This window comes from Lactuca saligna, chromosome 7 (genome assembly GCF_052625555.1).
Source record: "Lactuca saligna cultivar CGN05327 chromosome 7, ASM5262555v1, whole genome shotgun sequence".
Lineage (NCBI taxonomy): Eukaryota > Viridiplantae > Streptophyta > Magnoliopsida > Asterales > Asteraceae > Lactuca > Lactuca saligna.
The window spans coordinates 145,437,177-145,581,355 of NC_136423.1; the positions used below are offsets into that span (position 1 = coordinate 145,437,177).

At 36.6% G+C, this 144,179-nt stretch overlaps 5 protein-coding genes, 1 long non-coding RNA gene and 2 other non-coding genes across 10 annotated transcripts; 5 read left to right on the top strand and 3 right to left on the bottom strand.

Moving 5' to 3' along the window:
• Positions 1–2,006: 2,006 nt before the first annotated feature.
• On the bottom strand, positions 2,007–13,462 carry LOC145007318 (protein FAR-RED IMPAIRED RESPONSE 1-like). The gene is made up of 9 exons (XM_078966276.1): positions 13,181–13,462; positions 5,770–5,856; positions 5,630–5,683; positions 5,128–5,230; positions 3,879–4,656; positions 3,481–3,739; positions 3,265–3,364; positions 2,948–3,096; positions 2,007–2,627 (listed from the first exon to the last, which is right to left on the bottom strand). The coding sequence occupies exons 1-9, from the start codon at positions 13,460–13,462 to the stop codon at positions 2,007–2,009; spliced, it is 2,433 nt and encodes an 810-aa protein (XP_078822402.1).
• Positions 13,463–14,686: 1,224 nt separating this feature from the next.
• On the top strand, positions 14,687–15,859 carry LOC145005549 (cold-regulated 413 plasma membrane protein 2-like). The gene is made up of 4 exons (XM_078964632.1): positions 14,687–14,974; positions 15,091–15,198; positions 15,286–15,356; positions 15,473–15,859. Exons 1-4 carry the CDS (start codon positions 14,781–14,783, stop codon positions 15,724–15,726), a joined length of 627 nt encoding a protein of 208 aa, XP_078820758.1. The 5' UTR covers positions 14,687–14,780; the 3' UTR covers positions 15,727–15,859.
• Positions 15,860–18,770: 2,911 nt separating this feature from the next.
• On the top strand, positions 18,771–20,028 carry LOC145005363 (cold-regulated 413 plasma membrane protein 1-like). The gene is made up of 4 exons (XM_078964443.1): positions 18,771–19,088; positions 19,185–19,292; positions 19,369–19,439; positions 19,623–20,028. The coding sequence occupies exons 1-4, from the start codon at positions 18,892–18,894 to the stop codon at positions 19,871–19,873; spliced, it is 627 nt and encodes a 208-aa protein (XP_078820569.1). The 5' UTR covers positions 18,771–18,891; the 3' UTR covers positions 19,874–20,028.
• A 3,285-nt stretch (positions 20,029–23,313) lies between these two features.
• LOC145004095 (cold-regulated 413 plasma membrane protein 2-like) lies at positions 23,314–24,137 on the bottom strand. Its single transcript, XM_078962996.1, has 3 exons — positions 23,915–24,137; positions 23,709–23,816; positions 23,314–23,624 (listed from the first exon to the last, which is right to left on the bottom strand). The coding sequence occupies exons 1-3, from the start codon at positions 24,109–24,111 to the stop codon at positions 23,426–23,428; spliced, it is 504 nt and encodes a 167-aa protein (XP_078819122.1). The 5' UTR covers positions 24,112–24,137; the 3' UTR covers positions 23,314–23,425.
• Positions 24,138–39,329: 15,192 nt separating this feature from the next.
• On the top strand, positions 39,330–40,344 carry LOC145006396 (uncharacterized). The gene is made up of 2 exons (XR_013662885.1): positions 39,330–39,947; positions 40,018–40,344. It is a non-coding gene; the product is annotated as an uncharacterized LOC145006396 (long non-coding RNA).
• A 21,078-nt stretch (positions 40,345–61,422) lies between these two features.
• Positions 61,423–61,496, top strand: TRNAI-AAU (transfer RNA isoleucine (anticodon AAU)). Its single transcript has one exon. It is a non-coding gene; the product is annotated as a tRNA-Ile (tRNA).
• A 13,545-nt stretch (positions 61,497–75,041) lies between these two features.
• Positions 75,042–75,112, top strand: TRNAG-GCC (transfer RNA glycine (anticodon GCC)). The gene has a single exon. It is a non-coding gene; the product is annotated as a tRNA-Gly (tRNA).
• A 36,410-nt stretch (positions 75,113–111,522) lies between these two features.
• On the bottom strand, positions 111,523–118,761 carry LOC145003874 (RING/U-box superfamily protein). 3 transcript variants are annotated; one of them, XR_013662186.1, is made up of 3 exons: positions 117,182–118,761; positions 112,099–112,191; positions 111,523–111,984 (listed from the first exon to the last, which is right to left on the bottom strand). XR_013662186.1 is itself a non-coding variant. In XM_078962780.1 (1 exon), the coding sequence occupies exon 1, from the start codon at positions 118,664–118,666 to the stop codon at positions 117,452–117,454; it is 1,215 nt and encodes a 404-aa protein (XP_078818906.1). In that variant the 5' UTR covers positions 118,667–118,761; the 3' UTR covers positions 117,170–117,451. The 3 variants fall into 3 exon arrangements, 1 of the variants encoding a protein (XP_078818906.1); XR_013662187.1 differs by lacking the exon at positions 112,099–112,191 and having other exon boundaries at positions 111,526–111,984; XM_078962780.1 differs by lacking the exons at positions 111,523–111,984; positions 112,099–112,191 and having other exon boundaries at positions 117,170–118,761.
• Positions 118,762–144,179: the final 25,418 nt, after the last annotated feature.

Genomic DNA, 144,179 nt, shown 5'->3' on the forward strand with positions numbered 1-144,179 from the left:
TATGTATGTTATATTAACATAGAACATAACTTACTGCCATACATACATTATTCATATGTGAATACAACAAGAATTACTTACATATGTTCTATTCACATATGAATATAACAAAACATATTCATATGTGAATAAAGAAAATATGAATACATATGTTTTATTCAAATATTCATTCGTGAATATGTATGTTATATTCACATATGAATAGAACATAGCTTGCTGCCATACATACATTATTCAAATGCGAATACAACAAGAATCACTTACATATGTTCTATTCACATATGAATATAACAAAACATATTCATACGTGAATAAAAAAATATGAATACGTATGTTTTATTCAAATATTCATTCGTGATTATGTATGTTATATTCACATATGAATAGAACATAGCTTGCTGCCATACATACATTATTCAAATGCGAATACAACAAGAATCACTTACATATGTTCTATTCACATATGAATATAACAAAACATATTCATACGTGAATAAAAAAATATGAATACATATGTTTTATTCAAATATTCATTCATGAATATGTATGTTATATTCACATATGAATAAAACATAGCTTGCTGCCATACATACATTATTCAAATGTGAATACAACAAGAATCACTTACATATGTTCTATTCACATATGAATATAACAAAACATATTCATATGTGAATAAAAAAATATGAATACATATGTTTTATTCAAAATATTCATTCGTAAATATCAAACTCATTTATCTTATACTTACTATTGAATGAAGGTAAGAACACTAACATTTCCGATAAAGATTCACCAACAATGAGAGAAACAAGATCAATGCAGAAGAGGAAAAATGCGAAAGGTACAAAATTCCTATCATATCTAATATATTCATATAATAAAATTGTATATATTAGTTATATTTTTGAAATAAATAAATATTATTAAATCAACGAGCATATATCATCATATATCAGTAACTTATTCAAATATTATATGTTTTCATTTCCCAGATAAAAAAGAAACAAAAGTACCAAAGAAAATGAAGCATCAAAGCAGGAAAAGTCCATCAAAAAGGAAAACTCCTGAAAAACAACAACTACAAGATTCAGACTCTGATTTTGAAAGTAGTCATCCATCGAAGAAGGCAAAAAAAGGAGTCACCAATCAAAAAAGACAAAAAAACCAATGGTAAAAGAATTTTACTCAATGAAAAACAGATGTTCACCAGAGGCATTACTATCTATAATCCTTGGGATGAGCAAAGAACAAAAAGAATTTGTAAGGTCTATGGGTTTTGGAGCTTTGTTAAAAATGAAAATCACGGATATACCACTGAAGCTGCGAAACAAGTTTTAAATGGTTTGTTAAATATTGTTGAACATCGTTTTAATATTTTGTGAAAGTCTTATGAACAACTTTTATTATCTTGTGTTGAATGATTATGTAATAGAAATAACTTCGCTTATTTCTGTCAGTTTTTTATATTTAAATATTTTCAAATTTTATTTATGTTTATTCGTAAATGAATACGAATATGATATCTTCATTTATGATTAAATTAGGAGTAATATGTCAGTATAACAAAGTTCATATATGAATATAACAAATTTCATATATGAATATAACTAACTTATTAGTAGAAACAAGTTTGCTTATTTATGTTATTTTTTTATATTCAAATATTTTCAAATTTTATTTTTATTTATTCATAAATGAATACGAATATGATATATTAATTATGAATAAGTTCAAAGTAATATGTTAGTATAACAAAGTTCAGATATTAACATAAAAAAGTTCATATATGAATATTACTTATTTATTAGTATAACAAATTTCACATATTTATATTCATTTATAAATAAATCACAATATCAATATAACTTATTTTATAGTAATTTAAAAAACAAATATCAACATATCAATTTACCATATCAATATAAATGTGTATTATTTATACATGAATATTATTGTTTATTGTTTTTATCTGCATATATTCATAAATGAATAAAAAAAAATCCCTAACTGTCTTTTGCTGATTTAGCAGCTCCATCTCTTTCTGGACAAGTACGTAAATTGTGTGGAACTCGCTTTCCACATCCTGAACACATTCTATGTTCTTTATGAGAATTTTCATATGCTACTTCACCTGCACTTGGAATTCTTTTCTTGATTCCAGAACCTTTATTGCTTTGAACTTCAGGAACATGAATATTAATCTCTTCTGGAATAGGAATAGTAACACCCAAAAGCTTGCATACGACTTCACCATCTGTCTTGCTTTTCAATCCACGAGAAATATAATCACTCTCAAATTCCTTCAATAACATTTGTTGTTTCTTAGCAAACAAAGCCAATCTCTTTTTGTCATCTCTTACAATATCCAAACATGATTCAAAACTATAATATGAATCATTGACTAGCTTTACATTTTCACAATCACCTGAATCGGATTGAACAGAACTAAAATGATAATTTATTGATATCACATCCTTTCTCCCTCTCTTCAAAATGTACCTTTCAGGAATTTCTTTAACACCACATCTCATCATTATTGTATAAGCATGTCTGCATAAAACACCCATACACTTAAAATGTTCACAACTGCAATTTATTTCTTTCTCTTCAACTTTTATTTCAACCTGATACAAAAACAAAATTTACACATTTACATTCATATAAGACTACTCATATCAACACTCATATATATTCATATATTCATATATGAATATTGATATTCATATATGAATATTATCATATTCATATATGAATATTATTACATTTTTCATAAAAACACAAGTAAAATTACCTTAAATTCATTTTTAAAATCACTTTTACTGTTGTTGTGCTGCACAATGTAAACTTCCCAACCATCTTCAATACCAACATATGAGTACGTACAGAAAAAACATGCTTTATATATTTCTTTTTGCACCTCAAAAAATAATGTACTTGTATAAACCTTTGATGCTTGCAGTTCTATTTCTCGAGGTGTTTGCATTTTATATGATGCTTTCTTTGATGCCCTATCAAGCTCTCGTTGAGTATTCCTTTGCTTTTGAATGGCAGTGTCGTAATTCATCATGAAATTCAAAAGTAAGTTCCCACTTTCTGAATATGTATTAAAGAATGAATTCATACTCTCTGACCTCGATGTAGTCTTCGTCAAACCACACATTGGAATATCACTAAAATATTCAGGTGTCCATGAATCACGTATTGTAAACATGTCTTTAACCCATCTTGTGTCTTCAAGATTGAATTACTTCATAAGCAAACCCCACTTCACCTCAAAAACATCAGGTTTCATATTAATGTCCCAAACAAGCTTCGAAAACCTTTTTCTAAAGTTTGTGTTTGTAAATAAATCATCTGATATCTGTATTAAAACAAAAATATTCATAAATGAATAAATAATAATAAGTAAAATAACAATCAATATTCATAAATGAATATACTAATAAGTAATATATTTCAAATATATTAAAATAATACCTTTTTTTTCAACTTTTTCATTATATACCACATACATAATCGGTGCTTTGAATTACGAAACACATTCTCAACAGCTTGTTTTATTGCAGCATCTTGATCAGTTAAAACAAATGTTGGTTCTTTCCCATGAGTTTTAAGAAATGCTTTAAGCAACCAAGAGTAAGACTCAATGCTTTCATTGCTTAGCAACCCAGATCCAACATTAACCGATTTTTTATGATGGTCAGTAGCAGTAAACTGAACAAAAACCATTCGATCCCTAACACACAAAAAACATGTTCATTAGAGTCAATTTTTGATGTATTAATAAGTGAATATAAAAATATTTATATATGAATAAGCTATAAACAAAAGTAGATAAAATAACTTACTTGTTTGTTCAGAAAGTCGCATCAAACGAGATAACATCACCAAATTCAGCATAATATGCCTTCTCCATTTCATCAGCCCAAAACATACAGTCCAAAACATCATCTTGACAATTAAACTCAAATGAGTAATTTGGATAGTGAGCTCGATGGTCATTCATTGTGTTTACTATCATTTGGGCATCTTTATAACCAATAACCCTGTTGATATCTCTCCTTAAATTTTTATAGTCAACTACTTTGGGCTTTACAAACTCATACCCACCTCTCAGACTTGCCCTCAACTTATGAGCCATAGTTGGACCTAATTTTGATGTGGAAGCACGCACAATAAACTCTTTTTCTGAATATGACATTTGTCTCGCCTTTTTTAAATCGCTTCTCTTCTCAAGTGGATGGTTGTGAAGTTCATCAAACTGAAAAACTTTATAATCTAGAGTTCCATATACAGATTCAAATATAATCTTTGCTTGACAACCAATAGCTCTTGAATTTGAATTTCGTTTCCTCATAACACCACCTGTACCTAATGTGTCACAAGATTTCTTTTTCTGTTTACCACTACGATTACATATAACATGTTTCTTCTTTATAATCTTGTTATCAAACCTTGACTGTGTGCTCAGTCTAACATCAAAACCACCAATTTCAGCATACTCAGAATACATTTTGATAGCCAACTTTAATGATTTGAAAATTAAACCCTTAAAAGGAATAAGTTGAACAGGAACATCTGGCTTATAGACATGTTCTCCAATTATATCATCAAAATATTGTGCATCATGTACTGAACTTGAAGATTCACCACCTAAAATAATAATGCATGAATAAAACAATAATATATATATATATATATATATATATATATATATATATATATATATATATGAATACATAAAACTCATATAAATAAAACAAAAAACATTCATATATGAATACATAAAATTCATGAGGATTCAAAATATATATAATAAAACATAACTTATTCATATATGAATAAAACGAAAAAAAATAATAAATTCGAAATTACAATTAATACACATTTATTCATAATATGAATAAGACAACAATTTATTCATTTTAACATATTCATACGTAAATAAAACATAACTAATTCATATATGAATAAAAAGAAAAAAATAATAAATTCGAAATTACAATTATGACACGTTTATTCATATATGAATAAGACAACAATTTATTCATATTAACATATTCATATGTAAATAAATGATAATCAATAAAATTAAAAACAACAAAATAATTCAATAACTGATACCTTCAAAAAATAAGTTCTCAACATCTTTTTCTTCACTCTCACTCATAGAAGAATACAAATCACCATCAATAACACTAGAATTCGACATAATACACCAAATGATCTATATACATAAACAAAAACAATCTTAATATCGAATATATCTCAAAAAAAAAATCGTAAATATGAAAACCTGGTTAATTTCGAATATATCTCACCTCAACGTACAAAATATCCGAAAGAAACTTAAATCATATATGATCATATGATGTAATTAAGCAATCTCTCTCAGTATAGAACGTAAAAACTACAACGATATAACTGATGAAATAAATATCTCAAACTACTTAACAAAAATCAGGTGAAATAACTCCAATACATATTCGAAACTTGATAATCTTGATAATGAACTCCGATGAAACAACTCCAAAAGGAATATAATAAGCGTAATTCAAAATAAATTATAAAAAGCAATAATATTGATAATGAACTCCGATCTATCCGATTCAAACGATATACATACCTGATCAAATCGGAAACTCAAAACGAAGTAGAAAACTGAAACACAGATGCGAAACTTCACGATTAATTGAATGAAAACGTATAATTGCTAACGAGTTATATAAATAACTCCGATCTATCCGATTCAAACGATATACATACCTGATCAAATCGGAAGCTGATAAAGAAGTAGAAAACTGAAACACAGATGCAAAACTTCACGATTAATGGAATGAAAACGTATAATTGCTAACGAGTTATATAAAGAAAATAATCTTGATAATGAATTCCTCATATTCGATTCAAACGATATAAAGATATCATCAAATTGGAACCTGATAACACGAACATGTAAGTTCTATGTAAAAAAGTTGCTAATTTACAAAGATACCCTTAATGAAAATGGACACGCGTATTTTTTTTAATTTGAACATGTTAGATAAATGATTGGTTGAAAATGATTCCTTCATTCTCAACATTTTTTATTTTCTCAATTGAACCCACCTCTATATATATATATATATATATATATATATATATATATATATATATATATATATATATATATATATTAAATGACTAATAATAATAATAATAATAATAATAATAATAATAATAATAATAATAATAATAATAAACTATCATATCCAATGCTGATCGATGTTAGTTGGTCAAACAAATAGTAAAAAAAAACTAAAAATAATAATAATAATAATAAAATAAAATGTATTGGAGATACTCTACCAACATATAACAATATTCTATAAAATAAGATTTTGAAAAGGCTATCTAATTGTAGGAAATCAATAATGTTGTTTTTCTTTAGATATTTTTCATAAAAATCCTCTTCAAAGACTGTTATTATTATGGACGTTCTCTAACATAAGTTAACTATTAAAGATATTCTTAATCTTGTCATCTTAAAAAATATATTTCAGTTGTCTAGCTTTACAAATGCAACTATAAACTTTATATAAAGTAATAGTTTAATCTTTATTTTTTTTATCTGAAATTAAAGTAGTAATGATATTTGCTTTATTTAATTATTTTACATATCTAAACTCATAGTAATTAACAATTACCAATACCATGAATATGAATAATGACAAATCGTCATTGAAAATAATAACATACAAAATGAATATGAGTAAAATAACTAAAAATGAAGTCAACTTATCTTTTGGTTTCCAGCAGAAGCCCCAAGCGAAAAGTAGATATTTGTTGATGTCTATTCTTCAAAAGCCCTATGGCACCGGCTTATACAACATCAAAAATTAAAATTGTTTAAAATAGAGATCTTTTTCTTTATCTTCTTCCTCACATCAGTCAAAGCAAAAACCGCTAATGAATTCTTGGTGTTTTAATATTTTCAAAGATTATATTTGCATTATATTTATACTTATAAACTAAAGACAAATCTTCATAAACAGGTATTATAATTTCCTAAAACATCAAGTTTAATCCTTAGTTTCATTTGGCTCAATGATGGTTGGGGTGATTTTAAAACTTTTTATAGAAAATCCTTATTATTAACATATAACATGTGCATGTGAGGACAAAATCATATTTTACAAACTATAAGAACCATTCATAAAGTTTTGTCTTAACATGACAAGGGCTCACCACCCCACTTCCACCGGCCCCCGTGACGCCTTTACCCACCACCTACATTTTCCGACAAGAATGACTTCGTCTTTTCCGGTTGAAATGCCGCCAATTCTTGCCAAAATCTTGTGATGGGTCAATCACTTGCCCTTCTTCGAAATTTGAACCTTGGTTCATCGGAGACGGTGGTCTTCGAAATTTCACGTATGTATGAGTTAGTGTACCTACCTTCGAGTGTGAGGTGAGCCTTCTCATTATATTATGTAGGTTGGTAGACTTTCTTTGTGACTTTAGCATGAAAGACCATGGGCGGACCATGACACTTGTATGGAATAACATGGGAGGATCATGACACTTATATGAAAGACCATGAAAAGACCATGGAACCCATACAGAACACTGTGAGAGTGTCATAGCAAAGAAAGTCAGTACCAAAGTCAAGAATCACATAAATGAAAGTATAACATGAAAGAAAGAGTATGGAAGTGTAAGATACAAGACGACACTCCATCTCTTTCTTCTACTAGCCATTTCGGCTTTAGTAACAAGATGTGTTCTTCCCTTAACCATGTAACAAGTAGTTAGATCTCAACTAAAGACTTACTTTAAGTATCCAATATGTTGTACATAACATACATATTTACATCATATATATATAACTGCTTTCATATTCTCCTTTATTATTATTTTCTTGAAACAATAATTCTCAATATGTTGGTAAAATACTATTTTCGTAAAATAATATTTTTTTCAATTAAATACAAGTGTTGATATTTATTAATACTCAACATTACTCTAATAAATAATCAATTAGTAGTAACTTGCTATAAGGTGTCACCCTATATGATCATAACGATGGGTACTATGCAAAACATATAAATTCTACGTGTGCATGTAACCCTAATACTTGATATATGTTTTTTCTAATTGAACATACAACTTTGAACAACAAAATAGAAACCCTAGAACACTAGCATATTTTCGAAAAATACAAAAATAGGGTTAGGAGAATCATACATTGATTGTTATTTTGTAATAATAATGAAAATCATTGTGTTGTTAAAGCCTTGAGAGCAAACGTCACAATTGTCACGCCTCTAGTGGTTCACACCCAATACTAGCAAAGGAAGATGATTGAGAGAGACGAGAGACGCTAGGAATTTTGGCTATCTCTTCAAAAGAGTGAGTGTCTGAAATTCTTAGGGTTATGGTTGTATTTATAGTGCAGTCAAGAAACCCTAAATAAGCCCAAATCCGAAATTATCTTAAACCGGGTAATTATCCACCTTCCTGTTTATCCACCAGGAATTATTCTAGAATCCCTTTGGCATTAAGAAAATGTCCAAGATGTATGGATGGGTCTAGATTGCCTCTTACTCAACTATTAAACAATTGCATGTTAGTCCCTGCACTTTTAATGAATTCTTTTAATGCTAAAATTAATTCTAATTAATTTCTGATTAAATGTTAATTAAATATTACTATTTCTAGTTAATATATTATTCTCATAATATATTAACAAATTATTTATTTCGATTTATTAATCAAATAATAAATCAACCTCTCTCTCCAAAAATCATCATGTCTAGTTGCTAGTCTTGAGGGCAACCTAAAAGGAATGTGTTACTATTAATTTAAGTATATACTAATTATAGTTATGGGCTTAGACACTTAATCCAACACGTATGTCATTAGTAATATCATTCTATAATGATTCTCGGACATAAATATCTTTCAATCTCTCACTTACACAAGACTCTTCATAGATTGATATTGATAGTGGTGGACATCTAATAACATTTCACTTTCCTTAATAACACTATAACGTCCAAAAAATTGTGAAGTAAAATTTCATATTTAATTCAACCAAAACATTAATTATTTTTAAGTCAAACATTTATTATCCTTTTTTATAAATATTCAAATGTACTTATAAGAGAACAGTTATCAAAATACAATTCCAAAATCATCATAATGCAGAACACGGGTGGATGCGCTGCCATCAATCCGGACCCTCCCTTTTCGAACCGGAAGTACCTGAAACTATAACCATAAAATCGTAAGCACAAAACTTAGTGAGTTCCCAAAAATACCACATACTATACATACCATTGGGCTTAACCTTTATATTGGGCCTAACCCTATATATTGTGCCCAACCCACCATAATGGGCCTAGCCCTGCCAGATCAATGGCCCCAACCTAATCATACAAAGGCAAAAGTCACTAAGATAGTTAACACCTACCTAACATATAATAGGCCTAGCTCAACATACAGATGTGCCTAGCCCGTCACACAATAGGCCTAGCCCAACATACAAATGGGCTTAGCCCAACATACCATGCAAGGGTCACAAAGATATCTAACATATAAGAACCTAGTGTGTCGGCATATGTGCTTTCGACCCATGAGAATAGTGAGGAGACTCACCTCTAAATCTAAACAATAACTGATGAGCTCCCGACTCTGAATCTCAGCTCTAACCGACGCCTAACTATCCACAATACCCAAAATACCCCATGGGTCAAACTAGGTCAAATGGACAAAAAGTCAAAAAGACCCTACTTAGCTGACCACCACGTCGTGGTAGCCCTTTACCGCGCCATGGTGTTGAAAACGACAAAATAGTCGCAACCAGTCCTGCTAGCACGCTGTGGTGGCCTTACTACGCCGTGGTAACTGGATTTTTAGTAGCTTAACACACTCATCCATTTTCTTCGATCCTAAAGGGTCTCCAACTCAGATATGGTCCATAATAGGGTCTAAATGGATAAATTTTCCAACTTTATCCAATAGAACCCTCCAAAGTGTATATATCTCAACTTTAAGGTCCAAAACACTACATGGATTAAGCAATAATCACTCAATCCATAAGGTTACTTGTCCAAAAGCTGCATAAGAGTCTCTAACACCAAACACATCATAAAAATTTGTGATTTTCAGACATACATGTCCAATGCATGTCATGCACTCTTATTAGGTCAAATTAGCGCAAAAGGGCTAAGATTCCATGCATGGCCTCAAAACTCAAATCTAAATCAGATCCAAAGCGCCAAATGCTCCAAACCTCCTGTAGATTCGTAAAGTTGCAAGCTTTATGAGATTCAACCTTCCAAAACAACAAGGCATGGAGAAAAGTAGGTTAAATCCATAGATCTATCAACTAACTCATCAAGATGAAGAGTTTATACCTTCTTGAGATGCTTGAGGAAGATAAACTCTTAGACCTACATTGCTTTGGATTCCTGATAAGATCTTCCACCACATTCTTCCTTCACAAGCACCAAACACACACACTTGGAGGCCAAAAACTCATACAAGGCATCTAGGGTTTGCAAGGGATGATTTGGAGAAATGGAGGCTGATGGGAAGGAGACTATGAGGGGTTAAGGGGTTTAAATAGGATTAAAGCCTTAAACTTTAGGGTTTTTCTCCAACAACCACCACCACGCCATGGCAAAAATCACCACACCGTGGTGGGTCATTAAACTCCCACGCTCAAAAGCTTATCACTACGCCGTGGTGAGGCTTAACCATGTCATGGCCGAAGAAAAAACTAGTATACATTACCCACAACCAAAGGGGTCTACCTCTCTCTTTCCCAAAGGCTCTAAACCTTGTGATAGCCAATCTTCAGGTCCCAGTCCCGTATTAGGAAAGGATCTCGAATAGAGTGTTACAACTCTACCCTAATTAAATTAGATTTCGTCCTCGAAATGACTCCTTACCACCCTCATGGGAACCAATGTTCCGAACAAAACCTCTAGTGCTGAACAAAACAATGCTCCTATAGCCGCCGAACCAACACGCCATTGCTAACATTCCGGAATCCTATACTTTCCTGACCCCCACACAGGTGGAACCAATCTAAAACACAATCACAAGAGCCTTTTTCTACCATCAAAACTAAAAGAATCCTTTTTTACCCTAAACCTTTCAAATGATGCCCTTGGCATACAAATTCCTTATTACATAACTTGTTGAAGTAAAGATATTGCATATATGGACTAATGAATCCCAACACAAGTCTCGACCAAAAGCCAACTTGGTACATAACTCATACCCTGAAACCAAGGACTTGTACTTGCATTTCCCCTAAAACCCTCTGATCCTCAGCGACCTTTCGATGTACTGGGATATTAAATCCCCAATCCACTATTGAGACTGCCAGTCTCTCTCCTAGTCCAGCTACCAGGCTACCACATAGTCTTACAACACTTCAATTTAGCCATGGTCACCAACCATGGTCTTACCACACCTCTACCATACCGACCAAATTCGATGTGAGTTGAACCTACATCTAACTATATCCCAATCGGGTATTCGGGTCATGCTACGAAACCCAAGCCTTAATCAAACAAGAATAGGCAGAGAGGCCCTAACACTACCCTCAACCTGGATCCATCCACATACTCGTTAAGCGTTACTACGGATATGTAACGAAACCAGAACATCCTCCTTGTGCAATCCCTTAGATCAACGATTCTCCCCTACTTGGGTTCGACTGCGACCTTCCAATCCATAAAATTTGATGGATTACCAATACATCTCGTATCCTTGCAATTCAAATTGTCGACATCCTGAGCTTACAAATTCCAGCGTTCCATTACTAGCCAATCTCGATGACCGCACAACTCTTAAAATCTACATAAATACTCCCCTAAACCTCATCAAGCCCGATAATCCCAATCAATTTCCATGATACAACATTGAATCCTTAAGCCCTTTATGCTAATGACAAATACTATAACCCTTAACCAGAACTGGTGAATCTTCACTCCAACTTCTAATCCTTAGAAGGATCTTTGCATTCTAACCATCCACAACCCTTGCAATTAAGAAATTTCCCCTTGGCACTTCTAATGACCAAACAACCGCATGCGACTGCCACCACCATCTTCGTGCTACCACTCTTTCCCTAGAAGCGTACCATATTGAGAAAAGATTAAGTTAAAGTTCTATAGATGCACATCTTAAAAATAGAATCAATGATCTCCCATTCAGTGTCATCATCATTAGTGGGTTTGGACGTTCCGTTCAAGTATCCAACAACACCACCGGTACAGCTGAAATAATTCCTTTTATGAATCATAATTGAGTTGGTTCAAATCAAGAATAATAGGAACATATGTGTTGATATTAGTGATGAATATGGCTTCATTTTGGTAGCGAGAGGGTTGTTGTTGTCAGAGGAGCTTGACATGGTGACACAACAATTTGAGAACTAGAAAAGAAAGAGAGAGAGAGAGAGAGAGAGAGAGAGAGAGAGAGAGAGAGAGAGAGAAAGAGAGAAAAAGAGATGAACGGCCGACAGAAGTAAGCAACGAATAAGGGTGGTCGTAAGTGTGCAACCGAAGATTATGCTTTTAAGAGGAGCTCTTTAGGGCTCGGATGCCATAAAGACGTGTGTAATATTTTCCTTAGTCTACTTTGCATTGATATGAGAATATAAATAAACAATATAATACATTTGGGCTATTGTTCTAACTAAGCAAACTGAAATAAACTATATAATACTACACAATATAACATACAATATAAACATATACGCTAATACTCATATAACTAAACTATTTAATTTGGTTGTCAACCAATATTTTAAAAAATCGTTCGAACCGACCGACCGAAAACTGAAGACGATAACAGTTCAACAATGATCGTTTTATACTAATTTCTAGACCGACCAAACCGAACGGTTTCTTCAAAAATAGGATTGAAGCGATGTAATATTTATGGTAAAAATCTGTTTGAACCAATTTATTAGACTTAAATATTTGGATTTTACTTAGGGGTTGTTTGTTTACTTCTTAATTAAAAAATTAAGAGGTAACCTCTTAAAAATTCAGATATGCTATGTTTGGTAGCCTATTATAAAACATCTCTTAATTTTATAAATGCCTCTTAAAAATTAGACATACAACCGCATTTGAAAAAGAATAAAAGATTTATGTGCCCTGATAAAACATGCCTCCCCCTTTTCTTCAATACGCACACCTCGTTTCTTCTTGAAGCGATCTTCTTCTCCCCGGCAAACATCATCGGTGCTGCTTCTTCCTCCTCTCCAACCGTCGGTTCGTCGCCTCCTTCTTCCCCTCGCACTCCAACCGCTATCGTCTGCTCCTTCCTCATCGTCGTCGTCGGTCAAGGCAACTAAGGTACATCGAACCCCAACTTCGGCCACCCCAATGCCTTCCTCTGCCACTCCAGTGCTTTCCTCCGCCATCACTGTCACTCCAACGCTATCCTCCATCTACGCTATCGATAAGCTTTTCTTCTCCGAATTGGAAATCAATTTCCACGGAGTTTAAAATTGAATTCCAAATAACCCTTATAATGTTTTAATGTTGAAATCGTTATCATCTTTATGGTTTTGTTAATTTGATATTTGTATGAAATCGGTTTCCATGTTTATTTTACTTGCATATGAACAATTCAATGAAATGCCTCAATGAAATTGTTTCAATTTCTAATTTATTTAAATTTGTTTGTCTTTAATCTTTTTGTAGAAAAGAAACATTAGATGATAAAAACTGTTCTTATCATTTGTTTGGTTGATATAGGCTATTGATAATGACCAAGGATTCCATATGGATGCTATCAAGAAGGGTGATAATGAATGAGTTTTTACTATGATAAAAATTGTTTGTATCATTTGTTTGTTTGAAATCCCAATGTTTTTTTTATTGATTTCTTTATTATAGCATCATACAGATCTGATCACACCATTGTATTTTGTAAAAAACTATTTAGTTATAGCAATATCATTCAAAAACAATGCAATTTTGATTGATATAGTTGGGTAGATTTATCAAATATTTATGTTTGATTTGTTTAATTTTTGAGTTATGTTTAATTTTGGATTTTGTATGGTGTTTTTATAATTCTACAATAAATAATAAAGAAGGGTAAAATGATCATTTTTATAATTCAGCACAACAATTCAGAGGTTCCAACCAAACAACATGTTAAAAATTTAGATAATAAAAGTTCAGACCCTCTTAAAAATTCAAACCTCTTAAAAATTCAGAACTTAAAAATTCAGATCCTGCAAAACAGTCCCTTAGTCTGTTAAAAAACAACTCATTTCCAAAACAAATTGAATAGACACTGCCACATATAGACCGACGGGCACACCAATTGAACCGACAATCGAATCGGTTGAATCGGTAATCAATCATCCTACTGGTTCAACTAAAAGATCGGTTTTTAAAACATTGTTGTCAACTTAACTTAGTGAGTAAAAAATCCCAATAAACATATTAATTTTGGATTGGATTCGAATTGAATTGAGTGGTTGGACCGTTTCTTCATGAGCACTAGATTTGAAGCACTATTGTGGTAATAAAACTAATTGGTGGGTTGATATCATAAACCAATAAACAAAAGGGCAATTTTTGTAAATTATTTATGAAAAATTGAAAATATCATGTCGACGGCTTTATTACAGCATTAATTATGATGTCAAGAAGTATCACCGTGTGTACTCTTGACCTCAGTTCCTACTTATATAGCTCGGCTCTTCCTCTTCCACAAATCTCATTCATCACGTTTAATTCATAGAGATCACGATGAAGGGAGCTAAGAATTACTTGAGGATGTCGACTGATCCAACTCTATCAGAAGCAGCTTCCAAATTAATCAACTCCGATTTGAAAGATATCGGAGAAGCTACGAGGAAATTGGCTGATCATGTCATCAAGCTCGGAGTCAGCGGTGGTTTCATCACTACCTGCCTTCAATGGTTCGCTTGCTTCGCCGCCATGTAAGTACAACACTAGCTTCGCATGATCGCATCATCTTCTTCAGTTCGTCGTGTTAAACTATTTGATTTTAATTGGATCTAAATTGACAAATTTTGCTTGATGTGTTGTGTTACAGTTATTTGCTGATACTCGATCGAACAAACTGGAGGACGAAGATCCTCACTTCACTTTTGGTCCCCTACATCTTCTTGACTCTTCCTGACTGGCTCTTCGGAATTTTGCAGTAAAGTATCGATCCGATAACCGAAATTTGTCTCTCGATTCATCATTCTTCGTGTTTTAATCATAAATTTGTTTCGTAATTTTTCAGCGGAGACATCGGGAAATGGATCACTTTAGTCGGAGTCGTATTGCGCCTCTTCTTCCGTGAACATTACCCAGGTCTAGTTACCTAAACCATAATACAATCCGTAATTTAGGTTTTCAATTGAAATCGATTGCAATGAATTTCATTAATTTGAAACCAAATCTCATTACGATTGTTCTGAAAAATACAGAATACCTAGAGTTGCCGGGATCTTTACTCCTTTTGGTTGTGGTAGCTCCAAACTTCGTCGCCGGCTACGTCAGAGTAGGGTGGATCGGAGTGATTGTCTGCTTGGTTATCGGATGCTACTTGCTTCAAGAACACATCAGAGCTTCTGGAGGATTCAAGAACGCTTTCACCAAGAGCAATGGTATTTCCAACACCATCGGTATCGTTCTCTTGTTCGTCTTCCCTGTCTGGGCTATAATCGGGTTAATATTCTGAGATGTTTTGTGATTTCTGTGTATTCGATAACAAGAATCCTTCCATTGATGTGTGCATTGAAGGTCCGTTTGTATTTATGTAATGTGAGCCTTTTTCTTTCTTTGATTCGAATCCGATTAATAAGTTTGATTCATTGTGCATGGGTTGAAGCTCCAAATTTGTTATGGGAAGTGACTTTAGGGTATAATTTTTTGTCAATATGCAGTGCAAATGGAAAGAGAAGAAAAAAACAACTAATTTTGGATTAAACTAAAACTAAAGGTCCCTTCCCTTTTGGGATTGTGGTTGACGAAAGTTTGAACCCCACAAACGCTATTCAACTAAAAAATATCTAAAAACACTGGAATAAATTGTAAATTTGGTCCATGTTATTTACTAACAAATACAAGTTTAGTCCATATTTTCTCATTTAATTCAAAATTTAACCTTCATTGCAGATTTGATCGCTCATTTTAACTTTTGTTTTTTTAGTTCACTTGGTAACATACACCTCATGTGAGACATATTTGTCATTTTAGTATTTAATATCATGTTATTTTTTATTTAAAATTAAAAAACTTCTTGAGGTGGCCGATGAAACCCCTCAAATATTGCAGCATTATGTAAATTATTTTGTCGTGTCACCTCTAAAATCATATGTGATAACCATGATATTTTGTCTTGTGTCTACCACTACTTACTCTCTCTCTCTCTCTCTCTCTCTCTCTCTCTCTCTCTTTATATATATATATATATATATATATATATATATATATATATATATATATATATATATATATAAATAAGGACAAATGTTTAGCATCAAATGATATGAGAGTTTGATTAGGGTTTAGTTTGTTAATTAATTAATAAGAAACTTATAGACTTAAGCGGTTCAAGTGTAAAGATATGGAAGTCAGATATTTAGAAAAATTACGAAAATTATGGATAATTATTTAGTGACCAAGTAATTATCTTACAAGGTTCAAAACTCTCCCTATAAATAAAGTAGCCTTATGAATGAAATGCAAGTGATTTCCAACCCTAAATTCGGGTACCCTCTTCCCAATCTCGAAAATCTCCCAAAGCTCAAAGATGTGGTGCGTTAACGATGAATCAAGAATCAGCTTTGGTGTTCAGTGTGTTCATCTGATCTAGATGTGTCAAGGATGCTGATCTGCATTTTGGATGCGACTACGAAAAAAGGGTTTTGGTTTTGGCTCTTTGCATCCTCTCCATCAAGAACTATGAAGATTTCAAATGACTACAAGGGTATGTATTCATTATTATGTTTTTTTTATTTTAGTTGTATCAGATTTGGTTAAACTTGGATCCTCAATTGGATTATAAGATCATTTTAATATTGCTTATGTTCTGTCTATGTTGCTTCCTTTGTATCCCCGCAACCCAATAATGATTATAGGATAATATTATTTATTGGATAGAGAAAATATATAGTTAAATAGAGAAAATGAAATAAAACTACATTAGAGAAAATGAAATAAAATTACAGTAGAATAACGTAAATATTACAAAAGTAACATTTTTTTTTATGGAAATTTGTTAATTCCAAATATCACATGTGTTTATTCCAATAATAATCTATCTAAAAGAGATTGTTATTTGCATAAAATTCAAACACATGTATAGTAAAAAGTGACAATTTTTCCATGTTAATATTAGATTAGTATAAGTTCTTTTTAAATAATAAATTAAAGGAAAAGCTTTATTCGGACTTTATACTTAAAACAAAATTTTAATAAGTTACTTCAAATAGTTTTCTAGAGCTTTTAGGATTTTAGAGATTTTAACTTTTAATTTTTAGATAAATTTAGTTTTAAAAACTTCCAACTAGTTTAGTGAATACTTAAGGTGTGTTTGAGATTGCTTTTTAACTTAAAAAGTTATTTTTAACAAAAAGAACTTTTTGACTTATAATTTTTTTTTTCAAAAATAGGTTTTAAAATGTGTTTGGATTAGCTTTCAAATGAACAAATACTAAAAAGCCAAAAGTCACCAAAAGTCACAAATTGTGATTTTTAAAACCATAATTTTTTCTTTTTGCCAAAAAGTTATTTTAAAAGGATTTTTATAATTGACAAAAAGCTTTTTAAACTTTTAGTTTTTAAAAAAAAACCAAAAATTTAAAAAATCATTTTAAAAATTATCCAAAATATCCTCTTAAACTTTGTTTGCCGTGTTTACAGCTATCTAATATGTTAGATTTTTTTTTTTGAGTTTTTTTAAATTATTATGTTCGACAAATCAACAAGTAATTTATAAGATTGCTATTTAGATTACATTTTCAAGATTTTTTTTTAATATTTCAAATATATCATTTATTAATTAGAAAAAAACATGTTCTTCTAAAAATCGATTTATATCATTTTACATCTATCAACTAATTTTATTAAATATTATTTTTTTTATTAACTATCAGCTATTTTGTCATGTAACAATTAAATTCTAAGCTATTATATCTAACAGACTAACACATACACAAATAAAAACTACGCATCTACGAATGAAAGTAAGAAGAATTGCTTTCAATTAAAATTCCAACTAAAAACTGTTTATTTATGATGATTAATACATCAAGAAAACCACATATTAAGTTGGATTGAATTCGCACACCTAAGCGAATTTGACCTTATCTCTTAACCATGTTCCTTTTGTTGTATGTCATCTCGACATTGGTTGGAATTCGAAATTGAAAAGACAAATATAGCATTATAATAATATTATTAAATTGAGAAAATTACAAAAATCATACTTGTAATACACATAAAATTATGAATCCCAACTCTTAAAAATTTATTTAACTTTTAGATCATCTAACTTAAGGCTCCATCTGTTAAGTTTATATAAATTATAAACCAATAGTTTTATCTTGAAAGTTGAGGGAGTTAAAGAAAAACTATGTAAAAAAATTTAAGGACTTTTCAGATAATAAAACTATTTAAAGGATGATATTGTAAATTTCAACATACATAAAGGACGATTTGTATAAATTACATTTAACAATTAACATCTCATATTTTCGACTGTTTTATGATTTTATAACTGTGCGTAAATTTGCTCTAAGATCCTACTTATATCTCCGCTCCCCCTCCTCCACAAATCTCATCCTTGAAATCAAGTTTTCTTCCTCCAAATTCATCACAGATCAAAAGAAATTTCAACAGCATGTTCAAGGGAACAAAGAATTACCTCAGGATGACAACTGATCCAACTGCATCTGAAGCAGCATCCAAGTTAATCAACTCAGATTTGAAAGAAATCGGAGATGCTACCATGAAATTAGCCGATCATGTCATGAAGCTCGGAGTCACCGGTGGTTTCATTACTACCAGTCTTCAGTGGTTCGCTTGCTTCGCTGCCATGTAAGTAAAATAAATTTCATCTTCATCATCAGTGTCGAGTTTATTTGATTTTGAACAGATCGTAATTAATTTTTGCTTGATGTGTTGTGTTTACAGTTATTTGCTGATTCTAGATCGAACAAACTGGAGGACGAACATGCTAACTGCACTTTTAGTTCCTTACATCTTCTTGACTCTTCCTAACTGGCTCTTCGGAATTTTGCAGTAACGTATCCGATGATCGAAAATTGTCTCTCTATTCATCTTCTTCCAGTTTTAATCAAATTGTTCGTTTTTTCAGCGGAGATATCGGGAAATGGATCACTTTAGCCGGAGTCGTATTGCGTCTCTTCTTCCGTGAACATTATCCAGGTCTAGTTACATAAATAATTCATAATACAATCCGGTTTCGGTTTCGGTTTCGGTTTCGGTTTCGATTTCGATTTCACTCATCCCCAATTTGATCCGATGTGATCTAAAAAACTCCGTTTCTGTTTTCAATCAATTTCGTTTTCATGAAATCAAAGCTCATCACGATTGTTCTGAAAAATGCAGAATATCTAGAATTACCGGGATCTTTGCTCCTACTGGTTGTGGTAGCTCCAAGCTTCGTCGCCGGCTATGTGAGATCAGGTTGGATCGGAGTGATTGTTTGTTTGGGTATCGGATGCTATTTGCTTCAAGAACACATCAGAGCTTCTGGAGGATTCAGGAATGCATTCACCAAAAGCAACGGAATTTCCAATTCCATTGGTATCGTCCTCTTATTTGTCTTCCCAGTTTGGGCTTTGCTTGGCTTACTGTAATTTAACACCAGTCTTGTTTTCTGTGTATTCGTTAATCATTCATGAATCCTTCGATATTGATTATGTGTGTATTGAAAGTCTCTTTGTGTTAATGTAATTTAAGCCTTTTTTGTTTGATTGATTTGAATCCATACCTACTGGGTTTGATTATGTTCTATATGGTGTTAATGACTTAATGGATCGATTTTGTTCAAAGGGTATATTCTATGGTTTTGGTTGTTTTTGAAGACAATGGCATCTAACCAGATGTCTAAATATAATTAAATAATAGTTTAAACTTTTTAACTTTCAAGATTTGATGTTAAACAACTGTTTCTTTGTTTCTAAGCGCCCATTGAAAAAAAAAAAAAAAAAAAAAAAAGCCAAGATATTTCTTTGTTTCTAGTAGGCACTGCCGCACTAGGCACGTTTGTTTCTAAATATATATATTTAAAAAGGTAACAATTTTCAACATTATTCATATGTAGTAAGATTGGAAAAGAAAATCGTGTAAAATGGTTCCTGTGGTATGCAATTTTTTGGGGTTTTAGTTCAAACTATGATTTTTTTGGATTGGTGGTCCTTTTGAGGTAGTTTGCTTGTGATTTTGATCCTTCAATAAATTGAAAAGACTAAATTGCCCTTATTATATTTATTTTCCACTTTTCTTTTTTTCTATAAATATTTATATATATAAAATAAAAATAGGGGGCCCACTCTCTCTCTCTCTCTCTCTCTCTCTCTCTCTCTTTCTCTCCCCCTTGATCTTGCAGCTATAACAAAAGCAACTTCATCAGGGGATTCAACTTCATAAGTAACTCTCCCTGTTTCTTCATCAACATCAGGAATCGTTGTGTGACAAATCGCAACTAATCTAAAGAACTTTTGAATAACATCAGAACGTGGTTCAAGAAGCCAATAACCATTGAGGAATCCTTTCATCCTCAAAATTATACCCTTTTACAGATAACCCAGAATCATCGTCTTCATCATCATTATCGTCATCAAGAACTCTTCCATTAACAACCGATGGTGATCCTGTCTTTTTCGCCATAGCTCTTTCAACTTCTGTAACACCACGTCCGTATGTTGTTCCTGCTATTGAACACTTGATGAACTCCATTGAATTGCAGGTTAAACTCCCGGTTTTGTCTGAGAAAATCGTGTCGATTTGGCCGAGTTCTTAGGTGATATTTGAAGTTCGCGCGTGTGCGGGTATATCAGCTTCTTCGTAGTACATATGAATGTCGTTGTTGATGAAAATCGTCTGTAGAACTTTCACGATTTCTATTGAAACGTATAGAGAAATCGGGATTAAATATGTGTATAACAATAAAGCTGTGAGAAAATGGAAAATCGCTGCAGCTGGAGCGCATTTCGGGTCGAAAAAGATCTATGAATCGTCGGGTCTCAAATACCATCGTTTCATTCTGTGATTGTGAAGATAAGGGGGATGGAGACTGTTGGTGGCGAATGATGGTGGCTTATGTGTTTATGAATCTTGATTGCGTTTTCTACATGTAGGAATTGAGCATTTTTGATGGGAGAAATTAGGTTTTTTGGAAGGAGAGAATATGGTGAAAGGAGGAAGAAGATGAAGAACAAAGTCGTATGTGTTTTTGGTTGTAATCCAGAGAGAGAGAGAGAGAAAGAGAGAGAGAGAGAGAGAGAGAGAGAGAGAAGTGGGCCCCAAATTAGGTAATTATTTTATTTTTCATTTAAATTAAATAGAAAAAGAATAAAAATATATATCAGAAGGGCATTATAGTCTTTTCAGTTTACTGAGGGACCAAAAATGCAAAGAAAGTAGCTCAAAAGGACCACCAATCCAAAAAAGTCGTGGTTTGCATACCACAGGGACCATTTTTGCAGTTTTGTCTAATTGTTAATACATAATACTTTTATTCATGACAAAATTGCAAAAATGGTCCTTATGGTATGCATTTTTTTGGGGTTTTAGTCCAAACCTCGACTTTTTTGGATTGGTGGTCCTTTTGGGTTGGTTTCTATGCGTTTTTGGTCCCTTACGAAACTGAAAAGACTATTATGCCCTTCTGATATATTTTTTATGCTTTTCTATTTAATTTAAATGAAAAATAAAATAATTACCTAATTTGGGGCCCACATCTCTCTCTCTCTCTCTCTCTCTCTCCGGCACCCACCTTTGACTATTGTTTTTCTCCCCCGATCAAACCTGGAAACCACCATTTTCTGATGAAAATGGAAGCTGTAAACCAAAATAAGAACCTAAATCAACAACCCAAATCTTGAACCCATTTCTCCTTCTTCACATCCAAAGCTTTGATGAGATAAACCAGCTCCAAACACCTTTCTTTTCATTCAATTTTGTTGTTGCCATCAAGAAGAAGAACAAGAGGTAGCTGCGTCTTCTACTTCGCCTGTCTTCTCCTTCGTTTCCTGTTATGAAATGTCAGGGGTGATGGTCAATTCCGACGAGAGTTCGAGGCAACAACCCTTTGTTGCTCCATCGTTTTACCTGTCGATCTTAGTCACTGAACTTCCCCTGAAGACTGTTGCGATCGTTGCTTCCTTTCCCCCCTTTCATCCTCCATTTCTTCTTCATTCCCTGGCCTGAACCCACCACCGAAGTGGGTGTTTCCTCGGAGCAAACATCGGAGGCAGCAACCCCTTTTTGATTCCTTCTGAGACAGAAGAAGCGCAGGAGCTGAAGGCGGTGACAGGCTCGAAGATGGTTAAAGCATCGAAGGTGATGGCAATATGGCTGCTCCGTTGCTCCTCTCGGCTGCTTTCCCCTTTTGTTGACGACTATGGAGGTGGGTAGCACACAAAGTGAACATAGGGTGTTTGGGCTATTTGATCGACGGGAAAGAAAATGAAGGAAGAAGGGAGTTGCAGAGGTGGGGGCAACCACCAGTTCTTCTTCCCTTGCTGGTGGTATCCAAGAACGAGAGAGAGAGAGAGAGAGAGAGAGAGAGAGAGAGAGGAGAGAGAGAGAGACCCATTTTTATATTTAATAATAATAATAATTTTAAAAAGGGAAAGAAAAATGAAAAATAAATTCATTAAGGGTATAATAGTCTTTTTAGTTTGGACAGGGACCAAAATTGCATGTAAACCAGCCCAAAAGGACCATCAATCCAAAAAAGTCGATGTTTGGATTAAAACCCCAAAAAAATGCATACCACAGGGACTATTTTTGCAATTTTGTCAATAAAACCCCAATCCAAAAAAGTCGTGGTTTGGACTAAAACCCCAAAAATTTGCATACCACAGGGACATTTTTGCAGTTTTGTGTAATTGTTAATACATAATACTTTTATTTATTTATTTATTTATTTATTTGACTCAAAAGTCACCTAGAAACAAGGAAATACTTTGTTTAACATTAAATCTTCAAAGTTGAAACTATTAACTAATTATGTTCAGACATTGCCGTTGACTTCAAAAGCAAACAAAACCATAGAATACACAATTTAAAGTTTCAACAATTCAATCCATCAATGGAAGGATTCATCATTCATTAACGATCAACGAATTCACAGTCACAGAAAAGCACAAAACATCTCACACTAGCAAAGACTTGCTATTGAATTACAGTAAGCCGATCAAAACCCAAACTGGGAAGACAAATAACAGGAAGATACCGATGGAATTGGAAATTCCGTTGCTTTTGTTGAATGCATTCCTGAATCCTCCAGAAGCTCTGATGTGTTCTTGAAGCAAATAGCATCCGATACTCAAGCACAATAGTACGCCGATCCACCCTGATCTGACATAGCGGGCTGCGAAGCTTCGAGATACCACAAAACAATCATGATTAAAATCCCAAGAAGGATGAACAGAGAGATAATTTGATCATAGATCGATACTTTACTGTAGATTTTCGAAGAGCCAGTTAGGATACGTCAACAAGATGTAAGGGAGTAAAAGTACACTAGATATGTTCGTCTTCCAGTTTGTTCGATCTAGTAGCAGCAAATAACTGTAACACAACACATCAAGCCAAAATTAATTAAGATCTGTTCAAAATCAAATAAACTCGACGAAGATGATGATGATGATGAAATGAGTTTTACTTACATGACGACGAAGCAAGCGAAACATTGAAGACTGGTGTTAATGAAACCACCGGTGACTGCGAGCTTCATGACATGATCGGCTAGTTTCATGGTGGCGTCTCCGATTTCTTTCAAATCTGAGTTGATCAACTTGAATGCTGCTTCTGAAGCAGTTGGAGCAGTCGTCATCCTGAGGTAATTCTTTGTCCCCTTGAACATGTTGATTGAATTTATTATTGATATGTGATAAAATTTTAAAATAATTTATACATATCGTCATTATGTATGTTGAAATTTACGATATCATACTTTTAAATATATTTATTAGCCCAATAGTCCTTAAACGGTTGTACGTAGTTTTTATATAACTATTTCTTCAACTAGTATAAAGATCAAATTATTGTTTTATATAAACTTAACAGACGGGGAGTATTAAGTTAGATGATCAGATTATTGTTTTATATATACTACAAGTATTATGATTATCTTTGTAATTTTCTCAATTTGATAATATTATCATAATATCAAATCGGTCTTCTGAATTTTGAATTGCATCGTAGAAAGCACTTAGTATCAAATCTTGATCCCGTACCGATATCATATCGGAACTAGTACCGAACCGTATCAAATTTAAACATAAAAGACAATACTCGGTACATTATATTAAGGAATTCGGGATTCAGTAACAGTGAAAGCACCGAAAACCAATATCATTCCCTGTACTATCATGTTAATTTGGTTCGGTACTTGGAATTGACTTTCGATCAAATTTTGTTTTCGAAAATAAGGAACATTACAAGTTTCGACCTACAGTCATCGCTATTGCATCTCATGTTGACATGAAATAGAACCAAAAAGAACATGAGTAAGATATATGGTCAAATTGCTTAGGTGCATATAGAAGTTAATCCAACTTATTTGTAATTTTCGTGGTGTAGTAATCACGATAAATACATGTTTCTTTTTTTTTTTTCCAAAATTTTAAAAACCCTCGAAAATTACTTGAAATAGCTTTTAGATTATGAATTTTGTGTTTTAAATATAAACTTTAAACTCGTATTCCCAAACAAATCCTTTTATATAATTCAAGTTTTTTCTTTTATAACTCTTATTCCAAAGGTAGTTGATCCTAGATTTCCTAAGGATTTCCAACTAATTAGCTTGATTGGTAATCAATACAAAATCATTGCTAAGATTCTTGCTAATAGATTGGCAAATGAGGTTGACTTGGTTGTGGGGATGGATCAGTCAACCTCTATAAAAGGAAGACATATTTTAGATGGACCTCTTATGACAAATTAAGGGGAATGAGGTTTCGAGGTGATTCAGAAAGTACAAGAAAAAGTTTATGATCTTCAAGATTGATTTTGAGAATGCTTTATTAACGCACACAATTATTATTGCGTATGTGTATTAGTTTAGCATATTTACTTTCCTTGTATATCCCTTTATTAGTTGTACTTTGTATCTATATTAGATGTACTCTGCTTATTTACTTTTCCAACTTCATGTACGTGGTTACAAAGTTCTTGGCCACATTGATGGTACAAAACCTCCAGCAACCGACCCTAAGTATGAGGCATGGGTTGAAATCGAGTTCTTGTCTCGAGTTCTTAAGGAGGAATCCACAGCCTTTGAAGCATGGAACTGCATCAAATCCATCTTTCTGAACAATAAAGGTTCACGGGCACCTGCTCTTGAGCATGAATTTACAAATCTAACCCTAAAATCCATGCCTTCCCTTGAAGCTTATTGTCAACGCCACAAAGAACTTTATGTTCAATTGAGTGATGTTGAAAGCCCAGTCAGCCAAAGTCGACTTGTGTTGCAACTAGGACGTAGCCTACCAAGTGAATTTGACACCACCGCATCTTACATTAATCAAACACCTCCCTCTTGGGAGACTCCTTGCAATATGTTAGAACTTGAACTCCATCGTCAAAACGCCCGAAATTATCTCTCGTCTCCGCCAATTGTTGCTGCTATCTCTCATGATTCACCCTCACTGTCTTCTCAAAACCATCGAGACAATAATCCTCGAGGCCCTTCTCGTAACCCTAATCCACGTCGGCCAAATAACCAGGCTCGATACATGCGTGGCCCATCAATGCTCTCTACCACCACACACCTTCTTATGATCACCTTCGGGTGTTTGGTTGTGCTTGCTATCCAAACCAAACTTCAACTCACTCACACAAATTAGCTCAACGTTCCACACTTTGCATTTTTCTTGGCTACTCTGCCAATTACAGATGCTATCGTTGCCTTGACATCTCCACCGGTAAAACCATTTTTCTTGGCTACCCTGCCAACTACAGAGGCTATCGTTGCCTTGACATCTCCACCGGTAAAATCATTTTGTCTTGTCATGTCACCTTCGATGAGACTAAATTTCCATACCGGGACCTCACAACCACCATTCTTCATGACTACTCCTTCCTTGACTCTGATCCTTCCCCACTCATATTTGAAAACCCAACACATTATAAAACCCCATACACACCAAATCCATCATCATCCCCTTCACCTACTACATCCCATCCTCCATCACTTCATTCTTCACCAACCCCATCTCCTCCTCCCTTCCTACCCCTAACGCTTCACCATCTCAACCAAACCCATCACCACCACCAAACCCATTCATCACATGGCTACTCGCTCTCGCCACGGTATTTACAAACCCCAAACTCCCTTCAACCTTCACACTTCATACGGGCCTACCATCTCCCCCTTCATACCTCCCACATTTCCACCCGTAATGATCCAAATTGGCATGCCGCCATGACTGATGAATATAAGGCTCTAATGGCTAACAAAACTTGGGAATTGGTCCTTCGTCCCCCCAGGGCCGGTCCAAACATATATGAGGCCCGGGGCGAAAAGAAAAAAAAATGGCCCCTCAAAGACAAATATAATAAAGATTCAAAAAATATAATTTATTCTTTAATATAGACGTTTTCAATTAGCAATAACAAGCAAACTAAATTGTTTATCTTTTGAGGTAATTTGAGTTTCAACCAACTTTAGGCCCTAAAATTCATTTAGGTAATAACTTTTTTATATATATAAACTAAATAGTCCATAAATTTTGGTCCCCCTGGAGTCGTGGGCCCTGAGCGGTCGCCCGGGTTGCTCACCGTCTGGACCGGCCCTGCGTCCACCAAATGCTCATATTATTCGGTGCATATGGCTATTTCGTCACAAATTCAAAGCGGATGGCACCCTTCAACGATACAAAGCCTGCTAGTTATCAACAGAAAAAGTCAACAAGTGGGTATCGATCGTGACACAACTTTTAGCCCCGTGGTAAAACCAACCACCATATACACAGTCCTCAGTTTAGCCATCTCCCGGGCCTGGCCTATTCATCAATTGGACGTTAAAAATGCATTTCTACATGGTGATCTTCGTGAAACTGTTTATATGTTCCAACCTCCCGGCTTCACCAACACCCAACATCCCGGTCATGTTTGTCGCCTAAGGAAATCTCTATATGGCCTCAAAAAAGCACCCACGGCGTGGTATGAACGCTTTGCCACATACATTTAGTCATGTGGCTTTCGCAGTAGCATATGTGACTCATCTTTATTCATCTTCAAACAGGGTAATAAAGTGGCCTATCTACTTCTGTATGTAGACAATATAATCCTCACAGCCTCTGATGAACATCTCCTTCGCGATATCATAAAATCTCTCTCCAGAGAATTTGCAATGATGGACCTTGGAAACCTTCACCATATTCTTGGCATCTCGGTTCAAAGACAAAATGGTGGTCTATTCCTATCTCAAGAAACATATGCTGCAGAGATCCTCTCCAGAGAAATATAACAAATTGCAAACCTTCCACCACTCCGGTTGATACAACATCTAAACTCAGTGCTACTGCCGGAAAACCATTAACCGATGGCACACTTTACCGAAGCCTTGTCGGTGCCCTTCAATACCTTACTTTTACACAGCCCGATATCTATTATGATGTCCAACAAGTATGCCTCTTCATGCACGCGCCTCGTGATCCTCACTTCCAGTTCCTAGAAAGAATCCTAAGATACATCAAAGGAACTATCTCTCATGGTCTGCATATTAATCCCTCTAAATCTACCAAGCTCACTGCCTACTCTAATGTTGATTGGGGGGGGGGGGGGGGGGGGAATGCCGAAACACACATCGTTCCACCTCCGTTTTTTGTGTCTTTCTTGGTGAAAGTCTGGTTTTCTGGTCATCAAAACGCCAACCAACCATCTCGCGCTCGAGCGCCGAAGCATAATACAAAGGTGTTGCGAATACAGTTGCTAAGACAAGTTGGTTGTGTAATCTTCTACTTGAACTTTTGGTACCTATCACACAAGCCACCATAATTTATTATGACAACATTTCGGCCATTTATATGTCTGAAAATCCAGTTCAACACGAGCGAACAAAACATGTTGAAATCGACATCCACTTTGTTCGAGAAAAAGTTCGAGTTGGGTCTGTCAAAGTTCTACACATTCCTGCTGACTATCAATATGCAGACATATTCACTAAAGGCCTTCCACGGCAACTCTTCACCAAATTCAAGAAGAGTCTAAGCATTCGACCGGCTATAGCTCAGACTGTGGGGGAGTATTAGCGCACACAATTATTACTGCATATGTGTATTAGTTTAGCTTATTTACTTTCCTTATATATCCCTTTATTAGTTGTACTCTGCTGTACTCTGTATCTATATATATTGGAGGATGTAAATATGAAAGGAAGGGATTCAATCACACAATAATTTACATGCTTGACTTCATTTCATGTGATTTTTTATTTGAATTTATGTCCTCCCTTGGTTTTGGTTATGTATGAAAAAAGCTGGATTATGGCGTGGTGAAGTCTTCTAGATTGTCGGTGCTTGTTAATGGTAGTCCCATTGAAGATTTTTTTCCATAAAAATAGGTTTTCGTTAGGGAGATATTTTATATCCTTTTCTTTCTTCACGCTTGTTTATGGAGGCCTTAAATGTTGTAGTTGTAGATGTGGTTCATGCATGTTTGTTCAAACCGGATAAAGTGATTAAATATGAGGTGTTGATCTCTTATTTGTTTTATGCAAACAACTACGAACAAATGGTTCAGTTCTTGGACATTAGAATTGAACTTAATCAGTATTTGGGTATTTTGGTACCGAGTTCGCCGGTTCTACCCATAACAGGTCCCATATAACCAAAACAATAATTTGAAAAGACACTTTTTAATTCGACATTCACATACTCACATTTCGTCGGGAAAGAAACTCAAGTCTCGCTCCTCCTCTCCTTCTCCCTGTAAACCCTAATTGTCCTCCCCTTAGTCATTGAATAAGCGAGATTACAACAAGGTACTAGTTACTCTACTACAATCTAATTGCTCATTTTTTCCAACGCGTTGACTGATTTCATGCTTTCTACTCCTCCCCATTATGATTGATAGAAAAAAAATTGAATCAAGATTTTGATCTCCTCAAGACCTATACTGTTCGACTACTCCCCTCTTGAGTCAATTATTCACCAATCACCAACTACCACTCTAAAATCCTAGATTCAATCAAGCAATCATCAAACAATGGATAATTGTTAATAAACTCAAGACATTCAATTATGCAATCACAATCAATCTTTTCAATCTTTCAGTGTGTTATGTGTAATTTGTAATGTATATATATTTTATAAAGTGTAAACCAACATTAGTTTCAATGTTTGACTCTTTCAATCTTTCAATGTATAAGAATAGTAATGTACTTTCATGTTTTACCATAACAATGTTGCAACACCCGATTTTTTAACACAAAGTACATCAAAAAAAATTCACTTTTAACCTATAAAATAACTTGGTGTGCAATTATGTCAATTAGTTGAACATAGGAATTTATCAAAAAGTATCGTATTCAATAAAATAATAAAATAATATAATGATATGAGTTTGATGTTACCATCTCTTTTCTATAAGCTCTACACCCTTATCGGGTCTAGTTGGTCCTAAAAGGCACAACAACAAACAAAATATAAGCAATAAAATATTAGTGAGTAACCTACTCAATATACACATATATTATTAACAACATTTAGTTACATAAACAACACACAAGTTAAATCTTATTATGCCTTTCAATTAAACTCCAACATTTAGTCACCTAACACAACATCTACTTATATTCAAACAATTTATACTCCATAATTTAGTTATCTACATGTCTTAATTCTTTAAGACATGAGCTTAGTGTCCCACCATTTATCATTTCACCAACTTAAACATCATAGCTCAAAATATAAGTCAAAACTGAATATACTCTACATATAACTAGTGTATATGTCTTAATCTATCAAGACATAAGCTCATTTATACTTATCCCTCTAATCTCCTAAAGTAGGCTTCATCTCCATAATCTTCCTTTTCAAGCAATTCACTATAGTTTTAACATAACAAGCTTGAAAACATGTTTATTACACTTACTAGATTACTATCATCAAGATTTTCCTAACATATGAGCTTGGGTTTCACCGCTATTCTTAAATTTCACCTTGAGAACATCAATTTAAGCTAGTAAGAGGATGAGTTTACTTTTGATCCAAGAGATGATGTCCAATCCTTGATTACTTGTAACTAGCTTCTTCATCATCTTCGTCAAGGGTTTGGCTCACCACAATCGTACTTAGTTATTCCCTAAAAGTGTGTGTGGTAAAATGAAGTAAAAGACATTTGGTCCCATAAACAACACACAAGTTAAATCTAATTGCGCCTTTCAGTTTAACTCAACTATTTCCAACAATATATTGCCACGAAGACTCAATACAATAATTGTTTTTGCCACAAAAGCTCACTACAACGATGATTTTAGCCACAAAGGCTCACCATAAAGATTTTTCCAATATCCCCATTGGCATTACGACACTAAAGGCTACCATTCTTATTTAACAACATCCATCAGTGGTATTAAGGCCATAATATCTACCACTATTGTTTAATAATCTTCACATATGGTATTACGACCCAACATACTATCCCTACTGTTTCATAATATTCTTCCAGTGGTATTATGGCCACATATGACATCATTTCAGCTAACAATGAACAATCAATGGTTTTACGACTACTCAAGCCACCATTTTAGCTAATAATAGTACAATGTCGTATTATGACTATAAAGGATACCACCATGGTTTAATATTCCCTAAACATAGTATTAAGACCACTTACTATACTAGGTTTCATTATCCATGTTTTGTTGATTTTCTCACTACAATTTACTCCTAATCACATAACACGATAGTTAACTACTAACTATGAAGACAGAAAGATATAGTTACTCAAACTACTATCCCCATATATCAACATACATGAAAAACTCTCATTACAAATGCTTTACATATTATTCAACAACATTTAGTTATAACTCTAACTGTATAAGCTAACCACACCATATAACCATAATTTGTTAATATTCTCATATATAAAAGGTTATTAACCAACATGACCATAATAAACTAAAATTTCTCAGCCATACTAACTTACTACACCAAACAACATGATCTACTGAAAATCGCTATTATTTCAGCTCACTAACTCATACAACATTGATAAAAAACAATAACACGTTATATTGTTCATTTAACACAATGATAAACACGTCTAAATATCAAATATCTAAAAGGGATGCATTGTTACTCACCTTGAGATGTTTTATATGTATGATATTTTATCTCTTGAAGTCCTATAGCCTCTTTCATTTTAGGCCTCCAATAATTGTCAATAACACATAATTCCAGAGTGTTACAACTCAAGGTACAATTCACTTATTCACAACTTGATTAAACATCTTCACCAGTTCATACCATCTAATTAAAAACAAACGATTCACACTTTATAATTTATTTATCTAAATGTACTAATTCATTAATACCTATGCTTAATGGCATACTATTTATCATTTCAAAAACTTGAACATCATAGCTCAAAATATAAGTGATCTACACATGACTTAATCGTATGACTTAATTTCTTTAACAAAACAAATTATACTCTACATATAACTTGTCTATATGTCTTAATCTATCACGACATAAGCTCAATTATACTTCTCTCTCAAATGACCCAAATTAGGATTCATCACCATAATCTTTCTTTTTAAGCAATTCACCATAGTTTTTAATATAACAAACATGTATATTACACTCACTAGATTACTATCATCAAGATTTTCCTAACATATGAGCTAGGGTTTTACCACCCTTGTAAAATTTCATCATGGGAACATCACTTGAAGCTAGTAAGAGGAATAATTTACCTTTGATCCAATAGATGATGTTCAATCCTTGATTTCTTGTAACTATCTTCTTCCTTAAGGGTTTTTTCTAACCAAAATTGCACCTAGTGACTCCCTTAAAGTGTGTGTGGTAAAATGAAGTAAAATACAAAATATTGGGCATTTTATCCAATGTTTTTTTTGCTAAACATGTTACCTGCTAGAACTCTCCGCGTTATCACTAATTAGGTTGCATTATTTTACTTTTACGCATCATGTTCATGTACTTTTTTCTCAAATTTAGACAGCCATAACTTCTTCATACACACTCCGTTTAGCCAATTCTTTTGTGTACGCGCTTTAAATTGAAACAACTACAATCCTAGGTTAAAATTTAATAATTTTGTCTCCATTAAATCTCACTTCCATAATCGCAATCATCGACAATCGACTAATAGTTTAGTTAATACAATTTCATTCACTCTTCTTGAAACTATACATCATTTCAATGTGATATTTTACCAACATATCTAAGGGTTATTATCATGTGGCCAACCCTTTTTAAAATAACTTCACCCTAGTTTTATGCTTATACATTCACAAAATAGGGTTTTACAAACTCTTACCTCCTTCAGAGGATTTCTTCCTTGGAATCATTTTAAAAACAAGCAAGGTTACGTTGGTCTAAATTTTTTCTTAGATTCCACTCATGATTACAAACTACATATTTTGTAACATGATACATGAGACACATCCAAATTACTTTCACGTTTACTTAGTAACTCCGTATGATACATTATAATTGCTATATTTTTAAATCTCTAAAAGGGGTCTAGTGAATTGGGGACTTCATGTACTTATCTTTCTAAGTTGGATTATACTCTTTCAACATAAAACCCTTAACATTGTTATATTCCTGACTTTAAATTTTCAACAACCTATGACATCTCTAGATATGTTTTTAATATACTTAAGCTACTCTCCTATGCTTATAAGTTTCTATGTTATTTACTTTATTTTCGGCTTCAAAATTTTAATTTATAAGAGGCTTTTCTCTCGACTTAATTTAACACATAATCTCTTTGTACGGTTTATTGCTTAATTATTTTATATGATACTCACGAGTATCATGGATATCACTTCCCTCCAAATGATTCTCTAAAGTGAGAAGTAATTTGATTATCTCTACTCTAAATAATAATTATCAGTACCACACATCCAATGCTCTAATTTCATCACTTTGACTTAACGCATACAACACCTGCTTTACCTACCAGGACACTACAGATCTCATAATTGAAATATTTTGTCACTTCCATCCACCTATGCACATATATTAATGTCTACAGTTATTTTCAACATGAACATCACAACACATCTTTCACTCGTCTTCTTGTATCAAGATTCCCTCGTGACATTTCATGAATCATCACTATAAAAAGCATATTTATCTCTGCCTTATAGTAGTACCAACTTCAAAGATCCACACAATGCTAACTTAAGGTACTAAAACAATAATTGTTATATTTTCAACTGCTCAAACATTTAGCATTCCTCATCGACTAAATTAATGACATTGCTACATCAAAATTATCCTCAATAATTCATCTAAATACTTGATTGATTTGAGAACCTATGATTCTCAAAATTATTATTCATCTCAGTGTATTTATCCAATCTACAAACAAAAATATTCAGCGTCCAAACGACATTATTAACATTCACAACGCTCATAATAGATACAAAAAAACCTTTGGTATATTGCATTCCATAATTTTGACTGTTAGCACCCATTTAGCTAGATCAGGAACAACATCCTACAAAACAATCAAATAAATCCTCAATTCTTAAGAAAAGTATTGATCCTATGATGATATCTTATAACTTTCATTATTTAATGCATATGCGTATTACTTCATCTTTATTTCTTATGAAAACATGTGTGCATCTCTAAGAGGTGATTGAGTTTAATGAAACTATAACTCACCCACTCTTGCTACGATATGGTTATCTCCTTTATTTACGACTTCAAACATTAATTTAATATTGATCTTTATTTGTTACTCGGGTAATAATTCTAGGAGTTCATCCAAAAGTACATGGAAGTATTCTATTAAATTTGTTGCGTTTTCCACTGCATCACTCTATTGATTCTAGTTGTGCTACATATGCATTATGAAACCTACCTCCTTTACTAGCAATGTATCACATTTTAGCCACGGGAGCTTCACTTGGTAACGTCATTTATCCCTTCACTACTAACCAGATTTTATCTTTCAATTTTATTTTAGCAATCGTTTTTATCACAATTTATTTGGGAATTACTTGCAACAAAACCGTATCTACTTATCACTTTATTCAACTCTTTGGAGGTGATCAACTTCAAATCGATAGGGAAAAAATGTCCCAATAATTTCCAATCAACAAATAATTTTAATTATCAGTTATAACATCATTCTCGTAAATCAACTCTATCATGATAGCTCATTTAATGCGGTTAAAAGAGTGGCAAGTTAAATAGTATTTGAGGCATACACTAAATAAAATTATGTATCCAAATTAACACTCCATGTGTCAGAATTGAGTTCAAGGTAAATATACCTATCACCTCCTCGGCCTTCTCTTTTGCCTCATCACTCCTCAGCTACCATCTTTCGGTTCATCCCTGAACTCATTTAAATTCAGCCTATTAGCTTCACTACTTTCATAACAATTATTAAATGACTTTCAATTAAAAACCATTAATTGGGTTAAAGATTTAATAACCACTCTTGATGCATCAATTAGAAGAAGCTTTTATTTTTTCCAAAGCAGATGAATTAACAACACTTAAATTCCTCTTTTTGGTACATGTATCATCAACCTTCATTGAACTAACATTCTTTTTAATAACTTGGTTTGAACATTTTAGTCTACTCCAAAACCTCCATTTTGAATATCCCAGTATGCTTTGAGCATGGTTATCTCCTCTTCTTTTAGTTCCAACGCGAGCAACCAAAATCTTCACATCTTCTTTGATTACGTAAAATTGTGAAATTCTACTTGGTACAACATTCTTGGACATACCAAAATCTCCCTCAAGTTATCATAAAACCGTTCAACACACAAACCCAAAAGGGATAATTTGACAAAATTTCAATGACAAACAATTATATTGTGTGGTGAATGATGTCATAAAAGAATTTGAGTGATCTCTTTTTTCTCACTTATGTAAAGCGTAATTATAGATTTTAGAGATGCATAAATAATACACAGATACTCCCCTAAACGGGACTAAACATAAACAAATTAAAATGTTAAAATCCGCGATTTCTCGAATGAGTACTATTCTTTTATCAAATTAACCTCCACATCTAATTTTTTTACTCTTCATAACATAGTTTATGGGAAAACAAATTATAAGTATAACAACATTCCCTCACTGTGTCTAATAGTTGGTCAAACTATATCCATAAGTTCTAGTCAACTTATTGGTGGTTGTCGAGACCAACAAAATAGTTACCCTTAATATTGTACAAAATAGCATATAATGGTAAAGAGATCGTATCCATAGAGATTAGTTCAATTTTATAACTCTATGAAAGTATCTTTGTTTAAGAACTTATGAAACAAAAATAAAAGTAAAAATGATGGTTTAAATGTTTTTGGATGTTTTGAGAAAATTAAAATTTTGACAGAATATATAAATTGCAAGAAAACAAGTAAAGAGTTTGATTGAAATCAATGAGAAAAAGATGGATGACATTGGAATTTCATCACTTGAACATTTGGTTAATTAATCATGAGAATACCAAGATGCAATATTTTTGTTTACAATCTAACTTGGCTATAGCAATTTATAAGCATAACTTGCCTCAACTCTTCTTTTATATTAAAATGACTTAAGAAGCTCAAAGTACATTTTCTAAATCAAAGGCACCAAACTAATGAAGCATGTAATTTTGTAAAAATTAATTATTATTAGGATTTATGAGTCATCTAATCCAAAGAGTAATCCATTGTTTTCATTACCAGTATGGAGAAAGTATTTTTTCAGTCTAAATGAAATGAAAACAAACATTTAAACTAATTGTTGCTTGTTAAATTGAAGACCCATTACTTAGCCAAGAATTTAACTGACAAAAATAACATTCACATATCAATATTCATGACTAGAGATATATAAATGTGTAGGAAGTTTTCATAGAAAATATAATCATAGATATTCAACACAAGTTCATGAAGTTCTTCAAAATAACCAAATCATTCAAACAATTACATCCAAGTTAACCCAAGATAGTTTAGCTTAACATGACTAAGCTCATAAGAACAATATGAAAGTTAGAAATACCAAACATAAAGTAAGATGGAAAGTTGAAAATCTTCAATCTTCAAGTTCTTATTAATAGCAAAAGTGTGTTCTTCCAAGAGTTTCCTCCTTATTTTTTCTCCAAAATGCAGAAAATATACCCTAAAAATCAAATCCAAAATAAGGATGAGAATTTGGCCCGAAAATCCGAACCGAACCGAACCAAACCAAATTAGGCTCGAATAAGCAATTCGATTCGGTTTTCGGGCATCTATATGAAGCTTATTTGGTTTTAGGGTTATTTTGTATTGGTTACCCGAATAAGGGCTTATTCGGGCCAAAAAGACCGAACCAAACTTGAAAAGTCAGAATTTTTATTCCCCTTGATTGATGGCTAATTCAGTCGTGGTGTTTTGTCATTACCCAAGACCCAAGTAACCTGGAAAAAAAATGATGAAATCGATTCGACAATAGCGTAATAGCGTTTGTCTCTTAATCGACGAGATACATCTTTGATCGATTGAACAATAGAGTTTTTCTCATCCATAGTTTGAACATATATTGAAATCGGAACATTGATTACGTCTGTTGCCTTGATTGATTCACGATCGTAAGAAACTTTTTTCCTCATCCTCGTTTTCTGGTTTCTATTGTGATCAAACTCCATTCAAGTCATGAAAAATTAGGCTCCGAGTCAAGAAACTCAAGTAAGTATTTGTATCTTAATCTACTACTCAATCTTTCAATGTGTTATTATGTATGTTACTCATTGAAATTTGAATGTGTTAATCTACTACTCAATCTTCCAATGTGTTATTATGTATGTTATCAATTGAAATTTGAATGTGTTATGTTAACAGTTAACATTTTCTCTATAAGTCCAAACAATGGGGACTTTGACCTTGAATGAGAGAATTTAATGGAGAAAGCAACCATATTTGTTCTTTTACTTTCATTCCACATTGATGAATCTATTTAAATGTTATAGAACCTATATTGATATTCTATTATATTAAAATGATTTTGTTATTATGCTTTAGATTGATGATGAAGATGTGTTTGTTGATAACTTGAAGGAACAAGTCACAACAAAGTCGAAGAAAAGGAAATATGTCCAAAGGGCAACTTGTTGGGCCGATTATGATGTAGTTCATATTGACAAAGTTAGACATAACAAACGCAAAAAGTGTAATACTTTGCTCAAAACCAAATTAGAAGGAAACGGTACTTCTAGTATGATTAGACATACAAAAAGATGTAGAATGAACCCAAAAAATTTAGAAAAAAAATTAGAAAACTAAACCACTTTAAATTTCAAAAAAATGAAAATGGGGAGGATAGTATTAGGACTTGGAAGCATGATGAGAAAAGAATAAAAAAAGATTTGTTAAACTTATTTGTAGGTGGAGAATTACCGTTCAAGTTTGTAGAGAATGAATCATTTATTGAGTATACAAATGCATTGAACGGGAAAGTAGTTTTGCCATGTAGAACCACAATTTCAAATAGAGTCACCGATTACTTTCTTGAAGAAAAGGCTAAGTTGTTTAAGTTCTTTACTAATCCCCTAAGTAATGTGCATTTGACCACCGATTGTTGGATGCGCTCATGTCAAAATTCGAGCTATATGGTGGTCACAACCCGTTTTCTTGATGAAGATTGGGTCATGCACAAAAGAATTATCAACTTTAAATTTCTAGATAATCATAAAGGAGAAGACATTGGGCACACATTTTTGACTTTTCTTCAAGAGTGGGATATCAATAACGTAATGGCCATAACCATAAACAATGCTAGTGTGAAGGATAAAACAATCAAAATTTTAATTAAAAACTACTAAACTTGTATGATGGGGGAAACAATTACATGTAAGGTGTATGGCCCACATCCTTAACCTTATTGTTAGGGATGGGTTTGATCAACACCAATCTAGTACCAAGTGCATGTAAAAGGCCATAAATAGATTAGGAATTCTACACAACGGATTCAAAAGTTCAAAGAATGCATGAAAGAACTAAATGTGGAATCCAAGAAGTTTTGTGCAATGATAGCCCAACCCGATGGAACTCCATATATGAGTTATTTAAGATTGCGGTGGAGTTGGAGAAGGTTTTTGTCATGTTTGAAGTCAAAGGTAATTTAATATCCCCCCCCCCCCCCCCCCTTTTTTTTTTTAATTTCAGCATGTTTGTAAAATTTTAACCAACTTTGAAGTATCATAACGTTTTCGTTATTTGTCCGATTAGGCCGATTTTTTTTCATATTGTAGTTCACAATTTAAACTACAATTTAAACTACAATTTACACTATTTAAATGCATTATTTGTTTGTATATTCAGTGAGAAACATACCCCTAAACATGGGGAATTAAAGCTGTGTTTTTTTGTTTCAGCATGTTAGCAAATTTTTAGCCAACTTTAAAGTGTCATAACATCTTTGTTATTTGTTCGATTAGCCAGATTTGTTTTCCAACTTGTATTTCAATTTAAACTATAGTTTACACTATTTAAATGTGTTGTTTGGTTGTATATTGATTAAAATACAAACCTTTAAACATGAGGTATTAAAGCTGAGTTTTTCTATTTCAGCATGTTTGCAAATTTTTATCCAACTTTGAAGTGTCATAACATTTTCGTTATTTGTTCGATTAGCCCGATTTTTTTCCAGCTTGTAGTTCACAGTTTAAACTACAGTTTACGCTATTTAAATGCTTTATTTTGTTGTATATTCAATGAGGTACATGCTCTTAAATAAGGGGTATTAAAGTTGTTTTTTTTTCAAAAAAAATACTAACATTTACTTTATTATAAGAAATCCTACATATGTTCGAGATATTTTGACCACCGTAAAAGAAGATTTCAACATTTATAGAGCTATGGTTGGATTTTTTGAGAAATTCAAGGTGAAAACCGATATAGTATCGACATCAACAAAACCGATGTCACATCGTTTTTTTTTTGGAGAAATATGTGATATGTACAAACACATTAAGGAATTAACAGCTAGTTTCCAATTTTGTTTGATCGGAAAGGACATGATTGAAAAATACGATAAGTATTGGGGAGACCTTGAAAATTTAAATATTTTTTTGTATTTTGCGGTCATATTAGATCCACGGTTCAAGTTTAAGTTACTTCAACAAGCCTTTGAGAAGTTGATTAAGTTGAAGAATACAAAAAAAGATCCCATGCTCAACTCGGAAGTCAGTTTGAAGGCTTAGGCCTTAATACGGGGTCTTCAATAAAGATTTGGGAATTTTTTTATTTCTACAAATCAAAGTTTGATAATACCGGCACTTCTCAAAACCAAACACATGGTCATGAAGATGTAGTTGTGATTGATGACGAGAACGAATTCATGTGTGATTTAATAGTGCAAACTGATTACCCATCAGCATCAAAGGAAACGGAGTTGACATGATACATAAACGAGCAATCAGTTAAATACAATAACGATTTTGATATTCTACTTTGGTGGAAAGAAAATGCATCTCGTTACCCTATTGTATCCCGTATGGCGAAAGGTATAACTTTATTATTTGTATACTTTTCTTTATAATTATATTTTAACATTTTCTATGTTTATGTTGATAGATAATTTGGAGCTGCGAATCTCTATTGTGGTGTCATAGGCGGCGTTTAGTACAAGCGGACGGATATTGGATCCATATCGAACAAATTTGTCTGCAAATATAGTAGAGGCTTTGGTTTACACCCAAGATTGGGTAAGGAAATAAAAAAAGCCAATTGTTGACAACATTGATGAAATTTTGAAAGACGATGAGGTCGTGAAAGGTTTAGAAGAGGCGATAAACAATGGAGGTGGAAAGGAAAAACAACCAATCAATGTTTCCAAATAGTTCATTCGTGTTTGAAAAATGTTATTTTGGATATGATTAAAAACTTAAGATTCATATTTTATTTGGACTGTGGAATGTTTAATGTTTAACTTATATACTTATATATAGATTTTTGGGTGTTTAATTTTTAGTGTTTAGTATGTTACTTCATAACTGTATCTTATCACCAAGCTTCCCAGGACTGCACGTGGGGTAGATTCGATTTGGATAGTAGTGGATCGGTTGACGAAGAGTGCTCATTTCATACCGATCCAGGAGAGCATATCGTCGGAAAAACTACCCGATATCTATGTGCGGGAGATAGTTGCACGTCATGGAGTGCCGGTATCGGTGGTGTCAGATCGAGACGTCCGTTTTACATCCAAATTCTGGAAGCGGTTTCATGACGAGATGGGTACTCGTCTCCATTTCAGCACCGCTTTCCATCCTCAGACGGATGGGCGAGCGAGAGGACGATTCAGACTCTCGAGGACATGCTCCGGGCATGTGTCCTAGACTTCAGTGGCAGTTGGGATACGTATCTTCCGTTAGCAGAATTTTCGTATAACAACAGTTATCATGCGAGCATGGATCGACCTCCCTTTGAGATGCTTTATGGGAGGAAGTGCAGAACCCCGATTTGTTGGGTCGAGGTCGGTCAGCGAGTCATTGGGAGCACGGAGGTGGTGCTCAAGACGACCGAGTTGATTCAGCAGGTTCGTAGTAGACTGCAGACTGCGCAGAGTCGGCAGAAGAGCTACGCCGACAGGAGGCATTCAAACTTGGAGTTCCGGGTAGGGGATATGGTCCTTCTAAAGGTCTCACCTTGGAAGGGTGTCATTAGGTTTCGGAAGAGGGGCAAGCTGGGCCCCAGGTTCATTGATCCTTTCAGGGTTTTGGCCCAGGTGGGTCGGGTTGCATATCGGTTGGATCTTCCAGCAGAGCTTAGCCAGATCCACAACACTTTCCATGTGTCTCAGTTAAGGAAATGTTTGGTGGATGAGTCAGCAGTTGTTCCCTTAGAAGATATTCAGGTTGATAGCAGCTTGAATTATATTGAGAGGCCGGTCGCGATTTTGGACCGGAAGATAAAGACCTTGAGGAACAAGGTAATTCAGTTAGTGAAGGTGTAGTGGGAGCACCGGAAGGGGTCTAAGTGGACGTGGGAGGCTGAAGATGAGATGAAAGAGCACTACCCAGAGTTATTTGCAGATTCAGCCGTAGCAGACTTCGAGGATGAAGTTTGAGTCAAGTGGGGGAGAATTGTAATGACCCGTCTCTGGTATGTTGCTTTATATTATTTATTTTAGAAGTTTGTAGAGGGACTCGACGAGTCTACGGCCCGACTCGTCGAGTAGAGTCGTGGTCTTGGGCAGCGTATAGATCGGCGACTCGGCGAGTCCATATTCGGGACTCGGCGAGTCGGCCTGCCAGGTTGAAACCCTAAATCCTCGGGTTTGCACCCTATTTAAACCATCTTATGAGCCCCCAAACTCGTCTCCTTCACCCTCAAAGCATTATTTGGCAAACCCTAACCATTCCATTGAGTATTTGAGCTTTTCTTGTCTAAATCTTGAAGTTTTGAAGAGAAGAAGGAGGCTAGATCCAAAGGAGAAGAAGAAGATCCAAGTTTTTGCACCTATTTCAGAGTATCTTGAGGTAATAATCGGTTTCTTCCAGTTTTGATGATTGATTCTCCTTTATAAGCATATTTAGCCAATTCTCTAGCTTGTTCTTAGTAGATAAATCATATTGGATGGATTAGCTTTCGGATCTAGCCATGTTTCAGTTCCAAAAACGTAGATCTATCAACTTTATGAAGCCATTTTGCATGATAACCCTAGATCTACTTTTCCAAGTGCCTTTTTAGCCTTTATATCCTTTTGTGTGCATTTGTACAAGTAAAGTTGGGAACTTTATGTGGTAAACCAGCCTTAGGAACTCAGATCTATGTATTGTATGCAATGATTTTGATCGAGAATCGAGTTTTTAGAAATTGCATGCATGTGACTCGACGAGTCGTTCTTCGGACTCGGCGAGTCGAGTCGCGAGTCCCCGATCTTTCCCCTTTGAGTGATTCCGAGTGGAGACCAGTGAGTAGTGGAATGGACTCAGTGAGTCGGAGGTTAGACTCAGTAATGGAAGGACTCGGCGATTTGTTCATACAAATCGGCGAATCTAAGGCAATCTTCATAATTTCAAGAACAACTCGTCGAGTTGTTCATACAACTCGGCGAGTCAGATGCAGATAGTCTGAGTTTTAGAATCGAATGGGAACTTGTCGAGTTCAAGACATACTCGACGAGTAGCAGCAAGCAGGGTTAAGAAATGAAAGTAGGGACTTGGCGAGTTGGCGGCCCAACTCGGCGAGTCAGGTCAACTGTAAGTTGACTTTGACCAGAAGAGTTGACCTTGACCAGGAGAGTTGACTTTAGCCAGGGGTAAAAGAGTCATTTTACCCCAATGCAGTTATTAGTATTTTTAATTGAGTGTATTTTTGGAATTGTAGCCGACGAGATACTGAAGCAGCAGTAGATAGCTTCCAGAGCCATACACTCAGCAGCCAGATCACGAGGTGAGTTTCCTTCCAATAGGAACGGGTCTAAGGCCACAATGTCGGCCCTTATAGCTAGTAGTAGTTTCCGGACTTCGGTCCGATGCAGATTTTATTATGTTTTAAGCCTTCGTGGCTCAGACAGGATTATGTGTTATATGTTCCGGGTTACAGCCCGATGCAGCATGTTATTTATGTGTTCATGCTAGTTGATATGTTTGTGCTATGCTATGATCAGTAGTTCCAGACTTTTGTCCGATGCAATTAGTTCCTGACTTCGGTCCGATGCAGTCAGTTCCGAACTTCGGTCCGATGCAGGAGGCAAGGCCTCAGTAGTTCCGGACTTCAATCCGATGCAGAGGGCAAGGCCTTGGCTAGTTCCGGACTTCGGTCCGATGCAGTTTTCGGACTTCGGTCCGATGCAGTGGGCAAGGCCCAGTATGTGTTTATATGTATTGTATGGTATGTGGTAGTTTGGAGGAGCTCACTAAGCTTCGTGCTTACAGTTTCAGTTTTGGTTTCAGGTACTTCCGCAAGTAAAGGGAAGAGCTCGGGTTGATGGCATCGCATACACCACAGTTTCAGCTGTCCTGGGAGATGTTTTAGTTTTTTCATAAATGTGATTGATACAGTTTTGATACAGTTCTACATAACCATTAGTTACTGTTTTGAAACATTGATGTATGGGTTTTATTTTGTGATATTATTTTAGTACTTTTAGTAATTTTAAACAAAAATTTTTGGGTCGTATTTTGGGATGTTACATCTATGCTTATGTTGATAGATATTTTGGGACTATAAATCTCTACTGTGGTGTCATAGGTGGAGTTTAGTACAAGCGGACGGATATTGGATCCATATCGAACAAATTTGTCTGCAAATATAGCAGAGGTTTTGGTTTGCACCCAAGATTTGGTAAGGAAATCAAAAAAGCCAATTGTGAACAACATTGATGAAATTTTAAAAGACGATGAGGTCGCGAAAGGTTTAGAAGAGGCGATAAACAATGGAGGTGGAAAGGAAAAACAACCAATCAATATTTCCAAATAGTTCATTCATGTTTGAAAAATGTTATTTTGGATATGGTTAAAAACTTAAGATTCATATTTTATTTCGAGTGTGGAATGTTTAATGTTTAACTTATATACTTATATATAGATTTTTGGGTGTTTTGGGTGTTTAATTTTTAGTGTTTAGTATGTTACTTCATAACAGTATCTTAAGATTTTGGTATTTGGATTTTATATTTTATATCTCAAGAATAGTTAATCCATGTTATCTGTGGTTATATTCTTAATACATAAATTCTAACTCTTTTGCACATTTGAAACAATTATATATACTTTGTATTATTGTTAATGAGCAAATTTGTTTTTTTTTTTTAAGATTTGTTATGAAATCATAAGTTACAAAAGTCATACAAAGTACAATATTTATAACCATATTGTAAGTGTTATTCAGATTATTCGGGTTATACAATCATAATACGGTTTATCCTGTTCTTTTCGGTTATAATAGGTCCTTAATCATCTTGTACATGTTATGTGGGTTATTCGGGCCGGAACCGAACAGAACCGAATAATACCCGAACCGAACCGAACCCGTATTGCTTATTTGGTTTGGTTTTCGGTTCATACAATTACCCTTATTCGGTTCTCGGGTTATTCGGGTTCAGGTTGATTCGGTTCGGTTCCGGCCCAAATAACACCCCTAATTACAAACTGTTATTCTATTTAATACAAAGTATTGTTAACGCACTACTACTTGTAGGCATTATATACAGAAACATCCGTTTCAACCTATATCAAGAGATATAAGGACGGGAGGGTTGTAAAGCTAATTGCGACAACTCTTCATACCTTTGGTGGCGACATATGTCGCCCGTTATGCCCTTAAGTATTGTAGTGAAAACAAATATACTATTTAAATCTTAAAAATTAAACCCTACACCCATATAAAATAATATAATGAAATTTATTAAGAAGTCTTGATATGAAAAACATAACAATGTGATCTATCAAGGTAAAAGAAATTATTTATGTAATATTAAGAAAATGCAACAAACTTTCAATTTTGTTATCTCATTAAATTTTTTTTGGACTTGATTTATCCATGAATTATTTGAAATTAATTCTTTACGATCGGTTAAACCCCATCATAAAAATAAAATATAAATAATTTCAAGACAAAACTGCAAAAATGGTCCCTGTGGTATGCAAATTTTTGGGGTTTTAGTCCAAACCACGACTTTTTTGGATTGATGGTCCTTTTGAGCTACTTTCTTTGCGTTTTTGGTCCCTCAGTAAACTGAAAAGACTATTATGCCCTTCTGATATATATTTTTATTCTTTTTCTATTTAATTTAAATGAAAAATAAACTAATTACCTAATTTGGGGCCCACTTCTCTCTCTCTCTCTCTCTCTCTCTCTCTCTCTGGATTACAACCAAAAACACATACGACTTTGTTCTTCATCTTCTTCCTCCTTTCACCATATTCTCTCCTTCCAAAAAACCTAATTTCTCCCATCAAAAATGCTCAATTCCTATATGTAGAAAACGCAATCAAGATTCATAAACACATAAGCCGCCATCATTCGCCACCAACAGTCTCCATCCCCCTTATCTTCACAATCACAGAATGAAACGATGGTATTTGAGACCCGACGATTCATAGATCTTTTTCGACCTGAAACGCGCTCCAGCTGCAGCGATTTTCCATTTTCTCACAGCTTTATTGTTATACACATATTTAATCCCGATTTCTCTATACGTTTCAATAGAAATCGTGAAAGTTCTACAAACGATTTTCATCAACAACGACATTCATATGTACTACGAAGAAGCTGATATACCTGCACACGCGCGAACTTCAAATATCACCGAAGAACTCGGCCAAATCGACACGATTTTCTCAGACAAAACCGGGACTTTAACCTGCAATTCAATGGAGTTCATCAAGTGTTCAATAGCAGGAACAACATACGGACGTGGTGTTACAGAAGTTGAAAGAGCTATGGCGAAAAAGACAGGATCACCATTGGTTGTTAATGGAAGAGTTCTTGATGACGATAATGATGATGAAGACGATGATTCTGGGTTATCTGTAAAAGGGTATAATTTTGAAGATGAAAGGATTCCTCAATGGTTATTGGCTTCTTGAACCACGTTCTGATGTTATTCAGAAGTTCTTTAGATTACTTGCGATTTGTCACACAACGATTCCTGATGTTGATGAAGAAACAGGGACAACGATTCCTGATGTTGATGAAGAAACAGGGAGAGTTACTTATGAAGCTGAATCCCCTGATGAAATTGCTTTTGTTATAGCTGCAAGATCAAGGGGGTGGGGGGGGGAGAGAGAGAGAGAGAGAGAGAGAGAGAGAGAGAGAGAGAGAGAGAGAGAGAGAGAGAGAGAGAGAGAGAAAGAGAGAGAGAGAGAGAGAGAGAGAGTGGGCCCCCTATTTTTATTTTTTATATATAAATATTTATAGAAAAAAAAAAGAAAAGTGGAAAATAAATATAATAAGGGCAATTTAGTCTTTTCAATTTATTGAAGGATCAAAATCACAAGCAAACTACCTCAAAAGGACCACCAATCAAAAACAGTAATGATTTGGATTAAAACCCCAAAAAATTGCATACGACAGTGACCATTTTTGCAATTTTGTCTAACAATTATATCTAAAAAACTAGAGTAAATTATAAAAATGATCCCTAAGCTTTATCAAAATTTGAAAGATTGGTCCCTACTTTTGGTATTTTCCAAATAAAGTCCCTATGTTCGCTTTCTATTTCCAAACCGGTCCCTCCCACACACGCCGTTTCATCCGCTATGTTAGACCCTCGCATGTGCAATGCACGTGAGGGTATTATCATATTTCTCGTTTCTCTTTTATTAATTATCTATAACTAATTTTCAACTTTAATTAGAGAGATTATCTTTAATTATATCCTTTAATTATATCCTTATTTGATTGGCTTTGAATTCAGTAATGAAACATGTTTCTACTTTCTATATTCTCATTTATCGTAAAAAATCATTTGTTTCACTACTTTTTTTTTTCTTTAATATTGGTGGGTATTGGTGGGTGTAATACTCATCACACTGTTTCATTACCACTTCATCACCATATTACTTTTCTATTTACCCAACCGTAGATGTCATACTACATCTTGTCACATTTTAAAAAAAATATTTTTTTAGTAAATTACACGAATGGTCCCTATGGTTTAGGGTAATTTGCGCATTTAGTCCCTAATTTATATTTTTAACTCGGAAGGTCCCTATTGTTTATTTTTGTTACACGCTTGGTCCCTGTCATACATAAAAAGACTATTTTACCCTTGATCTGTTAATCTATTTAAATAAACACACCCCCAATTCCACCCCTTTCACCTTATCTTACATGCTCCATCATTTTTTTCTATTTAAATAATAGACGTTTTGGGTAAGATAGGGACCAAGCGTGTAACAAAAACAAACATTAGGGACCAAGCGCGTAACAAAAACAAACAGTAGGGACCTTCAGAGTTAAAAAAAATAAGTTAGGGACCAAACACGCAAATTACCCCAAACCATAGGGACCATTCGTGTAATTTACTCTATTTTTTTAAGTGAATAAAATATAATTTAATAAATTATAATTATATAAAATTAATAAAAAGAAAATAATTCATTAATTAAAAAATTAGATACTACATTAAAAACATAAATTAAAAAAACATACTCAAAGTATCGAAAAAAATATGATCTAATCATCGTCACTAGCCACGTCGTTATAATCCTCGTCTGAACCTCCTTCAAACATTTCTAACTCGTCATCGGTAGAGTTGAACAACTCATCTTCATCAAAATCGTCCACATAAGTATTCACTCGAGTATTGATGACGTGTTCCACCAAATCCGCATAAAGATTGTGATGTCTGATTCGTTCGTATACCTCCGATATGTTCGCCATGTACGCTTGTATACACATTCCCTCGCCGTTCACTTTGACATCCTCAAATGCTCCTCCTATGAGCCTAGTACCGTGTCGAATGCAAGCTGACGAACTACAATGGTACATTTTTGAATTAAGGAGAAACCTTTCTCACCTCTTCCATTAACTCGCTGCTGAAAATATGGAAATCGGTTTTTGATGTCGTAGACAATGCGTAAAAATAATCAATTCCTTATTTGGAATCGACGTCTGAATTTTACGGCATATATATATATATATATATATATATATATATATATATATATATATATATATATATATATATAAAGAGAGAGAGAGAGAGGGAGAGAGAGATTCAAATGTTTTTAATAACTATTGTGTGTATGAATGGACCAATTACAAATTAAGAAAAATGAAATAATTTATTAAATTAATAAGGATATATTAGTAATATTACATATATTCATTAATTAATATCAAAAATTAAAAATTCATATTCGTTTATTTTGGAAATCGGTTTCTTCATTCTCTTTTAAAACCTACCTCCATCAAACGTAAAGCCATTCATCGACTAGCATCAGACAACACCATGCCAGAATACCGGATCCGCCTTTCCCCTTGACCCAATGTGTAACATCCCCAAAAATACGTTCCTAAAATTTTGTTTTTAATCACTTAAGTAAAGCCATATTTTGTCAAACATCATAATAACAAAACTACAAGTATCAAATGTCATAAATCATGTATCTCAAAATCTCATACTATCTATCAATGTATCAAATCATATGTCAAAATATCAAAGTGAGTCCTCCCATGCTAAAAGTCGTGGTGTGTGTCATGCAGTCATCACAAGGTTATCTCTTTACTAGCGGAAGTACCTGAAACCAAAACTGAAAATTTTAAGCACGAAGCTTAGTGAGTCTCCCCAACTACCACATACTCTACACATATCACATAAACATATCTTGGGCCCCACCCCTGCTACATCGAGTCAAGCTCGACATCGGCTTTCGTGGCATCGGGCCCCGCCCAACATTGAGCCTCGCCCTGCATCGAGCACATCTCGGAATACATGTGAAACAGTCAAATAATACACATAAACCGAAGCATATATCATTAACATTTAGACATTCCTTGGGTCCCGCCCGACATCGTACCGTAGTCCGAAAGCATACTAACATTCCTCGGGACCGCCCGACATCGGACCAAAGTTCGGAAACATACACATAATAACACATGCAAGAACAATAAAGACACCAAGCATACAAGCATTCCTCGGGACCGCTCTGACATCGGATCGAAATCCAGAAAAGCATATATACCTACATCAGGCTAACCCCAACATAGGACCTAAGTCTAGCATCTGCTAACATACATAAACGGGTCAGAATTGGTGCCTTTGACCTGTTCCCTTTGACTCATCCCTACTAGAGGAAAACTCACCTCGTTTGCTAGTTGTGAAATCTCGTGTGAGGAATCTGTGACGGCTGCTCCAACGACTCCCCGGCCAATTTCACAATAACACTTAATCAAAATATAATAACCCTTCTTAGGGTAAAATAACCATTTTACCCCTGGTCAAAATCAAATCCTAGTCAAGTCAAAGTCAAGGTCAACTCCCAGTCGACTCAACTCATTGAGTTACCTCCTAAATCGATGAGTTCCTATACTACTCAGACTCATGATCAACCGAGTCAACTCGTCGAGTCCCTTCAAAGACTCGTCGCGTTCTACTTGACATAGAATCAGGACAACCTAACTCGACTCGTCAAGTCCCCTTGCCTGTTTGGGCTATCTTGATGAATTCAGCCCCTACACTTCAGATCCAAGTTTCATATTTCACAAAAACCCTGTAAATGTCCTTTTGAGGGTAAATTTTCCAACGTTACCCGTTAATACCTCTTCTTAATGGGTTTATCTCAAACCCTAACTCCTTGGGACCTAAAACTTGGTCCTTAAACCATCCATGCACTAAACTAAAGCTTACAATCACATATCTAACCCTTAGCATTACTTGGACACGTAAAGCTCTCACCTTTCTCCTCATGCATGGCCTTTTTGGGCTAAAAAGGCCAAAATGACACTCTAGGGCTTGCATGGGGGTTCTAATGGCATAAAGTTTGCACCTTTACACCTTAGCAAACCTTAATGATCCCAGATCTGAATAGATCCTTGCTTGGGACGTCCAAATCCCAAAGGTCAAGCTCTTTGAGTCAAAATCCTCAAAAAATGGAAGATAAATAGATCTAAAAGATAAATGATCAAGTTATAGACTTGATTACCAGAAAAGGAAGGGAATGAAGCGTTGCTTCTGGATATACAATCTTCTCTGGAAACCCTCAAGCTTCTTCTTTCTCTTCAAGCTTCAAAGCACACAAAAACACTCAAAAATAGCTCACACACTCACACAATGCTCTAGGTTTCGTAGATTAGGGTTTGGGACTTAGACATTGGAAATGAGGCGAAAGGTGGGGATTAAGTTGCTTAAATATGGTGCAAATCCCCCCCCCCCCCCAAAATTAGGGTTTCATCCTGGCAGACCTACTCGTCGAGTAGATGGCTTTAAACCAGTGTCCAAACCCACTTCTACTCAACGAGTTTGGGGCTCCCAGCTCTACTAAATAAACGAAATACAATTTAAATGCATACCAGGAACACGGTGTTACACGATGTCGGTCACTTTCAAACAGTTCTTTCATCTTCATTATATGCAACCTTAATTTCACAACAAGGCTGTTAAATCCACTCAATGTAATCTGAGTGAAAAGCAGGTGAAATCACAAGTCGTTCAATCCAATCGGCACTCAAGTTTCTCCGCATGAATTTTCTCACTAGGTAATTTTTTATTTTTCTTTGCGGATTCATCTTCTTTGAAATACAAATTGATGTGTTTCTAGGAATTTAGATTATCTAGGGTTTTGTTCAACTTTAATTGTTTAGTTAAATTTACAAACTATTGATAATTTTTTTTATAAACTTTGGTTAAATTTGATTAGTTTATTTTTTAAAGCTAAATCATAATGGAGTGTTTGATATGAATGTGAATTTTTTGGTTTTGATTAATTTAGACAAACCTTTTTCCCATGGGTGTTCGTATTTAGGTCAATGAATATTAAAATGAATAACGATTTTTTTTCTATGGGAAGATATTTTTAGAGTATTAGAATTATGGAATTTAATTCATACCATATGCTAATTTCAAAAACAAAGATGCTCTTAGTCACCATGTTAAATTTATGAACTATAAATTTTATCGATAGCCTATAATTTGTGAATTTAAACCATCTTTTCTAGGTCATGCGATAACTTAGAATAGTTCTTACATGATTCAATATTGTTTGATTGAGTTCCTGCAAAGTGGATTTTGCTTGCAAATTGCAATGGATGTTGCATATGTGTGTTGTTTACTATTTTATTGGAATAAGAAAATAATGGTATATTTATGTATTCTGCTAGAATGTGTTATATGTATTCTATCATATTCTATATATTCTTCCAGAATATATTAATTGATAGGAATTACAAGTAACATGCTTTTAACCATTCTTAGTTTTTGTTTTATTTATCATAGGAATTGCTAGAGGAATGAGTTGAATAATTACATTATTACGGTAATACATCATATTTTCGTAAGAATAGTTGGAATCAAGTCGATTATTTGGATCGTTGAAGAAAATCAAGTGCATTTGTTCAATAATTGTATATTTAAGAATGTAATTTTGTAAAAATTTTATTAATTTTTTATGACATTCTGTTAGAAAATGTATAATTATATTAAAATGTATAAAACTTTTATTCTCTAAGAATATGTATTAATTTTTATTTAAGTTCAAATGTCTAAGAATAGATATATGAATGTTGTTATTATTCAACTAAAGGTTTAAAAAAAATGATTTTTTTATAATATTCTAATAGAATATCATTCTAACGGAATCACATAACTTTATTCTAATAACATTCTGATAGAATAAAATTGTTTTATGGTTACAATTTACGTTTGAAATTGAATTAATTTAAAAAAATAGAATTTTTAAATAAAGAGCATTAATTATCGCTTAAATCTTGAATTTTCCTTTTTAAATTTGTCTCAATTGCTAAAATACCCTTATAAAAAATTTAGATGGTATTTTTATGTTATCTTTAATGTAATAATACTTATTCATCACTTACCTAAAATAATTAAAATGATTGGTCCACAATCAACCATACATGGACATAATACTTATTAAAAACACAATAATCTAACCCTATATATATATATATATATATATATATATATATATATATATATATATATATACTTTCCCATATAAAAATTAAAATAAGTGTACCTTCTACATATCTGTAATTAATGTGAAATTGGAATTTGTTGAGAGGTCAAATCATCTCCTAGATAGTCCCAAGACCATACCCAAGAGTTTTCGTTTTTAGCTTTTACTATGACATAAGCAAGAAGATAAGTTCTGTTATTTGAATCAATGCCAACTACACTGAGAATTTGACCAGGAAATGGTCCTTTCAAGTGTAACTTCCCCAATTTTCACGGCCAGAAAAGATCGATTTGTTTATGTTTTATTTGAAAATCAGAGTATACTTTTAAAGAAATATGTTGCGTAATTTCTTCCCAAAAATATGAATAAGGATTTATCAATGCATTTCCGAAGACATGAATGTGATTACATTACAAACCTCAGGATGTCATTGTCAATACATATCAAAAGCATAAACCAAAAACAACATAGGCCTTACAACATTTCTATTTATTTCCATTATCTCTCATCATATCATCACATATATGCTCCTGTGTGACTACCTGTAATACAAGAAACTGAGTGGGTCACGTTGGGGAGCCTGGTGAGCACATAGGGTTTTCAACCCACAATAAATCAGTTTATTATTCTCATCAAATCATTTAATCCGATTACTTATTCTCGTTATCCTCACTTTACGTCCCTAAAGCATCTATTATAAGGGACCTAGCGTAAGCATTTTTTTCGTCAGGGTGGACAACATTACTTAGGGGATTCCTCAGCAATACATGTCAAATAAGGAAACCATAACCGGGTGGGTGGGGTGGACTACATCTGGTGAGCACGTAGTTCAAATAAACACCTACAGGTTGCAAGCATGCCAACGTTCCACTGGACTGCCTAGAATAGTCTGTGGTCATCATCTATACTCCGCTAGATGGCTAGATCATCGTAAACATCGAGGCCTCTCATCATTTTATTTCATCACACATCAACTATTTCATCTACCCATGTTTTACCCAATATATTTGTAGATATAAAAATGCATATACAGTTTAAATAATTAAAAACGTGTATAAAATTATTCATCTAGCATAGATCTCAGGTAAACAGATAATATGTACACACAACATGTAATTTATATAAAAAATACTTCATATCTATGTGTAAGATGAAAGTGACTATGCACTCAGTTGATAAAGTGGTGATTCCAACTTGGAAAACACTTCGCTTCTTAACAATGTGATTTCCTTTGACGAAACCGGGAGGTTTACTAGAAACCAGGCTCTGTAGTGGCAGAACATTTCGAACCGAAAAGTTCTTTGTCTCGGAGCCTTCGAGCACTCCAGGGTTTTCTTATAGTGCTAGGGAAGTTTCCTAGGCTTGGGGTGTTTAGGAGGTTTAGAGAGAGAAAGAATGGGTTAGGGTGAAAAATAAAGGCTATCCTCGCACCTTTATTTATAGGGCCGAAACATCGGTTATGCAGGGCGTACCTGCGGAGGTACGTTGGGCATTCCTCGGTATGCAAGGCGTACCTTCATACGTTGGACATTCGTACAATTACATGTCAATCATCGGATGGAACGACGTGGCCGAACCAAGACCGAGTATACGAGTACGCGGGGCGTTCTTCACTACGCAGGGTGTACACTCGCAACAGCTTCGCACTTTTCATTCCTGACTTCTAAAATTAATTACTTTTGCATACGAGGTCCATTTTCGACGTTATTTATAACCACACGTAGGTGGGAATGTACTCTAAAACCTTTGCTTAGACCCCGTCGGCTAATTTTGACTTTAATCTTAAAGATATATTTTTAAAAGCCCGGGACAGGAAAAGTCCGTTAAATACTCATAACTTTGTCATCCTAAGTCCATTTTCATCTGTCTTCTTATTGTTGTGCTCCTGTTGACGAGATCTTCGGTTCTCATTTAGGTTGTGTCGGCTAAAAATCGCTCGATCTATAATTCGAACTCCAGGTTGCACATTGCTATGTTAAATCTTAGAAAATTCATAACTTCCTCATACGAAGTTAGATTTAGACGTTCTTTTTAACCACGCTTCCGGTTTAACGTATACTATGACTTTCGTTTAGATCATTAAGGCTAAAAAGCATTTTGTTGTAAACTCACTTTTTACGTCACAGCATCATGCCGGTTTTATCGCGAAACTTCGACATGTGAAAACTTGTTTATATAACTCGGATTTCGGTGTTCTTTATATCTCTAGAATCCTTGTCACGACCACTACAACTTTCTTCGTAGATATTGGGTTTATTTATTATTTTATTTTTTGATGCTTATTTCCATTCTTAATTTATTGTATCTTATAAATAAGTATAATGCACATAAAATCACATAATCCACATAGTATTCAAGTAATTCCTCTTTATTACCTCAAAATAAGTTACATTTGTTGACCCTAACTATCACATCATCATTTTAATGCTTAGCCTCCAAACACGGGCGTTACAATTCTCTCCCCCTTAGGATGGTTTCTTCCCGAAATCATGCATTAGCAAACAAATGCGGATAGCGACTTATCATGTCACTCTCCATTTCCCAGGTGAGGTTTAGGCCATTTGTATGTTTCGCTTACACAAGCACAAGGTCAACCATCTTGTGTTGCAACTTCTTTTTCTTATGGTCAACAATCATCTCCAGCTCTTCAATTTACCTCTTATTTTCAACCATCCTTAACTCGGAAAGTGGAATTATGTCGGGAACTTCTCCCGTGAACTTCCTCAAATAACACACATGGGAGATGTTATGAATATCATCTAGTTCTTCTAGCAATTCTAGCTTGTAGGATTGGTTCCCAATCCTCTGATGAACTTTGAATGGTCCAATAAACCTTGGACTAAACTTTCCTCTTTTCCAAAATCTTATAAGCCCCTTCCAAGGTGAGACTTTAAAAAAAACTAAATCTCCAACTTCAGATGTCATCAGTCGTCTCTTCTTGTCAGCATAGCTCTTTTGACGATCCTGAGCTTCTAACATCCTTTCCCTAAATATTTTCAGCTTTTCAGTAGTATGATGGACTATCGCAGGGCCCATAAACTAATTTTCTCCCGCCTCAAGCCAACAAGATGGCGTACAACACTTCTGTCCATACAAAGCTTGGTAAGGTGCCATCTTGATGCTTGAATGGTAACTATTGTTGTAGGAAAACTCTACCAAGGGTAAGTGTTCATCCTGGTTACCTTGGAATTCCAATGTACATGCTCTTAGCATAATTTCCAGTGTTTGAAAACTTCTTTTGCTTTAACCATCAGTCTGTGGATGGTAAGTTGTACTTAAACACACCTTCATACCCAATTCCTCTTGTAGACTCCTCCAAAACCTTGACGTGAAACGACTATCACGATCTGATACTGTCGTTAAAGGAACACCGTGAAGTCTTACTATTTCTTTCACGTAAGCATTTGCAAGCTTATCCATAGACCATCTCTCATTGGCTGCTATAAAGTGTGTACTCTTGGTGAACCGATCCACGACCACCCAAATCATATCGTAACCGTTCTTCATTTTGTGCATTTTATCGTCCTTTGTTATGGGGCATCAAGATTATAATAGTCGTGTATCGGTCCAATAGTTAAGGAAATCAGTATTTTGTGGCTCATCGTGTTCCAGAAATTGATATCATCAGGATGAGCCTTCTCTCGAAGGAATATCTAATCCCTTTTGGTCAAGCAAAAGGTTATCATCAACAACAGATGATCCACGTTGTCGTTTTCTAGTAGGAATGTCAGCTGATCAGGAGTCAAGTAGATAGTTTGATGGATAAGTAAAGTGGAATTAGAAATTGGTTCAGTGTGGGTAATCTTTCGAGGAGTTAGACCACTTCGATATTTCAGATTTCAGGTAAAGTAGGGTTGGTTTTCTGTATGGGATTGTGGATTCATCTTCTTCGAGTTAGAAAAGTTCTGCTTGGACTAGGTTCCATTGCCTTGGGAATGTCATTGTATGCTCAAGGTTTGTGGTTGTGACCCTCAAGCTGTCGGGCATGCCAGGGATGGTAAAGAATGATTTCAAGGAAGAAATCAAATTTAAGTGGGGGAGAGTTGTAACACTCAGTTTTGAATCGCTTCATTATTCAGGGCTGTGGCCCAATAATTAGCTATCATAAAGCTTAGGGCCTGGGGGAAGAAATTATTTTGCCTTTTTTGGATGTGGGTCGTATAGATTAGATGATCCAAGAGTTCGATTGTGTTGCAAAGCCTAAGGGTATCTTCGTGATTTGGGCAGTTTGGGTCTTTATGAATTTTGGGTTGTTGTTCGGGGGGTTTTAAGGCGAAAGTGAGTTAGAAGTGTAGGGCTTCTCGTTACCTTTCCGTGGATATTAAATTCGTCGAAAAAAAACTTAGAACGAAGAAGTTAGGGCCAAGTGAAGTTTTAGGGTTTTGGAGGTTCAGTGAATAAGCGGGGCGTACTCATTGCGAACTTGGGGCGTAATGGGTGAAATGGTCGCGGATGGTCCTTCAGTACATCGGGCGTACTAAGGGGTAGAACGGGCGAACTCCCTTCTGCACAAAAACCAAATTTTGGTATTTTACCCTAATATATGCATCATTTTATCCTTCCTCTTGGCATTTTAAGTAAGTGTTCATCCCCTTTAGTATTCATTGAAACCCTAAAGTGCATTGACTGAGTTATGGAGATTGGAGGAGGGTTTATGGTGGCTTGTGTAATAGAAGAAGAAGGTTGAAGAATCATTTCTTAGAGAGAAGGTTGTAGATCCAGAAGTTTTTCATCATTTACAATCTATTGAAGGTAAAAATCTTTGATATTGTAATCTATTTGGTGGATCTTCTTTTGGGTTGTTTATGGCCATTTTAGCCTATCTTGGTTGGTCCTTGTAAGCTAAGGTTGTTTCTGAGGCTTGATCTTGTAGATCCAGACGTTTTAAGAGTCCCAAAGGCATAAAAATGTGATATGTGTGGTTTATTTAGACTCATGCATGTGTTAAGACCTTTCATTAAGCTCTTTTAAGCTCTAGAGCCCTATTAAGTCATGCATGCAAGTAAAGTTTCCAACTTTACGTGATAAGTCATCCATAGGAATCATATTTGAGAGTTTGGAGCAGGGACTTAAGTGGTTAAGTGCTTAATAGAGAAGATTGGGGTTCAGGGGAGTACGTTGGGCGTACCCATCTGGTACGATGCACGTACTGGCCCTAAAGGGTGTACGCTAGGCATACCAGCTGAGTACGCGGGGAGAACTCGACATGTTTGACTTTTCTTGTTTGTTGACTTGTTGGCTACGAACCTTTGACCATAAATTTAACCAGGATTGACTTTTCGATATTTTGGGCCTTTTAGGATATTATGCCTTCTCGGGCTAGGTCTATGATGGGTTTGTCCCGATTTGGATAATTTGGCCATATTTGGGCTTTGGGTAATTTATGAGATTTTGGGATTTCAGATTTTGGGTTATCGGGTCGATTATTGATTAAAATTGTATTTTTGAAGTTGATGTGAGGATTATCCGGTTCGGCGGTGTGAGCAGTCATTGGAGTATCAACGGGTTGAGGTGAATTTTCCTCAATGTAGTTACATGTCGAAGGCACTAAGGTCGACCCTTCAGTTTAATATACTGTTATCCTCTAATATGTGAGTATGGAATAGATATGCATCATTATGCTAGTTATCGATATACTGGTCTGGTAGATCTGTAGGACTACCTGTGATTTGTCTGTATGATTATCGATATATGTATGGGTATTGTGTTGGGTTGAAGTTGTACTGCTTTGTGTTGTAGCCAAAAAACCGTGGAGCATTCCATATATGAGATGAAAGCCAGGTAGGGCAAACCATGCTCATATTAATGGCTTAGTAGCATTCCAGATATGAGTTGAGGGTCGCGTAGGGCAAGCCAGACTCATATTGGATGGCTCAGTGGCATTCCAGATATGAGCTGAGGACTGCGTGGTATGCCAGACTCATACTGAGGGCTAAACATTCATATTCCAGTCCGATAATTGAGGGAGTAAGCCAGACATAAGCTATAGGCCCGAAGGGCAAGCCAAACTTATGTTGTAGGCTCGGGAGCAAGCCAGATATGAGTTGTGGGCCTGATAGGCAAGCTAGACTCATACTGTGACCTCAGGGGTAATCCAGTCTTTTTGTTGTGGACCCCTTGCATGTTGTTATTTTGTATATGTTATCTGTTTGTGTGTTGGTACTTTGGGAGAACTCACTAAGCTTTGTTCTTAAAGTTTTGGTTTATGGTTTCAAGTACTTCAGAGAATAGTGGCAAAGCTAAGGCGTGACCGTACACATCCTGCTTTTATGTCATTGATCTTGGGAGACGCTGATTTTAAATGATGTTTTTGGAAGCAATGTCTTTGTATACACTTTTATTAGTAAATGGGTTGTTTTAAAAAAGCTTTAATTTGTATGAATTTTTGGGATGTTACATGATCCTAGTCTAGAGCCATAATAAAACAAGGAACATGCAAGAGAGCCTAGACCAAGAGTTCCCAGGCTATCCTACGTAACCACAAATAGTCCCTAGGGCACTCCACCAGATGATAGCCAGCAAGTACAAATATCATACTGATCCAACAGTACACTACAACATAGCAACATCCTACATACCATGATATCGATCTAACAGATCACTACAACATAACCGCATACTCGATACCAGAATACTAATCTAACAGATCACTACAACATAACAACATACTCGATACCAGAATACAGATCTAACAGATCACTAACATAACAATGCACACGATACCAAAATGCAGATCTAACAGATCACTACAACACCGTCTCATACTAAGTAGCCACAATCTAAAAAATGTCGATTGTATATAACCAAAAGTGAGATAGTGACCCGGACAGATGATCCTACCCTAGAACCACAACAAAACGAGAAGCAAGTAAGAAAGCCTAGATCAAAAGTCATCAATCTATCCTAAGTAACTATATACAGTCCTTACAACATCCCTCTACTAACAAATAACCAAAAACTAGTGGTCCAGCACTGGTGTCTTCGACCCACGGTACAATGAGGCGAAACTCACCTCGTAAACTGAATAGAAGTTGATGAGGTCCCGACTCCAAATCTCAGCTCTCTTATCGGCACCTAATCCCACCAATGATCAATTCCATCAAAATCTCAAAATACTAAAAATACACTCAAGGTCAAACTTGGTAAAACTTAGTCAAAGTTAAAGTCAACGGGTCAAACCGACTAAGTCAACATAGTCAACCTAGTTGAGTCAACTCAGGGTGTATACGCAGGGAGTACTCCTGAGGTATGCGGGGTATACATGAAGCCTTGTAGGTTGACTACCATCGGGGGTGGGGGTTGTTGACCTCGTAAGCGGGGCGTACCCTCGCAAACCCAAAAATCCCAATAAGAGCTTAATGGCTTAAGCTCTTATGTCCAAACTTCAGATCCATGGCTAAAATACACTCTAGAGTCATAAAGTTGGAAAGTCATAAAGTTTCCAACTTTATGACTTTACATACCCATTAAGTGATTAAATCAAGGTCTTAATCCATTAAGACCTTCTACAAGATGCATGGAGAAAAACTAACCATTGAGACTTCATTTTTAGGGCTTAGGACCCCTCATAGGGCCTGAAAGGACAACTCAAATTGTCAAGAACATGTCATGCTCACGATAAGACATTTAGGACCAAAAAAACATCACTAAAACACCTATTTCTAAATCTACATGATTAAAAGATAAAGTTGCAAGCTTTATACCTTTGAAGGGTTACAAATGAAGAATAAGTCCCAAATCCAAAGTGTTTCACTCTTCCAATATGAGTTTGGCTTCCTTCCTTCTTCTTCTAAGCACACAAACACACACTTTTAGGCTAGAAATGGATCCTCAAGGTGTGCTACGGTTACAAACATGAATGAGAGGGTGAAGGCTGATAAGGTGGAGGGAAATGAGGTCATAAGGATGCTTAAATACCAGCTAAACCCTAAAAATTAGGGTTTCCTCATCTGGCAAGTACACCCAGCGTACACTGATGTACCCCACGTACCAGTGCGTACCCTAGTATGCTCAACGTACACCACATATGCATGGCATACTCTGAAGGCCAAAAAGTACAACAATATCATTGGGGCCCTTTTTGCATACATTTCTTGAACTTGGGACCAAAATGCAATATAATAAAATTATATGGTTGAAATTTGGAGTACCTTATCATCGAAATGTTACAGAAAATGAATATTTTCAAAAATTAAATAAACGACAATGTTTCTTAATAAGTTCGTTTATAAGGATTAATTTAATTAATAACCAGCCTTTTATCCATTTTAACCATTTGGCATATGCAAGAAATAGTTATAGTACTAGCATTTATTTGATATCTCCATTACACTGTTATTTTTATGATCAATGAGAAAGTTGATGTTGGCCTGTAAATAGTACATTAAGATAATTTATGAAGCTACCATCAATGGTCCAAGTGGTTATTTTAGTGATAAATGGGTGTAATTTCATTAATTTGTAAAGTTACTAAAAAGTAGGGTAATACTGAACAATTATGTAATCAAATATAAAAAAGTATATAGTCTAAATATTCTGTTTTGAATTTTTAATAATAATAATAATAATAATAATAATAATAATAATAATAATAATAATAATAATAATAATAATAATAATAATGCAATACACTAAAGATAAATCATCATCAAATATCTTTGTGGGTGAGGAGAAATTTAACCCAACGAGCTCTATTCCTTTAAGCCATGTTAGATAAAAAAAAAAATTTAAATAAATAAATAAATAAGCATAAAGGTACATACATAGAATGATCATTCTGCTCTAATCCAATTCTATTCATGGGTTTTACACCATTTATATAGTTAAAATGCTCCAATTCAATTTCATTTCCAACTTAAAATATAGAGTAATTACCATATCAATTCAAAAATAGAGTAATACTATTTACCAATTTCATTGTGTGCATGATAGTGGAGTTATTCTAAAAATAAAATATGGTTGGAAATGGTTTTTTACATCACTTTTTGATGTAAAACATTGTATTATGGTTGGATATGGTATCGAAGGAAGCCAAACACCATCACTAATCATATTTTGAATGTATTATCAAATTAGCTCATTGGCCAAGATGAATAACCAATATAAACAATACAGCTGTAAACATATAATAAGTTAGAAGATTGTTACTAAAATAAATTGATGATACTGATTATAGAAATAGATTTACAATATGCATTATACATTGGCTTCAAACTCTTGTAAGTCTTTCTATACATAGACATAAATAGAAACCAATTAGTGAAATATCATTTGTCATAGTTAATTTACTTGTAAGTAAGAGAGAATGTATGTAAACGGTAATCTTTTTTCATTGGAAATATGCACTAAAGGTTACAACGATTATAAATAATTACACTGGTAAAAAAACCAAATTGGCCTATTAGCTCAGCTGGTTAGAGCGTCGTGCTAATAACGCGAAGGTCGCAGGTTCGAGACCTGCATGGGCCATAATTTTGTTGCTCTTTAATTTTTAGAATTTTAATTAACTAATGGGTAAGCCGTAATTATGACCCATCTTTTATCACCATGGTGTGAGGATCTTATTATTTTTTATCACCAGGTTAAGTATTGTTTTAACAACCATGCAAGCTTGGGAGAGAATTAATTGCAAAATGCAGAATTTTTTTTTTATGAATAACGACAATCTCTCAGGAATTTCTTATCTGTAGATTTCCTTCTTAAGAATTTATACAGCTTCTTGGTGGCGCGGTTTCTATTTTTGAACCAAAATCAAATTAACCCAAATAACCATTAACCATTAACCGAAAAAACCATTAACCAATACCTAATGGCTACCAAAATGCATTAGCCACTTATAATGATTATGTTTGGTTTTAGTTAAAAACCGAACCAAACGACCTCATACATACCCCTACATCTTTGAGCATAAAACATAAAAACCATGGAAGGTGCATTAGAGGGAATGATGGAGTACCATCTTCCAATCTCACAAAATAAGGATATAAAGGAAGGATAGACATGGAATGATAGACACCAAAGTTTACAAAATTTTAAATGTTAGACCTAATATTTCAAAATTTTAAATTTTCAAATACTAATTTTCTTAAGATATATTAAATTTTAAAATAGTTTTATTAGTAATTTAGAGTCTCCGATTAATCGCTCCAAACCGATTAATCGTTTGACCCCAGTCGACCGTCGAGTTACCATCAAACGATTTTTACAATCTTATTTTTTTGACAAATCTAACCTACTTTTATATTACTCCTAAATCCACATATGTATCTAACGAGACTTGAACCCTCGACCTCAATGAAGGATGATAACACATGATATCACTGAGCTAAAAGCTCTTTGGTAGATCCAATATTATATTAAGTAGGCTAGTACACTAGTTAATATAATATTTTCATGGTCTTCCCTTCCTTTTTTATAAATAGCGGCTCATCTCAACACTCCATGTAAGTTTTCCTCACTCACTTCAATCTCTCTCATGGAGACATCTTTGTCTCCATATTATTGGTTCCCTTTTGTTAGGAGGAGTCGACTCTCTTTACATAGCAATCTATCTTGATCGTCGGAGCTTAGTGAGTTCCCCCAAATTACAACACAAACATATAACCAAACAGATATCAGGTCCACAACCTCCTGGTTGGATTACACCTGCCCCATAACTTTTTGGTTGGAATGCCCGACCCACAACCTTTCGATTGGTTTGCCAATACATATGTAATGCCCTGTTTCGAATAAAGTCCTAATTCGAGGTTGTGGCCCGAAGAGCGGTCATCATAATGATTAGGGCCTTTATAAAGATAATATTTAGGCCTATTTGGATGTGGGTAATGTAGGTATGTGACCCAATAGCTTGGTTTGCAATTTGGGGTCAAGGGTAAAATGGGAATGTAGTATTTCAGACCTATTTTATGAATTTTAGATTTTAGTTCGGTTGGGTTTTAGGTTAAATAAATTTTATAGAAGTGTGAGGCTTCTCGTTACCTTTCCGTGGATATAAGTATCGTCGGATTCAGATTTATAACGAAGAAGTTATAGCCTTTAGAAGTTTCGTGGTTTTCAGGCTTAGCCGAGTACACGGGGCGTACACAAAGTGTACGTTGGGCGTACCTTGGAGTATGTTGGGCGTACTAACCAGGACGGTCTCGAATGTTCTTCGGAGTACGATGGACGTACCAAATGTATGTTGGGCGTATGCCAATCAGATCAGAACCCTATTTTAGGGTCTTGGACCCTATTTAAACACCTTATCTCACAACCTAACCCTAATATCTTCAGCCTCCACCCCTCTAAACCCTATAAATCATCCTTAATCATCCATGGTGACATTTTAGAGCTCATGGAGTCCATTTTTGGAGTATTTGGTCCATTTCCAAGAAGGTGGAGTTGATGCAAAGATGGGGGATCGAGGAGAAGCTTATGGATCTGGCTTTTGTGACTCATTTTCAGCTTAATGAAGGTATAAAACTTTTAACTTGATCATTCATCTCTTAGATCTACCACTTATGGGTTTTGGTCCCAAGGATGAAGCTTTATGGTCCAAATCCTATTCTTAGGCTTAGGGTTGCCACGCTTGGTGCTATTTGAGTCCCAAAGGCAGAAAGTTGCCATCTTGGAGGTCTTAATGGGTTCTTGCAAGAGTTATGGCCTTTTTCATGGAAGTAGATTGTTATACTTTCAGTATTGGGTTCATGTGGGTCATATAAGTCTCCAAGTCAGTGACTTTATGGATTACGATGTTAAGTAGAACTCAGATCTGTAATTTGGTCCCTTGGTTTGAAGCATTAACTGCTTAATAGCAAAAAGGACTAAACATAGGAGTACGTTGGGGGTACAAGTTGGTACGCGCAGCGTACAAGTCACGAACCTAGTACGCGTTGTGCACAGCTGAGTACGCCATGTATACTCAATCAGAATGGGTTTCTCTTATTGGGATTCAGTATAGGCCAACTGTTGGGCTTGTTTATCTTGGGCTCGTTGGGTCATCTGGTTGTGGGCTGTTAATGAGGTAGGAAAAGGTCCCGTAAGGATTTGGTCCTAATTTAGAAACTTGGGCCATAGTTTGGGCCACGAGTGTTTTTTTAGCATTTTGGGTTAAGTGTTTGGATTATTATTGGACCATCGAGATGCTAGGTGGGTTGGACTGAAAAGAAGGATTTGGGCCTCATGGCAAGACCATGTAGAGGTTTGGGCCCAATTTGGAAAATTGGTCCTGTAACGACCCAAAATTTAAGACCAAAAATTTCTTTTAATAAATCATTACTTAAAGTAAAGTCATCATTCCAAAACATAATATGAGTATAAGTTTTCAAAACACATGTTCATTATCAGAGTAAACATTCCCAGGCTGTCTAATATATGGTGTGTGCCATGCAATCACCCCGAGCTCTTCCCTCGGCTACCGGAAGTACCTGAAACCAAAACTGAAAACCGTAAGCACGAAGCTTAATGAGTTCCCCACCCTACCACATACCATGCATAACCACATACAACACATACTGGGCCACGCCCCTATCTTGGGCCTCGCCCACTACAACGGCTCCGCCGCTCCAGGCCTCGCCTGGCTTCGAGCCCCGCTCGGATACAGATTTGTTTTACTTAGGCCTCGCCTGTCATAGGGCCTCGCCTGTCAACAAATAATAACAGATAAACATTTCACAACACATAACTAACACATGCAACTGGTTCTGTCCTAAGGCCTCGCCTATCCTGGGCCTCGCCCATGTCCTGCTACTGATGAGTCATGGAACCCCGTCCACGCTACTAATGGTAGTGAGGTACGGGCCTAGCCCACTCTCACTCCCGTTCTAGTTTGGGTCTCGCCCCTATTCTGCTTCTAATGAGATATGGAACCCCATCCACACTCTGCTATTGGTGAGATACGGGACCTCGCCCACACTCACCTCCCTACCAGGCACATACATGTATCACACAGACAACAATTATAACTATCATATAAACAATTCCCTGGGCACCCGCCCGCTATTATTGGACCTCGTCCTGAAAATGATACTAGCATACTGTGCCTAGGGCTAACCCCCGGGTCTTCTACTCATAACTACATGGGCCGGCATTGTGGCCTTAGACCCATTCACACAAAGGGAAACTCATCTGCACTGGCTGAACTTGCTGATGATCTCACTAGTTGCTGCCTGACAACTCACGGAACTCCTACTCCCCTTGCTCCCCGAACTACCAATATTAATGCAACACTGAGTCTAACTGACCCCCGAAAGACAACCAAGTCCACCCTGGTCCAAAGTCAAAGTCCTGGTTAAAGTCAACCTTCCAGGTCAACCCTACTCACCGAGTCACCCTACTAACTTGCCGAGTTCAAAATGATCAGATTCCTTCCATTCGCGACTCGACTCGCCGAGTCTACTGATTTCTGAGTCCAGACCTGTCCAACTCACTGAGTCTCCACCCGACTCATTGATTCGAGTCACAACTCGAAGGGTTTGGGGTTTCGCGACCTGACTCGCCGAGTCCAAGAACAGACTCGCCGAGTCCAAGGCAATCTTCATACGACTCGACGAGTTGTTCATCCCACTCGTCGAGTTTCTCCATAACTTCATGCTACTTGCCGAGTCCCTTCAGTTCTCCTTACATGCAGAGGATTTTAGAGTCATGCATGGACTCCAAACTGTAGATCTACCCTTCTCAAGCCTATTCCACACGTAAAGTTGCAAACTTTACGTGTAGAGAAGGAGATCTAGGCAAAATATGCCATAAACTAGGGTTTAAGGCCAAGGGGCTTCAAAATCGACTTAATGGCTGATACTTTATGCTTCTCCAGGCCATAACACACTTGGATCTGAAGTAGCAACTCCAGATCCGGCTTCTAACCCATAAGGGTGGCTAATCATGGCTTAAAAGCCCCAAAACTCACAACCAAAGTTACATCCAAGAGAAGGAAATGACTTAATACCTTCAATACTTCAGAATGGTTCCACAAACTCCAGATCTGAAGCAAATCCTTGAAGCTTCACTGATTCCTCTCCTTCTTCTTCCTTCAAATCACCCAAAAATGGCTTCGAAGCTTGAATGCACAACAATGGAGGCTTAGGCTTCGTTTTCTAAACAAGGGGGGCTCTAAGAAACCCTAATGGAGAGAATAAGGAGCTTAAATAGTGCCCAAAGTCCCGGATTTAGGGTTTTCCTCGCACAGACCAAACTCGCCGAGTCCACTTGGCCGACTCGCCGAGTTGGTCACTTACACCTTGACCCGGATCCCGCTCGGACTCGCCGAGTCGACCCTTAAATTAGGGCTTTTCTTTCCTTTCTTGGCCTTTGAAACTTTGGGTGTTACAACTCTCCCCCACTTAAACTAAACTTCGTCCTCGAAGATTACTATACTCTACTGCCGGCGATCTGCCTCCAAAGCCCCACCATCCATTCTAGCACCAGCTGCCTAACTTTGCTGGCCTTCCATTCAATCACTCATACCAACACCAATCCTTACAGATAATAATCTCGGGTCCATCCTGAGCCTGAACATTCTGTAACACAACTTACTCAACTGACAAACTTTTTGGTAATCTCCAAATACTGCACTGACCCCGTAGGGGTTCACCCTTTCTTTCCTTACGCGCTTTCCTTGCCTCTCCCAAGGCAATGCTCCATAACCATCTATCCCTTCTGTCGCGGTGAAGACCCTTTCCTCACCAAATCTATTACTCCCGCCACTCCCAGTACGGGTCATCGTTGTCAGTACCCACTGGGCATTCTTCCTACTATCATTCGGTCTCGAGCACCCCACGAGCGACTAACTGAATTCCACCATACTCTGCATCCCCGCACTGCTATTGACTAGAAACCCTGCTATTCTTATCTGGCTTCCGAATGAACTGAGACCATCCTGGTCCCTACCAACCTATCAATATCTGGATTACCGACTCTCACCGATTACTGACCCAGCACAACCACTAGTCGCTCCTAGCGACATTCGAAGATACTTCCGCCACCTATACTGCTTAATCTATTCTACCATGCTGGCACTACAATTTCCTGGGATCCTCGATCCCCTTGCCTAGACGCTAAGATCCTTACCAGGTCCCACCCGAGCTGCTAAAACTCACGGGCCTCGCCCACGGATCTATCCCGACTATATCCTAGAGTGACCTCTTCCAAGGTCTCATCCCTCAATGGCTATACAGGCAACTCCATACCATTCTCATCCATTCCCCATTCCCGATCCCTATCTGAATGCTAGGAGATAAGGGCCTCGCCCCGACTTCGCCAACAAGCTACTACAAAATGCTACGGCTGCCCCATAGTCTGACAACACTTCCACCACTGACTGCTAGTGAATGTTACGGCCGCCCCGCAGTCTTACATCAGTTTCCCCCACTGACTGCTAACACGAAAACATCTCCTGCTATTTGACCTCAAGATCTCCATTCCGACTCACACGAGTTCTACATGCGGCCCTTTAACCTGAATCCGAACCACATACCCACCATTACCCTTTACACGCACACACTGATGGGAAGTTCTCAAACTCCCAACCCTAAACTACTCGATTCGTCCAACGCTGAACTACCTTCTTTCCTTCTCAGAATCATATACCCGATCTGGATTTGCGTGCCCTTACCCTTATACACTCGGAGGATTCTCCCCCACTTTGATCCTGCTTACACCTCGATGATCAATGAGAAGAAATCCCAATCCTTGCTACCATAATCAATCCGCTGAGGAATCCCAAGCTTACCATAGCTAAGGATCTAACCAGTCCATTCTAAAACTTATACGACTCCGAACTAGCGAGACATACCGAGTCTCTCCAAGGCATGCTACGGATACTGCACTCAAAGTAACCTTCTTCGATACAACCCATCCCTTAATTACTAACCAATAACCAAGGTATGCAAATGGCATATAACTCGATCACAATGAACCCGATCGAAAATAAAATGCTCAACCGCTAATGATGTAGAACCATAACAATATAATCATGCACAAAATAAAAGAACTGAAAACGGAAGTCGCATACCTGCAATGTCCGGCGCTGCTCGCATCTCCAGAGTAGCCATCTGAAAAGCCCTGCCTCCAACTGCAGGCGCCTCCGCACGGCCCTGACGGCCGTCTGTGATCCTCAAAGTTGCAGGGGCAGGTGCCATCACCCGTCCTGCTGAAAGCAAACTGGGGCACTGGGCCTTCTTGTGGCCCCGCTGATTGTAGTGAAAACATATCAAGTCTGATCCCTGAGTGATGGTAGCAGTACAATCTCTGCTAAAATAACCGGTCCGACCGCACCTGAAATAGCCAGACTCACCACCACTACCACTCCTGCACGCGCCCCCGTGCATCCTGCCACACATTCCGCATCGACTGCGGTCCTGATAATCCCTCGATCTCGACTCTGATCCCTTGGGCCTTTTGCCCGAACTCGCGGCTACCTGAACCTCATCCGGCTTCCTCTTCCGGATCTGCTCCAAATCAATTTCCCTCTCCTTGGCCCGAGAAATCATATCTTCCAGCATCTTACAACCGGACCTGCTCACGAACTCCCTGATGTCATCCCTCAGCATCTCGTGATAGCGTGCCTTCTTCATCTCCTCATCCGCGACATACTGCGGAACAAGAAGGGCTCTCTCCCTGAACTTGGCGGTGATCTCCGCCACAGTCTCAGTAGTCTGCGTCAAATCCTGAAACTCCCGGGCCAACTGCTGTACCTCAATAATCGGCGAAAACTCCACTCTAAACCTCGCTGAGAAATCACTCCAAGTCATCGCGTCCAACGCGGCATCATCACCCAAAGCGTGACCAATCTCCTCCCACCAATATCTCGCTTTGTCCTTCAGAAGACAGGAAGCGAGTCTGACCTTGTCCTCCTCAGGACACTGGCTCGTACGGAATGCGTTGGCAACATCAGCCAACCATCTGCTACTAGCGATGGGGTCCCTAGCCCCATGATAATCTGGTGCCCCGCAAGCCCTGAACTTCCGAAATGTCAAGGTACGCGCTCCCAACAAAGCCAACATCTCAGTGCGGAAGGCTCCCAGCCTCTCATCCAAAATCTCCAATATACCCTCCTTGACCGTACCAAAGATCACAGGAGTCTGAGCTAGAATACTGCGCGTAACCTCCGCTGATATCAACTCTCTCATCCGCTCCTCGAGCTGCTCGGCCCCTAAACCCGAGCCTAATCCCTCTCCGGCGCCTGATCCGCCCGCTGGTCCCTCTTGTAATGTCACCATACTGAAACATACAACATAACCACTATCAGAATACTCCTCACTGCTGCGAGACCAAACATACTCACTACCAGGTTCCCGGTCTTGTCTCGGCCTTTCCCGAATCGAGTACGGATCCTCTGCTTTCAGTAGTACGGGCCCATACTACCTTCCACATATATCCGTACTTTCCTCAGGAACTGCTTTGACTCCACCAGGTCCTTTTTCTACTTCTACTGCTCCCAGCACTACCTCATCCTAGGCTTACCCTAGGGAAACCTTTGAATCAACTCAAACCAGTCCTCAACTGCTGAAGGCCTCCTCGCAATGCCAATTAGCCATCACCTGGATACCATCACATATGACGAGGCTTAAATAATCCTTCAAGTAAAAGACTCGTTCCTACAACGGTTGGACTCAAACAAGAGTTGCGCAATAGGACCAAATCCAACACTCTGAGATTATTCAACCCTGATCACATGTGACGTGACGTATCCACCTAATGGCTAACTCCTATCACTTAGAATCCCACAATGCACAAAGCAAGCAACATTCAGATAAGGGAAAATATAACCATAACATACTCAAGCAATTATATCCACATAGCAAGAATCTGAACTAGCATGCAACACAACTCATAAACTCAGGCATAACCTAATCAGGCTATCCTACTACTGACTATTCAGCACTATCATGCAGATCAAAAGCACATATAACAGGCACATAAGGCATCCTCCCTAGATCCTTAGTCCTAATCTAGCATGCTGTTCTATTAACTGATAATCAAAACATAAACTTGTATGGGTATTTTGGGGTACTTGAGCTCGGTTGATTGCATGCATCACACCTCTTTCCTCTTTTCAAGGTTCTTTTCTTTCGGAATTCTTTTTACTTTTCTAAAACCATTTCGTTTCTCGAAACTCTTTTTACAAAACTGTCTTTTCATTTTGAAACTTCCTTACCAATTCCTCAGTTTGAGTTCAGACACACCCTGAGAGCATGTCCGAATCCCTCAAACCAAGGCTCTGATACCAACTTGTAACGACCCAAAATTTAAGACCAAAAATTTCTTTCAATAAATCATTACTTAAAGTAAAGTCATCATTCCAAAACATAATATGAGTATAAGTTTTCAAAACACATGTTCATTATCAGAGTAAACATTCCCAGGCTGTCTAATATATGGTGTGTGCCATGCGATCACCCTGAGCTCTTCCCTCCGCTACCGGAAGTACCTGAAACCAAAACTGAAAGCCGTAAGCACGAAGCTTAGTGAGTTCCCCACCCTACCAGATACCATGCATAACCACATACTACACATACTGGGCCACGCCCCTATCTTGGGCCTCGCCCTACCTCGGGTCTCACCCGCTACAACGGCCCCGCCGCTCCAGGCCCCGCCTGGCTTCGAGCCCCGCTCGGATACAAATCTGTTTTACTTAGGCCTCGCCTATCACAGGGCCTCGCCCGTCAACAAATAATAACACATAAACATTTCACAACACATAACTAACACATGCAACTGGTTCTGTCCTAAGGCCTCGGCTATCCTGGGCCTCGCCCATGTCCTGCTGCTGATGAGTCATGGAACCCCGTCCACGCTACTAATGGTAGTGAGGTACGGGCCTAGCCCACTCTCACTCCCGTTCTAGTTCGGGCCTCGCCCCTATTCTGCTTCTAATGAGATATGGAACCCCATCCACACTCTGCTATTGGTGAGATACGGGACCTCGCCCACACTCACCTCCCTACCAGGCACATACATGTATCACACAGACAACAAGTATAACTATCATATAAACAATTCCCTGGGCACCCGCCCGCTATTATTGGACCTCGTCCTGAAAATGATACTAGCATACTGTGCCTAGGGCTAACCCCCGGGTCTTCTACTCATAACTACATGGGCCGACATTGTGGCCTTCGACCCATTCACACAAAGGGAAACTCACCTGCACTGGCTGAACTTGCTGATGATCTCACTAGTTGCTGCCTGACAACTCACGGAACTCCTACTCCCCTTGCTCCCCGAACTACCAATATTAATGCAACACTGAGTCTAACTGACCCCCGAAAGACAACCAAGTCCACCCTGGTCCAAAGTCAAAGTCCTGGTCAAAGTCAACCTTCCAGGTCAACCCTACTCGCCGAGTCACCCTACTAACTCGCCGAGTTCAAAATGATCAGATTCCTTCCATTCGCGACTCGACTCGTCGAGTCTACAGATTTCTGAGTCCAGACCTGTCCAACTCACTGAGTCTCCACCCGACTCACTGATTCGAGTCACAACTCGAAGGGTTTGGGGTTTCGCGACCTGACTCGCCGAGTCCAAGAACAGACTCGCCGAGTCCAAGGCAATCTTCATACGACTCGACAAGTTGTTCATCCCACTCGTCGAGTTTCTCCACAACTTCATGCTACTCGCCGAGTCCACTCAAAGGACTCGCCGAGTTCCTTCAGTTCTCTTTACATGCCGAGGATTTTAGAGTCATGCATGGACTCCAAACTGTAGATCTACCCTTCTCAAGCCTATTCCACACGTAAAGTTGCAAACTTTACGTGTAGAGAAGGAGATCTAGGCAAAATATGCCATAAACTAGGGTTTAAGGCCAAGGGGCTTCAAAATCGACTTAATGGCTGATACTTTATGCTTCTCCAGGCCATAACACACTTGGATCTGAAGTAGCAACTCCCGATCCGGCTTCTAACCCATAAGGGTGGCTAATCATGGCTTAAAAGCCCCAAAACTCACAACCAAAGTTAGATCCAAGAGAAGGAAATGACTTAATACCTTCAATACTTTAGAAAGGTTCCACAAACTCCAGATCTGAAGCAAATCCTTGAAGCTTCACTGATTCCTCTCCTTCTTCTTCCTTCAAATCTCCCAAAAATGGCTTGGAAGCTTGAATGCACAACAATGGAGGCTTAGGCTTCGTTTTCTGAACAAGGGGGGCTCTAAGAAACCCTAATGGAGAGAATAAGGAGCTTAAATAGTGCCCAAAGTCCCGGATTTAGGGTTTTCCTCGCACAGACCAAACTCGCCGAGTCCACTTGGCCGACTCGCCGAGTTGGTCACTTACACCTTGACCCGGATCCCGCTCGGACTCGCCGAGTCGACCCTTAAATTAGGGCTTTTCTTTCCTTTCTTGGTCATTTTATCCCCATGCAAGGATTAAGGATTATAGTATAGGACCTAATTGCTAATTGGGTATATTGATCGGTATTGATAGCTCAGGAAGTGGTCTGGGCAGCAGCTAAGGATTTCTTTCAGGAAGCTTATGCATTCGAGGTGAGTTATCCTCACTATATCAACAGGGTCTAAGGCACCAAGGCTAACCCTTTATGGATTGTATCCGGTTATGGCATGATATGTTTATTGGTTTTCATCCTGGTAGTTAGGATGAGGTTATGTTTATGCTTAGTGACCTAGTTAGTTCGGTGTCTTGATTATAGGATGATATTATGTGATATGCTAGTATGATTTGTTAAATTGATATCCTGATAAATAGGATGTTATTATGTGTTATGTGGTATGATCTATTTGATTAGTTAGTTGTTTATAAATGGTTATGTGATTATCTGTTATATGTGCACATGTTTGTTTAGCGGTTGAGACTTATCTACTTTGTGTGAAAGCCAATAGACCTAGGCAGTCCAACCTGTTGGTTGTGGGCCGTGAGTATTCCATCCCGATGATGATTGGACTCATAATAGGTGGGCATTCCAACCTGTTGGTTGTGGGCATGGGGGTATTCCATCCCGAGGATGATTAGACCCATAGTATGTTGGCATTCCAACCAATTGGTTGAGGGTCTGGGGTATTCCAAATGGTTGACTGGACCCATAGTATGTTGTTTATTATTATATGTGTATTGTTTTGGGTATGGGTATTTTGGGGGAACTCACTAAGCTTTCGGGCTTACAGTTTCAGTTTATTGTTTCAGGTACATCAGGGGATCGTGGCAAGGCAAAGGCATGATCGTACAACTCCTCACTTTTTATGACTTTGTTTCTAGGATACTCTGATATGATACATTTTGAAAACAAGTTTTTTAATGGTTAATAGATTTAAAGTTCAAATTTAGCATGATTTTTATGGGTGTTACAACATATTAGGTCCTCAACCTCCTGGTTAGATTACCCTCAACCCATAACCTTCCAATTGGAATGTCCTGGCCCATAACCTTCCAGTTGGAATGCCCCGGTCTATTGACTGACAACACAAAGTAATACAATCTCAACCCCACCATACCATGTCGACATTTACATAACAAATAACATATATCCAACAATATATAATCATATAATCAGTCAGCAGAAAAACGGACATATCTACAGATCACTACCGCATAACAATATTCTATATACCAGGACACATATCTAACAATTCACTACAACATAGCAAGACCATCTATATCAGGATTAGGGTTTGGGATTCTACCACGTACACCATGCGTACGCAATGTACGCCCAGCGTACGCAAGCTTTGCCCAAAAGAATTATAAAAATGTCATTATGGGCCAATTTGCAAACAACTCTCACACATAAGGGTTAGAAGTGTAATTTACTTGAATTATAAATGAAACAACAAGTTTACTAGTCTATTTCTTGATGTTGCTCATGTTTTATAGTCGGAATCCAACCACAACTCACACTTAACAGATATATGAGCTAGAAGCAAAGACCCAAACAACAGATTATAGAACCTGGCGTAGCAACACCTACCAAGGAAAACATTGTGTATATGTTGTTGGATCTACAATAACTATGTATATGTTTTGCGGTCCAGTTCAATATTCAGGGCCGATCCAAAGATATAGTGGGCCAATGTGAAAGAACAAATGGGCCCCTGAAGTTGAAAATAGACAAACCGTTATAAAATTCACTATTAATATTAAAAAACAAAAATATTGCCACAACATTACAAAAACAACTAATTTAAAGAAAAATATTTTTCCTATCATTTTTAGATAAGTTAATTTTGTTCTCTCTATATACATATACCATATATTTTCGGAATTTTGGGCCCCTTAGAAATATGAACCTTGGGCGACCTTCCGGGTTGCTCACCGTCTGGACTGGTCCTGTCAGTAGTACATAAAGATTAATGTTATTTTTTCTTTGGGATCAAGTTGTCACATGCTTTGTTCATGTACCCTCTTTCGCTAAGTCCGTTGACATCTTCATCAAGTGTCATTCTTTTATATTTTTCAGCGACTTCAGATATAGTTTGAACGTTCATCGTTTTCCTTCTAATCAAATTGCGTAGAGCCGTTAGAAAATATATGTTAGCCCATTTGTGTGTAGCATGGTTTTCGGCCCAAGGCCTTTGTATGTATTTATTTATTTGGTTGTATGCACACGATTTACTTAATAAGAAAGATACATATCAACATAAGTTTTGCGAAAAGATACATATTCTTCTCATCCACTAAATTTTACTTTGTTTTAAAATTAATTATTGATAAATCAAGGAATCAAACCCTCCTTTGATTTTCTATTTGTTCGTTCTTATAAGAGTTCAATCTTTTCCTACATAACTGAAACAATATTTTGTTGCTTCAGTTAACCCATTACACTAATATCATGTGATAGAGTATATTTTTTATTTCAAGAACAATTTACATTGCATTTTAAGAATAATAATAGTTTTTTTCATGAAAAACTGGTACAGATATTTAATATTTGTTATAAGAAGACCATATAACAAAATATCGTATTCATTGATTTCAGAAGAAAATTATGGGCAATGCAATTTTTTATCACTGTGATTCTATTAAAAAAACATTTAATTAATTACATAATATGAAGTTATTATAGAAAATACTGGAAGCATATGCAAAACGCACCAGTGGTCTAGTGGTAGAATAGTACCCTGCCACGGTACAGACCCGGGTTCGATTCCCGGCTGGTGCATTAATTGTTTGTTTACCTTTTTGCTTTATTATAAAAATAAATAAAGTACTTTTGGTTACACAGTTTTTATAAAAGTAATCAAATTATGATACTATTCGACTAACCTTATACTGAAGGTAGAACAAACGCCTTTTGGCTAAGAAGAAAAAAAAATATATGGATGAACCCATTTTAAGACTTTGATTCTATTTTTCTTTATGATGACACCAATCTTTTTCTGGAAGTCGTTTGCCATTACGTCAAATATGCATTCTATCTCCATCAACTAGTTTCTAATATTTATTGATGTTGGCATTATTATTGTTTTTTATTACAAACACTTGGCGAATAATTGTTTTCTATTGTTAAGAAGCAAATTTTGTTGATAGTAAATTATAAAGTTGGTCCACGTATGCTTGTTTTAACTATTTGTCCAAACACGAATTTGTCGTCTTTTTATTTATTTATTTATTTTTGGTTGAAGGTGGGGATTGGGATTTTTTTTCCTAGTAATTCATTACCAAATTCATTAGAAAGATTGATAAAGACGTAGCGGGTAAACGAACAACAAGCTATGCCGCAACTAATTCTTGAAGTCATAATATTACTATGCATGACCTGTTGGACTCTATTAAATAGCTCCACAGCTTCTAGCGTAAGGAAACCGAAAGTATCAAATACAAAGAGTATAAATGTGTGTTGATTTTCTATACATGCTTTCTCATGTTTTGCCATTTTGTTTGATGCAGCGTTTAAAACAGCTTGCGCCACAATGAAAACTCCACTCCCCAAGCCCACAAGAGGGGAAACCCCTGTTAGATCCACGCATGCATGTTTTGCTCCAGCCCATCCAAATACTAAAACATCAGCTCGTCTAAGTGTTGATCTTCCTTCCAATGAGTCAGTCAGAAAGTTCACATGTGACTCTTTCTTCGCAAAAACCTCAACGCGCTTAAATATGTCAAAAAGAACATCCCTAACCAAATTGTGTCGGTACTTGAAACTCAGGAGCTCTTTACAATGAACTGCATGTTCCCCAAAGGAGTCTAAGTATGTCTTGCGACAAACAGGGCAACTCTCGCCAACCGGAAATAAAGGGATCATAAGGCGATATATGAGGATGACACGATACTCCACTGGCAATATATGCTGGCCAAGACCGTCAATAGGAATAGTCATAAGAAAATCTTGAGCATGTGGGGCCCTTAGACACTCAAAAATTGCTTTCTGCCTAATCATCATGTCGAAATGAACTTCCATATCTTTGACAATTTTACTAAAAAGGTACTCGCCAATGAATGTTGGGCTTTTGGAAGGGTGATGTCCTTATTAGTGAAGCCATTGAAGTCAAAGCCCAGAACCGTATCACAAATACAACCCAAAACATAAACATAATCTAAATCCATACGGCATATGCCTCTATTTCTTAAGATGTGGTCTTGTAACACCCACGATTGAGCTCGTTAGGCCACAAAAGCATAGAAGGAAGCCTTTACTACTGAGTACAACTCCAAACCATCAAACCTAATTGGTAACGAAGTCGGTAGCCATTGCAGGTCCCCAAAGAACGGACCCCAACAAACCACAAAACACAAAGCAACCTCTTCCATGTGAACGGGTTGGCACGTTCTCAGGCCAAAGAAAAGTTTGGTGATGCCCATGCAGTGTATATATATATATATATATATATATATATATATATATATATATATATATATATATATATATATATATATATAAGGAGTGGTTCAAATGAGAACCATAAAAAATTAAGGACCCCAATAAATTAGTAAATATTTCCACGATATTCTTGTTAAACATGTTAAAATCCTAATTTTTTGTGGTTTTGGTACGAAAAAAGCAAACTTATAATTTTTATAGTCTAATATTTCATTTGTATATGCTTTCATATTTTAACACAAAACTTATATAAAATATAGATTTACACAGTTCATTTACAGTTTAATGCAAAAAATTCACAACTTAATACAAATTGTTTTACAATAATTTACTAATTCAGAGAAGTCAAAAACTTAAACTCTACCACCACATGCCACCACCAACCACATGTATCAACATAATAACTGTCATTTCTTCCAAATCAAATTTGTAAATAAAGTCATGCATTAACAACTTAAATATTACATTCACAATCTAATAAAGCCAATTAATTCACTCGTTTTGAATTTAATGCAAAACAATTATAAAAACTAGTGCATTCTTACAAATTTATACAACAAAAAATAAATATATTTATAATAAAACTAACACAAAAATATATACATAAATCATTCATATTTTAAAATAAATTCTAAAAATTCACAGCAAAATGTAGTCAATTCACAGTTTAAACAAAAAATTCATAGTTTAATGCAGTCAATTCAAAATTTTAAACACAAAAATCACAGTTTAATATAAAAAATTCACAATTTAATACAGCCAATTTCACAATTTAAATAAATATTTACAACTTAATTCAGTTAATTCAAAATTTAAATACAAAAATCATAGCTTAATACGTAAAAGCATTTTAAACCTTTATTTAAAAACTTTCCGGTTTGGTCCTTAAATCAATTTTCTTGACATTTTAACACCAAAAATTATTGAAATAAGTATTTTCCAGCATATTTTTCATAGAAAACAGCTTAAGTCCTTGAAATTGCAGTTTTCTCGGTTATAACCCCTCTTTTTCGCAATTTTTACATTTTTGGCCCAATTTGGAATTTTTTTGCAACTTTGGTCCTTTTTAAATTTGAAAAGCATTTTAAACCTTTGAAAAGTACATGGAACACTTATAGTCCACTGTTTTACAGAAAAATGCAGTTTTGGTCCTCCAAAATAGAAAATTTCGCATATTGGGCCTCATTGGGCCGAAAATGTCATCTTTAGCCCAATAAGCTTGGAATTTATGTTTTTAACCCTCCAAATAGTATATTTTCAGAAAATACATTATGTAAACTGTTTTGACTCATCTCACCCATCAGATTTCGAAATATTTCATTTTAGGCCCTTCAACTTTGTATTTTCAACATTTTATGTCAAAAAATGAGTTTTTAGCCCAAATTAAGTGTTGTCAAGCCATTTGGCTATTTTTCTTAGTATACTTTGCATGTAGTAGTATATTTTATGCTATAATAAAATACATGTCTCGGTTTTTAGCATTTCATACTAGATCTAGCATCAAAATCATACAAAACATACATATAAGCATAGAAATCAACCACAACATACACATAATGATGGATCTACACCTTTGCTTGTATTCTCCCCCACAAAAACTTATAAAAACCGAAAATAAGGGGGTATGAAACTCACCTTGTTTGAAGCTTTCGGTTTTTGGAAGAAAAGATGGAAGAAAGTTGGGTGATTTTCGGCCTTAGCACCCCTTGATGAAGATCTCGGCCTTGAGGTGTTTCTAAGATACAAGATCATGATTTCTCATGAATTAAGAAGAGATATTTGATAGATCAAGGAAGCTAGATCATAGAATTTAGTAAAAACTTACCTAAGATGATGACTAACTTGCAAGATCCTCTTGAAAGCTCCTAATTTTCGAGATTTTTGCAGTGGGGAGGAAGGATTGGTCTTGAGTGATCTAGAGAGAATGGGATGGATTTTGTGAGTGTGTGTGTGTGTTGTGTTCGGCCGAGAGTGAGAGGGAGGAGAAGAGAGAGTGATTTGAAGTGATGTGCATACATGGAAGTATGAGATGTTGCATGGATGTCCATTAGGTAATAATGATGTGGCACAAGAAAGTCAAACCCTTCTCTTGGGCTTGCTTTGGGCCGAGAACATGGAAGGAGGAAGGAAAAATTTGGGCTTTTTGCTCCTAAGCCCAATATTAGAGTTAGTCTTAGGTATTTATTGGCCTCATAAAATAAAATTGTGATTTTTATGTTTTAATAAGCTAGATTGGGTTAATCATGGATCAAAGCTTTCAATTTATTTCATTCTAGGCCCAATATGGCCCATAATATTGAAATAAATGAATGTGGGTCCAATTAGAGCCCAATTAGGGTTCTAAGCCCATGATAGTCCAATTGGAAGCTTATTGGTCCATTTGGATCCAATAAGGAAGTTCTAGTCCAAAATGGACTTAACAAGAACTTCTAGGGTTTTCCAATTGCTTGATGTAGTGAATTGGGGTTTAGTTTTCCATTGAGTAAGCATCATACTTGCTTTTGAGTTTTTTTTTTATTTCAACATTTACTTGAGTATAGTGATTACAAGACATAAAATTTCTAGTTGTGACATCATCCCCCCGTTAGAGGGAATTTCGTCCCGAAATTCTGTTTGAAAGCTAGATTTGAGAAAGCTAGAATAGGTGAGGGTACTTTTGCTTCATTTGGTCTTCGCGTTCCCAAGTGAATTCTGGCCCACGCTTTGCGTTTCACCGTACCTTCACGATCTGGATGCGACTCTGCTTAGTACGCTTCACCTCCCTGTCCATGATTTCGATTGGTTCTTCAACGAACAGGAGATTCTCATTGATTTTGATTTCGTCAAGGGGAATGACGAGTGTTTCATCTGAGAGACACTTCTTCAGATTAGAGACGTGAAACACGGGGTGTACACCGTTTAGCTCTGCGGGTAGTTGCAGTCTGTATGCTACTGGACCAATTCGAGCGACGATTTCGAAAGGTCCAATGTATTGCGGGTTCAGCTTTCCCCGTTTTCCGAAACGTATAACCCCTTTCCAGGGTGAGACTTTTAATAGTACTCGATCACCGACCTGAAATTCTAAGGGCTTTCGCCATTTGTCAGCGTAGCTCTTTTGTCGGTCACGCAATGCTTGCAATCGAGCTCTGATTTGAACGATCTTTTCCGTGGTTTCATGGATGATCTCCGGTCCCGTTAGTGTTTTGTCCGACGCATGTGTTCTTGCCAGCTGGGTGTCACCAGCTTCAGCCCAACATAACGGTGATCTACATTTACGCCCGTACAGTGCTTCGAAAGGAGCCACCTTGATGCTCGAATGGTAACTATTGTTGTATGAGAACTCGATTAAGGGTAAGTGGGTATCCCAAGACTTTCCAAAGTCTATCACGCATGCGCGGAGCATATCTTCGAGCGTTTGGATGGTTCGCTCGCTTTGACCATCCGTTTGTGGATGATAAGCGGTGCTCATATCGAGGTTTGTTCCCATCGCCTTATGGAGTGATTTCCAAAATCGGGACGTGAACCTACTGTCCCTATCCGAGATGATAGATGTTGGTATTCCGTGGAGTCTCACAATCTCTCAAATGTATAACCGCGTCAATCTCTCCATCTTGTACGATTCTTTAATTGGCAGGAAATGGGCATATTTCGTTAGTCGGTCGATTATTACCCATATGGTGTCTAATCCATCCGACGTTTTGGGTAGCTTGGTCACGAAATCCATAGAAATCCCCTCCCATTTCCACTCAGGGATTTCCGGTTGCTGTAACAATCCTGAGGGTTTTTGGTATTCCACTTTTACTTTGGCGCACGTAAGGCACTTACTGACGTAGGTCGCGATTTCCGCCTTCATGTTAGGCCACCAATAGTGTTGTTTAATATCCAAATACATCTTATCAGAACCGGGATGAATGGAGTATCGCGTCTTGTGAGCTTCCTTCATGACAACATCTCTAAACCCTCCAAATTTAGGGACCCAAATACGGTTCATGAAATAGTATACTCCATTCTCCTTTGCCTCCAGGTTCTTTTACATTCCGCGCAATACTTCGCTTGCTCTATTTTCCGTCTTCATGGCCTCTGACTGGGCTACTGCAAGTTGAGTGGCCAGGTGTGACTGAATGGTTATCGAGAGAGTTTTCGTACAACGATTAGAGTACTCCTTCCGACTTAATGCATCAGCTACCACGTTGGCCTTGCCTGGGTGGTACTTAATCTCACACTCATAATCGTTTAGCAACTCAACCCATCTTCGTTGCCTCATGTTTAACTCCTTTTGGTTTAAGATGTGTTGGAGACTCTTGTGATCCGTGAAGATGGTGCACTTTGTACCGTAAAGGTAATGCCTCCAAATTTTTAGGGCAAAGACTACAGCTCCCAACTGTAGGTCATGGGTCGTGTAGTTTACTTCATGCGTCTTTAGCTGGCGGGATGCATAGGCTATCACTCTCCCACGTTGCATGAGAACGCAACCTAAACCCTGATTTGACGCGTCGCAGTAGACTACAAAGTCTTCCGTTCCTTCAGGCAGAGATAGTACAGGTGCACTACAGAGAGCTTGTTTCAAGGTTCGAAACGCGATCTCTTGTTTGTCTGTCCATTTGAATGGTACGCCCTTTTGCGTAAGCGAGGTAAGTGGCTTGGCGATCTTAGAGAAGTTTTGAATGAACCTCCTATAGTAGCCTGCTAATCCCAAGAATTGACGAATTTCCGTGGGCGTTGTCGGGATTGCCCATCCTTCTACAGCTTTGACCTTAGAGGGATCCACATGGATTCCATCTTGGCTGACTACATGACCTAGGAAGTTCACGCTCCGCAGCCAGAACTCACACTTGGAGAGTTTGGCGTAAAGTTTTTCTGATCGTAGAGTTTCTAAGACTTGTCGGAGATGTTGGCCATGCTCTTCCTTACTTCTAGAATAGACGAGGATGTCATCGATAAAAACAATGACAAAGTTGTCGAGGAACGGTCGGCAGATTCGATTCATTAGGTCCATAAATGCGGCAGGGGCATTCGTTAGACCGAAGGGCATTACGACAAATTCATAATGTAGCGGTTTTTGGGATATCCTCTTCCCGGACTTTGAGTTGGTGGTATCCGGACCGTAAATCTATTTTAGAAAAACAACTAGCCCCTTGGAGCTGGTTAAATAGGTCATCGATTCGTGGGAGTGGGTAGCGGTTCTTGATTGTGAGTTTGTTTAACTCTCTGTAATCGATACACATTCTAAAAGATCCGTCTTTCTTTTTGACAAAGAGCACCGGAGCTCCCCATGACGAGTAACTAGGTCGAATAAATCCCTTATCCAAAAGTTCGCTGAGTTGGCTGGATAATTCCTGCATCTCGGCAGGAGCCAACCGGTAGGGTGATTTAGCAAGAGGGGTTGCTCCTGGAATAAGGTCGATTCGAAATTCAACCTGTCTCTAAGGGGGTACTCCCAGGAGATCTTCAGGAAACACGTCCGGAAATTCACATACTATGGGAATGTCTCGAACGTTAATCTCCTCCTTGGTTTTGTCCACCACGTGAGCCAGGAACGCCAGATTGTTCCTTCGTAGATATTTTTGTGCCTTGACACACGAAACAAGGCGAAGGTTCATGCTAGATTTGTCTCCGTAAATTACTAGGGTTCCGTGATTTGGAAGGCGAAGACGGACGGCCTTCTCATGACACATAATTTCGGCATGGTGGGGGCTTAACCAGTCCATGCCGATGATCACATCGAAGCTCCTAATTGACACTGGCATTAGGTCTATTCGAAAAACGTGTTGATTAAGAGTTAGGGTACATCCGGTGTAGGTTTCCCCAGTGGATTCGGTTTTTCCATTGGCTATTTCCACCGTATAGGCTTCATTTAGCTTTTGGGGAAGTTGTTTTAATAAGTGCTTAAACTTATTGCTTACGAAACTTCACTCCGCTCCGGTGTCAAATAAGATGCATGCATATGCGTGGTTTAAGAGAAACGTACCGGTAACAACAGAGGGGTCTTGAATAGCCTCACTCTGACCCATGGTCAACATCCTTCCTGTTCCTCCATTTCTTAAATTGTTATTGTTGGGACAGTCTCGGCGGATGTGTCCAGTCTTCCCGCATCCGAAGCAGGTGTAGCTAGGCCCTGCGCTATTGCCGCTGGCATGGGCGTTGTTGTTGTTGCGAGGGTTGTTGTTGTTGATTCCCTGATTTTGGTTATGGGGAGGGTAAGCCTTGCAGTACTTTGCGGTGTGACCCCTTCGGTTGCAACTGGTGCACTGAAAATCCTTGCATTCTCCATAGTGATGGAAACCGCACTTGTTGCATTTGGGAAGATTACCGGAATAAGGTTTGGAAGCATTTGAAGTGGCTGAGGTTGGAGCATGTGGTGCGGCTGGAAACGATGTGGTAACAGCATTAACCGCCACTGTCTGCTGCTTCTTAGAGGTGTCGGGGCCCTGGCGCCCCTTCCTCTTATTGTTCTTTCCCCTCTTGCCATCTCCTTCCTTCGTCTTCTCAGCCTCCACTGGCTTCTCTCCCTTCTTGTTGTTATGGTCATACAACCTTTTTGCCAATCTTTTCGCACTGTCAAATGTTTCGGGGTTTGCAGCTATCACATTCCCTTGAATTGGTGATGTGAGTCCCCAGATGAATCGCTTAATCTTCTTTCCTTCCGAGGTGATCATACCCGGGCACAACAGAGATAGTTCGCTAAATCTCGATATGTAGGCATCGATATTCGCGTTCTGCACAGTGAGGTTCCATGGCTCTTGCTCCATCTTCTGTATTTCGCCTCGTGGGCAGTACTCAGCCATTAACATTTCTTTCATCTCTGTCCACGACATAGAGTTGGCTACAGGGAGTGTCATGGATTCTACATGTCCGTTCCACCAGGTGAGCGCTTGATCCACAAAAGTGCAAGCCGCGAACTTCACCTTCATGTGCTCCGGGCAGTCGCATATCTCGAATACCGACTCCACCTTTTCGATCCATCGCTTCAGAGTGATCACCCCTCCAGTGCCATTAAAAGTTCGTGGTTTGGAGTTTGTGAAGTCCTTGTAGGTACATGTCTTGGTGGGTCCTTGATTCATTCCGTTGTTCGAACTTCCGGCTCCTCCATTGTTCCCTTGTTGAATTTGCGCAATCGCTGCAGTGACTGCTGCAGATACAGCTGCCTGGAAAGCGGCTGAGTCAACTTCAGGTGGGGTTGGTCCTGGGTTTCCACGAGCAGGTCGGAGAGGCATCTTCTTGTCACGAAACGGAAAAATGTTGAGTGTACGTGGTTTCTGTGAGGTTGTGGTTCTACTGACTAGGTGTATGGCATGAGCTTAAGTACCTCTATCCTTTAGCATACTATCATAGATTCGCAACACATAGCAAAACACGTAAAAGTTCACTAATATTATCCTATGCCTCTTCCACTATTGCAGACTAAACAGACGTTCTCTTTTTGGTGATAAAAGGGGTATAGTTTTAGGTTTCCTAGAAATCCCGATCTCATCAGGACGTGTGTTAGTTTTACTTTGGAGAGAATGTAGTTGATCAGGCTACATTCATTCCTTGGTATCACTAAGAACAGCCCTGAATTAACCGAGACACTAGTATTATTTTTGTTTGGTTCAGCATTAGGTTCCTATTCCTAGTGCAAACAAGGTTGTTTTATTTACTTGTTTTGTTCAGAGTTATGTTAGTCCCTCTTTTTGGTTTATAGTTGCATATCCATGTGTGGCTAGATATGCTAGTTCACTATAAACAAAGCTCTGATACCAACCTGTCACACCCCCGAACCAGACGACGGAAACGTCTGAGGGCTATCGTGACTCATTGAATACCATCACAATGCATATACATGAAACATAACATTATACATCACCAACATTTGGAATGATACAACTGGTAGCGTTTACATTCATTACATTGTTCAAACATTACATTCTCAAAATAACTGTTTGACACTACTTAAACCACAGCAAAACGTCATAGAGTACAAATCATCCTTCACCTTATCTGTTACCTGAGAATACAAGTATTTTGAAAACGTCAACATATGAAATGTTGGTGAGTTCATAAGTAGTGTTTGAAATCCAATGTATTGTTTGAAAACCATCAGAAAATCCGATATTTTCTAAAAATAGAATAGTGAAAAAATATGTGCTGATCCATGAGTATGCTTGTTTGAATTCTATAGATGTAAGCGTAAGAGTTGTGAAATTTGACCGGTAATTCATAATTGTACTTGTTGAAAACCCTAGGAAAACCCGATGTTTTCCTATCACTTTGCTTTACTTAGTTTGTGTACCGTTGTTTCGTTGCGTTAGAGGAAATCGTTGAGCTCCGGAGGCATTGAGAATACAATGGGTGGTGAAGTGTTGTGACGTGCGTTAATGAAAACGTCCAATCGACAACCTTACAAGCGATCCCTTAGGCGTCACTCGTAATTCTTCACACAACTCGATCCTCCCGGACTTGTGTAGTCCCACGACCGGAGGGAAGAAGAGAAGGTGCGAAACCCTTGGTATTTCCCCGCGTCGTTCAAGACTATTGCAATTGCGAAGGGCCCGAAGCCTAATCCCGCAATCGTGAGTTCCCGACTTTACTAGCAGCACTGAAGGGCCCTTGGGGACCAGCAACATGTTTGCCATTGAAAGTCCTTTTACGTTATGTCGGATCGGTAAAACCCAACACTTCGTAAGAGATAGGTCTTTGGGCCTTAAGATCAGGTCATTGGGCTAGCTAGGCTCAACAAACAAGATTTTACACTTTTGGGGCCCAAAGATGGTGCGTAGACGTCTGTGCACACTCGCATGTATAGTGACTTCCCAATCGTTATTAGTTATGAATCGTAATGTCGTAATGTCGTAGTGTCGTCGTGTTAGTAGTTTCGGATTTTTATTGGTTCGAGACCGAACCAATTCGTTTGACATCGACTTTTGGTATTGTAATGTATTGTATTTCGTCGATAGGCGTGGTACCATCATTTGGTCAAATTGCATGTATTGAACTAGCCTTGAGAATTTTCTGTTTTCAGTCCCTCCTTATTTGTAAAATTTACCCTTTTCACCCCTTTATTTAAAAACTTTCCGGTTTGGTCCTTAAATCAATTTTCTTGACATTTTAACACCAAAAATTATTGAAATAAGTATTTTCCAGCATATTTTTCATAGAAAACAGCTTAAGTCCTTGAAATTGCAGTTTTCTCGGTTATAACCCCTTTTTTTCGCAATTTTTACATTTTTGGCCCAATTTGGAAATTTTTTGCAACTTTGGTCCTTTTTAAATTTGAAAAGCATTTTAAACCTTTGAAAAGTACATGGAACACTTATAGTCCACTGTTTTACAGAAAAATGCAGTTTTGGTCCTCCAAAATAGAAAATTTCGCATATTGGGCCTCATTGGGCCGAAAATGTCATCTTTAGCCCAATAAGCTTGGAATTTATGTTTTTAACCCTCCAAATAGTATATTTTCAGAAAATACATTATGTAAACTGTTTTGACTCATCTCACCCATCAGATTTCGAAATATTTCATTTTAGGCCCTTCAACTTTGTATTTTCAACATTTTATGTCAAAAAATGAGTTTTTAGCCCAAATTAAGTGTTGTCAAGCCATTTGGCTATTTTTCTTAGTATACTTTTCATGTAGTAGTATATTTTATGCTATAATAAAATACATGTCTCAGTTTTTAGCATTTCATACTAGATCTAGCATCAAAATCATACAAAACATACATATAAGCATAGAAATCAACCACAACATACACATAATGATGGATCTACACCTTTGCTTGTATCCTCCCCCACAAAAACTTATAAAAACCGAAAATAAGGGGGTATGAAACTCACCTTGTTTGAAGCTTTTGGTTTTTGGAAGAAAAGATGGAAGAAAGTTGGGTGATTTTCGGCCTTAGCACCCCTTGATGAAGATCTCGGCCTTGAGGTGTTTCTAAGATACAAGATCATGATTTCTCATGAATTAAGAAGAGATATTTGATAGATCAAGGAAGCTAGATCATAGAATTTAGTAAAAACTTACCTAAGATGATGACTAACTTGCAAGATCCTCTTGAAAGCTCCTAATTTTCGAGATTTTTGGAGTGGGGAGGAAGGATTGGTCTTGAGTGATCTAGAGAGAATGGGATGGATTTTGTGAGTGTGTGTGTGTTGTGTTCGGCCGAGAGTGAGAGGGAGGAGAGGAGAGAGTGATTTGAAGTGATGTGCATACATGGAAGTATGAGATGTTGCATGGATGTCCATTAGGTAATAATGATGTGGCACAAGAAAGTCAAACCCTTCTCTTGGGCTTGCTTTGGGCCGAGAACATGGAAGGAGGAAGGAAAAATTTGGGCTTTTTGCTCCTAAGCCCAATATTAGAGTTAGTCTTAGGTATTTATTGGCCTCATAAAATAAAATTGTGATTTTTATGTTTTAATAAGCTAGATTGGGTTAATCATGGATCAAAGCTTTCAATTTATTTCATTCTAGGCCCAATATGACCCATAATATTGAAATAAATGAATGTGGGTCCAATTAGAGCCCAATTAGGGTTCTAAGCCCATGATAGTCCAATTGGAAGCTTATTGGTCCATTTGGATCCAATAAGGAAGTTCTAGTCCAAAATGGACTTAACAAGAACTTCTAGGGTTTTCCATTTGCTTGATGTAGTGAATTGGGGTTTAGTTTTCCATTGAGTAAGCATCATACTTGCTTTTGAGTTTTTTTTTTTTTGATTTCAACATTTACTTGAGTATAGTGATTACAAGACATAAAATTTCTAGTTGTGACATTTTCAGAACTCTCATTCACAGTTTAATAATTAGTTTAGAACTCTCATTCATAGTATATATAACATAAAACATATTAATTCACGCAATGACAGTAACTAACATAAATAGAACTAAATAATAGTTGAAACATTAAACCATCACTGATCAATGCTTAAAAAAAATCAAAAATCATATTATTTGAGAAAACACTAACATAATAACACACATTTTAAATTCAATTCACAACTTAATAACAATAAAACATAAAGTGTGAATAAAACCTTGATGTAAAAATTATTTAAAAAAAACATAATAAATGTGCATTAATAACTTATTAGTAGAAAAAACTATGTTTAACAAAAATAAACAACAAATGAGAGCTTAGAACATTAAATTCATAACTTAACAGAAAGAAAGAAAAAAAAGTAAACAAATATCAACATACCTGATGTGTTTCACCAGAGATCAGATATAAATAGATGGAGGATATTTGAAAGTGTTTAATAAAGCGGCGAAGCAACATAAGTGGTGGCGGTTGACGGAGGTCTCAGATCTTGTCTCAGTCTTACCAGAGCTCTGTGAGATTTTTTCCAATTTTGTGACAGCTAGAGCTTCAGTTGCGAACATGCTTCAAAAAAAAAGAACAAAATCCAAATAAACAAAAAAGCTTCAGAGGTTTTAGACGTGGAGAACATGAAGGAAATCAGATCTGAAGATTTTAAACTAGATCTGAAGGAAATCAGATCTAGAATCATGAGCATGAACAACGAAATGACACAAAATTATGGAGGCAAAGCAGATCTGGAGGGGTAGTGAAGATACGATGGGGATAATGCATCTGGAGGTTGTACATGTCGGAGGTTCGACGGTGATGTCGGACTCTCGAATATAAGGCTATATAGTCAGGTATGGATGTTTCACGGGAGATCTGATGTAAATCTAGTCAGATCTGATGTGGATCTAATCAAATCTGATGTAGATCTAGTGATTTATGATGTGGATCTAGTAAGATCTGATGTAGATATGGATATTCACCGAGGATCAAAAAAGGAGGTGGTGATTTCTAGCAGTAGCAGAAGTTAGCGGAGGAGATGGTGGTGGCGGTGGAGCTGTTGACATAGGAGATGGCGGTGGTAAGGATGGTGGAAATGGTGGATGTTATCTGATGATGGAAGAAGCAAAGATGAAAATATTTTTGAAGTTACGTGAAAGAATGGTCTGATGATGTTTATGTTAGAAAGATGAAGTGATGTTTTTAGAGGTTCTTAGGGTTCTTAACATTTAGAGGTTCTCATTGGAACCTTCATCTCTCTCTCTCTCTCTCTCTCTCTCTATATATATATATATATATATATATATATATATATATATATATATATATATATATATATTCCTAACTTCATGTCATCTAATTTCTAATTTCTTTTATTGAAAAATGAATTTTATTTAAAAATCTAAAAAAGCTAGAAAACTGAAAAGAAATCTAATTTCAAGATTAAACTCATATAAAATAACTATTTTCTCTCTTCATTATATATATTTGTTTTAGATTTGAAGACTTTTATCTTCTTCACCCACCACTATCGATATTGGGATAGAAGGACAGAGACCTTCTTTTTTTCATATATCCCATAAAGCCTTCATGTGTAATCTTCGATCTCTACCACCCTTCCATCTTCCTCACTACCTCCAATAATGGATGAGAGGCGAGTATCCACCCTAATTGTTTGGAATTAGAACTGGTAGTTTCTAGAATGTTGGAGGTAGAATCACAATCGATGATAACAGCTCTTTAAAAAATAGAGTTGGAATCGAAACCGGTGGTCCGATTATGATATTAGGTACCAGTTTGTGAATCCTTTTAATTTTTTTAAAATTAAATAAAAATTATACATTAAAAATTTATAAGAAAATTATCAATTCAGATGTTATAATCATAAAACCCTTAGACAAGTTATGTTTGAACGTTGAGCTTACCAACTTAATTCAACGTCAAAACATAATATGAACTTTGCTGACATACTTCAACTCAGAAGACTTCTAGAATAAAACATTATGAGATACCCAGATGAGCTTAAAACTACTAATTTTATGTGTACCTGTACTATTTGACTAGTTGTATCCCTCATGTAACACCCAGTTCCTGGTACGTATTTAAATTCAAGTAATTTTGTATTTTACTTTGGGGCTTGACGAGTTGACAGCCCAACTCGTCGAGTAGACTCGACATTATGCAGGGGTTTTAGTGACCGACTCGACGAGTAGAAGCTGTCTGGATGAAACCCTAATATTTAGGGTTTGCACCCTATTTAAACTATTTATCTCGTCCCAAACCAGCCTCCATCGTCCCTCTCACTTCTAAAAGACCCTAACTCAAAACCCTAGCCATTTATTGAGTATTCTTGAGCTTTGTGTTGTCATTTTTTTTATGTATTTCAAGTTTGAGGAAGAGAAGGAAGCTTGAGAGATCAAGAGAAAGCAAGAAGATCCAGAGGTTTAGGCACACTTCCAGCTCATTTGAGGTATAAAGCTGAAACCTTGACCATCTATCTCTTAGATCTCTAATTAGGGTTCATTTGTTCCTTTTCTAAGCCTTAGAGGTGTCATACTCGGAATTTTGTGGTTCATTGAGGGTATAGCTTCAAATCTGGAACCATTGGGGGTTCTTGTGGCATAAAGGTGCCAACTTTATTGCCATAAGCACCCCATGCATCTTGTAGACTTCATTCTAGAGCCATTTGGGCTAAAAATCACCATGCATGGACATCAAGTTCGCAGCTTTACGTATAATATGGACCCTAGGAGGTCAGATATATGGTGTGTATGCGTTAAGACCGATTAAAATCAACTATATAGTTTGGACAAACAGGGAATCAACGAGTCGTTCATGGGACTCAACGATTTGGGTCGTATTTTCCATCAAATCTTTTCTGTTGATGGACTATATGCTAAGATTGAAGATCACTCAGTTGTCTAGGCCCATTAGGGACCCGGAAATCATAGAACTTGGCGAGTGTATGAACTAACTCGGCGGGTTCAAGGCAATGTCCCAACCACATGAAGACGGACTCGACGAGTTCAATGAGAACACTGCGATTCATAGACTAAACACCTTTATACGGATGAAGATGAGTTCGACAAGTTCAAGGATGAACTCGACGAGTCAGTTGAAGAATGTCCCTATGTTTTGTTGAAAGCGAACTCATTGAGATCTTGCTAGACTCGACGAGTAGGGACGGCGTTGTAGCATTTTGTGGATGTGGGGACTCGACGAGTTGGTGAACCAACTTAGTGAGTAGTCAACCAGATGTTGACTTTGACCAAAAGTTGACTATGACTAGGGTTTTAACCTTGAGTTTAACTTGGACTTGAGTGACCATTGTAAGGATTATGAGTATTAAATAGTAATATAGAGAGGATGTTGTGTAAGGATTTAGGAGTCGAGAAGAGTTGATTTCCATACCGAGGACAGTGCAGACACTACATGACTTGGATGTGAGTTACCTTCCAATAGAGGTGGGTCTACGGCCATAATGTCGGCCCACCACCAGGGAATGTCTTTGTGATAATTGTCTACGTTTGCTATGACCTGATGTGTCCTATGTGCAAGTATGATATGTTATATGTGATAGTGGTAATAGGAGAGGAATAGTCCCCCGGTTCAGTCGTTAGGACAGAAGGGTACGTCGGACACCCCATATACGTTTGACAGCATGATTATGATATGTTATTATGTGATAGTAGTAGGGATGAAATAGTCCTTGTGGCCGGGTGAGATAGACCGGAGGGTAGGAAAGCACCCCAGAATGGCCTGACACGGGTAGGTCAGCACCCTAGAATGGCTTGACATGGGTAGGTCAGCACCCCAGTATGGCTTGACATAGGTAATTCGGGCACCCCCAGAATTACCCGACAGTATGTATGATTGTATGATATGTGGTATAATGGGGGGTAACTCGCTAAGGTTAGTGCTTATGGTTTTCAGTTTTGATTTCAGGTACCTCTGCGTCGAATGGGAAGGAGTTGGCACGGTAGCAACACATCGCACACACGATGATTCCGCGTTTGAGATTTCAGGGATTGTACTCTGACATTATTATTAATTAACAATATAGATTTTGATACATGTAACTATGGTTTATAAATTAATATGATATCAGTAATGTTTTCCTCAAACAAGTTTTATAAATTTAAAAATAAGGGTTTTGAGAAAGAACAAGGGGTGTGATGCGTGCGACTGACCGAGCTTAAGTAAGTTTTCCCAAGATACCTGTACATGATATGTTATGTTATATGATATGATTATGAGAACTACATGCTAGACTAGGGTTAAGGATCTAGGGAGGATGCCTCGTATGCCTATTATGTGATTATGAGAACTGCATGCTAGATTAGAGCTAAGGATCTAGGAATCATGCCTTATATGCCTATTGAATAAGCTTATTGAGCTATATGCTAGGGCTGGTTAGTTAGTAGTATGATAGCCTGATTAGGTTATGCTTGGTAATGGTTACTCGATGCTCGAATGCTGCTTGCTTTGTGCTTATAAGATTTCTAGCTAGCTTTAACTAACTAGTAAGCAAATATGTAATAGTATTCGCAAGCTAGTTAGGGAAGGATTGTAGGGTCTCCTTATGCAGTTGATGATGGAAAGGAGGTCGGAGAGTGCTTGAGGACAAGACTAAGACGAGGTTAGTTTGGAAAGCAGTATTAGTGAAAGGGACTTGGTAAAGTTGAAGCAATCCTTGATGAAAGTGCGGATATATGTGGAAGGTAGTATGGGCCCATACTACTGGAAGTATAGGATCCGTACTCAAATCGAGGAGGGATAAGATGGAACCAAAGAACTAGGAGAGTGTGTGAGAACTCTCGAGAGTATGAATAACCCTGACTTTTATGTGTTTTATTTCAAAATGGTGATTACACATCATGGAGCAGGAGGTTCAGGGTCTGGATAAGGATCAGGTTCGGGCTTGGGTGCGGGATTCGAGTAGGTTGATAACGGGCTACGAGAGTTCATTGTGTCCGAGATCACGAGAGGTATCCTTGAGGCGATCCCGGTCATTTTCGGGTCGATCAAGGAAGGGATTATTGAGTTGATGGAGGATCGCCTCTGGTCATTCAAGAGTGACTTGGTATCTAGCCATAAAGGGACGCGCACACTGTCCTTCAAGGACTTCAGGGGGAGTGGTGTGCCAGAATTTTACGGGGCAAAGGACCCCATTAATGCTAGGAAATGGATCACAGATATCAAGTCTGCACAGTTGACGAGCTTCTGCCCGGAAGGGTCGAAGGTTCGCTTTGTTGCGGGTTGTTTGAGAGACAGAGCTAAGGATTGGTGGGAGTCAGTTAGTGACTCACTGGGAGCCCCAACCATCGAGGCTATACTTGGTCGCACTTTGTGACCAGGTTTAGGACTGAATTTGTGCCAACTGTGGAGCTTCAGCAGCTGGCCACAGAGTTTCTTGACATGAGACAGACTACTGAGACAGTGGCGGAGATCACCGCCAAGTTCCGAGAAAGGGCCTTGTTGGTACCTAAATATACAGGGGATGAGGAGATGCGGAAGACCCACTATCATGACATGTTGAGGGCTAATATTCGGGAGCATGTCATCTACTCAGCCTGCCCGAACCTGGAGATGATTGCCAAGGTGAGGGAGAGGGAGATTGATTTAGAGCACCTTAGGAAGAGGAAGGCAGAGACGAAGCAGGTTGTTGGGGTTTCGGGGAAGAAACCCAAGGTATCCGACACTAGGTCAAAGGGCCAATCGGGCTAGAGCTGCTGCAGGAAATGTGGCAGGCCGCATGAGGGAGCTTGTAGAGTGGGATCATCGAGCTACTACCAATGTGGCAAGATGGGGCACTTTGGCAGGTATTGTACTGCCCCTTCCCCAACTGTTCAGACGTCAGACCTGATTTGCTTCATTGCAATCAGAGGGGCCATAAAAAGGCCAACTGCCCCAGGTTGATAGCAGCAGTAGCAACGCCATTGGTGGCGCCAACTCCAACGACTACTTGAGTTATGGATGGCTGGAAGGTTAAGTCAGAGACTCCAGTATTTAGGAGCCGAGATTTCCAGTTGACAGCCGAGGAGGCATGTGCTGCACCCGATGTAAAGACGAGTATGATTTCTTCTCTCTAACTTTTATTATATGACGCTTGTGATATTGTTATGTCATGTTATATGTTTTGTTTAGCATCGTTCCATGTGAAAGGTATCCCAGATCAGGTGTTGTTTGATTTGGGTGCTACCCGATCAATTGTCTCTCTTGCGCTCAGTGAGACATTCCCTGATTCTTCGGGATGTTGGATTACCCTCTAGAGGTTGAGATTGTGGACGACCAATCAGTTCGAGCAACAGATGTTTTTAGGTATTGTATTTTGAGGTTGTTCGAGGAGCGCTACTTGGTAGACTTGGTTCCCATACCATTCTAGGGGAACAAGGTTATTATAGGCATGGATTGGTTGAGCCTAATAGGGAAGTGATTGACTGTGTGCAGCAGTTGGTCAGGGTTAGGACCCCAAGTGGGGGAGAGCTGGTGATTCAGGGAAAAAGGCCACAACATGGACCCACTTTATGTTCAGCAGTGAGAGCTAGGTGCTATCTCTAGCAGGGGTGCGCAGGGTTTGTTACCTATGTCTTGGATACCCGATAAGTGGGTAAGGCAAAGGTGAGTGATGTACCGCTGGTACGAGAGTACGTGGATGTATTCCCAGAGGAGCTTCCTAGGATACCTTCGGCTAGACAGGTAGAGTTCAGGATCGACCTAGTCCCTGGTGCGACTCCAATAGCCAAGGCACTATATGGGTTGGCTCCTCTTGAGATGAAGGAGTTGTCTACACAGTGTATAAGTTACCGGGAGCTGAATAAGGTAACGGTGAAGAATCATTACCCACTCCTGAGGATTGATGATCTCTTTGACCAGCTTCAGGGAGCATTTTGGTTCTCCAAGATTGATCTGTGTTCGGGTTATCATCAGATGAGGGCAAAGAGGAGGATATGTAGAAGACTGCCTTTTGGACATGATATGGTCACTATGAGTTCGTGGCTGATGCCTTTCGGGATCACCAATGCTCCTGTTGTGTTCATGGATCTCATGAACCGCGTGTGCAGACCAATGTTGAATCGGTCTGTGATAGTTTTCATTGATGACATCTTGGTTTATTCCAAGACGCAAGAGCAGCATGAGCAGCAGTTGCGAGAGGTGTTGGGTACTCTGAGGAGGGAGAGCTTATATGCCAAGTTCTCCAAGTGTGAGTTATGGTTGCACGAGGTGCAGTTTCTTGTGCACTTTGTCAACCAGATGGGGATTTCGGTCGACCTGACCAAAGTAGAGGCCATGATGAGGTGGGAGGTTCCGAGGTCTCCATATGAGGGTCGGAGCTTCTTGGGACTGGCAAGCTATTATCAGAGATTCATTCAAGAATTCTCCAAGATAGTCGTTCCCTTGACCCGGTTGATAAGGAAAGTCATGGTCTTTCGTTGGGGGCCTGAGCAGCAGGCCGCATTTGAGACACTGAGATAGAGATTGTGTGAGGCACCAATCTTGGCCCTACCTGAGGGCGTGGATGATTTTATGGTGTATTGCAATGCATTCATCTCAGTTTTAGGTGCGGTATTGATGCAGATGGGGCATGTTATCACCTACGCTTCAAGGCAGTTGAAGCCTCATGAGGCGAACTATCCAATACATGACTTGGAGTCCGGGGCATTTGTTTTCGCCATCAAGATTTGGCGTCATTACCTCTATGGGGTCCGTTGTACTATTTACACGGACCATAAGAGTTTGAGGTACCTCATGGATTAGCTAAATCTGAATACGACACAGCGCCGATGGCTAGATGTGCTGAAGGATTACAATTGTGAGATCCTCTACCACTCGGGGAAGGACAATGTCGTGGACGATGCGCTTAGTTGCAAGGCAGCACCGATCATAGATATTTTCTTGAGGATGAACGTGGTGACTCTGCTGTTGGAGCGGATTCGAGAGGCCCACCAGGAGGCCGTCAAGGAGGAACATCGCAAGAGTAAGTGTATTGTGGGTCACGTTCCTTCCTCCGATTATGACAGTCATGGATTGTTGATACTACAACGTAGGGTGTGGGTCCCATATCATGGAGGTGTGTGCCAGGTATTGATGGAGGAGGTGCACCAATCCAGTTTTTCGATCCACCCCGAGGCGACGAAGATGTACAGGGATCTTCGTATTGATTATTGGTGGCCCTGGATGAAGCAAGATGTAGCTTGGTATGTTGAGAGATGCTTGACCTGCAGGAAGGTCAAAGCCGAGCATCAGAGGCCCCACGACAAGACCCAACCAATAGATATCCCGATGTGGAAATGGGAAGATATCACTATGGATTTCATCACGAAGCTTTCCAGGACCGCACGGGGAGTGGATTCGATTTGGATCATCGTGGATCGGTTGAACAAGAGCGGCCATTTCATTCCGATTCAGGAGAGCATTTCAGCTGAAAAGTTGCCGACATCTACATTAAAGAGGTAGTGGCTCGGCACGGGGTGCCAGTCTCGGTGGTTTCTGACAGAGATGTGCGGTTCACTTCTAGATTCTGGAAGAAGTTTCACGACAAGATGGGTACTCGTCTGCACTTTAGCACCGCTTTGCACCCGCAGACGAATGGTCAGAACGAGCAGACCATCCAGAATTTGGAGGATATGCTGCGGACATTCGTTTTAGACTTTGGAGGTAGTTGGGACACTTACCTTCCTTTGGTAGAGTTTAATAACAGCTGTCACACGAGTATCGACCGTCCTCCATTCTAGATGTTGTATGGGAGGAAGTGTAGGACCCTGATATGATATGGTGAGGTTGGACAGAGGGTCATGGGGAGTACCAAAGTGGTGCTCAAGACTACAGAGAGGATCCAATAGGTTCGGAGCAGGCTTTAGATTGCTCAGAGTCGGTAGAAGAGTTGTACCGTCAAGCATCGTTCAGACCTGGAGTTCCAGGTCGGGGATATGGTGCTCCTGATGGTGTCGCCTTGGAAAGGTGTCATTTGGTTCAGGAAGCGGGGCAAGTTAGGCCCCATGTACTTTGGACCTTTCAGGGTTGTAGCCTAGGTGGGCAAGGTGGCATATAGGTTGGACCTACCAGTCGAACTCACTTAGACTCATTATACCTTTCACGTCTCCCTGGTGCGGAAGTGTCTGGTAGACGAATCAGCAGTGGTCCCTTTAGAGGATATTCAGGTGGACGACAACCTGAACTACATTGAGCAGCTAGTTCCTATCCTCGACACGAAGTCGAGGGATTTGAGGAACAAGAGGGCGGAGCAGGTAGAGGTGCAATGGTAGCACCGCAAGGGCTCGAAATTCATGTGGGAGCTGGAGGACGAGTTGAGGGAACACAACCCCAAGCTTTTTTAGGATTCAGCAGCAGACTTCGAGCACGAAGTCTAAAACAAGTGAGGGAGATTTGTAACACCCCGTTCCTGATACATATTTAAATTCAAATAATTTTGTATTTTACTCTGGGACTTAGCGAGTTGGAGTCCCAACTCGTCGAGTAGACTCGACATTATGCGGGGGTTTTAGTGACCTACTCCACGAGTCAGGGGACCGACTCAACGAGTAGAAGTTGTCTGGATGAAACCCTAATATTTAGGGTTTGCACCCTATTTAAACAATTTATCTCGTCCCAAACCAGCCTCCACCGTCCCTCTCACTTCCAGAAGACCCTAACTTTAAACCCTAGCCATTTATTGAGTGTTATTGAGCTTTGTGGTGCCATTTTTGTATGTTTGAAGTTTGAGGAAGAGAAGGAAGCTTGAGAGATCAAGAGAAAGCAAGAAGATCCAGAGGGTTGGGTACATTTCCAGCTCATTTGAGGTATAAAGTTGAAACCTTGACCATCTATCTCTTAGATCTCTAGTTAGGGTTCATTTCTTCCTTTTCTAAGCCTTAGAGGTGTCATACTCGGAATTTTGTGGTTCATTGAGGGTATAGCTTCAGATCTGGAACCATTGGGGGCTCTTGTGGCATAAAAGTGCCAACTTTATTTCCATAAGCACCCCATGCATCTTTGTAGACTTCATTCTAGAGCCATTTAGGCCAAAAGACACCATGCATGGACATCAAGTTCGTAGCTTTACGTATAATATGGACCCTAAGAGGTTAGATTTATAATTTGGATGCGTTAGGACCATTTAAAATCGACTGTATAGTTTGGACAAAGAGGGAATCGGCAATTCGGGTCGTATATTCCATCAAATCCTTTCTGTTGATGGACCAAATGCTAAGATTGAAGATCACTCAGTTGTCTAGGCCCATTAGGGACCTGGAAATCATAGAACCTGGTGAGTGTATGAACTAACTTGGCAAGTTCAAGGAGAACTCAACGAGTCATAGGCTAAATACCTTCATAAGGATGAAGATGAACTCGACGAGTCAGTTGAAGAAGGTCCCGATGTTTTGTTGAAGGCAAAATCTTCGAGCTCTTGCTAGACTCGATGAGTAGGGACGGGGTTGTAGCATTTTGTGGATGAGGGGACTCGACGAGTTAGTGAACCAACTCGGTGAGTCTAGTCAACCAGATGTTGACTTTGACCAAAAATTGACTATGAACAGGGTTTTGGCCTTCAATTTGACTTGGACTTGAGTGACCCTTATAAGGGTTATGAGTATGAAATAGTAATGTAGAGTTGATGTTGTGTAGGGATTGTGGAGTCGAGAAGAGTTGATTTCCGTACCGAGGACAGTGCAAACACTACACGACATGGAGGTGAGTTACCTTCCAATAGAGGTAGGTCTACGACCACAATGCTGACCCACCGGCAGGGAATGTCTTTAGATGATTGTCTTTGTGATAATCGTCTAGGTTTGCTACTACCTGATCTGTCCTATGTCCCAATATGATATGTTATATGTGATAGTGGTAGTAGGAGGGGAATAGTCCCCCGATTCGATCGTTAGGACCGAAAGGTAGGTCGGACACCCCAGATACGTTTGACAACATGATTATGATATGTTGTTATGTGATAATAGTAGGGATGAAATAGTCCCTGTGGCCGGGTAAGATAGACCGGAGGGTAGGCAAGCACCCCAGAATGGCCTAACACGGGTAGGTCAGTACCCTAGAATGGTTTGACATGGGTAGGTCAGCACCCCATAATGGATTGACATGGGTAAGTCGGGCACCCCAGAATTGCCCGACAATATGTATGATTGTATGGCATGTGGTATAATGGGGGTAACTCACTAAGCTTAGCGCTTACGGTTTTCAGTTTTGGTTTTAGGTACCTCTTCATTGAAGGGGAGGGAGCCGACAGGGTTTCAGCGTATCGCACACACATGATTCCGCATTTGAGATTTCTGGGATTGTACTCCTACATTATTACTAATTAATGATATGGATTTTGAGACATGTAACTATGGTTTGTGAATTAGTATGATATCGATAATGTTTTTCTCAAACAAGTTTTATAAGCATTATAATTAAAGCGAAAATTTTTGGTCTCGATTTTTGGGATGTTACAAGTTGGTATCAGAGTCTTGGTTTGATGTATTCGGGCACAACACGATCACCAACCCCCATAATGACAGGATTCAACATCCTATCCAATCCTAGCCTCTTTTTTATGTGCCAACCATATTACCCTCCGCCGCATCAATGGATATGTTAGCAACGCATAGAATAGCTTTTCGTTTCACCAAGGCCTGTGAATGATAGAGATGATGCCTTTTATGCTATTCCCTGCCACTTTGGAAGAACCAACAATCGGATCCCTAGTTGGACCTAATATGGAAGGCCGACTAGATACAAGCTGTATCATGGGGATGACACCAAAAGTCGACGAGTCATCTACTGGTACTTCTTGCGGCTTGCTGGGAAGTGTGAGACGATCAACCTTGCGGTGCGGTGGAAGGACCCTGTGTAACTCAACCTCCCGAAACTCCAGTTTCCCCCTAAACTTCTTCGGAAAGACCTCCTCAAAACGCAAAGGGGACTCAACACCTGCGAGAAGGACTCTTTGCTTAATTATTAACCCAATCTCTGGTTAGTGTCAAAACTCTTTTTTTTAAATAAGGGGTGGAGAAAGGAGGAAAGGAAAAAAAAGGAAATGACTTACCAATCAGAATGATAAAGAACAAATGCATTTTCCTCTTGGCACGCCATAAAGAACTCATCACAGCACCAGCCAATATCCATTTTGGATACTCATCAAGTACAACCCGGATACTGTTCAGAAGTTTGACAACCTCTTTGTTATGCGCAAAAAACTTTGGAGTTCTGTTGGATAAACAGATTGAGTGAATCTAACCACGCTCCACTTGGTTAAAATTCACCTACAACCATTTATCTTGCTTGTTCTTGGCAGTCTTCCCATCAAGAATGAAGACATATCCCCCCAATGGGTAGAGAATGTGAACTTGTCTCCAGTTGTGACATCCCCATTTTCACGGTCAGAAGATACCTTTTGTTTATGCTTATTTTAAAACAAAGTTTATTAATGACTGCAGAATTATTCCCATAAAAAGTATTTCTAAAGAAATGTTTTTCATTGGTTAAAACTTGGGATGCCATAACTGATACAAGAAGCATAACCAAAAACATAGTTAGTACTGGTCTTACAACATTTAATTTCCTACATTTACTTAAATCTCTCATCATATCCAAACATCGTATACATTCGGATCGCTACCTTTAATACAAAGAAATTAAGTGGATCTGGTTGGGAACCTGGTGAGTACATAGGGTATTCAATCCATAGTAATATAATTAATTTATTTTCATTATATATTCCACATTAATCAATTAACCCAATTACCCATTCTCGTTATTCTTTCTCCCTGATCCTAGACTGATGATCTCATGGGATCTATCCTAAGGCATCTCTAAGTGAACAAGTTGCCTTGGGGATTCCATAATAACGTGTGCTAACAAGATAACCAGGGGGTGAAAGGAATATCCACATGAATAATCCATCCATACCTACAGTTTGTAGTCCTTTCTGTATGAGGTTCCTTAATATCTACAGGTTGGGGACTTGCCCAAGTGTAATTTAGTAACACCTACAGATCATAGACTAGTCTGCATGCTATTCATCAATTCCTACAAGTTTTAGACCTATCTGCAAATGATTTATTGACATATACATGTTGTAAAACTGCCCATCTATGATATATTAACACCTACATGTTGTAAACCTGCCTGTGTATGACCTATAAACAGCTACAGGTTGCAAGCATGTCCATGTTTGACCCGACTTGTCTAGAATAGTTTGTGGTTATCACCGATACCCTACTAGGTAACCACATTGTATCCCTATAAAAGTCATGACCTTTCATTATCATTTTCATATCTAATCATCCTTCAATACCCAATATATTATAGGTATGAAAATACATATATGGTTAAATAAACTCAACGCATATAGTTTCATATTCATTAAAAGGTCTTAATCACAAATAATGACACATATAACACTTAATTATCTTGATACTTGATATTTATGTGTAATGTGAAAGTAACTATGCACTCACTTGTTAAAATTTGATGGCCAATGATTTTAACAGCACTTCACCTAACACTTTATCCTTTTCCTTTGATATGACCTACATATGAATATCACTAAGCCTTAGTCTTATACTGATGATATTCTAGATAGTTCTCAACAATCCCATGTCCACATCAAGATCTATCAAATAAGGAGAAACCGAATAAGATCATATCGGAGGTACAGTCCATTTGGTATACAAAGTATACTGTTTGGAAATCCCACTATAAACAACTCACTAAATCTAGCCGAAATATCACCCCCGTAAGTAGATCATTCAGTAATATGATATGGAATCACTAACCAATCTTATTTATGGATTCATAATAAGGATTATGAATATAAATATAAGTTACACTTGAAATAAAATAAGTGTAGTTTAACTTACAAAGATTTTAGCAAAAACCAAGAAATTACGCAGGCATAACTCCAACCTGAAAGTTTCTGTTTTTTGGGCCCTCTGATGCACTAGAGCCCCGTAACTAATCAATAAAAACCCCTAAAGTTGGATCTATAGAAATTGGGAGGATTTGAGAGTTTTGCTAAAATTGCAAAGTATATGTAGGTTGAGGGGTTGCAGGCCACACCCAGACTAACAAGAATTAAAATCAAACATTCATTAATATTACAATTAAAATACCTAGATAGAAGCACACAATGAAAACCAATTCTGATAATTGATCATGTGAAAAGTATTAGTCTAATGCAGAACTGAAAACTAGGGTTTAGCCAGCTATGCCTAAAATGTAATAAAAACTATTAAATTGAAACATTACACTATTAAATCTTACTAAACTAACTGAGATAAATGATCCACAATCTTCAAATCTTCAAAAATCGTTGAAATCGGAAAGAAATTGCCTTAGAAATCGTCTTTTTCATCGCCTGGAGCTTCAGGAATCATCCAACCTTTAATCTGATCAGAGAGGCATCCTATATATATATATATATATATATATATATATATATATATATATATATATATATATATATATATATATATAAGCTAGAGTCTTTGGGAGCAAGAAATCCAAAAACTCAATCGAATTTTTGTGGCACACGATCAAAATTTACGGTTTTGATCGAATTTTAAATTTTTTTATTTTCAGGACTTTTTTAACTGCGAAGTGTTAATTTGATCAAATTTCAAGGCAAAATTTGATCGTATTTTTTAGTTTTCTGATTTTTTTCAAAAACACGAAAGTTGTTTGAAATTATGACTAGTTTCCGGAACATTTTGAATCTTGTCAATCAGAGTTACGAGTCATGAGATATGGTTAAAATACTGACATGGGGTCAAAGCTATCTGCAACATCCTCTAGGCTTTAGAATGTAGCAATCTGTATTTTTAAGATCAGTTCGATTGAATTTTTCTTGACCAAAATAGCTTCTAAGTGATGGGTTTTGTACATAAGAACATTCCTAAGTGCACATACAAACCCTAATGCTTGGATCTAGGTTTCTCTATTATACATGCTTTGAATCCAAGGCTTCTAATGGCTTATTAGGTGTAAGAACAACACAAAAACAGATCTAGAAACATACCTTTGATTCTCTTGTTTGATCTTGTTGTCTTGGAGCTCTAGAGTCACAATTGTCACTCTTCTAATGGCTTACAAACACCAACTAGCAAAGAGGATGATTTGAGAGAGAGGAGAGGGGATGGAATTCGACCAGGGTATCCTTACTTTATAAGATGTGTCGAATTCCTTCAGCCATAGGGTCTATTTATACTTGTAGACTCCTTAAGGGTTACAGCTTAAACCCTAGTTGGATAACTTAGACTTTAAGTTAATCCATATCCCTACCTTAGATATCCTTTGGACAATTTTGGCTTATCCAAGCCCTAGAAATCGTCCACCCTATCTCCCATAAGGATTTACAGTCTAAAGTGTAACTATCAAACAATTGACAGTTTATACCCTCTTATTTAATTAATCTCCTTAAGTCACCAAATTAATACTAATTAATCTATGACTTATATTAATCAAATAACTATATTATTATTCCTTATATTATTCTCATAATATATTAATAATATCTATTCTCTCATAATAAATCATCCTACCAAGTTGCTATGGTGAAGGCAACCCAAAAGGACCATGCACAATCGGGTCAAATACTTGCCTAATATAGTTGCAGCCTTAGACACTATTCCAACACTAAGCATTCCTCAGAATCCTTCTTAGTTCCAAGCTCCAATTAACTCCAATGCTCCATTAAACGTATCCAAAGTTGCTCCTAAAGTACTACTCCACTCAAATTATCTGAAAATGACATAAATATGTTAGCACTATGCAAATTCAAACGAATGACATAAGGTGAACATTATTTAAACTAAGGACATGAAAATGTGAAAAATATGATGCTAAATGCTAATAAAAACTACCCTAAAAGATGCATAAATTGGTATCTATCAGTCCGCGTCATTGCTTATAAAACATCACCATGTTTTGTCTTTTTGTGGCGCCACATGTCTCATTCTTGTGGTGCCATGTTATCATGTCTCTCAGTAGAATGGGCATCTGACTGTGCCACATGGTGCCTCCTGGTGGTACCACATCATCCCAACATGTAAATTTTCACAGATCTTGAGATGACCATAACTTTCGCATACGAGCTTCATTTTCGATGTTCTTTATATCTCCAGAATCCTATCGGCGAGCTCTACAAATTTCATTAAGGTATCAACGACTAATTCTTACTCTAACAACAAATCATATATATAGAGCAACTTAGACTATTAAAATCAGTGCGAAGTTCATAACTTCTTCACACGAACTCTATTCTCGACTGTCTTTATATCGACGGACTCCTAATCACGAGATCTTCAACTCTTATTTACATTGTTTTGTATCACAATTAACCCATTTGAATTTCGATTTTTGTGCTAACAAAGCTGTGCTGAAACTTTGAAAAAACATAAATTCCTGATATGAATTTATATTTAGGCGCTCTCTATATACACGCTCTCAGTCTTCCGATTACTATGACTTTTATTTAGATTGATTTGGATAAAAGCAACATATATAAAATTCACTTTTTACAACACGCATAGTCATATCGGTTTAATCGCAAATCTTTGAAGAAGCATAACTTCTTCATACGAAGTTGGATTTCAGAGTTCTTTATATGCACATAATCCTAGTCACACCTACTATAACTTTGGTTAAGATTAATTATCTTCAATAACCTTCTATCAAAATGTTGTTTTATTGTTTATCAATAAATTCCTTAAAAAACTTATAATATGTCGTCTTTGACAAAAGAGACTAGCGATTTCCATATTCGATGGCTCAATTTATAATAATTACCACTTATTATATCTTAAATGTCTAGCCCGAAGTTGTAAGCGTTACAATGGTAACAACAAATCGAAAGAAATACTTGAAAACGTAGATGTCAAGAAGGAGATTGTGAGCCCGAAAGTTCATCTCGAATGCAACTATATTATTAACAACGTTAGGAGTCAACATCTGAGCGCCCCACAACGAGCCCCGCCCGGTATACATATATGTCAATCAACGGGTTGCGCCCAATAAAGAGTTGGGGCCTCCAACTCACTGAGTCCCAAAGTAAGATGCAAAAAATCATATTTAAAATATGTACCAGGATCCGAGCACTAAATGAGGTCTCGTGAATCAGTTTGTAGATGCATCGATTTAATGAATGGTGTGGAGAATTTATAAGGATTTATGTAAGGGGTTTTCTTCTACAATTTAGCCAAGGCGGATTTGGAGGAAAAAAGCATGCTCAAGTGGGGGAGTATTTTTGGTTCTGATTGTGTTTTTCCATTCTTTGTTTGGTGGTTTTAAAATCTATGGAAGGGTTGAAGCAATGAGCGAAGCTAAAGGCATGAAGGAGTTAACCGAATTTTTTTTTAAGGAATTAGCATGTAGATGCAAGGTGCCTCTGTTTAATCAGGCACAACTAAAATTTCATATATGGATGAGGCGGGAGGGGTCATAAGGGGAGTGGGGCGCCTAAGCCCATGGATTGTTTGTCGTTTTAGGGTTTTAGGAACTATTTAAAGGACATTCACCCCTAGGGTTCGTAATTCTTAGCCTTTGTCAACCCTGGAATGTCCCGTGAGTGAACCCTAGCCTCCTTTAAGTATTGTGAGTTCATTCTTCCTCCTTGAACCACTTTTGGTTCTTATTTTATTGTTTTGATGAAGGAATCAAGAAAGGTAGTACTTGAAATCTTACTGCTTGATGATCCTTACATTCTCTACATTTTTGGACTTTTGTAAGTCACAAAGATCCATGCTTTATTGTGTTTCATCATTATATCTATGAGTGTTTGGTGTTTTGGTCCCTTAATGGATTGATCTATAGAGTTTGGGAAACTCCATGAACTTAGAATCATATTTTACTTCAAACCTGACCTTTTGGAGAAGCATTGAGTTCATGCATGTGTTCTCTTTGATCCATGCGTAAAGAAAGATGCATTTTTGGAGTTTTTGGAAACTAGGGTTTTAGGTTTTGCTTGTTTGGAGTATTTTAATGGATAAAGTTGAAAAGTATATCCATTTAGACATCCTTTAGATCCATATCTGAGGGTTGGAGGCCTTGACTTAATGAATTAAGTCAAAAAGTAATTTGTTGATCTAATAGGATGTGGTGCGTCTATTAAAGGCACCTTGGTTGGACGTTGGGCACCTCTAAATTTTAGGTTTTGTCTTTTGTCTTTTTGACCTTTTAACTAAGTTTTACTTTGAGTCAGACTTTAGGTTTGACTTGTAGGATGGCGTGTTACCTCTTTTGATGTTTAAGTGGTTTGTGAGACCAACCTTGCGGGTTTTCATGTGCAGTTGTCATTTGTGGGTTTTAGCAAGGTGAGTTTTCTCAGTATACTATATGTTACAGTGTGTATCCTCTTTATGTTAGGATGTAAATATGTTGCAGTATAATGTTAGGCAAGTAGACTAGCTTAATCATTTGCTTGCTGTTGTTAGATTGTTTATTGGTTTGTCTATTATATGTCGACATATTATATTTGAAAGTTGAGTGCGATCCAGCTATCAACTGAAGGCAAAGATATGCATGGCGAACTAGATTTAAGTTGAAGGCCAAGGGACAAACTTACTATATGTTGAAGGTTGAGCACATACTAGCTATGTCCTGAAGGTCATTACTTATATGCATAGTATGTATATTGTGGTATGTGGTATATTAAGGAACTTACTAAGCTTTGGGTTACAATTATGGATTACATGTTTTTCAGGTAATTCCAATTATGGATTAAATGTTTTGTAGAAGGGAATGCAAGGGTGTGACAATACACACACGTTAATAGTGTTTATGTTTTTAGACTTCCATAATTATCTTCCTTTATACTTTGATCTTGGATATTAAATTGTGATTTTTTGAACAAATGCTTTTATCTTTATTATGACTCCATGAAAAATGAATATTTATGTTATTTAAAAATGAAAATTTTATTGTGAAAACCTAGGAGTTATATTTGATTAAGTTGTTAAATGTTAGGATTTATCAATTTGAGCTTGTTTGGTCAATTAATTTGATAAAAGAGACATTGTTACAGCTTATTAATAGTTTTTAGTATCATCTTAGATATAACACCTTTTAAATAAGTTTATTTGTATTGATTGCATAATTATAAGAGTCTCAACATAACTAAAATGTTTTTTATTACCAAATTTTCTAAAATTTATTTCAGTTTAATTTTTAGTTTTACCATAATAAAGAAAAACCCTTTTTATATTTTATATATTTGACTTGTATGTACCTTATGCAAAGAAACATTGACTTTTAGGGTATGTCATTGAGGATCATATCATGCTTCCTTGTGATATCCTTTAGTGCAATTAACCATTGATTTATTATTTGTTTAGGTTTTAGCACTTAACAAGTCTATATTCTGACTTTAATGAAAATTTTGGAAATTTCAAAAACATCTAAAAAATTTAAAGGAAAAAATATATATCTTTGGGACATATTTCATTTTATTATTGCTTTATTTTTTGTCATCATCAAATAAGTGGAGTTTGTTAATTCGAAAATATGAAAGAAATTTGATAATGACACTTAGTCATAACTTGTCCGTTTTAAAAAGTTGGTGTCTATATATGTTTAATAATGTCCGCATCAATATCAAATTTTGTGACATTTGGATTTTGGAAATAGTTTACTTTCATGAGTCTTAACATTTGGTTTGTATAGATTAGTGAGTAAAATATTCATTAGTATTTAAATGTCATAAGATGATTACAAATTATGTTTAAATTTGGATGATACAAGCCTCTAATACCAACTAGTGATCAACCTATTTAACAAGCACGTATCTTGTGACCGTATTATGAGTTCAATTGGTGAAATAACGAACAAAAAAGTTATATAAATCGTTTGATTTTTAGTTGCAGAAATCGTTTGTGAAATGTATGTACTATCTGAGACATCGGTGACCGATGAAATCGTATGATGGATGTTCAGCATGAAACATATAAGCATTTTCATGGGACTAAGGTACTTTTATAAGAGACGACCATTTTAGGAAACTAATTTAATTTTTACCTAACATAAGATAACGTATAATCTTGTTTTGTATGATCGTATTCATCTCTAACCAATATAAATAGAAATATAATCCCATATGTGTGTATCGATCTTAGCAAGCTCTTGTCATTATATGTTTATTACCGGAGTTAAGATAGAGAGAGCAATTTTTCTTTGCGAGGCTTTGGTTAGGATCATATTAGTGGTTATCACTTCGTAATTCAAATCGATAAACAAGTGTAAGGGTTTACTTTCCATATTTGTAAACTCATTTGAAGCTTTTGTTTTAGTAACACGAAAACCTTTATAGATCTCTTTGGTTATTATCTTAAGTTATAAAGTTTTAAAGACTATCAATATTATATACACCCCCAAATTCTATAATCATATAATATGTGTTTGGACCTAAAAATCCTCACCTCATCTAACAAAATTTATAGATATCATTGCCGGTGAATATGCTTATATCAATGGTTTTGAAGACATGCTTATTGAGTTATAGGGCATTCTAAACACATGAATACAGTAGCGGAAGACTTACACAAAACTCCTATGTGCTCATGCAACCTATAATGATCCAGTTTTCAATCTATTACTATAAATACTCAAATAGGTAGAATAAAATACATCTATTGCGGCTAATGACTTTCTAGCTTGCGATCTTGTCCTTGCCACCTTGCTTTGGATGGGAGGATCCAAAGTAGTCCATCTAATGGTTCACACCCACGAAAACTAAAGAGAGGATCAAAAGAAAACTAGGGTAATGATTAATTTGTACAAACCCTAAAGAGGGTCAAGAAAATCGTCCAAATAGATGAAGAAGGGAAGGGTCAAAAATTCTAAGCCAAAGAATGAGCAAAAAGATTTGATCCCTAGCATCCTATTTATATGTTACAGTCACTTAGTCCAAAGAAACAACAATCCTGTGTGGGTTAAACCCGATTTTCGTCTAACACCTTATCCTTAAGGGTTTCTAGAATACTCCAATTAACTAACTTTTAATTAATTAATATTCAACCCCTTGAATTAATTAATTCATAATTAACTTAAAAACAGTTTCTAATTAATTTATCAAACTATGACAAAATAATAAATTAATTTTCTCCTTATTTCCTTTTCCTTTTAATCTCTCAATTGGCTCATAAAGGAAACCAACGAGATCATGTTATTATTAGAAATATTATGAATAGCTAATGACATTGGTCACTCTTTTCAACAATGATTATAGTTAGTTATTAGATATATTGTCAGTCACTATTTCACGTTTTTTTTCAGCGATCCACCTAGGTATTTTCAATCACTATAAAATGATATCGTTCTCATTGATTTGCAAAAAGAATACAATAAGCTACATATAGAAGATACATAGGGGTATTTGGGCCTTTAGCCTATAGTTATATAAATATATAGGCTTATATAAAAGGTGTACACTAACATTCCCCCCTCATTTTTATCGGGAGGATAATTCCAAACATTCAAATTAGTTTTAAAATCCTGAAATAACTGAGAGGGAAGCCGTTTGGTGAAGATTTCAGTGTATTGGGTGGGGGACGAAACGTGAAACATGCAGACTAACCCCCGTGCAACCATATCACGCATAAAGCGAATGTCAATCTCAATGTGTTTAGTATGTTGAAGTTGAACTGGATTTGAGGACATGTAGGCTGAGCTGACGTTGTCACAATAGATGATGGTAGCTTTTTGCAGATGACACTATAATTCTCGAATAAGATTGCGAACCCAACACGTTTCGGCTACAAAGTTGGCCACCCCACAATATTCTGCCTTTTCACTAGACTAATAGATGACACCTTGACATTTCAAAGACCATACAATAAGGTTATCTCCAATAAATTCGCAATAGCTAGAGGTAGAGCGATGGGAGACCGGACATCCACCCCAATCTTCATTAGAATATGCACCCAAATTAAAAAAAGGAAATACATGAATTCGAAGACCATGATCAAGAGTCCCTTTAACATAGTGAAGAATAAGCTTGAGAGCATGAAGATGAGGCTCCCATGGATAATGCATGTAGAGACAAATATGTTGTACCAAAAAGGCAATGTCTGGATGGGTGAATGTGAGATACTGCAGGGATCCAACATGGCTGCAATACAAGGATGGGTCTGAGACTGGGGAGCCACTGACATCTAACTTACGAGTCATCTTGGATGGAGTGCGAGCAGGTTGATACTGGAGCATGTGAGCTCACTTTAGAATCTCTGAAGCATATTAATATTAACATAGAAATAAACCATGTAGAGAGCAGGTTGTAGAGATACCCATAAAGTAGTTGAGAGCTGCTAGGTCAGTCATGGAGAACTCTCGACTAAGTTAGGAGATAATCCGTTGTAAGAGAGTTATAGAGGAGGTTGTAAAAACAATATCATCAACATAAAAAAGTAAATATGCAGTATCCAAGCCATGATGATAGGTAAACAAGGAGGAGTATGTCCCGTTGTGCTGAAAACCCTTATGAAGAGCATGATGAGCAAACCACTGATACCAGGCCCTATGAGCCTGTTTGAGATCATAAAGAGATCTCTATAGATAACAAACATAATCCGGATGTTGGGGGTATTAGAAACCTAGTGGCTGATGCATATAAGTTGTCTCCTGAAGGTGACCATAAAGAAATGTATTATTCACGTCAAGCTAGTGAATGGCCTAGTGTCATCATAATACTAGGGTCGGAATAGTATGAATAGTAGTTGATTTAACAACCAAAATGAAGTTCTCATGATAGTCAATGCCACGTTGGTGATTGCGACCATTATCCAATAAACATGCTTTATAGCACAAGAGAGATCCGTCTGCATTAAACTTCTGCTTAAATAACCACATAAATTGAACCATATTGGCTCCAAGAGAACGTGATACTGAGACCCATGTGTCATTTGAAATAAGTGCATTATATTCCTCATGCATCGGTACAGGGGAGATAGAGGAGGAGTAAGTGTTAAGACGTTTAATGGGTTTGAAAATTCTACTTTTAGAACTAGTTTTCATCTAATGAGTGGGACGAGAAGGGGAAGGAATGGGAATTGAATCCTCAATAGGTGAATTGTGGTTGGTTTGGGAAGGAGTTGGGTGAAATGTATGATGGATAAAGAATTTGACGGGCTATAAGTGAGACTTCCGTGTCAAAGAGAAATTCATAGAATGGAGGTTCGGTGGAGGTGATTGAACCGTAGGGGAAGATTGTCTCGTCGAAGGTGACATGGAGAGAGATTATGATCTTTCAAGTGGAAATGTCATAACAACAAAACCCATGGTGATATGTAGGATAGCCCAGAGAAATACATGAGGTTGAACGGGGTTGAAGTTTATTGGTAGTATGAATTTGTGGAAAACGTAGACGTCTAAAGTCTCAGAGATGATCATAAGTAGGATGACATTGAAATAGACAATAATGAGGAGTGTCATTGGTTATGGGCACACATAGAAAAATAGTAAGGAGGTGAGTGGCCATGTGAAAAACCTCTTCCTGAAAGGTGTGTGGGAGGTGAGGGTGGAGTAGGAGAGTATGCATCACATTATTGATAGTACAAATCATGCGTTAAGATTTCCTATTTTTTTAGGAAGTGTGAGACAAGAAAATCTAAATGTAATGTCGTTAGTAGCAAAGTGGTCATGAAATAATTGATTATTATATTCACGGACATTGTTACATTGGAATTTTTAATTGTAGCCCCGAATTTATTTTTCACAATATTGGAGAAATGGATTTTTTTTTTTTTGAAAACCTTTTGATTTGTTTTTACGGGGATATACCCAAAAGATAGTGAGAGGGTTAATTATCGAAAAATAGAATATAATATTGCAATCCACCAATACTAATAATAGGAGAAGTCCACAAGTCGGAATGAATAATATCAAAAAGTGTAAAAACAATAGAGTACGAAATATAAACTACGAGTCTAGTGTGTTTGCGAAGCTGACAATCTTGACAAATGACATTAGTGTCGGTATTACAAGAAATATAGCTATTGCAATATAAATGTTTTAAAACTTGGTCGCCCAATGACCAAGGCGTTGGTGTCATGTGGTTGAGTTGGCGGAGAGGAAAGCATGACTTGTGGAAGTGGTCACCGGGTAAAAAGGTCCAGAGCTATCACAGTGGATGAGAGGTCGTCGTGTCTCATAATCAAAACAGTAAGACCAAAAGGGTCAAAATCACTAGAGAAATTATTTTGAGTGGTAAATTGTCGGACATATATTAGATTTTTAATAATGTTTGGTGTAATTGGTACATTTTGTAAGTGTAACGTCCCATTTTCACAATAAAAAATTTTCATTTTTATTAAGGTAAAACTCCCCATTATAAAATCTATATTAAGAAACCATTTGTTTCAAATTACATTTGTTGAAAATCAGATTAATATAATAACGCAGAATCTTCATTGTTGCTGATGAATATGTACAGTCAAACCTTTGCCTTCCCACGATGATTGATGATACCTAAAAAACAATAACAGTTGGGTAAGCACGAAGGTTAGTGAGTTTCCTTAAGATACCCCATATAAAAATCATAAAAACATGTATATTGGGTCCTCATTCATTGGGCTGGAATACCCCCAAGTTTGTTGGCATGTCGCCTCAACCCAACCACTCCACTCGAGCCTCCGTTCCTACGGCTTACATCCGTCCTGCACCTAGTATCTTGGCCTACAACACACAATAGGTTCGTCACAACCTCATCATCCACCATATGTCGACATATAAACAATCAAGGATCAAGTAGGCACATAATCCAGACAATTATCAATCATACAACTCACTACTGCCTAGTTGATCCCTCACAGTATTGCTCTGCTGCTAGCTAACCTTTATGTAATGTGTAACCATAAGTAACCAAAGGTGAGATATCCAATCGAATAGATGATCCTACTTTAGATCTACAATCTAACAAGAAATTCTAGATCAAAAGTTCTCAGGTTATACTACACGAATACATATGGTCCCTAGGGCACTCCACTAGACGATAACCAACCTACTTGTACTCTAACCAGCATACAGTGTTGTTGCATCCTATCACACCAATATATATATATATATATATATATATATATATATATATATATATATATCAATCTAGTAGATTACTATAACATAATAACATCCTATACACAAGGATACATGGCCCAATCTGCAAGGAATATGCAACCATATCTACCCGTAGGTGGGATAGACACCCGGATAGATGATCCTACACTAGAGCCACAACCAAATAAGGAAAAAGAAAGAAAGCCTAGATCAAGAGTCCTTAATCTATACTATGTGACGACATAAAGTCCCTAGGGCATCCCTTTAATAAATGATCACCAAAACTAGTGCACCGCATTGGCACCTTCAACCTACGGGTATAGTGAGGAAAACTCACCTGAGATGAAGAACTCGAAATAGTACGGCATGCTTCCTTTTCCATAATGCTTGATCCCACAATCCCTTCACCATCGAAACATGGAAGAATCTTAATCAATAGTCCAAAACCCTCAAGTTTAACCCAAATTCAACCTTGGTAAAAAAATCAACAGTCAATCATGGTCAAATTCAATGCCTCGTCGTGGCCTTCCATGGCCACGCCGTGGGGTCACAAGGTCAAACAGTCAATTAGGTCCATAATGAGGTTGTAACTTGAACATGGACACAAAATACACCAAGTATGGCCCCTTTTCTCAATCAATAGAAGTCCAAGGACCTAGCAAAGCCACTACATGTTCTCGAGTTCTTCATGCTCCAAGAATATCCAAGAAAGGGACAAAACCACCCAATTATGACCTAGAACTTGAATCTAGAAGAAAATGTGTCAAAATATGAACTTTATACCTTCAACAAATTAGAAAAGTAAAGGGAATGTTGGATTCAAACTTGCTACTTGTTCCCTTGCTTCCTTGTGAACTCCCCTCTTCCAAAACTCTACCAAAAACCCAAGAACAAGGCTCAAAATTGATGAAATGGACTCTCAAGCATGCATGAAGGCTAGGGTTGCAGGATAGGGAGGTGGAGGCTGGAGAAGATAACCTAGAATGAGAGTTAAAGTGTTTATCTATGAGGGAAACCCTAAAAATCCTAGATTTGAGCTACAACAGTTGCCACAACATAGCCACTTTATGCCACGTCGTGGCATCTCCAAAACACGTGTTTCATTAAACCCCACGCCACGTCGCGAGCATCCATACACCATGTTGTAGCAGAGGGTTTTTTCTCCGAAACCTTATTTTGATTTCTTAAGCCTTGTCCAACCTACTTTGGGAAACGGGTGTGACAGTAAGTGTAGCGGACAGTAAGGATTAGTTAAGGGAAAATTGGTGTGTCCCGAGGTCGTGACAAGTACTACAGAACCGTTACCGACAAAAATGGAACGAGGAGTATAAACATTATTACAAATAGATTTAAGTATACTTGCATTCGTGTAAACGTGATTAGTTGTCCCGATATCCATAACCCACCCATCATTTATTAGGTCGTCTAGAGACATAGTGTTAAACATGCTCGAAAGTTAAGTGGGTTAATTTGGGCTGCCCAGCCAGCCCCATAGGGGCTGGAAATTGCTATTGGACTACATAGCAACTTGTAAATTGTTGTAGGACAACTATTGGGTCTGTGGTAGTCTACTTCCGAGGAACCCATCTGAGTTATGAGAATATGGCATGCTCCCATTTGGGCCAACTTTGTGCTGAGGAGTGAAGAAAGGCATTGGAACCTATTGAGCAACGAATAGAGGAATCAACGGGAATCAAATCTGTGACATAAGATATGATGATTGTGAGATGTAAACCCGACCATAACGCTGGTGACCAACGTTCTATATGGCGTGACGGACAGTTGATCGGATGCGACATATGGAGGTTGGCGACGACAATTGTTCCATCCTCCTTGATTGGAATTGCAACAGTAATTATTCCATCCTCCCCAATTTGAATTGTTGGTGGAAGTATGGATAATCCGAGGAAAAGAAGTGTGATTATCATGAGATGGAGAAGGAACCCAGTTGGAAGTAGCCTCTGTTCTTCAACTAGCTGCATAGATCTCACTTCATCAAAGGCAAGAAGAGATGGAGTCGAACAACCACAGTTTCATAAGTTGGTCAAGTTCTTGCCATTCTGAATCCGTGGATGGTGTTGAAGGTGGATCGAAAGTGTTGTCAATGTGATCACGAATGCCAAAAAACGATGAAGTGGGCTGAGAAAAGATCGCTCCAAGGGTCATAGTTATGAGTGTTGAGATCAAGAACTTATAGAACACGTGTTTTAATGTTGTTGACATCATAAGCCTTTGTAGGAGGAGTAGGCGGCTGTAGAAGAGCATCTCCAACTATTAGGGTTTCATAGGGAAGAAGATGGAAGCAGAAATGGTAAGGATCAGATTATGGAAAAAGGGGGAGAGATTTTAGGAGGAAGTCTCTGATACCATGTGAAATGATATCATTCTCATTGATTTGGTAAACGAATACACTAAGCTACTTATAGAAGATATATAGGGTCATTTGGGCCTTTAGCCTATAGCTACACTAATGCATGGGATTATATAAAAGGTGTAAACTAACAATCACATCCATTATACTGTGAGCATTTAGTTCGGTTTTATGCTTATTAATCAATACCAATATATACCTAAGAATTTTTTTTTCATCATTCCCATGGCAATCAGACAGGCCAATTAATTTGCTTAACTTGTTAGCAATTCTTTTGTATTATATATTCCTGTGTCATCCGTAAATAAGAAGCATTCCAATAGATTTTTTTTTTTTTTTGCTTTTAGGGATTCAATATACTATATCAGAACTTGGAGGCCTCCTATGTATTTTAGATAATAGTCCTCCAATCATTTAACAATCAAAAGATCTTTAAGATTTGATATCTTTGTGAAGATATCGACTTCATCAATGCGAGTTCTTTTGTTTCCTACATTTGTTGTGCGGATTATGTTGTTAAGTAAGGAGATAATTTGAGTACGTTTTCTAGTTTAAGTCCAAATTCCTTATCTTCATGCTTACCACATCCATAAAATTAATCCCTTTGCGAGGAGTGTCTTGGGTAATGTATTTGGCCGTGTCGTGTGCTTGTTATTCTTCCCCTCTTTTCTTTAACCTAGTTTGTTTCTTTGGAATTTTCTGATATTAATATCCGATTTAACATTGTCGTTCAATATTGTGTTCAATGTTCTTTCTAAAGCTAGCACACTTGATACTTTCATGAAGCATGTAAAACAAAAGTTTCTCCATTTCACATCTCTTCTATTCGACATGTAGACATCAATGATGTGTGTATTTATTTTACACGTGCTATGCTTTTAAGTTTTGACCTATTCTAAATTTTTATAATTTACAAAAAATATTTAGACTATAATGAAAGTTTTATCTTTAATTGTGTAAACATATTTATTTGCGTATTACAACATAAATGACATATAAAACAAGACAAACCCAAGCTAAGGACAATTTCAACACCTACCGACCCCTAACGCGTACTTCCCATTGCTCTCTTGGGTTCTTTGATTTCTTTTGTCTTTTTTTTTTTTTTTTTTTTTTTTTTTTTTTTTTTTTTTTTTCATTTAATTTTAGATAAGAAAGTACTTTCTCAACATTAAATGTTTCATATTTTCTTTAAGACATGTCATGAAAATTATGATATAATATATTCTATAAATAACTCAAACTCCAACGTCATCATCCATGAGCCACAGTTAACAAACTTTATTTATTTGTGTCATGTTTTTAGATTTGACACTTCAAATTTTTTCACAAATAATCAAATAAAAAAAACTTGTGTAAGGATGTTTTCTTTGAAATAATCTACGATTTTACTAAACAATTAATGACTTTTTCGAAAATTAATTATTTAAATATTATAAAAGTCATTGATTAAAGACACAAATAAACTTTTACCAAGTTATAATATTTTTTTTATTTCTTATTTAATAATTAAACCCAAAACAAATGGGACCAATTGAAGCTTAATAATTTCATTCATGGGACCAGAATGTATCTTTTGACCAATCAAATTCGTTCTTTGTTCCCATCTCCATCAACCAAATCACGCTTTTTCAGTCAATTAAAATCGACTTCCACAATATCGCAGAAAGACATGTGAAGTTTCTTAAAATATTTAAATAAAAACTATCACAAAATCATATATAAAAAAAAGTGAAATAACATACGCTAATGATTAATTGATAAAGGCCAAACCACCCACACATGTGAAATGCCTGAACTCATATCAATTCACCTTTTCCTTTTTCTCATAATAGTTATTTAAATTTAACCCATGATTTTACATATTAAAAAAAAAAACAACAAAAATAATATCACCACTATATAAGAGTTATTTTATTTGTATCATTGTATGTAATAATATTCTATTTTCTTTTAGTTTTATTAAAGCTTATTATTGAGATAATGTAGTATCAAAAATCAACTATATATCTTAAGTTTTTCAGCATTATAATTTGAAAAAGATAGATTGGTGTTTTGTTTTGCATATATATAAGTTTAGAAGTCTATAGATATATATTCTATAAAATATTTATATATATATATATATATATATATATATATATATATATATATATATATATATATATATATATATATATATATATATATATATATATATATATATGCAATAAATAAATACAAGAGAGATGGGGTAAATACTTGGTTTTCTTTAAATGTTGACAGACAAGAAGGTTGGTTTGTGAAGCGGGTCATAAATGCTGACCACAGTCCCCCACTCCGCCATTAATGATCGACTGGTTTTTCAGGCACCACCAATGAGCAGCTACCGATGGGCTTTAGCCTTTAATTCTCTCCATTTTCAATTAATTACATCTTTCTTTTTGATCTTTGTGTCTCCCAAATCGCAATCTCATCCTAGTCGTACCTTCTGTGTTGGGTCATGTGCATTTGTCGACGTGTATCTCATCTTCACCGTCGGTTATATCTCTCCGGTGACAGCAATGCTTCCGGATCACCGCTTCGTAACCGGCTCGATGAGAACATTCCTGAGTTGACCCCTGATTGTCTCATGAAAATTGGGCTTGCGAATGATTTTCTCCGACGTGATGAGCTTCCGCCGCCGCCGCCGCTGTCGGCGTACCGGACGCTGGATTCGGATAGTGGAAGGAAGCTTCCGCCTCGCCGCCGGAAGAATGGCGACTTCATGCCTCGGTAGTATCGGAAGGAGAATACTCTGGATTTTGTACTGAATGGAGATGGTCTTTTGCTCCAGAAACTCCCTCCGCCTCGGCGGTATCTCCATGGAGAAGCTGTCGCTGGTTCGATTACGAGTCTCTCTGATCCTAAATTACGCTCGAATCCGAATGAGTATGATCGTTTGAGAAGGAAGTCTCTCCTGATAAACCGATCCTCGGATGGAATCCTAATCGGAGATGCCTCCTGTGTAATCTCGCTTACTGAAATAGTACTGTCAACTTGATGACTAACATGCTCCGGTACCGGCGACGGCTCTATAATCGGGCTCTCGATAATGACGTCTTCGAAATTGGGACGGATTCTGGCCGACATCACCGGAATAAACGGCGATTCTGGCCGGAAAACACTCGCTCGACAGAGAGGACAATTAGCGTGACATCTCAGCCAAACATCGATACATTCCACATGAAAAGCGTGGTAACAAACCGGTAAAGTACGAACGTAATCGTTATCTTCGAATTCCAATAAACAAACCGCACATTCATGAACACTGCTTTTCCTACTGTGAACAGACAACGGAATCGTTTTGATAACAGCGTCATCCAAACCGTATGGCGAAAACATCTGATAACCATAAGTCGGATCATACGATTCTTCACCTGAGTACGCAGGGGACTCGATGTCGCCGTTTCCAACAGACGACGGAACGTATGAACGGAGAAGACGTCGCCGCCTTCGCCACTGTCGCCAGCTCCGACGTAGACGGAGGAATCGTCGGGAAATGGCTCGGGAGTATGTGATTGTGATAAAAGCCGTGGCGATGATCACAACCATAGCTATCAAAGGCGGACTGAACCGAACTGGTGGTGTTGACGATGAATTCGGTAGCAATGAAGCCGGAGCTGAAGCTGGAGCTTGATGACGAAGATGAAGATGAAGATGAAGATTATCCTCCGGTGATGGTGCCGGCGAGACGACGACGATCATGGTGGCGGTTTAAGGGGGTTTGTAATTGTGGGTGTTGGTGAAGGGATTTAATTGTTTGTGTGTGTGTGTTATGGTTGACCCACTGCATTACCTCTTGAGGTTTTACTAGTAAAATGACACGTCAACGTTTATGAATTTAATGCCCCACGATATAAATTTTGTTTTGGTGCGATGCTGATGCATACTACTCTATGGTGGTCACGTGCCTCATTAATCGAAATTTGACTTTTTTTTTAATTATTTTATTTAATTTACCTCAAGGTTAAAGTAATACAGTATGTTTTTGACAAACTAATGGTATAATCTAATAGTTTTTTATTTATATAAAAAATGTTTGATAAAAATAACCTATGTAAAATACTAAAATTAGTTAAAAGTAAAATATTCAAAGCTCCCAAAAAATTTTAAAATTTTAAACTAAAATTTTCAGAAGATATTAGAATAGGTTTTTCTAGAGTTTTTGTTTAAAATAAAAACTAAAAACTTGGGCTTTCAAATTGAATTTTTTTTCCAAGTTTTTTGAAAAACTAAAAAAACTCTGCAAAAACTTATGTAAGAGAAGCCGGTAATATTTATTTGAACAAATTACACGGATGATCTTTTAGCTTTTCAGTTTTTTTCCGATATGGTTCTTACGAAACTTTTTTTTCCCTAAAATGGTCCATACGGAGCAAACCTTGCACACAAAACGCCCTTATGACTAACTCTGTTAACAAATTATGTTAATAATTATAAATGATGAAAATACCCTTTGTTCTTTGTCCACAAAGGGTCCTTCTCTCTCTCTCTCTCTCTCTCTCTCTCTCTCTCTCTCTCTCTCTCCTTTTCTCGGGCATCAATGGTAGATCTACTAAAGATCCAGCAACATAAACGATGGGGAAATGTTCCCCGTTTATTATCTGATCGGAGAAGCAAAAAGAGAAACACAAATGGAAAACAGTGATCGGGAAGCTCCCGTGGTCAAGCAGATTGCGAGGAGGAGCAGCCGACCTTCGACAACCATCTGTGGTTCTTTTCTTGTCGGCGGCAACCACCAATCAAAGGGGAAAGGAAGCAACTGGGTCGAAGGGTTAAGGAGCTTCCGAGAAAATGGAAGGAATGGTTACTAGTAGTTTTGTCGATCAGAGTAGGAAGAGGGAAAAGTGGAAGCCGGTGGTTTTCGTATCGACGACGGTGCTGACGAGGGGCTGCTCCGACAGCTCCCTCATCGATTCTTCTTTCTTTGTCCGACAATAAAACAGAAGGAGAAAGGGAGGCAAGGATCGAGCAGAACAAAAACATAGGATGTTTGGGGTGATGCTACTCGACTGGAGAAGGAGGTAGAGGGGGCCAGATCGGAGGCAACAACATCCTTTCTTCTGGTTCGTTTTTCTGGTAACCAAGCATTTTGGTAGCGCTGCAGAGATCGATGGGGACAACAACAGTTGTAGGGGTGTTTGTAGAGCTGGATTGTGACAGAAAGAATAAGGAAGGGACGGTTCCGGTGGCTGGCAGCCTCTTCTTTGGCCGATGGTGAAAAAACGGGAAGGGAGAGTAGTGAGGGTAGAGAGAAAGAGAGAGAGAGAGAGAGAGAGAGAGAGAGAGAGAGTCCCATTTTTTTATTTCAAGTTAATAACATATTAAAATAAATATAAAAAAATAAAAAACAAAGGGTATGTTCGTCTTTTCACATATACTTAACATAATATTTTAACAAAGTTAGTGATAAGGACGTTTTGTGTGCAATATTTGCTCCGTAGGGATAATTTCAGGAAAAAAGTTTCGTAGGGACCATATCAGGGAAAAACTGAAAAGCTCAAGGACCATCCGTGTAATTTGTTCTATTTATTTCATGATTTCATATCTATTATATCAACATAGTTCGAGTTTTGTTCATATTTAATTTTGTTTAGTTTTTTTTTTTATTTATTTATTATTAGTGAGCGTATTTGGATTGTTTATGATCAGTTGCTATATGTGATATAGTTTAGATTTTGTTTACATTTAGTCTATTAAGTTTTTTTTATCCATATATTACCATTAAACTTGTTTAAATGCATACATTTCATCTTTTTTGGATATGTTTGGATTGTTCACATTACATTCTTATAATCTAGCAGTTCTGGTGTTCTTTTATGTTACCATTAAACTATATTTCGAATAGCCCCGTGGGAGAGGTGTTTCAGTCTGATCTCAGTCCTACTAAATCTTCCATCTTCTTTAAACTGTTATAACTCATTCGTTTGAAGTTAGAGTATCATGATTTTTTTTCAACACATAGTTTATTGTGTGTACATCATTTTAGACTATATATAGATGTTATTTGTTTACATATTAATTGAGTTATATGTACTGGGACATATGGTATCAGAGTTGGATTTTTGTTGTTTTAACATCGTGTTTACTATTTATACTTCATTTTAGACTATATAAACACCTTATTTTTTATATATTATGTTAAATTTTGTTGGTTGATTTTGTATTATTCTACTCATTTTGGCTCAAAGCATTAACTAATTATACCAAATGCATAAGCATATGTATCAGTTTCCATCGGGTATTTGATCAAAAATCAGGATTGGCACTAGTACTGGTTTTCTCTAACTGGCCTCTTTATCGTTTCTCATTATTGGTAGAAAATGGTTCTAGCTTAAAACTAGGTTTTGACCGGTTGCTCACACTAGTCCCAACTAAGAATCATCGACTTCCTCAACCTTTATCTAACCAACTACGTAATACTACACATGTTAGTCAAACATTGAGACTCGTCCCAAAAAAGGTGGTCTGTTTTGCTAGTGTTGTGAATAAATTATTATAGAAATGGTTAATGACTTTTAAAGGTAACATAGTTTGTGTTTTGTTGACAGTTAGCCCTTTATGTTTTTTGTCCATATATTGCCATTGAACTTGTTTGGATTGTTCACCTTACATCCTTATGGATAAAACTTGTACCACTCGGTCATAAGTGAAAGATATTTATGCTCAATAATCATTATGAAATGATATTTACTAATAACATATAATTATATAGAGTCACACCATATAACAAGTAAACAATAAATGATTATTTATTAAGTAATATGATTATTAATAAATCAAATCATCACTTGTATTTAATTGATTTTTTTTTTGGGAAAAACAATAATACACTGTATAACTAGTTACATTTTAGCCATATCGGTATGATTAATATATTTTGTACAAAATATTGGACCTATAGTAGAGTAATAACTAATTGTATGCATAATATTAATAAGATGGAGTGCATAACACTCCAACCTTATCTCCGCATCATCAAACCTTCCACCACATATAGTGGGAGATAGTTTGCTTGCTTTGACTTCTATTTGCACATTCGTGGTTGATTGTAAGTACAAACCTTCCACCACATATAGTGGGAGATAGTTTGCTTGCTTTGACTTCTATTTGCACATTCGTGGTTGATTGTAAGTACATAAGACATTAAATGAAAACATAGCCTTTGTTTTATCTCATGTAATATAATAAAAGAGTGATGAGAGACAATGGTAGCTTACTTGCTTCCTTTTCTCCTTTCTTGAAGAACAAAAGTCGAGAGGATCTAAGAGCCCTCCCCCTTTTTTTTTGTTTCTTCTTGCTTACATTTTATGCTTGGATTTGGTTCTCCTTTGAAGTCTTATTTAATATAGGACTTAAGGGCTTAAGAACATATCCTTACAAGTGAAGGACTATCATTCTATAGTGGGTTCGAGACTTGTTTTGAATGGATACATATAGAGAGCTCCTAGCTTGGATCTTTGCATCTTCCCTCAACTATCAAGCCTTCCCTTGGGGACCGAAAGGACTTCGATGTTTGTTCATATTTTAGCTCCTCTATGGTTGTTGTTTTCTTTCAAACTCTTGCAATATGATCATTGGTGATAATAAACTAGTTATGTTGTTAGAAATTTTAAGTCTTCCATTTGCTAAAATCTTGAATTTTTTAAACTAATTTTAAATAAAAACCCAACAAAAAGATGTAATGTGAACAATCTAAACAAATTTAATAGTAATATAATAAATTTAATAGTAATATGTCAAAAATAATAACTTAAATAACTAAATGTGAATAAAACCTAAACTATATTACCTTTATAAATCATTATTTTCATAATATAATATTGTTACTAAATGATTTATATATACATTTGTTTTTCTAAAAAGGCTGCATAAACCTATTTGTTTCTTAAATAGTCAAGTAAGGTTAGGCGGCATAACGTTGACAACTGAATATTAGGAGTTTTTAGTACTGTACTAATGGATATTAATATTTCTAATTAACTTTTTATTTTTACAAATAAGAAAATTGAGAACCATGGTTATATATATATATATATATATATATATATATATATATATATATATATATATATATATATATATATATATATATATATATATATATATATATGTATATATATATATATAATTTAACTTTTTTAACGAATGATGGTCCAAAGTCCAAACACATGTAATGTATATAGATGATTAGGTGTAGATGTACTTAAAAAGTTACAAACAAATGATGGTCGAAAACACGTGTTTTGCATGTACCAATATGTAAATCAAGGGACTCATAGAGATATTAAACCAATATGCAGATTATGGGAATCATATTATTTATTTATTTTTCATGGCATTCTAAAAGTAGATCTAAATTTTCAAAATTTTATTTCTATAAAAAGAAATCATGTTTTAAAAATGGTGGAGAGACAAATCACATTACAAGTAAGTTGGTATAAAAAACTAGACAGATTTTCCAGTTTCTGTTATTTTAAAGGTGCAGAATGCTTTAAATTTGATAAAAAAAACACACATTTTAATTATTTTTAGAAGGAAACATATAAAAGGTGAATCTATTGTGTTCAAACGTGTGAAAAAACATCATGCTATTATTTTTAAAATAAAATTATTTAATATTTTGATTATCTTTAAAATAATATTTTGTAATCGGTACGCGGTTTTAAAAAAACCGAACATATAATCTTTTTATGCACGAAAAAAATTGTTGTATTATTAATTTTACAATAAAATCATATTTTTATTATTTATAGTAAAATAATTATTTTATCTGATGGTTTGATTTCTGTCGTTTGCCTTCTGTTTGATTCGATTTGTTGCTTCTGCTGGTTTATTCCTGTTATTCGTATTTGTTTACTTGTCTATTGATGTTGTTCTTGTTGTGGTTAATTACCTATTGCAAACATGACTGGACTAAAGTCAAACCTTAGTAATTCCAATTTATTGGTTGATACTTGGGAGACTGATAACTCCAAGGTCATTACTTGGATTAACAATTCTGTTACTTGGTCTATTGGTATGCAATTGGCTAAATATGACACAATAAAGGTAGTGTGGAACCATTTGGAGAGACTGTATACCCAGTCTAATTTTTCTAAACAATATAAGTTAGAATATGACATTCGTGCCCTTCAGCAAAATGAGATGAGTATTGAAGATTTCTATGATGATATGTCTGGTTTATGGGATCAGTTGGCCCTTACTGAATCTAAAGAGTTAAAAGATTTTGAGCCTTATATTTCTAGGAGGGAAGAACAACGTTTGGTTCAATTTTTGATGGCGTTGCGTTTTGATTTTGAAGGCTTACGTGGAACAATTCTTCATCGTTCCCCCACTTCCCTTAGTGGATTCTGTTGTTCTTGAGTTGATTGTTGAAAACTCGTATCAAGTCTCATGCGGATAAAGGGTCTAAAGCAATCTTCACTCCTACTTTAACTCATGTTGTGCTTGTTGTTTTCACTAATTAAGCTCGCCAAAATCCAAGGGTTCATATGATGAATGTGACTTCTACAAACAGAAAAATCATTGGAAAGCTTGGTGTCCATTGTTAGTTAACAAGGGTAAATTTGGTCAGACTCAGTCAGGACAACAATATAGGTCTGGTCAGTAGAAGTTTCAGCTCCGTTCTTCTGGGGCTTCTACATGGATACCTCGCCCTCTATAGTTCGTTGGCGTTGTTGCTCCATCAGTTGACACTGAGTCAGTTGGCAACATGCCACATTTTGCGTTGGGTCCCAAGGTTTTTGAGAGTTTCGGACAATATTTGGTCTCCAATCCCACTGTCATGTCTGCATCTATAACTCATTCTGGTCCTACTTTATTCGGTACCTCAGGTATACCCTCATCTTTCTAGATTTTAGATTCTGGTGCAACCCATCACATGTCTCCTTATTTGTCATCGTTTAATTCCTTGTCACGCATGTCATTTATCTTTGTTATGTCTGCTAGTGATATATCTATGACAGTTAAGGGTGTTCGGCCTATTTTTATTCATTATATGTCTCTCCCTGATGTTTATTACAATCCCAAACTCACTTTGAATCATGTTTCGGTCAGCCAATTGTTTAGGCCTGGTAATTAGGTGTTATTTTCTGATTCAGTTTGTGTTATATAGGACCAACACACTCAGAAGGTGATTAAGATCGATCGTAGGGTAGGAGAACTTTATGTCTTGGAGGTTCTCAAAGTGTCTGTTGTTTCTACCTCCAACATTTATTTTTCTTCTTTTCGTTTGAGTCCTTTGTCGTCTCAGTTTTATCTTTGGCATTCTTGTTTGGGACATGTATCTGTATCACGTTTGAGTTTTCTAGCTTCTACTAGTGTTTTGGGTGATTTAAAACACTTGTGATATTTCTGATTGTAGTGGTTGTAAACTAGCAAAATTCTCTATTTTGCCTTTCGGTAAAAGTATGTCTTGTATGATTGCTCCATTTGATATTATTCATTCTGATGTGTGGGGTCCTGCACCAGTATCCACTAAGGGTGGTTTGACATAGTATGTATCTTTTATAGATGATTATCCTTACTATACTTGGTTTTATATTATGAAACACATATATGATTTCCTTGGCATTTACATAAATTTTAGAGCTCTTGTTAAAACTCAACATTCAGTTGTTAAAAAGAGCTTCAGCTGTGACTTAGGGGGTGAATATACCTCTAATGATTTTACTTAGTTACTTGCTTCTGATGGTACCATACACCAGTCATCGTGTACTGATACTCCTTAGCAAAACGGTGTGGCAGAATGGAAACATCATCATATTGTTGAAACAAACCGATCATTGCTCTTGTATGCACAAGTTCCTATTGCCTTTTGGGGAGAAGTAGTCTTAATTGTTGTTTATGTGATTAATCGTATCCTTACTGCATTGAATTCAGGAATGTCTCATTTTGAGAAGCTATATGGTCACTTACCATACTACTCTGATCTACGAGTCTTTGGATGTGTTTGTTTTGTTCTTCATCCTCATGTTAAGAGGAAAAAGTTAGGACCGAAATCTGCTATTCGTGTATTCTTAGGGTATGGTCTTGGACAAAGAGGATGTCGTTGTTATGATCCTGTGATTCAGAAGTTATATGTTTCCCTACATGTTACTTTTTTGGAACATATTCCTTTCTACTCGATTCCAGCTACAACCTACGATGTAATGAAGTCAGATGTTCTTCATATTAATCCTTTTAATGAGGATATAGAGGCTCAAGATTCATTTATGCCACCTGATCCTCCAGTTTAGGACATGCCTCCTTCTTTAGAGAGTTCCTTAACTTCTCCCATTCCTGAGTTTGCACCTTCGTTTGTTGAGATTGAATACCCACCTCCACCACCCCTCAGGAGGTCTACTCGTACTATCAAGTGCCACCATACATGGGATTTGGTTTATCTTCCTTTTGGGAAACATACGATTGGTTGTCATTGGGTGTACAAGATAAAAAGAAAATCTGATGGGTCTGTTGAGCAGTACAAGGCCAGACTTGTAGCAAAAGGGTATTCTCTACAGTATGGTTTTGACTATGAGGAGACTTTTTTCCCAGTGACAAAGATGACGACTATCTATACTATGATTGTAGTTGCATTTGTTTGACAGTGGAAGATCTTTCAAATGGATGTCAAGAATGATTTTTTGAATGGTGACCTCCATGAAGAGGTTTATATGCCTCGTCCCCCAGGAACTCAACACCAGCCAAGTGAATTTTGTCGGCTTCTCAAATCTTTGTATGGTTTCAAGCAAGCTCATGGTGCTTGGTTTGAGAACTTCTCCACAGTGATTACATCTCTTGGATTTGTTTAGAGTAATCATGATTCAGCTTTTTTTGTTAGATGCTCGAGTGAAGGACGAATTCTTTTGTCCTTATATGTGGATGACATGATTATTACTGGTGATGACCATGGTGTTATTGCGTCTTTGAAGCATGATCTAGCTCATCGTTTTGCTATGAAGGATTTAGGCTTGTTGCGTTATTTCTTGGGTATTGAGGTGGATTAGTCTAAGAAAGGGTATCTTCTTTCTCAGACTAAATATATATCTGACTTGTTTACATGGGCAAGCCTCTCTGACAATCGAATTGTAGATACTCCTCTTGAAACCAATGCATGTTACTCTCTTACCGATGGTGTTCCTTTGTCCGATCCAAATATTTACCAAACTGTTGTGGGAAGTTTGGTTTATCTCACAGTTACCCATCCGAATATTGCTCACGTTATTCATGTTGTTAGTTAGTTTGTTAGTGCTCCTACCTCTGTTTATTGGGGAGTTGTTCTCTGTATTCTGATATATCTTCGTGACACTCAGTTTTAGCCCTCTTGTTTCCCTCAACATCTTCTCTTGAGTTACGTGCTTATAATGATGTTGATTGGGATGACGATCATCATGATCATAAAGCAACCACATGATTTTGTGTGTTTCTTGGAAAGTCTCTCATTTCATGGAAGAGAAAGAAACAATATTTTGTCTCTAAATCTTCCACAGAGGCTGAGTATCGTGCTATGTTTGTGACTACATGTGAGATTATCTATTTATGGTGGCTTCTTGCGTATATTGGGGTTCACATTTCTTCACCTACTCCCCTACATTGTGACAACAAAAGTGCGATACAGATTGCAAATAATTATGTTTTCTATGAGTGGACGAAGCACATTGAGATTGATTGTCACTTCACCCGTTATCACTTACAGCTTGGAACCATATCCCTTATGTTTCTTTCATCTACCTTGCAACTTGCAGATATTTTTACAAAGGCTCTATCGGCATCTCGATTTTTTTTGCGTGACAAACTCTTAATGCTTATTGTTATATCATTGTGCCTTTGAGGGGGGATGTTAGCCTATATGCTATTAACCCACATGTTTATGGGCCTTTTAGCCATTAGTCAATTAGGGTTGAGTGTCTTAGCTAGCATTTATTCTCTGCCTTCTTGTTCTTAGGTTTCATGCTTTTCATCTAGAACACTTATAAATTTTCTCTTTCAATAATCATATGGCTCAATTATCACTAGTAATTTCTAAACCTGATATCTACAAGAACCATGATTCAAGCAAGATACAACTCAAGTATTATATCCTTCATTATTTATGTAATTGAACAATGCTTTAAGTTGTGTTTGATGTGTCACAGCTGGCTAATTTTTGAGGTTATATATATATATATATATATATATATATATATATATATATATATATATATATATATATATATATATATGCTTGTTTGGCAAGTCAAAAATTAATTTGTAAGCTAACTTTTTTTTTAAAACTATTTATATTAGCTCTCCTGAAACTTTTTTAAAACTTCACAAATATGCCCTTATTTAATTATAAAAGAACATATTTTTCAAAATATCCATTTATATTATTTTGTATCTTTCTATTAGATTATCAACTAGCTTATACTAAACATCATTTTTATCAGATTGTTATTCAGCTAGCAACTATCTTTTTTAGTTATCAACTAGTTTTTCTACTATTACGCAAAATATAGCCTTAGTGTCGTAAGTTTAAGGTAATAGAGTTTGAATAACCAATAGAATCTGAGATTACCAAGAGTATTAAGGTCAAGTTTTATGGCCTAACTAGGTCATGGTGTGAAGTGAAGTTGGCCATAAATTTTAGATTAGATATATAATGGACAATTTACTTTTTTTGCTCTACAACTCTAATCCAAATTTGGATAGGATGTGCCAAATAAGCAAATTGTATTGGACCTATTATGTTTCAAAAATTATAGAAGATTTGTAAAATTCGAAAAATGAATATTTTTAAAAATACATGTCGACACACATACAATGTGAATTCGACTCAATTAATGATTGGTGAAAATACAACAAATTGTTTTGGTACTCAAATTTTATAAACAATACATACGATGAAGAGAAAAAAAAATATTACTACTGGAGATGAGTAAAATCCATTAGCCCAGTTCTCACTGCAAAAATGAATTGCAATGATTTGTAAACCTTAAAGAAACTCATTTCAATGGATAGTGGATGTTATAGTGGGAACTACAATAAAATGATGCTATGAAACCTTAATAAAATGTTCCATTAATCCCTTCAAAAGTTGCATTATGCCTAAGGCAATATTTTACCAATAAATACATTAGATGAAGTTACCTAATACCTAAAGCAACATTGTTATATAATGCAACCTTTTTTCTAAATCGTTGTATATATTGTTTAAATACAACCTATTACAATGCAAATTTTTTACATACAGTTGCAACCTTTTATACTATCACACCCCCAAACCAAGGATGGCGGAAACGTCCGGGGGTAGAGGACTTCATGTAGAGTATCATAACAATGAGTATAATAGTGCTCAAAGTAAATACAACCATCACAATATAATTGAAAAAGTTACATCGAAGTATATGTTTGCATGATTCACATCAATTACATTATGATAAAAAATGAACTGTTTGACGAATTATCGTCCCATCCTCAAAACGTTGTTGATTTCTTGTTTCACTGAATTCCTGAGAATACAAGTAGTTTTGAAAAAGTGTCAACACAAAGGTTGGTGAGTTCATAAGAGATTTTGTTAAAGAAGTAAACCGTTTCCTTGTAAAAGCGTTAGAATATGTATCCAGAAAATCCGATATTTTCTTTAAAATATGTGTAATGTAGTCTTATAACTTAAGACCAAAATGTATAAGTAACCTCTCTTACTAATAGAAAATGATATGTGTTTAATCGACATAAATGCGCTTGAATTAAATGAAATTCCCTTAAATTCTTATGTTTGTTAATACTTTATGTATATGTAGTCCTAAATCCCAGGACCGAGAAATAACAAGTATTGGCTATACTTAAAGATATAAATCTGGTTTCAAATGACGTGTAATCGTAATTACCAAAACCGAAAGTGTACAGTATTATATGTACTTATTGAGATAAAAAGTGATTTTAAATCGTCATAAAACCCATTTAGATTTTATGAAAATCTCGTAAACTTAATGGATTGTTATATCCCTATGTGAGTCGCTATAATCATACTATAACTGAATGAACCTGCCACGACGTTTCTCAGGCGTCGCAAAACTGAAATGACATTTGTCACCCGTAGACCTGCAGGTCCCACTGTAGCTAGCAGCAAGGTGTGGGGTGTCAAACCCAATAAAGATCTATATACAAGTATCACGTTCTCCCTCCAGGAGACTCTGATTATAACTACCAGGAATTATATCCCGCACTCGGACGTACGGGAAGAGAATGTCTTACAATTTAGGTTAACAAGTTTACGTGTAATGTGTGTGAATGTAAACCTTTTCTGTATGGATATACCCTTTTTGTACGAGTGTGTTAAGTGATGTATCATAAACTATACCTATTATAGTTTATCTAAAATGTTTATAATATGTAAGAATTCTTTTATGAAAATGCATTAGTGTTATGAATCCATTAAACTATGCTTTTTATAGCTTAATATACGAGTTCTAAATGAATGAATAATCTTATCATGAATGACTTAGTTTCAGTTTATGATGATAAACTAACAAGGAACCACATTCAATAATTAGAACTTATGATTATACACTTTGCTCAACATAATACAAAGTGTTATGATATTTATATGCTGTTAACTAACTTTAACCTTTCTGCACTGTTTTGGAAAAATCATAGATAAATCATACGAAGTCAAAAACAAGATCCGTAAATTCTGAGAGCTCCAAAAATGTGTCTAGTTTACTCATAATGTTTATCATGCTTTTTAATGACTTCCAACTTGGGTGAAAAAGTCCATAATCACAGACTGGTCCGGATTGGTGTTTGAAATTATAGGTAGTTTTGTAAAACTCACCATAAATTGTAGAAAAATCGCATGGATATGTGCAAGTAGTCATTTTAAAGCTAAGAACTTGAACTATTTTCACCTTATACAGTTTTGAAAACAAAAATGTTTAAGTTGCCCAAAACAGTCCGTGAATGGAGTTGAACTTTTCTGATGAATGCTGTTAGAAAAGTTTAGTTATGTTCTTGGTGTTTTAACTTGTATTCCCCCCCTAAAAACTTGAGAAAACATGAAAATGTAGGGGTATGAACTCACCTTAAGTGATTTCAGTAGATGATTGTTGAAGAATGGAAGTGTTTAACTGAAGAACACTTGGAGATGCCTTGAAGATTTTCGAGAATGTAACATCATAGTTATGGAGTTTGTGTAAGCAATCAATGATTTGAGTAGAATGAAGTGAAATAATCACAAGGAGGATGAATTATACTTACCAAGAGTGGAAGAACACTTGATAATCAGCCTTGAATCTCGAATTTGATAGAGAAAGTTTGAGGGAAAAGTGGAGTTGGATCCTTGGTGAAATGAGGGCAAATGAGAGAAGTGAGGAGAGAGGATGAATGTACAACTCTCAAAAACGTGGGAAAGGGTGTTAATTGAGTGGAAAGGACATTGATGTGACCTAGGTAAGGTGGGGAGGTGTGGTTGGTCATAGAGTGGGTGTGGGAGTGGTTGCTTGCGTCATAAGGTAAAGCAAAGTCAACACTCTACCTCTTTGTACTTTACCCACTAGCTTTTATTATTTAAATAGAGATTTTCATGAAAATATGATTAAATTATGAATATTTAGGGTTTATTATGTTAAAATATAATTCCTGGAGAAAATATTGCGTTAAAATCACGAAAAACGGACTTAAAATGTTAAAAATATCAAAAATGGGTGAAAAGCGTCAAAAATCCGAAGTCTGGCCGGAGGTTCGGTCTTCTGATGCTAGAACCGAGAGGACAGAGGGGTAGAACCGAGAGGGGCAAGGAACCAAGAGGAGGGGCAGAGACCGAGAGGCGAGGCCGAGAGGGAGGATCAGAGACCGAGAGGCGAGGCCGAGAGGGAGGAGCAGAGACCGAGAGGCTTCTCTCCTTACTTTCGGTCCGAGAGGCTTCTCTCCTTACTTTCGGTCCGAGAGGCTTCTCTCCTCAGCTGCTGAGTCTCGGTTGCTTAGGCTTTCAGTCCTAGGAGGACTTTCGGTTCTTAAGAGGACTTTCGGGTCCTAAAGCCTATTTTACTCGTTTTCACTCCGTTTTGAGCTGTTTTTGACCCGGTTAAGGGTCGGAATGACCTGAATGATTCCAAAAAGTTACGGGAACTTTTGAGAGAGATTTCACGTACTTAGAGAGATTTGGGAGAGATTTGACATTCTTGGAGAGATTTCTCATACAAAGAGATATTTGAGAGAGATTTCACATATTTGGAGAGATTTGACATTCTTGGAGAGATTTCTCATACAAAGAGATATTTGAGAGAGATTTCACATACTTGGAGAGATTTGGGAGAGATTTGACATTCTTGGAGAGATTTTTCATACAAAGAGATATTTGAGAGAGATTTCACATACTTGGAGAGAGTTGGGAGAGATTTGACATTCTTGGAGAGATTTCTCATACAAAGAGATATTTGAGAGAGATTTCACATCCTTGGAGAGATTTGGGAGAGATTTGACATTCCTGGAGAGATTTCTCATACAAAGAGATATTTGAGAGATTTCACATACTTGGAGAGATTTTCGATTAAAGTGGGATATAGTGAAAACGATTGAGAGAGGTTTCATGTGTGGCATTTGTGAGTGTCCGGCTTCGCAATGCAAGGTTCGTAAACCCTGTTAAGCCTTGTTTAAGGACCTTACACACTCCCGATGAGTATGCAACATTGTTTTATCTGTTTGGCTCGTCACGTACCATAGTTTTAGGTTAAGGAGATCTAGATGTTCGCACTTTTTGATTTATGATCTCTCATTACAATAGAGAGTTGTGTAGAAATTTCATAATGTAAGTTCTAGTACCCCCGGGCAAATTGAGTCAAATGGTTTGACTTGTTGACTTTAGTTGATTTTGACTTGATCGAAAATTTATGGTTGTCACATATACTATTGAATGCAACCTTTTTTATACTAAAACACAACCTTATTATATATTTAGTTAGAAAAGTAAAACATTTTTTCACAATCGAATGCAATCTTTATTGTGTTTCTAGGAAAAAAAAGTACAACCTTTTTGTATAGGGACACAACCTTTATTATGATTTGTTACAATGAATGCAACATTGTTTTTGAATTTTATGATGCTTAAGTGACATTTTATTTTTCTAATAAAAGCACATGTTTTGTTACACTTGTAGCATGATTGTTTCACACACTAAAATATCTATTAATAACATTACTAATTCAATTACACCATAACAATAGTAGCATATATAACTTTTTGATGTACATTGACATATATATCCAGACTCAAAATAACAACCATAAATCATAGTCAACACAAAATTTTCAATTATAATCATAAAAAAGTATTGAAAACATCTTACACTTGTCATTTCTTTTTAATAAAACAATTCCTAACTTGATCGTCTTTTTTTTTTTATCACCGCTCACCAGTCATATAACCCAAAACAGAGTAGTGTGCATCACATAAATGAAACTAACTTATGAAGTCAAATGAGAAACTAAATAGTGATGGAACCAAACTATTACAAAGGTCAAATTTAATGATTAATAAGTCAATTTTCAAAATAAAAACTCAAAATAATTAATAATAACGAGATATCTAAAGATTACAAAGTTAATAAAGGATAAGTTGTATAAGAAAAAGAAATCCAAATGAATAGTAATAAAACACCATACCTTGTACCAATCATAGACTTTAACTCGTGTTAAAAACTCTCGACCTTCAAGATATGGTTGTTCCATAAACTTTCGAATCATAGCTCGTGTTAGAAACTCGAGCTTTTTTCTCTCATATTCATCTTCAATTTATTTTCTCATTTCAATTAACGATATTTTTTCACTTCAACACCTACCGATAGGTGAATTCTACATACTTCTTTTTATAGTTTAGTTTAGCATATTTTATTTCATTTTTAGTTAAGTGTCATGCATATTTTAGTTTTATTTATTTTCATCTATTTCGAGAAACTTTCTAGCCTTTGTTTATTTTAGCATATTTTATTTCATTTTTAGATTGGGAATCAAATCTAGGAACATTTCTATGGTGCTTTTAAGGGTCTTCTTTGAGCTTGAAGATTCATCTTTTCATCTCATTTTCATTACCATATATTTGGTATTTCTAAACACTTCTACTTTTGTTTAAGCTTAGCCATGTTAGACTAAGTTAATCTTGGTTGACATGGAGGTAATCATTGGATGTTTGGTTTTTAAAGAACTTCAAGAGCTTATGTTTGAATCTCAATGAAGTGTTTTCTAGAAAAATTTCTCTTGGTGTTTATATATCTTTAATCATGAGTTTAGATGTATAAATATGATGTTTGTTGGTTAATTTCTTGGTTAAGTAATAGCTCTTCAAATTAACAAGCAACAATTGATTTATGTGTTTGTGTTCATTTCACTTAAGTCAAGAAAGTACTTCCTCCATAATGTTAATCAAAGCATGTTGATTATCTTTTGAATTTGTTGACTCTTAAACATTAATGCTAGTTCATTTTCTTAAATTATAGGCTTCAATGATTTGTGACTTAAACTAAGAAAATATGCTATTAGCCTTTCTACCCATTATATGAATTAAGAAGAGTCTAAGTAATTTCAAGTGTCTAGGATTATTATAGCCAAATAAGAATTTCATTACAAGTATTGCACATTAAGTTCTAATGTTTTATTAACTAAATGTTCAAATGATGAAATTCCAATGCCAAGCATTGCTGCCATATTTATTTATATCAACTTTTATTTGTATAAATCACATTCATCCTACCCTAGTTAAATTAGATTTATAAAAACCAAAAACCTAAAATCCACATTTATCCTTTTATTGTCATTTTATAAAAAGTTTACAAATATATTTTCTTTGACAACCACCACATTTTGATGTCATTGTCGGGGAACAGTTTATAACTCATTAGTTTGTTTTCTTTATGCTAATATCTCTTCGTACGTGTACTTTAGTTTACAACCCCAAAACTGAAAGAGAAGCAAAACATTTGAAAAAAAAGACTAGAACATGGTCAAACTTCCAAAACTATCGTGGCATTGGACGTTGAGATCGCTTCCTTTAGTGACACCAAAGCCTAAGTGGAACTCGAATAAAGCCCCGAACGTCGTCAAGAAATTCGTGAAACACCTTCCACCAATCCTATTCCTAACAACACCCATATACCTCCTATACAACCAAATCTGCCCATATAAGATCCAATTCAAATAGGAGACAACATTTCTGAAAGGAATTTGAGGAAAGTGATGGAAACCGATGTCACACACACTCCAATTGGCATAAATTATCTCGTTTTGGAAGAAGATTCAAAATTAAAGCCAATTCTAGTTCATTATTGTAACATCCCAAAATTCATGACCAAAAATTTCATTTTTAATTTAACTAAAACACATTTGTAACTTGGTTCACACATGGAAAAGCATTTTAAATAAAACGTATATCAGAGTTCATTCCCAAAAATCACATATTGCGGAAAACATAGGTGTATGTGCGACGATCGTCCCTAGCTCCTTTATTTGAAACTAAAGGTACCTGAAACAAAAACTGAAAACTGTAAGCATGAAGCTTAGTGAGTTCCCCAAATACCACATACCATACATATCAACATACTGCCTAGCATATCTGGGTATTGGCCTAACCCTTCGGTCCATTTCAACCAGATATTGTCTAGCATATAAGCACGTAAATCATATAGTATCATACATAACCGTAAGCCATACATATCATACTTATATCATAATCAATAAAGGTGTTATGTGTCGATAGATAGTCTTGCCATTATGCCACAGGCCGCCACATGGTCTTTAGTACCAAGCCAAGGGCCACCCCTTGGGTCTTATAGACAAGTGCCAAGAGCCACCTCCTGGTATTCCATGCAAGCATCACAAAGACAACTAGCATACATACTACTCTACTTAGCTAATTAGCATACAATGTTCCAGGAGCCACCTCCTGTTATTTCATACATAATGCCTAGGGCTAACCCTCGGGTCTTTTTACAACACATAAACCAAATGGGTCGGAATTGGTGCCTTCGACCGATACAAACAGTGAGGAGACTCACCTCGAATGCAGAAGCTCCCCGGAAGAAATCTTTAGATGCTGCCCTACCGGCTTTTCGAGCTATCAATGCCAGAACCATATAAAATATTAGTTAATAGGTCAAAACCCTCAAGTTTGGCCCACGGTAAAACTTGGTCAAAAGTAAACAATCAACAGAAGTCAAAGTCAACAAATCAAACTTCAGACTGAGTACGCTCAACGTACTCAGCTCGTATGCTTGGCATACTTACCAACCAGAATCGAGACCACATACAAGTACACACAGTGTACTCAAAGGTACGCCCGGCGTACCCGGCTAAATGGCACTTTACCATTAAGTGCTTAATATCTTAAGTCCTTTCATCCAACACTCAGATCTAGTCCCACAACATCATTCTAAGTCATAAAGTTTCCACCTTTATGACTTTCAACGTCCAGAAAAGGTCCAGAAGCTAAAACCTTAACTTATTAATCCATTAAGACATCATGATACTCTCATGGAAGGTATAGAAGGATCAATATTACATTTTTATGGATCCTAAAAGCTCCATAATGGATAAAGGTTCCAACTTTATCCATTAGAGTGGTCCAACCCACCAAGATCTAGCTGTTAAGCATCAAATGGGACCAAAAGTGCATCTTTTTCATCTTAATCCATTAAGTCCAATTCTCCAACCTTCAGATCTGAATCACAGTGACGTTTAGATGGATAAAGTTTCCAACTTTAGCCATAACAAGGTCACAAACTTTCAAGATCTAAACTTTATGCACTAAAATGACCAAAAGCTCATAACATCCAAAACTAGCTAGATCGAACAAATGTATCATCAAAATTCAAACTTTATACCTCTAGAAGATAGATCAAGGTGAACAAAGTCCATATCTACAAGCTCCAATGCAACCAACACTTCTACAATGAGTTCCTTCTTCACCAAGTTGCACCATGCATACTCCAAACCACTCAAAATCACCTTATTTTAGCTCATAAGGCTCATCTAAAGTTAGGTTTTCATGAAAAGGGTGTTAGAGGGGTGGAGACTGAGAATGGAGTGGGTTTGGGGGAGTTAAGGAGCTTAAATAGGGCTTAAACCATGAAAATAGGGTTTGGGCACTAATTGCGTACACCCAGCATACTCAAGATTCCGTTAGTACTCCCAACATACACCTTTTTGTACGCCCAACATACTTAGCTTAGCCCAAAACCATCCAAACTTCAAACGGTCATAACTTCTTCGTTCTAACTCCGTTTTCAACACTCTTTATATCAACGGAAAAGTATTGAGGATCTCTACAACCGTATCTAATTAATTTTGACTTAAAACACATCGAACTAAAATACATACGTCATAAAAGAAGTCTGAAACACTATATCACCATTTTACCTTTTGACTCTAAAGTGCAAACCGAACTATTGGGTCAGATATCTACATTACCCACATCCAAATGGTCCAAAATCTTAACTCTTCAAAGGACCTAATCCTTATGAGGACTGCTCTTCGGGCTACAACCTCGAATTAGGAATTGATTCGAAACAGGGCGTTACAAACACTAGAAGATGTTCCATATCATTTGGACGAGCATGAATACACAAAGTTCAACTGATGACCAAATCAAGTTGAGGGCTTTCCCATTTTCATTGGCTAATAGAGAAAAAGATTGGTTATTTTATCTTTCATCGAGATCGATAAATTCTTGGACTGATATGGCGAGAGATTTTCTTGACAAGTTCTACCCCCACTTTTAGAGTTTCACGCCTTAGAAATGAGATTTATGGAATCCACCTAGGCTAAAATGAGACATTTCAAGATTATTGGGAGAGGTTTAATAGTTTGTGTATTAGTTTCCTACAACATAAAATACTTGAACAAATCCTCATCCAACACTTTATGAGGGTTTTTTCCCATGGAAAGAAGACTTATAGATGATTCAAACAGTGAAAATGTATTTAGCAGAACTCCTTATTAAACAAGACCATCTAACCCCCACAAAAAGACCATTTTACCCCAAAATAATCCCATTCCCCACAACAACAACACCAATATCATTACCAACTCAAACCTCATCAACAACACTACCAACATCCTCTATAATCCCAGAAATCTCAACCGAGCTGTCACACCCTCGGCCTGAGGTGTAAAAGCCAGGCGGCGCGATGTCAGAATGTTGAATAATAGTCATTGAACATACATTAAATAGTACAAAACAATATGTAACATAAATATCACTTCCATTTATAGGTAAAACATTACATCGGAAAAAGGTTTTGGAAGTACTAGTGTTTCTACTAAAAAAAGTGTCTTAACAGTTAGACATAGCTATAACAATAGTAGGTCTTTGGTAGCTTTTTCGGTCAACCACTACTTACGGAGGTGCAATCTTCTCAGTTTCCTAAGAATACATGTGGTTTTGAAAGGTCAACATAATATTGGTGAGTTCAAAGGTTTTGTATATTATACTTTGAAAATAAATTTTGTATATAACTTTGTTATGTTGTAAAAGTATTTTGATTATTTGAAAATGGTTTTCTACTAATCATTGGTACCATGGTTTCCATAATTCTTATTCATCTTATATACTAATTGTAACGCTTGAATCTCGATAATTCCTCTTTTGACATTGCATATTTAAATTGTACCATTTTGACCCTTGAGTTGTACGTGGGGTGTACAACGAAGTACGCTTAGCGTACAAGTGATTAAGTGAGTATGCGGGGCATACCTAGTGGTACACTTAGTTTACTCATGCGAGGGTGTGATCGGGGTCCCGGATGCGTATGCAGAGCGTATAACTTTGTATGTGGGGCATACACAATAATTAATGAAAACCCTAATTTTAGTGGTTGGCCACTATATAAGCATCCTTATGGGCTTGAAACCCTCATTTAACCAGCCTCCTTGTCCCCTTTATCCTATATTCGAACCCTAATCCTATCTTGTGTGATTTTGGAGCTTAGAAGGCCATTTGGAAGAGTATTTTGGTGCTTTGAAGGAAGGTGTCCATTCTTGAAGCTTCATTGAAGGAGTGAAGGCTTATAGATCCATAAACTTACCACTTTTTGGCACTCATTTGAGGTATAAAGTCTTGAATTTGAAGAGTACGATGGGCATACAAGTCTGTATGCACAACGTACAAGTTTGTACGTATGACATACAAGCCAACAAGCGAGTATGCACTGCGTACGACTGAGTATGCCCTGCATACTTAGATAGAGTGGGCTTCACATAATTGGGCCTTAATATGGGCTATTCCTTGGACCTTGTTACTTTGGGACTTAGTAGGCCATCTGAAATCAGGATTTTGGACAAAGGATATGATTGGGCTTTAGGGTAAGGCCCATTAGAGGGTTTTGACCTAATTTGGAAAATTGGGCCATAAGTGGGTAACTAGTGGGCCTTGGAAGATTATTTAGTGTTGGGCCTTTTATATTGTGAATTTGGGCCTTAGTCATGGATCAAATTAGGCCAGGGGTAAAATGATCATTTTAACCTAAGTATGGAGTATTTGAAATTGATTGAGACCCAAGTGGATTGGGTGTTGTCTTTTTACTGATAGCTCGGGGAGTCGTCAGGGAAGCTGCTAGGGATTTCTTTTTATGAGATTCAGTATTTGAGGTGAGTTTCCTCACTAGGTTTAGTGGGTCGAAGGCACCAACACCTACCCTTATTTATTATGCTAGGATGCTAGGTGTCTGCGTGACCCTTGCATATGTTATGTGTTGCTATGTATACCGAGCGGGGCTCGATGCTAGACGAGGCCCGATGACTGGAATATATGATAGTTTTTATGATCATTATATGTATTAGCATGTTTATATGATATATTGTATGTGTATAGTGGGTGATTCCCAGTGACATGCGAGGCCTAAGAATAACATATCTGTAAACCGATCGGGGCTTAATGTCGGGCAAGGCCTGATGTCGTGCCGGGGGCAGTATGTAATTTATTATGTATGGTATAGGATAGTTATGAGAACTCACTAAGCTTTGTGATTAATTTTTTCAGTTTATGTTTCAGGTACTTCCGATTGCAAAGGGAAGAGGTCGAGTTGACTGCATCGCACACACCATTGGGATTCCGCATATAATATTTTACTCTGATTTTTATGACATTTGATACCTTGGTTACTTTAAGATGTATGGAAGATATTTGGAAATAGTATTTTATCTATTTTAAAATGAATTTTTTCGGACTGTATTTTGGGATATTACAATTGGTATCATAGCCTTGGTTTGAGAGATTTGGGTGTACTCTCGGGTGTGTCTGAACTCAAACTAAGGACTTGGTAGAAATTTCAAAAGAAAAATGTTTTATAAAAAGAATTTATAAAAAGAAATAAAGGGTGTGGTGCATGCAATCGATTGAGCTAAAGTAAGTTTTCCCAAATTACATGTACATGTTATTTAATATGCTTGAAATCTATGGATCACGTGCTAGTTAGGGCTAAGGATCTGCTCAGTTTTGCATAATAGAATGCTAGAAGAGATACCTTTGTATGCTTGTTGTATGAGCCTGTAGATTTGCATGCTAGTACTAATCAGTCAGTGATAGGATGGCCTGATTAGGTTATGCTTGATTCTGATACTTGATGATCGAATGTTGCTTGCTTTGTGCTTTTAGGAGTTCTAACTAGCTTCAACTAACTAATAAACGAATATGCTAAGTTACATATCGTGGGAACTAAATAGTTTCAGAAGGTTAGGTTTTAACTCTATTGTTCATCTCTTGTTTGAGTCCAACTGTTGTAGTGTGAGATCTCTCATTCGAAGAATTATCTATTTTTAGTGATATGTGATATTATTCGCGAGTTAGTTAGAAGGAGATATCAGGAATTCCTTTTGCAACTGATAGCGGAGAGTGGTGTGGAGTTTTCCTAGGAAAACCTAGGAGAAGATCTAGTGTTAGGAGCCTTATTTGTGATGGGCGGATAGATGTAGTTGCAGTAACCTGGTTGATTCAAAGCAATTCTTGAGGAAAGTATAGATAGATGTGGAAGTAGTATGGGCCCATACTATTGGAAGCAGAGGATCCATACTCGATTCAAGGAGAGTTGCGATAAAATCACAAAGCTTGTAGGGCTATGATGCCCATAATATTTTTGATGTATATTTTGATAGTTTATGTGGTCTATTTTCAGTATGGTGGTATTGCGAGGCAGAAAAGTTGACAGTTCTGGTGCCAGGGAGGGTTCAGGCTCAAGATCTGGAGCCAGGCAGCTCAATGAGCATACTAGGGAGTTTCCCTCGTCAGAGATTACTCTTTGAATTCTCAATCCTACTCTTGTGATCTTCAGCTCGGTCAAAGAGGGTATCTTGGTGGTTTTGGAGGAGCGATTGAGCTCATTTCATTCTGAGATGATGGCTATAGCAGGAGCTCAATCTTTGACATTCAGGGAGTTTTGGGCATGTGGAGCTTCATACTATCATGGGGAGAAGGGCCCCATTGTGAACAGGCTTTGGTTAGAAGATGTTGCTAATGCTTTTCGCACCAGTCGTTGTCCCGAGGGGGACAAGGTAGACTAGCTTCCTACCTTTTGAAGGACAAGGCTGGAGACTGGTGGGAGGAGGTAAGAAATGTTATGGGTGATGATGTGGTTGATGGGATGACCTGGGATGATTTTTCGACCTGGTTTTCAGCTAAGTTTGCACCAATTATTGAGGTGCAACAGTTGATGCAAGAGTTCCAGGATCTCCGTCTGACTACTGAGATAGTGGTTGAGATCACCACTATGTTCCGGGAGAGGATGCTTTTGGCACCGCAGTATGTGGCGGAAGAGGAGATGAAGAAGGCCCAATATCATAAGATGTTGAGGAGCGACATCTGGTAGTTAGTGAGCCGATCCACCTACAAGACGCTGGAGGATATGATCACTTGAGCCAAAGAGAGTGAGATTGACTTGGAGGTTGAGAGGAAAAGGAATCCAAATGAGGTTCGAACATCAGGGGGTTCGGGTAAGAGGCCAAAGGTATCAGATTCCAGATTTAGGGGCCATTAGGGCTGGAGCCGCTTGTAACATCCGGATTTCCAGGCATATTGCTGTGAGGGTAGTTTTGAGATTTATGGAGCGACTCGACGAGTTGTGAGTCCAACTTGTTAAGTAGAGTCGAGTATTCGCGTGAGTTTAATGAATGGATTCGACGAGTCAGAGAGCCGACTCGTCGAGTAGGTGCTGGGCAGAAAAACCCTAGATTCTTGGGGTTGGTGTTGGATAAGGTGTCTAAGTCCATAACTATTTTTGGTATGTACTTGACCCAGTTTGGCATGGTCCATCTGGGTTGCATGGCATCATGCACTTGGGTATACTAAAATTAGAGAAAGGACACTTATGGTTTATTAATATATTATAAGTTCTAATATATTAATGATATTATTTAATTAGTATTGATCAAGAATTAATATAGAATTAATTTTGTGATCAAAAGCAGACTAATTAAATATATGTATAGTGGGCTAATGTTACATGGTTTATCAAGTTTGGCTAAAACCCATTACATGATCCATGGTGTTTTTGAACCCATGGATGCAAGAAATGAAAAGCCATGTCAATTAGGGTTTACATGGTGTAACCTTAATTGTGTCACACTATATATGCATCATATTGTAATGAAAAATCGGCCACTAAGTGAGATAAGTGAGGGCTAGCCGATTTTCTAAGTGTGTGCGTTTCTCTCTAAGTTATTCCAAGTTTATTTGGTGTTGTGTGAAGAATTTGAGGCGTCACATTTGGGGTGATAGGCTCACAAGGTTCTCAAAGGAATTCAAGCAACAAAAGGTATGTTTTTCTTACTAGCTTTTATGGTTAAAAGTTCCCCATGCATGCTAGATAGGTTATGAACCTTGGAAAATCAAATTTGCATGTATCATAGTAAAACATAGATCCAAGGTTTCTAGGGTTGCATGTAAACCATAGGAGTGTTAGAATGCTCAAAACCCATCAGTGGTATCAGAGCCTAAACTTGTTTTCTTGATATTTGATGCAAACTTGCTGAAAAACTCGAAAAATTGGTTGTCTGGACAGTGAACTCGTCGAGTCCGTGGGGGGACTCGATGAGTCCAAGACAAAACTCATCCTACTCGACAAGTAGGTTATTGCACTTAACGAGTAGGAGGCTCTAACTGCAGTTTTTTGACTTTTGCTGCTGGAAATGGACTAGAAACATTACCCTAAACTTTTTTGATGTTTTAAAACTTGTTTTAGATGGTGTAATGGTTATACTAATCCATTTACAAAGGCTAATATATTCCATGTTTATATGTGTTCATATTATTATTGAAGTTTTGATATGAATATTCATGTTCTTACAAGTTATTGTTAGATCATAGGAATTACTTGGTAAATTGTTTAATGATTAATTCTTGATCAATTATGTGTTTTAATGGGATCCATAATTTGTCCTCATAATTTATCCTCAAGTTATGGATAAAAAAAAGGCACTTTCTTTTAATGTCCATTTAAAACACATAAGTTACATAAAATGAAGAGTGTTCACCTTTATGAACTATTAACTCATAAGTTATAAAATAAAAATTTTTGAATAGTTTCAAAACTTGCCCTCATGTTTTGGAATATCTAAAGTTGCACACATTTAAAAATACTTTAATTCCAAACCCTTAGAGTTTTAAAAGTTAAAATTCAACCCTTATACTATTATAACATTAATGGTTAATAATTATATATATATATATATATATATATATATATATATATATATATATATATATATATATATATATATGTATGTATGTATGTATAAGATCAAGTCGTTTTACCGTTAGTAGGCCTCATTCACGAAGATGGACTATAAGGGGGGTATAAGGTTGTTGCCTATAAAATGGCAGCTTAATGGGTGTTCACTCTCACCCACCGCTTCCTTGATCGATGGAGGGTCGTTAGCCAAACATGTAGGATAATGACTTTAATTCACATTAAAAATACAATGATTATTATAAAGTAACTAAATGTTTTATAATTCCCAATCTTAGTTACTTTAGGGAAATGTGAATATGGTGCTAACCCATGAAATTCACACTTTGTACCTTACCAAGTCGTTGGTGGAGCGTGTGTGGGTAACTAGGAAACTAACTTGGACTAGTAAGGATAAAAAAGGGTGACTTAATGTTTATCATTGTTCGGTGGAGCGTGTGTGGGCAACCGACACATTGATTTGGTGATAATATTAAGGGTACCAAGTGAATATGCATGGTTATTCACACCTTGTTTTGTGATCCTTGGCA

Bases quoted from the DNA above. Each gene is read 5' to 3' on its own strand.
- LOC145003874 (XM_078962780.1), bottom strand. From the start codon at position 118,666: ATGATCGTCGTCGTCTCGCCGGCACCATCACCGGAGGATAATCTTCAT.
- LOC145005363 (XM_078964443.1), top strand. From the start codon at position 18,892: ATGTTCAAGGGAACAAAGAATTACCTCAGGATGACAACTGATCCAACT. The intron at 19,293-19,368 runs GTAACGTATCCG...TCGTTTTTTCAG, and splicing joins TGGCTCTTCGGAATTTTGCA to CGGAGATATCGGGAAATGGA. The intron at 19,440-19,622 runs GTCTAGTTACAT...TGAAAAATGCAG, and splicing joins CTTCCGTGAACATTATCCAG to AATATCTAGAATTACCGGGA.
- LOC145004095 (XM_078962996.1), bottom strand. From the start codon at position 24,111: ATGTTCAAGGGGACAAAGAATTACCTCAGGATGACGACTGCTCCAACT. The intron at 23,817-23,914 runs GTAAGTAAAACT...GTTGTGTTACAG, and splicing joins TTCGCTTGCTTCGTCGTCAT to TTATTTGCTGCTACTAGATC. The intron at 23,625-23,708 runs GTAAAGTATCGA...GGTATCTCGAAG, and splicing joins TGGCTCTTCGAAAATCTACA to CTTCGCAGCCCGCTATGTCA.
- LOC145005549 (XM_078964632.1), top strand. From the start codon at position 14,781: ATGAAGGGAGCTAAGAATTACTTGAGGATGTCGACTGATCCAACTCTA. The intron at 14,975-15,090 runs GTAAGTACAACA...GTTGTGTTACAG, and splicing joins TTCGCTTGCTTCGCCGCCAT to TTATTTGCTGATACTCGATC. The intron at 15,357-15,472 runs GTCTAGTTACCT...TGAAAAATACAG, and splicing joins CTTCCGTGAACATTACCCAG to AATACCTAGAGTTGCCGGGA.
- LOC145007318 (XM_078966276.1), bottom strand. From the start codon at position 13,462: ATGGAGGATAGCGTTGGAGTGACAGTGATGGCGGAGGAAAGCACTGGA. The intron at 5,684-5,769 runs GTATGTATATCG...TTAATCGTGAAG, and splicing joins TCAGCTTCCGATTTGATCAG to TTTCGCATCTGTGTTTCAGT. The intron at 3,097-3,264 runs GTTTGCTTATGA...ATACATATTCAG, and splicing joins TGTTTTTGAGGTGAAGTGGG to AAAGTGGGAACTTACTTTTG.